Source organism: Plutella xylostella, chromosome 15 (genome assembly GCF_932276165.1).
Source record: "Plutella xylostella chromosome 15, ilPluXylo3.1, whole genome shotgun sequence".
Lineage (NCBI taxonomy): Eukaryota > Metazoa > Arthropoda > Insecta > Lepidoptera > Plutellidae > Plutella > Plutella xylostella.
In genome coordinates, this window is record NC_063995.1 from 10,741,014 (window position 1) to 10,885,192 (window position 144,179).

Genomic DNA, 144,179 nt, shown 5'->3' on the forward strand with positions numbered 1-144,179 from the left:
TAATAAAAAAAAACACATAGTAGAAATGAGATGTCAAGTGACAGTTTTTCACTAAGCAAAGACACCCTAACTGCAGCCTCCCGGCACCCGAGGAGGCTTGATATTGACCTATACATATTACGTGTATCCCTTCAGTGTGCGAGCGGGATACCCTACTTTCAGTCCCAGCTATCCTTCAAGCGGGACAGGGATAGCGATATCCGAATACCAGGCCGGGAAGGAGCCTCTTTCAGTGCGTTGCCGACGCCGGCAAGCAACGGTCCCAGCGTCGTTCCATTTTCAATTTTCAAATCACGAACATTAAAACCAGTGATAGTAAAACTAGACCTGCAAGATTGTGTGTGAAGACGGATTAACGTTGCCAAAATGAGATGACAGTGTAAAGTGTAGTGCTGGATGCGGATGTGTGTATTCTGAATTCGGTCGGTTTGCGTTATAAATGTGATTTATGCCGTGAAAGTTCAAAGTACGTGAGGTAGTCAAGGAATCGTATCGGACATGTAAGTACATTTTGATGGATGGATGTACATGTCATGTTAACAGCTATGTAACGTTTACAAATGGAACGACCGACTTATATTGAATGTGTCTTCGTTATGTCAGCCTTTTATATTATGATGATACGCAGACTTTTGTTATAGTTCTTTCCAGATTTTTTAAACATGATTAAGTTTTCTGGTAATTTGTAAAGTAAATAAAAAAAAACATTTTTTTTTAATCCTTATGAATAATTTATACTATAAATATTGATTTCGTAAATACTCAATAACAGTGAATAATCATACTTATATTTAGGCCGAGATATCATATCTTTAATATATTAGTTTTTCTTGCAGTTTCCGCCCCACAATTTCTGTTCATGGTTTTAGTTTAATATTATATGCATTTGTTTTCACTTTTTTCAGTGCAAAGCCGGAATATACTTATTGAAATCCAGTAATGGTTCTATACGGTATTCGTTCTTACTTGGAACAAAAGTTAAACAATCTTTGTGTGTACTTTTTATCAAAATGTTATTAAACAAAATAAACTGCAAATTTATATAAAAGGTTTAATTACGAAATTAATCATTTTTGCTAGTAAGTACCTATTTCAATGGTGCTCATGTTTTTATTTTAAAACCTCGTTTTTAAATAAATTCAAATAAAAAACACACTAAGATTGTTTACCTTTTGTGCCAGGTAAGAATGCAGTGCAGTATAGATTTCATAACCCTTGAAGCAAACAAACGTAAGCCAATTTGTATAATTTACTAGGAAACGGAGATTTTATTTAATGCTAAAATCTTCGATAACAGTTTAAGTCTCCAACAAACATCTGAAATTTGCTGACAAAAGAATTTCCAGGAAATTATGCTTTATTGAATAATTAAATCTTTCCTTTTGCCTTTCATCTCGGATTTATTATAAAAGGGACAAAGTAAGGAATGCAAATCCATTTAACGGTTAAACTTTTTAATTGATAACCAATCGTTTCTTGAAATAGTTATGCTATATAAAGAACAGACAATAGACAAACAGTTTAGACAATAGGTAGTCTTATCTAATTTACATGTCTTTCAGTTTCATAATCATTCAGTAGAACAGTTGGGTTCAAATTACTATTGTATCAGTTCTATCTCTATAATCCTTCACTGATTGACATTATAGGCCTTTCGCAAAGCGCCATAAATCACCTTTTTATAATAGAATCTTTCAGAGGACTCCTAATGGAGCTATTCCATTGCTCACTGAGTGTTTCTTAATTGGCAGGAGCTGAGAAACTTCTTGCAGCCACCTTATCTAAATTGCTTCTTAGTCAAATAGTGAGCGGTGTGGCTCAACCTTTGATTGGTTGCATCCGGTAATCCCCACCTGACAGTATTTCCGCTATTGCGACTTTTGTGACTGACCTGTGTAGTCGGTTTAGAATACAAAAAAGACCTATTACTAGACCTTTTCTATCATTACTAGTACTATTAATTATAACTATTGAACAAGCATTTAATTTTGCCCCGGCCACCACTGAAAACGTGGTCTTTAAGGTCAGAGCTTTAATATATGAAATGCCGAACGGTTCCACAGTCGACATAGATGGCAATTATTCAGCCAACAGGCATAGGTGCTTCACTGTTACTTAACAGAAGGGCTAGTACGGGGCGCATTTAAGACGTGACAAGAGTTTTGCATCGCGCTCACTCACATCGCGCAGCCTCAAGAGCGAGCGCGAAGGAGAAATTTTGTCACGTCTTAATAGCGCCCCGTGCTACAGGGCCAGGACATTTTCAGTTATCACACCGGTCGATAGTCTCAGAATTTCACTCAGTTCAAAATAATATTAAAGTTTATACCAAGAACGCAGTTGAAGTCAGGGAATATTAAATTCCATGGCCTTGTTTCAATGCACTGGGTGCAATGGAAGCATGGCATCCAGCTGGCTGGTTGGATGAAGTATCTACTCTTAAATAATTGTTTACCTTATTTCCTTTACATATAATATACTAGCTGTACCCGCGAGCTTTGCTTCGCCTTAAAAAGTTTTCCCGTGGGAATTCCGGGATAAAAAGAAGCTTTCTCAGGGTCTAGACCATATTATTATGTGTACCAAATTTCATTCAAATCCGTTCAATAGTTTTGGCGTGAAAGAGTAACAGACAGACAGACAGACAGACAGACAGACACAGTTATATATATATATAAATCAAAACATCTATAGATAATTATATATCGATGTTTAGATTTTCAAATGCAATCTACTATAGCTTAGCAATGTAGGTACTACGGCGTTGTAATGTACGACGACGCTTCAATTTATAAATATGTGGGGACATCTCACACACGGCCTGCCGACCCAAAGTTAGGTAGAACCTGCGTTATATAGAACCTGCGTTATGGGTGTCGGACAGCTGATACATCGACGCAAATACATAGATAGACACATACTAAATATAAATATCAACACCCAAGACACGAGTGCCAATACCTGTCTAAGCAGTCAGGGTCACTACCACCACCACCATTCGACATTCGATCGTCAAAATTTGCTACGGTCTAATGATAATCGTGAGTTTACAAATTTTATGTGAATGTAAAATTTTCAGCAATATGCATGAAAAAATGATGTTAGTAATAATAATCTTACACGTTGCAAGTCGTCTGTTGTTATTTCACATAGCGTTAGGCGCCCCCTGTACGATCAATTATATTGGGCAATATTGAAAATTGTGCAATATAATTAATCGTCTAGGGTTAATATTCAAGATTGCGCAAACGTCATTTGGATTCAAAACGCAAAAAAATCTTATTGCACAATACATATATTGCACAATATTATTGTAGGTCTACGATCCGCCTTACACTACGCACAGTTTTATATTAACAGCAAAATATAATTAAAGTAACTTACTCGTTAAATTAAAGTATCTTTGTCAAAGAAATCAAATAAAGTTACACATTTTAACAACTTGTTCATCTGTTTTCAGTTTCACAATTAAACCTTTTTGTTTCCCGATCACTGTAACGAATTGTTTAATTATTTTGTGAAAAAGTTGCTTCAAAACTTGTAATTGTTCTTTTGAAGGTTTTTTCTAAATACAGATTTTGCCTTTATAGAGTAAGTACTTAATATTATATACCTTGATTCGTGCGTAGCAATCATCGTTATATTGTAAAAATAGTGTGTTATTTACTGAATTATATAGTAGGTACCTCACTACCTATCTATCAGGTCTCCTGTAATGATGATTATGTTAACTAAACTCCTCTTAAAGGGTTTTTGTATCATAGCCATCTTTCTGCATACATTTTACCCTTTCATTCTTTATGTTTATCCTAAAAATACTTATTTTATTTTGTACTTACAATGACCTACATAGCTATCTGCTGAAAGGTCATTCCTTTGTCAGTTTAAACTCCAAACTTGTAAACATTAAACTGTTGATGAAAACAGGCAGCCTATTTACAAAGTACAATTACAAACTGAAGTAATTTTACGTGTTCTTTTGTAAATAATTAGTCGAAATTGTCGCTTTGATGGCTCTTATTGTTTTACTAACGGAAATACAAAGAGCATTTTGAACCAATTAGGTCTCTTCTGCTCTCACTATAAGGTTGCAAGTTGAAGGGTTGACAGTGAAGTAGGGATGAGCAAACAAGCTGACTAGTCGATTGTATTTCAATGTTATTTACAAAGCTTTTTGTCTCTTACTTTATTAACCGACTTCAAAAAAGGAGGAGGTTCTCAATTCGTCGGAATCTTTTTTTTTTTTTATTTTTTTTTTTTTATTTTTTTTTTATGTATGTTCACCGATTACTCCGCCGTTTATGAACCGATTTTGAAAATTCTTTTTTTGTTGTATTGGGTTGAGCTCCCAGGTGGTCCCATTTTTTTTTCAGAATTTTATCTCACCCCCAAGGGTGGGTAAAGGGGTAAAAACAGGGTATGAATTTCCATTTTGGGCACATATTAACCGATTCTAATGAAATATAATAGAACGTAAATATAGTTCTTATAACAAAAAAATATGATGGTGACCTTGAGCTGATCTGATGATGGAAACGGAAGGCAGTCAGGGGAACTCCTCAACGGTATATAGCAACTACTTCGTGTTTAGGCTTGAATGATTCGTATTGATTAGTAGGACTTTTTGGTATCATTTGCACCTTACTTTTGATTGAAAATTATTACAAATAAACTAAAAACTATTAAATAAAATAATAATTAAAAAAATTAAAAAACCGACTTCAAAAAACCACTAAAATGTAAGAAATAATTTAAGGTTTACACAAATTCTACTCGTATGAGACAGTACAAATATACCTAAGCAGGAACTGTTCTTTTTTGAAGTTGGTGCCATATTTCTTCAGATTACTTTGTCACCGCAACATATAGGTACATATAATGACAATCAGAACGGATTAAATTTCATTTTTTGCTTGGTGGTTGACTATATTATTATATTAGATATACATACATTATGTAGATATTATACACATAATTAACAAAGCTATCGAAAAATATGCTCATTAATTTGATAGACTTGTGACGTAAATTATAAAAATATCGGAAATCTTTCAATCTATTCTCAATTTTTTTTCACCAAAATTACGAATACCATAACTTAAAATATATAGGTAGGGCATACTTATAACCGCCTACATATAACCTAAGATAAATCTATCCCAACGACAAAATAGCTGTAAAGTACTTAGTTGAAAAAGCTGAGGCGTGGCAACACGGGCGAGGCAAAGGGTATAATTGTGTTTGATCGTTGATTGCATTAATTGGGTTAACACTCCAGTCTGACGGCTTCCATTGTTTGTAATTTAAAAGTAGGAAATAACTTTCATTGGAAATTTTAAGCCAATTAATTAGTCAAATAATGTATAAGTAAGTATACGTTGGTACTCAAGGCAACTTTTACCAAACGGTAAATTTCAAATTGTAATTAAAATCTAATCTTAAATACATTGTGTGACCCTGACTACTATGCCGAAGGTCCCAGGTTCGATTCCCGGCTGGGGCAGATATTTGTTTAAAGACAGATATTTGTACTCGGGTCTCGGTTATTGATATTTATATTTAGAAGGAATCTAGGTATATATTTCTGTATTTGTGTAGATAAAAAAAAAACAGCTGTCTGACACCCATAACACACGTTCTACCTAGCTTGGGGTCGGATGGTCGTGTGTGAGATGTCCCCACATTACTTATTTATATTTATTTATTGTGTACTGACAGACGTTTGACAGGCGACTAAATGCGTTTAAAGTTTTGTGAAAAACCTCCTTCATTATAATTATTTTGCATAAATATAGCGCCCATGTGACTGTTGTATTCTTCATCTATTACTACTGAGTTATTTGTTCATGTTGCGGTCACTTTTCTTTTCAGCGTCACAATTTTATTGTGTCTCTAACAATGTAGTATTAACAGGCACTCCGTGTATCAAAGCGATGTATCAGTTACAAAGCCCTTTTGACAAAGACCAGTACCTACATGTATACATAGATAAGTCCGCAATCCGACCTTCTGAATGTGTATATGTGTGGGAGTCAAGTGAGAGCCCTACGAGTATAATAGCACCGACTATACGACCAAATTGCGTATTATTCTCTGTGAATCCAAGTCGTTAAATAAGAAATAAGAACTCAATCCTGTCATGTTACAAGTTGTAGTGAGAGTTGTACTAGTGCATCCACTTTTCACCGTTGTGTATGTTAGTCCCGTAATGACCTGTAAGAGATCGCTCTCAGCGATAAGGCCGCCTATTGTACATTAGTTGTAGTCTATAGTATGTTTTTGTATGTCTGATTTATGAGGTGTTCAATAAAGCAATATTCAACCCTATTCTATTCTATTTTTCCTATCTTCTTTTCTTCTTCTCCAGCCTATATCTAACTACTTTAGGGTATGTATACCTCCTCCATATTAGTCAAGTCCCATGGTACTGCAGTGCAGTGTGCCACACACATCCAGTTTGGTTCAGCCACTTTTCCGATCTCATTAGACCAACGGGTCATCGGTCTTTTATCTATTTATTTAAGATCAAAAATACAATCATATGGGCTTAGATATACATGTGGATACATTTTTCCTATTAGATAGCATACTCTAAGCTACACTCTTCGTATACTAATATTAACTAACTCACATTTTTCATACCTTTTTTTAGTTTACAACTTCGGTCACAGCACCACACAATGTCACAAACTTATTTTGAAAAATTGCATGCTTTTTAATGTGAATTATGCAAGTTTTATATGACTTCAGTGTATGATTATTAGGTTATGTTGATAATGATGAAGCAATCTAAATGCAAAGTAAATTATATTCATATATGAAGCCAGGCTTTCCTCTTATTATCATAATGAGAATACACTCACGGGCAATGACAAAGTTCCACTCACGAAATGCTGACACCAAACGACACCAATTTGTTCAAACATTTCATTTTAAATTTGAACAAAATATTACCGTTTATTTATTTTATTTTTTTAGTATAGGAAAACTTACAGCTAATTTATTTTACATAAGAATTATAAAATAGTTACAGATAGCCAATTACAAGTTTTCACTTATATGTTACAGACAAGTAAAAAGATAATTGCTCCAGTTAATCAGTGGTCTCAAATTAATTAATAATGTTAATCATTACTTATTTATTTCAATAACAGAAGAGCTGAAATGCTCCGTTATACTATAATTAATTGATCTTACATGACTACAAAATAGATCCAAATCAAAACTATCGGCTAACTTATTGAATCCGCTTGATGCGCTTTTTAGTCGGTAGTAACCTGATGCTCTGTTAAATGTACTACAGTGTTGCAGAAGGCGTCATTAGGCTAGCCTTTTCCGTCTAGGAGTAATTTGGTGCTTTTCTCAGTGGAACCTTTTCATTGCCCGTGAGTGTATTTAGCTTGTATCATAACATATTATTATATGAAGAGATATAAACATACAAAAATGTTATTCCTAACTTCCAATTATAATCTAACAATTTATTTAGCCGTGTGTTACATAGGTACACCCAAGGCATACTACCCTTGTGACATTCAGTAAATTTATAAATGAAATATAAAGTTCAAGGTTTCTAGAAGTAAATTCTTCAAACAAGTATTAATACTTCAAATTATATCCATTGTTTTTAATGAATATTAATTCACAAAATTCTATTTACTCAATTGTCCACTCCAGTTATCCAAAAATAGATATATATTAACGACCCATACAGAAAACAACACCCTTAGTACAAAACCTGACGAGTCAAGCACTACACTAGATCAAAAGCGAGTCAAAGGAAATACATTGTTGGTTGTAGGCACAATAATAATACATGTCACTTCTTACTCAGAACAAGGTAAGGCGACCTCTTGTGACCACATCACTTTGAAAAGGTCCCTCTTCCTACGTCAAACGTTGCTCGCAGGCACAAAGATGTTATTATAATAAGTCTCTAGCCGCAAGGTCTAGTGTTTGTTTCATGTAATGTAGAGCAAAACAGAATCTCCAAGAGAGTTTTGCTAGCTTGCCTTGTTTTGTTAACTGTAAGTATATTGTAATTTATTTGGTCCCGCGACTCAAACAGCTGCCGCTACACGGATTTGTTATCAACGTAGATAAACGTGGCTTTATCGCGATTCGCATAAATATTCGCTTATATTGATTTATCAAGGATTTGTCATATTATATTTTTAGTTAGACTAGACTAGGTTTTCAAATTGATTAAGCGAACTATATTAAAATATGTTACAAAACATTAGCTTCCTATTTATATATATATATATATATATATATATATATATATATATATATATATATATATATTATACATTAGCTTCCTATCTCTACAAATTCCCAATAGAGCACTTTAAAAATGATTGCACAAGTTGGTTCTCTAGATAAAAATAACCTGTCATCATTTATCCACTGGGTCTACGGGATGACTGAATAAACTATAAATAACGAAACATAAAAGTTATCTTTCTTTCAGTACTTACATTTATCAACTACTAAATGTATTTTATTTTGAATAAGCGGTGTAACATTTACAAACTTTTGTTTTTATTAAGTGCTGATTTTTTTATTACTCGTGGGTATTTATTTAGTCTTACATGTTTTATGGTAACTATTTAAGGTAAAGTGACCATGAATCTTAAGTTTCATTTTAAATTCCAAAAACAATAACCTACCTATTTCTTACATAAAAATGTACAAAGCTGTATAAACCATTTATTTCCTCATCGGAATGCCAGCTGGATCACAAAAGGGAATGTGAAAAAAAAAATGCAATATTCACAAAAATATTATGCTTCATTCGTAACGTATTATTTTCACCTTTGATGTTCCTTGTCTTTGATATAATATGTGCCAACGCTTGCAAAAAACAGAGCTACGGAATTAAACCGGCTTTTCTCTTTTAACTCTATAATATTTTATTGAAGATTTTCTCGCGATTTTATGTAGGTATCTTATGTATCGGTTCTAATGTTATAATATGTTTACTTTTAGGATACACATGACCTTTGTATTGCACATACGTACCTATCACCTGTTCTTTACATGACACTGGCACTCCGTGGCAGTCAGTCAAGTCAGTGATTGACGCGATTACGGGGTTTCTTTCTCCATTTCTTCTCTCTGACTGAGCCTTTGTGAAATGGTGGTAGAACTGGTAGAGTAATATATGACTAGGTTTCGAAAAATTTATATTCTATTCTATAATCCTTTCTCCACCAACCCAGTATAGCTGTCTATTGTTTGCCGCCGGCACGCTAAGGAAATAAGAATAACTCTGGGCTACTACCAAACTTCGACTAAGCAGTAACTAATTATTGATTTTAAAAATAATAAGACGAATGCCTACATGCCTAAGTTAAGTGCCTCACGTCACGCTGTTGTATACAATAAAGGTACAAGTAGGTACGTGTATATTATTTATCAGCACGCATACATACATACCATTCAAGGCTGGGTTGGTTGTTAATATTATATTGATGGTGGGTGGTTCTATATTTACAACACTGAAAAAAACTTTACGACCGAATCAGGACTAGCATTTGTTAGCGTGGTACAAAAAGTAGGTAGTTAAAGCTCTTTTAGTCATCAATCAATGACTTTTAGACGTTTCTCACGTAGCCTAGCAAAACGCTGCATGTTTCGTGAATGCATGTCCGAAAGTTGCTTGTGAGTATCTCCGCTTGTGAAGAAAACACATTCCAATAAACAGAAACCGTATTTACGTGCGTTCATGTATTGATATAATTCACGCATTGTGATGCGGGCATCGGAGATCCATCTTAACTTGTGGTAATAACTCATTCAAAAAACAGCTTTCACATGATAAAATACAAATCCAGGGTTTTCTAAATAACTGCCTGCGTTTCAAACCGCACAGAGCCGTTAATCAATTATGCCCATTTCATTTTTTACTCGAAAAGCTAATAATTTATCCATTGCCGTTGTGTTTATAGAACGGAAAGATTGTTCCACGAAATAAATGAGCGTCGAAGGCCAGATTTAATAGCTTCCAATTAAAAATTTCTTGCCTATATTTTTACGGGATATAAATTTCAATTTTCCGAGTGAAAGCCTGAAAGTATTTGAAAGCGTGAGTATGAATTGTTCACTATTTATTATAAAGCCTAAATAACATTGCTAGGAGTATACTTAATGTACTCGATAGCTGTAGGATAATATAAAGATACATAGTTTTACTTTTTGTTTAAGTTTTTACAGATGTATACAACATAATCATTATTATGTTTATCCAAATTATGAACAGGTATACCATGCACGCATTCAACGCCGGATGCCGTCCTAACCTAGCCAAGTAGTCAGTATATTGATGTTCAATGATTAAAAGAACTTAAGTGTTATTTATTATTTCCCGACACCGTTCACAATTTTGTATCCACTTTCAAACGAAAAAAATACCGCGCAACTAAAGCAAATATTATTCCTCTATATAAAAATTCAATGCGCATTATCCATAACATTAAATTTGGGTTAAAGGGATAACAATACGGGTGTATGTCCGCTGGCAAAGCTCCAATACAGGGAGACAATGCTTTTAGAGTTGTCAGCAATATAGTGGGCTTGCAAATTGTTTGTGCTAAGTCACTTGGTACTCATACCTAATATAACACGTCATAACATAAAAAAATATTATTCTGCAGAATATATCGATACAATTATGTATACAGTAGCAAAATACATTATGCATTACGTATCCCAACAAACGGTACTACGATAATTATAACATTCCTTCCTTAGTTCTTATAGAGGCATCACTCAAAAATCTCAGATTTGTAGTTATTGTGAATATTGTGATCCAAGTTCTAGACATTTTGTAGGTATCTGCCGATTGTACCTAGGCTAATAAAATCATATGTTAAGCTCTCAAGAAATCATATAATATCAGTTTGTTTGGGTTAAAAGATAATTGTATTTAAATGGTATTCAAACATTAAATATTTAGTACTGAAAATCAGAACCTACTGTACGTACTGTATTCTTTCAAAATAAAAAACGAGAAAATTCAGAATGCTAAATGAAGGCGTAAATTTTCGCTTTACTCGGGCTGAATAATTGCTGTATTTTTTCAGCTCTATAAATACTACAAGTTTTAATTAAGTCGGCTAAAGGTGTAAATTGGCGGGCGACGTCATGTGGTTGCAGCGCCTGTCAAACCTGACGTAACTTGTATAGATCTGACAGATGTTTGACAGGCGAGCGATGCTGCTGAGGAATCCTAACTAATATTATAAATGCGAAAGTAACTGTGTCTGTCTGTCTGTCTGTCTGTCTGTCTGTCTGTCTGTTACTCTTTCACGCCAAAACTACTGAACGGATTTGAATGAAATTTGGTATACATACGGTCTAGACTCTGGGAAAGAACATAGGCTACTTTTTATCCCGGAATTCCCACGGGAAAACTTTTTAAGGCGAAGCGAAGCGCGCGGGAACAGCTAGTTGTTAATAAAATAGATAATGTTTCGGTGGTGGTATGGTAGCTGGGTTTTATGTACACTCACGGGTAATGAAAAGGTCCCACTGAGAAAAACACCAAATTGCTCTTTAACGGAAAAGGCTAGCTTAATGATGCCTTCTACAACATTGAAGTACATTTAACAGAGCATCAGGATATGACCAACGAATTACGGTAATGTTTGAAAAAATTGGGGGTCGTTTGGTGTCGGCATTTTGTGAGTGGAACTATTTCATTGCCCGGGAGTGTATTTCTATAGTTGTCATAAAATAATGAAATGCTTATACCTATATTTTGTATACTGAATTCCTTCCAGTCGTCAATAAACTGCCTCAATCATTCACGTGATGGAGTGAATACGTTCAATTTACATTCGGCATAAAAGCAGTAACGTGAAAGACATGTTAGATTCATGTAACTCCGTCGAGATATCGAGTACCTTTGAATTAAATCAATCAATATTAATCAGTTACGATTCAATGGTTGCGTCAAATATTGATCGTAATGAAAATTCATATTTTTAGCCTGGTAGAGATAGAGGTAGATCGATTTAAAGATGAAATGAATTATTGATACATTGCAATGTTATCAACTATATAGTATATCGGTGCACATGTATAAAAAAGTCATCATGATAAGACTTTACGCTAATTTGCAGAAAGGAACTTTACGCTAATGTCGACCGCCTTGATTTGAGAGTATACGGACAGAAAGGACAGACATAGATCTAACGCCGACATTAGCTTAAAGTTCCTTTCTGCAACTCGGCAATAGCTAAGCTAAGCATTATCCTAAATATTATAAATGCGAAAGTAACTGTGTCTGTCTGTCTGTCTGTCTGTCTGTTACTCTTTCACGCCAAAACTACTGAACGGATTTGAATGAAATTTGGTATACATATGGTCTAGACCCTGAGAAAGAACTTTTTATCCCGGAATTCCCACGGGAAAATCTTTTTAAGGCGAAGCGAAGCTCGCGGGCACAGCTAGTGTTCAATAATGGCTTCGTTTGCCCATATTTCTGCAAAAAAAGGTATTGGAATGTGACCAAACCATACCTATTTCGTTTATGGGGACCTACACTTCAACAGATGAATTTCCTATGTAGTAGTAGTATATTCAGCTTCATATTTTTACTTCGACTCTGCGGGGTCATTCTATATGACGATAAACGAAGTTTCAGAGCGCTACTGCACCAGCCACGACTCAATCTCGTTGTATTAAACGTGCCAATTCCACGACAGCTCTCGTTCGTTTGTCTTACGCCAGTATAGTGTAACCCTCCTGCGCTAGTATGTGATATGAGTCTACTTCTCGAAGTTTCGGTTCGTGTTGACCCAAAATAAGGTCAATACACTCGGGGGAATGAAACTGGATGTAATAGTACACCTCTGCCTAGGTTATCCAGATCCGTACCCGGTACAATATCACATAATACACTCACGTATAATGAGAAAGTTCCAGTTACATGTGACTAAATTACCTACTCCTAAAAGGAAAAAAAAACTAGCTTAATGACGCCGTCTGCAATATTGAAGTACATTTAAACCCTCGAGTAGCTACGATGTTTGTTACACACTAACCCCCTTAGGGCGGATTCGGCCAACGTCGAGTAACTGTTTACTCACGAGTAAAGTACCAGTTACTCGCGAGTAAGCAGATTTTGCATTCTACCAAACCTGAAACCAAGATAACTAGCTTATCCCAAGAATAAAATGTTATACCGCCAAAATTGACCGTGTAACGAGCTTATCCGAGAGTAATTTTGTAATGGCGGCAGCACATCAGCTGATTAGAAAACCGTCATAATGACATATAAACACATCTGTCAAAACATAAACAAAAGTACGTTAAAAGGCAAAGTCTCAGAATAACAACAGCGAATAAAATATTAAAACATAAACAATTTCATACTTTTATAATCCATTCAAACTAAGTTGGCATGTCATTTCTATTGCATGCTTTGAAACGCAGCTATTTTTATTTTAGTTGCATTACAGTTTCGTTCCTCGTTCATTCAATTTAATCATGGTATAACTTGGTAGAATGCAAATGTACTTATCCTAGATATTTACTCGCGTATAATTTTAATTCCGGTATAGTTATTCTCGTGTAACGTGATGTTTGGACGAATCCACCCTTATTCATAGAAATCAGAACGTTTTAACTAATGAACTGTTTTGTCCCTCTCTGTCAAGAACAAATTGTTCCTTGATAGGGACAACAGTTCAATAGCTAAAGCGTTCTGTAACATTTCTACGAATAAGGGGGTAAGAATATTTACGGAATTATGTTAAAAGTACTTGCAAAGAGAAACGAAACAGTCATATTTTATAAGTAATATAAGCTATCATTAGGAGCATCTGTAAGTAAAAGGGTGGAGGGTCGCAACTCTATCCTATCAACCAGTTTGGATCTCGGCCAATGGGCGTGGATTACCATTCTTTTTTTCTTTGTTCACCCGCGGCGAAAGCAGACTGTGATCTCATTTCCTTTTTTAAAACAAAAAAGGTTGGATGATTTTGATGAGAACCGAATTTTAATATACCCATTATAATTATTATTGTTTTTTTTCTAATTATTAAAATGATATACACAAATTAATGTATTTAATTATTAAACCACACATTAGAGTTTGTAGCTATTGGACAGAGAAACCGTTATACATTAGTTATACATATACACCTACCTAACAATATATGAAAGAAAGACTATATAGGTAGTTATAATTTTATTGATCTAGACAAAGAAGAGTCGAGTACATTTTTAAGTTTATCTCTGAAAGTGCTTTATGTAACAAACTCTGAAGGTTGCTCTCTAAGTCGACTTTATTAACGAATTTCCCGTGATAAAAGTGTAGCAGTTTAGGAGAATTTTCTTAAGTCACAAACTATAAAAGTTAAGACTAAACTATTTCCTTCTTGCGCTCGAGACTGACACTAAAGTTAATGTTTGAAAGAATTTAGATTAGTTCTTCTTAATTAGTTTTAATAAAACACATTAATGGTGACATGCACTAAACATTTAAACGAAATTAAATACATTTATATGGCTCTCTTGCTTTGACACTATACTGACTGAACAGGACCGCAATAGATTGTTTTTTTTTTGACATTGAATGGAAAAATATTTACGTTTGTAGTTGGTATGTACTTATGTATGTACGTTTCCATGTACTTAAATATTGCAGAAGGCGTCATTAAGTTAGTTTTTTCCGTTCAGGAGTAAATGGTGATTTTCTTAATGGATTTTTTTCATTGCCCGTCAGTGTAGGATTGTTAGTTTATCAAAAAATCTGATTCCTTTTTCAGTAATGTAAAATACACTGAGTCGACAAATATTTGCTATTTCCTCCTTTTCAAATAAAATTCGTAATATCAATTTACATAAACACAGGCTTCCGTCAAGGCTTCTTTGAAGTTTCTCACTTTGGGAATAGGAAAGTTATCTTTAAGAATTTTGTAAAGTTTTTTTTTGTACTAAATCAAAGAACCAAAGTTTTTTTATCTGACCGGATGAAAAAATATGAGTCCCTTGATTATGTTATGAATTCCATAGTACATTTATTAATATAGCTGTTTTGTTAGTCTAAAAATAATATGATATACCTACTCAGATACAATTAATTACATTTTAAACGAAACTAACATTAAGAAGGTAGTATTAATGCGCATACTTTTTACACTAGGTGTATTTCTGAAAACATACCTACTTGATCTTTCTTACTAACAACGCATCTTGTAATGCCAAACCAAAAAATAAGGATCCACAACGAATATAAATAGCCAAACTTAAGCCCGAAGACATGACCAAAACTACGGGGGGTATATTTATCGGTCCCCCCCCCCTAAACAAATTTGTCATTTCACATACTGTATGTTATATGATTCGCCTAGGGATCTCGATAAAGCCTTATCAGGCGAAAATCGCCCTTCTGTGACCGTGTTAGGACTTATGTGCCGTGTAAAAGAAAATTGGGCGTATGATATTGCAAGTTTAAGATGTGTTTATAAATAAGACGTGTGAGTTTGTATTGTAGGTAATGTACGCACCTAGTTAGTGGTTATTATAAAAAGTTTTTTCATAGAAATCATAATTACAGGGTGTTGCAAAAACGGTATACTAAGCCGTAACCTACATGTGCAGCATGGTATATCTAAGCCCGAAACTAAAAGCAGAATTTCGAAAATCGCCGTAGATTTATTACAACATTTATTTTATTTTTATAATTTTTGTGCCATAACATAATATTTTTAAAGCAGTGTTTCCTGATTTGCAACGAGTATAGAAGAAATAAGTGGGTATGCTGACATCTCTTGGTGGGATAATGCGAGGATATTCGCTCGAGTCGCGATAGGCGGTTGTATTTTTATGAAGATAGCGTTGATAAATGCGATGTATGCGGCTCTGGAGGGTAACTCTACAGTGTGTTTTTTTTCGGACCCGACAAACTTTAAGGATGGATTCTACGACTAATTTCATCAATAAAAAACCCCCGTATGTGGGGTTACATCTCAATATTCTAGAAATGGCGGCCATTTTAAAGTTGTTTTGAACTTTTTTTATGTAACTTTTAAGCAGTTGTGGATATTTTTATTGGATAGAGATAACTTTTGGGGATACAAACATTTTATTTAAATGGCGTTTAAATCTAGAGATACGATTTTCTATAAAGAAGTTACTTAGACCCCCACATATGGGGGATTTTTCTCGATGAAATTACTCGTAGAATCCACCCTTAAAGTTTGTCTGGTCCGAAAAACAAAACACTGTATACTGACGAAAAAGGAACGAGCGAGAGAAATCGTGCTATCGGCACCTTTAATACAACGATATAGAGTCGTGATTCTCAAGCAGCGCTCCAAAGCTTAGTTTTTCGTCCTATCCTCCTGACATCTGGCGTGCTATGAGTAGGACATTGAAAAAAATATATAATATATAGTTTAAAAATACCTATATTAAAAGTTTTATGGAGTATCCCTGTTATTCCTTTAAAGTTTTGTAAAGTACCTATCCCTTAAACAATTTGTCCTTTGACAAAGTGACAAAACACTTCAGTAGTTAATTTTTTTTTTTTTTAAATTTATACCTCTCGGGCTCAGGAGGCTATAGAGTGACCACCCAGGGCTCCTAGACTTAGTTTTTCGTAAGCTTCGGAGCGCCACGCTGACCAATACTTTATGTCGTTGTAATAAGCGTACGGATTGGGTGCCAGCTCCCGTTCGATGTGACTCGTGAAACATTTAACAGAAAATGAGAAATATGTATACTTTTAAAAAGTTTTATCACCAACTAAGTATGGCAAGAATAAACGTGAAGGATTGCATTTAATCGAAGTTGCTGGTATTGAATTTCATCGTGAGCCCGTAATTATTTAATATTTGGTAATTTATTTTATCCATAAATGAAAAAAAAACAATTACCTACCTAATTCTACAAAAAGCAATCGACACAAGATTAGGAGATACAAGAACAGCTGGTACGGTACAAGTCAATCTATAATAGCTCACGTCTGCAGTCGGGTGTTAAAATGGAATCATGTACTTATTTTTATTTACCAGACTGTACATTAGGTATAAATTATGAAAATTAATTCAGTAGCACTATCAAGATGTTCATTTCCTTCTTCATTACAAAGCAGATCGTAGCAAACCACTTTTTAATAAAGCAAAATTTCGCTAGAAAAGCAGCCCTTAAAATATTAATGAACAACCTAATTTATCTACCGCCTGCGGACATAACCTCACAGTGCGCCCATCATAGTCTTAATAAAGACTAACTATGAACAATTTGGTATCTCGTGCTTACGTTCAAAATGGTTTTGAGTAAAGAAATCGTCGAGCTAAATTTGTTTGCTTTTTCTTCCCATTTCGTTTTTTGTTCTGATAAATTACGCTATAAATTAGGTGACATGGGGTTGCGGGTTTTTCTGGGCTGCCATAAAAATAAAGAAGCGTAGAAATAAAGGCCATGTAATAGCATTTTGTAGCTTGAGCAATTTGACTTGTTTCGTTGGAATAGTGCACTTGAAAAGGCTTATGCGGAATTCAAAATGATTTATGACATAATTTGAAGCGATGTGTTTTTATGATATCATGAAGAAATCAAATCATGTCAAAAGAGTGCTGAAAACTTGGTATACCTAAGTATTTATTCAATAACTGCATTGGAGCCAATGAAACACATCTTTAACAAAACGCTGCAATGACACATTTAAAGGCGATTTATTTCTATTAAGTAAATAATATTATGTAGGTATAGTATAGTAAAACAATTCGTTAAATCTAATACTGTGTAGGTATTAGCTAACTTGAACAGTACAGTTTACGTATAATAGTAATAGTAGGGTATTCCGAAATCGTAATATGCCAACACATGTCATAGCCAATATACGGAAATCAAATATAACATCACAGATGGTTGAATTTAATTAGTCAAAATCAGAAGTGATCCACATTCAGAGCTGGGGATCACTCTAGCTAACGGAAAACTAAATTTTGGAGCACTGTGTGTTGCGCTATAACCACGACTCAAATTCGTTGTAATAATATAATAATAATATGCGGGGACATTTCACACACGGCCATCCAACCCCAAACTAGACAGAGCCTGTAATATGGGTATCGGACAGCTGATATATTTACACAAATACATATGAGGAGATAGATACGCATTAAATATGTTTTTAAACAAATATCAGCCGGGAACTTCGGCATCGCAGTCAGTGTCACTAACCACTACACCATTCGACCATCGACTGTAATAAATTTACCGATTGCATGATAGCTCCAGTCCGTTTCACTTTAGCCAATCTAGATTAACCTCCTGGAGTAGCAAGCTCTGTCATTGGTTGGAGATTTCAATTTACCAGAAGAGCTTTTTACAATGCTGACCTGATTAGAATTGTACTCGACATTTCAAATGCATGAGCATTTTAATTGAGAAAGAATTAAGTATATTGGGTTTTTAGCCCTTGTATTATGCTATGTTCGGTAATCGGTACCTACAGTTACTGTACGGTTACACTTATGTATGTGCATAGATTAGACTGAAGTATATTCTATTCTATTATATTCTCTGTGGGGTGTAAGTACCCTGCACCTGGCTCTCTCGAGTGGAACCTTTGTGTATGTCCCCAAGGTCTAAACTGCCTTCCTAAGCTTGGACCATTTCCCACCACGCCAGTCCTCTGCGGTTTGGAGGGTTCACATATCTAGATGTGCTAGAGCTAGATATGCAGGTTTCCTCACGATGTTTTCCATCACCGTAAGAGCGATTGTTTACATTGTACTTAAGTTAAAAGAACTCATTGTTACATGTCAGCGCCGGGATTCGAACCCGCATCTCTGGCGTGAGAAGCGGGCACTTAGCCGACTAAGCTACCACCGCTCCTTTACTGAAGCATAATAATAGCACTCGGTATTTTAATAGGTATCTTCTCATTGAGTATGAATGAGTCCGTGATGAATCAGTGTTATTTAAGAAAAAGGGCACAAAAATAAGTATGTATTTAAATTAAGCCATCTGTAATTTAGACCGGTTTAGTAACTACGCTACTATCTATGAATGTGTTTAACTAACAGTGAACCTTGGATTCGCAATCGAATTCGGTCACATTGTTCACATATTTGGTTCAATTTCCAGAAACGGTACCCCGGGGAGGGCGACAATTCAAAAGTTGCATGTACGACCTCAATTTTCCACCAAAAATTAAGCAAAATACATACAAATTGTTGAACCAAATAGAACTCAATAAAATGTACTTTGTCTTCTTTAAATACAGCCAAGTACGATCAACTGAATAACATTGGCGTTACGAAACACATGAATCTTACCTATTCTGTATCTTACACATAACAATACGTTTAATCGTATATGGCTCTCTTAAAACACTACTAGCTATATTTAAATAACGATGAAACCTCAGCAGTAAATACTTAGCTATTGCAATGGTGAACACGTTGACAACGCTGGCATGTAAGCGAAGATATTTTATGCCCCATTTAAAGCTATGAATAGGGTAAAATACAACGGGCAGTCACGTAATCTGAACACGCGATTTTTTCTCCAAAACAATGAAACCGCAAACCATGGACGATTAACGAGAACAAATAGTTGCATTTCTTGTTTTGATTTCACTAGAAAGAAATGAATAAACATTGTAAAAATATTAAAGCTTGATTTGAAATAAAACATGCAATAGTAAAGTATGGTATATAATTTTAATTGACTATATTTGGCCGTACTTTTTATATGTATAAGATTTACGATACTTTTTTATTGACGTATTATAACTGTGTGAATTTTCAATAAATAAAATTTGTTAGCTACCTAGCTTCTATAAAAAAGTAATTTATGTTTTAATACAAAAAAAAACTGAACAAAATTTTTATCGTCCACCTTTCTTCTTGCATATACTTAACTCTTCGACCATTACTTAACTTGATCATTTTAAAAATGTACTTATTACATTTCAAGGTCGTAATTTTCACGTAAGTAATATTTTAGACTTACAAGCCAGTTTTTTTTTCTCTAATTGAATTCCTGTTTTTTATTTTCCATATTTAAAGGAATAAAAACTGGAGACACAACATAAATTTGCCGTCGCCTTGACCCAGAAATGTCTTGTACAGTTGACAAAACACAGAAATAAAATTGTCAAATGGCTTCCGCCCTTCAGAGCCTTACTGCATTGGCCGACCTTTCCTAGTGTAATAGGATGTACAGCTATTTGTTCCGTCAAATCAAATAGTACCTACCACTATAAGTTCAATTTTACTTCAACTAAAAAGGAATACTACCTAATAATATGTATGACTACCTAATAGGTACAAATTACCTATGGTTATGTATTACCTAGAGGGCCTATGTAATACAAATTGATAGGTACTTATATAAAGACAATGATGTAAAATTTTATATTTTCTATTGTCTGTTTCTATGCTATTAGGTATTCCTCACACCTGGATTGGTCCTTTACTAGTTCTAACTTTAAATTGATAAGAAATTGGCTTATTTATGTTATACTTACTTACTTAAATTAATAATGGTATGATTTATGATCCCATTAGCAACATACTTACAGATCATAAGTGTAGGTAAGTATGTGACATGTTGTGTATCACACTAGACAGGTATGTAGTGGATACACACCTATTGATCATTAACTAGAGTACCTATGTACTTATAAATTTTGTTTTTAATTAATTTTCTTTCTTTTAGGTGCAATTACCTTTATGATGAAGGTGCATTTTAAGTATGTTTCCTTTACAACTATGATGTTGTCTACCAGGAATCTTTATTATATTTTAGGTGTATTTTACCTAAAAAGGAGATCACATAGCGTTTAGATTTTCTAATCTCTTTCACCAGCAGATAACAAACAAGTCTTCACTCAACGCTGTGTGTTTCGAAAGAACACATAATGAACACATGTATGAAGAAACACACAGCGTTGCAGCAACGGCTTGCAGGTGAGTTTTGAAGACTACTATGTCAGAAATTTGACAGCGCGTCACAGAGTAGAATCCAGATTCTAGACTGCACTGTCCACTGGCTAAAGTGAAAGAGAGGAAAATACAGCAGATTGGTATGTAAAAACCCATTTTTTCCTATTTATACTAAGAAATCAAATAATTGCTTCTTCACTCAACGCTGTGTGTTTCTTCATACACATAATATCTGTTTTGTTGTAATGCAAAACAGGTCTATTAAAATGGCAAACAATGTTTTGCGGCGGTAATTGATTCTTTCGTTAAACGAACCATCCGCATCGGTTTAAAGTGCTTTCGACGAATCTCTCTATCGGCGAATGATTTCTTCGTCAAAGCAACCATCGTCGAACAGTGCTTTCGACGAATCTCTCTATCGGCGAATGATTTCTTCGGCAAAGTAACCATCGTTGAACAGTGCTTTCGACGAACCGTGCTAACGGAGAAGGATTTTTTCGATGAACAAACCGTCGACGAACAGTGATTTCGACGAAACGTGCTATCGGAGAAGAGTAATTCGTAAAACGATTCGGAGCTCATTTGTCGGTAATATCAAATTGAGAGGTTTATCACCGTATTCTGTAAAGTTTAACTTTATTTAGAATATAGATACATAAATGTATATGTATACTAAAAAATATTAGTAAGAACTAAAAAAACCTAGGTAAAACCTCTTAAAAGTTGTAAGTAAATACGTTATTGGTTTGGACAGCCCTACAGCTGAAAAAAATCGTGACACGTGATCGATTTCTGGCGTCACGTAAGCTTTCTGAAAACCATTACGCCACATTCTACATCCTGCGAACTACAATATCTACTTACATACAATTATACACCCACGAGCAACCAAAAAGTTCCAGTGACTGCTAGCTTAAAGTTAAGATGAAAGTGTTAGCTCAACTAGCGCCATCAATTGAAAAAAATCATAATTCCCGTTTAAGCGTTTTTCCCAAAACTGCCAGGTTTCACGCCCTCTTCATAATTAATTCTCTTGCCGATTCTGTTTTTTACTGAAAAACTACCGGAAACTACCTCCCAATACCCAGTATCTAGAATGTAGAAGGTAACATAAAATAAAAACAGAAACGACCTAAGCATCCATCACCTAACGGTTATCATGGCTCAACTTTATCGTGGTATTACCTAAAGAAACATTACAGATGTATTTCTTTTGCACTTACTTTGGAGCTATGAAAACTATTTGAATTGATTAAAAGCTAGGATATAATTATGGAATAATTTAAAAGTACCTACATATAAAATGTCTGACACAAAGGGTGAAGATTAAGTAATAAGACACATATTCGCGTGCCACTCGAATCCTTCTCCTTTTGATGTGTGAGACAGAAATGAGATAAGGACCAGGACAATAAGTGCCTTGTTTACATACATAATTATAAAGCAGCGAGGATTGAAAGTCTATTCTTGGTAATTACTGTATTACGGCTTATGTGGTGGTGGTGGTGGTACATAAATGTAGATGACTGTGATTAAATTCAGTGAATTAACTAGTATGACACAATTGTTTGACCTGATCATCGGTCTGCATTGCATAAGTTCCAGAGGGTTACGAGGTATATACTTTACAAAAAAACGAACGAGAGTTGTTATACAATCGATACGTTTGTTGCAACGAAATAGAGTCGTCGGTAGTGCTCTGAAACTAGAGGCAACCCTAAAAGCGTTGGAATTACAGATGTGATGTTTGATTTTTTATTTAAAAAAAAAAACGTGCGGGACTTACGATGCTAAAAGGTGGGCGGGAAGCCTTAAGAGTAACCTACCACCTACAAGAACAAAATGAAGAAAAAACTCTGTAAATAAATGGTGCTCCGTAAACAAATACAATTTCATTTCAAAATCTTGTTAAATAACACCACTAGTTACTTATACAGGGTGTCCCAAAAGTCAACGTCATCCCTTAAAAGGCTGATAGGTCAGCTCATGAGAGGCCAGAATATCACAATATGACCTTAGTAAAAACTCGATAATTTTCGAGATATTGACACTTTTATAAATTTGCTGAAAATCGACACCTTGGATCAGTTTTTTGCGTGCCGCCGGTACAAAAATCCATATTGTTAGAATTTGTTTGGTGTTGCATCACCCTGTATAGCCCTGCTATTAATCGCAGTCAAAAAAAATATCGAGTAATGCTTTATGTTTAAAAAAAACACGGTTTTCAAAGTCATAAAAGGTAATCGTATTTTTTATAAACAACTTTGACTCTACATACTGTAAAAAAAATATACCACGCAAACCTGACACCTTATTTGAAAAGATTGCTCATTTAATGCAGTTTCCAAAATGGTATGAAACGTTGCTATTGTTTCAATTAACAAAAAAGTTATTGCTATTTTAGTACAAAACGACCTCGATGTAAAATTGTTTGAAGGAAATTTATCTGACTGAATTTATTAAGGGTAAGTCATGTTGGAATGAGTAAAAGTAAAATAAGTGGTGGGGTCAGCCGTGGCAACATAGATGACGCAAAAATAGCTAAGAAAAAACTTACGAAACTCTTATAAAATATATTTTGCGTTTTTTACACCTTATTTAAAAAAAACAAACATTTATTGACTTTTATTTTTATTTCTCAAAATTATAACAGCACATTATTATATTTAGTACACAATCAGCAAAAAATAATACTCATTAATGGTCATAATCATAATTTTGAGAGTTTGGTTTTGTTTAACAATAACTTTAAAATAAATAACAAGTAAAATTTTATCTTTTAGTTCAGTTTTCATAATTTTATTTACAATTAGGTTAGGCTTCATTAGTTAAATGTTAATTTATATTATAACCTTGAATAAATGATTATACCAGTGCAAAAAAAAAAACAAGTAATTCGAGGTAATGTTAATGACAAACTGATCTGTCCCTTTTTTGGATACTGTCGGTGTACAATGTACATGTGTAAGCGTTTTACTTGTACAATATCACACATTAGCACTACTCAGGAATGTACGTTACCATGCGCTACATTTATGGGGAATGTGGAGTTGCTATAGTCCACTTTTTTCGAGAAAGATACTCAAAATGCGTTTTTTTTAGTAACTGTGACAACGTTGTCTCTTTTCCCACTCCCGGCGTCACCAACTATTTTACTTTTACTCATTCCAACATGACTTACCCTTAATAAATTCAGTCAGATAAATTTCCTTCAAACAATTTTACATCGAGGTCGTTTTGTACTAAAATAGCAATAACTTTTTTGTTAATTGAAACAATAGCAACGTTTCATACCATTTTGGAAACTGCATTAAATGAGCAATCTTTTCAAAAAAGGTGCCAGGTTTGCGTGGTATATTTTTTTTACAGTATGTAGAGTCAAAGTTGTTTATAAAAAATACGATTACCTTTTATGACTTTGAAAACCGTGTTTTTTTTAAACATAAAGCATTACTCGATATTTTTTTTGACTGCGATTAATAGCAGGGCTATACAGGGTGATGCAACACCAAACAAATTCTAACAATATGGATTTTTGTACCGGCGGCACGCAAAAAACTGATCCAAGGTGTCGATTTTCAGCAAATTTATAAAAGTGTCAATATCTCGAAAATTATCGAGTTTTTACTAAGGTCATATTGTGATATTCTGGCCTCTCATGAGCTGACCTATCAGCCTTTTAAGGGATGACGTTGACTTTTGGGACACCCTGTATAAGTAACTAGTGGTGTTATTTAACAAGATTTTGAAATGAAATTGTATTTGTTTACGGAGCACCATTTATTTACAGAGTTTTTTCTTCATTTTGTTCTTGTAGGTGGTAGGTTACTCTTAAGGCTTCCCGCCCACCTTTTAGCATCGTAAGTCCCGCACGTTTTTTTTTTTAAATAAAAAATCAAACATCACATCTGTAATTCCAACGCTTTTAGGGTTGCCTCTAGTTTCAGAGCACTACCGACGACTCTATTTCGTTGCAACAAACGTATCGATTGTATAACAACTCTCGTTCGTTTTTTTGTAAAGTATATACCTCGTAACCCTCTGGAACTTATGCAATGCAGACCGATGATCAGGTCAAACAATTGTGTCATACTAGTTAATTCACTGAATTTAATCACAGTCATCTACATTTATGTACCACCACCACCACCACATAAGCCGTAATACAGTAATTACCAAGAATAGACTTTCAATCCTCGCTGCTTTATAATTATGTATGTAAACAAGGCACTTATTGTCCTGGTCCTTATCTCATTTCTGTCTCACACATCAAAAGGAGAAGGATTCGAGTGGCACGCGAATATGTGTCTTATTACTTAATCTTCACCCTTTGTGTCAGACATTTTATATGTAGGTACTTTTAAATTATTCCATAATTATATCCTAGCTTTTAATCAATTCAAATAGTTTTCATAGCTCCAAAGTAAGTGCAAAAGAAATACATCTGTAATGTTTCTTTAGGTAATACCACGATAAAGTTGAGCCATGATAACCGTTAGGTGATGGATGCTTAGGTCGTTTCTGTTTTTATTTTATGTTACCTTCTACATTCTAGATACTGGGTATTGGGAGGTAGTTTCCGGTAGTTTTTCAGTAAAAAACAGAATCGGCAAGAGAATTAATTATGAAGAGGGCGTGAAACCTGGCAGTTTTGGGAAAAACGCTTAAACGGGAATTATGATTTTTTTCAATTGATGGCGCTAGTTGAGCTAACACTTTCATCTTAACTTTAAGCTAGCAGTCACTGGAACTTTTTGGTTGCTCGTGGGTGTATAATTGTATGTAAGTAGATATTGTAGTTCGCAGGATGTAGAATGTGGCGTAATGGTTTTCAGAAAGCTTACGTGACGCCAGAAATCGATCACGTGTCACGATTTTTTTCAGCTGTAGGGCTGTCCAAACCAATAACGTATTTACTTACAACTTTTAAGAGGTTTTACCTAGGTTTTTTTAGTTCTTACTAATATTTTTTAGTATACATATACATTTATGTATCTATATTCTAAATAAAGTTAAACTTTACAGAATACGGTGATAAACCTCTCAATTTGATATTACCGACAAATGAGCTCCGAATCGTTTTACGAATTACTCTTCTCCGATAGCACGTTTCGTCGAAATCACTGTTCGTCGACGGTTTGTTCATCGAAAAAATCCTTCTCCGTTAGCACGGTTCGTCGAAAGCACTGTTCAACGATGGTTACTTTGCCGAAGAAATCATTCGCCGATAGAGAGATTCGTCGAAAGCACTGTTCGACGATGGTTGCTTTGACGAAGAAATCATTCGCCGATAGAGAGATTCGTCGAAAGCACTTTAAACCGATGCGGATGGTTCGTTTAACGAAAGAATCAATTACCGCCGCAAAACATTGTTTGCCATTTTAATAGACCTGTTTTGCATTACAACAAAACAGATATTATGTGTATGAAGAAACACACAGCGTTGAGTGAAGAAGCAATTATTTGATTTCTTAGTATAAATAGGAAAAAATGGGTTTTTACATACCAATCTGCTGTATTTTCCTCTCTTTCACTTTAGCCAGTGGACAGTGCAGTCTAGAATCTGGATTCTACTCTGTGACGCGCTGTCAAATTTCTGACATAGTAGTCTTCAAAACTCACCTGCAAGCCGTTGCTGCAACGCTGTGTGTTTCTTCATACATGTGTTCATTATGTGTTCTTTCGAAACACACAGCGTTGAGTGAAGACTTGTTTGTTATCTGCTGGTGAAAGAGATTAAAAAATCTAAACGCTATGTGATCTCCTTTTTAGGTAAAATACACCTAAAATATAATAAAGATTCCTGGTAGACAACATCATAGTTGTAAAGGAAACATACTTAAAATGCACCTTCATCATAAAGGTAATTGCACCTAAAAGAAAGAAAATTAATTAAAAACAAAATTTATAAGTACATAGGTACTCTAGTTAATGATCAATAGGTGTGTATCCACTACATACCTGTCTAGTGTGATACACAACATGTCACATACTTACCTACACTTATGATCTGTAAGTATGTTGCTAATGGGATCATAAATCATACCATTATTAATTTAAGTAAGTAAGTATAACATAAATAAGCCAATTTCTTATCAATTTAAAGTTAGAACTAGTAAAGGACCAATCCAGGTGTGAGGAATACCTAATAGCATAGAAACAGACAATAGAAAATATAAAATTTTACATCATTGTCTTTATATAAGTACCTATCAATTTGTATTACATAGGCCCTCTAGGTAATACATAACCATAGGTAATTTGTACCTATTAGGTAGTCATACATATTATTAGGTAGTATTCCTTTTTAGTTGAAGTAATATTGAACTTTATAAAGCACAGAAATATGGATTGTATTAGACTTATGTCACTGCACCACCCTTGCTAGGTAGTTGAATAGCCTACTGCAATAGGATTACATGACAGCTGTCTATGTGTACACTATCATAATTTTCCTTTTGAGATATACATGGGTGATGACTAGTCTCTAGGTGCACTGAAAAATTTATAGATGTACCAATTTCAATCAAACATGACTAATTTTACCAAGATTTTACAGGACCAACAGTCTTTAAAAAGTCAAGCCTGCATGTAGGTAGCAACCTACTTAAGTAAAGGGCCAGTTAGAATAGAAACAGCTTTTGTACAGCTATTAGGCTTACACCCTTCTCTCAGGTTGAAATATAAAGTTTCAGAACCGCACATCATCTCTATCTATACTTGATAAACAATTCGACTGTAGCAATTAACAATGTCGTAAGTGAAAAACCGCTACTTTTCAGTAGAGCCGTTTTAAGTTTTAAATATGACTAAAATAGTTCTAAAATTTACATTACTCTATCTATCTTAACCAAATTCGGCATGGTGACTTAGATTTAAATGTGCTACAAGGTAGTAAGATAAAAAGTTAGTATTTTTGATAGGAAAGGTGAAAAAAGGCACATGTGACATTATTAACCGTCAAATCCCAGATTAACTTTGTCGGAAGAGTTAGATCCAACAATGTTAACTGGACTTGGTATTATAAATTTTGTTGGTAGTGGGAGATTCAACAATGTTCACTGAACTTGGTACTCAAAATTTTGTCGGAAGTGGGAAATCCTGCTATTTTAAGTGGACTTTATATTCTTTACGATGTCGGATTTATGCTTTCCTGAATAAATTTTTCCATGAAAATTGTAGTTTTCCATTATTTTGTTTCTATTTTCTAAGATAAATTTTAGTTATCAATTATAATAATGCAACAATAATCTGCTTATAGTTCTAGACACAAAACTGAATGTCGCAGTTTCTTAAGGCATGCTAAGAACGGGAAATTCGGGAAACTTCGTCACATATTCTCCTCGGCCATTCCTCAGAGCAGTGAGTCCTGCCAGTGAGAACGTATGTTGCAGAGACCTGGACACTGACGGTAGGACTGGTCCACCGATTTCAAATCGCTCAGCGTGCTATGGAGACAGCTATGCTTGAGGTTTCTTTGATAGATCGTATCAGAAATTAGGTTATCCGTCAGAGGACTACGGTTACCGACATAGCTGTCAAAATATGCAAGCTAAAGTGGCAGTGGGCTGGTCATATCTGCCGAAGAATCGATAACAGTTGGGGTAGACGAGTTCTCGAGTGGAGACCACGAACAGACAGACGCAGGGTGGGATACCCTCCTGCCCGCTGGACCGTAGGCGGGTAGCCGGTTGGAGGAGGAAGTCCGAGAACCGAGTGTTGTGGCGCTCATTGGGATAGGCTGCAACTGAGATTTACCAAGTCCTCAATGAGTGCTGGTGTTGCGGTACAGTGCCAGGTAACTGGAACGGAGCGGTCATAGTTCCTTTGCATAAAGGCAAAGGCTCTCTCCAGGTCCGCAACATTCACCGTGGCATCAGCCTCTTAAGTATCGTTGATTCTGTATGCAAAAATATTGATTGAAAGGGTATATAGGGAGACAGAGAATAAAAAATCTTGTATGTGTTGGCATGGTATTTGAAGAAAGGGAATGGGATTTGTGGATTACGATCTTATCACTACGTATAATGTCACAGATAGGTCCTGGCTTAACAGAGTTCTGTGCCTTCTTAGATTTAGGAAATGCTTTTATAGTAAGGAGGAATGATTTGTGGGACACGATGTCCGTTTATGGAGTGGACAGCCAATTGACGCGACCACTGGGATCCCTTTAGGGACTTTGGCTTGCTTTAGGATAAATAGAGCCTACACTGACTGGTTTAGCATCCACAGGGGTGTTAAGCCCTGCTTATTGCTTAATGTGTGCTTCGCCTTGGGTGTTTCATTTATTTGAAGAAAGTTATGTTAGGGATATAAAAGATGATAAAGAGGATTGCGAATCGAAAAGTTACTTCTTAAGTGCATGCTGTACGCTGACAATTAAGTCTTACTATCATCGTCAGTAGAACAGCTGCAAAAATAAGTAACTTTCCGGTATGATGTTTAAAAATGAAGGGAATGAAAGGCGAAAGTAATGATGTTTGAAAGAGATGAAACGGTGACTGAGTGTAAGATCACGATAGAATGAGTTTGTATTGTTTGGGTATCCTGTTAACGAGAGATGTAAGGGGGTTATTGAAAGTGAAAGTGGGAAATCAGATAAATTTATTGGAGCCTGGAACTCTGTAATGAGGAGTCAGAAAGTGTCTCAAAAATCTCGTTTGGATGTTCATGAGAGTGTTGTTCCCTACGCTGATGTCATTTATTATTGTTATCACTAAAGATCTAGCATACTCGTATCCTTGCAGCTGTACAGTAAGAGGCCGAGAAACCTGCAAGTTACAGTGCACGTGACTGCACTAGTTCATCTTCAAATCCAATAGGAATTTTACTGACGGTTGTTATCCAAAACACAACAAATAAATAATAAAATATCGGTACCTATAAACATACAGAATGTAAAAGCAATGCTCCTGAAATCATGAACCACGTGCTCCTTCAGTCCAACTAAAAAAGTCTAAGGGACATACCTACGCAAATTATCTTTTTTTTCAGTTTACCATACAGAATTACCTACTCTGGAATATTACGAGTATGTATGGGATTTCTAAAGATGTGAGTGTTAAATTAAAGTAAACTATTTTTGCAGATACCAGAGCTTTTAACTGTATTCGAAAAATCTGCCCTTAATAAATTTTCAGTAAGAGGCCTTCCTTACTAGGCCATGGTCACATCAGCAACTACGTATCCAAGCAGTAGGTATATTGAAATGTATGGTATTAGCGACGATGCCACACCGTCGCCAAGTGAGTTAGGTACCATAAATTTCAATACTTACAGCTTGGACACGTTGCTGGTAACGCGGTCAATGAGGTTCTAGTGAGGCTGGGCTCTAACTTTTATAGAGAGCCGGTCGAGATTTTACAACGTTAACAGAAAATAATGGTACATTGTACCACATCCAACTCAATAGTTTTACATTATGTACAAATAACAAGGTCGGTTCTTCCATATCCGACAATCACAAGGGAAAGAAGAACAAATAATAAAGTCGGTAATACCATATACAACAGTAGTACTTGAAACGCAAGCAAGTAACAATGTGGGATGTGGTACATCCGACTCAAAATTAAAATAATGCGCAGTTAATACTGTTGGATGTGCCGTTTGCTACAATGTTACCTGTTCAGTACTGTTTATACAACTTCCATACGAAAATTTAATAAAATATTAATTGTTAAAAAAAAATACATTGTATTAAGCAAGCATGTTAATGTGAGATGCTATAAAAATATATATTTGTTTAATTGTATCCGTTTTAATGGAACATGTTTGTACACAAATCTTCAAATTCTGTCATACATTGTCTTGAGATCTTTACCCGTTCCTTGATACACTAAGTCTACCATTATTTAAAGCAAGACATTATAGTTTCATTATTTTTATAAATTAATTGATCTTAAAGACCACATAATAAAATTGTATAACGCAACTTGGGCTCCTCCCGCTAACATGGCGGGAAGTGGTAGATATGACCGGCCGCCCCGCTCGCCCGCCCCGGGAACAGTGTCGCAACATACTTACCGACAGTGTTAAGCGGTCGCCATGAACAGATCCGACTTTTTTCCACAAGAAAAATCGGGAAATATTCATAATTAAGAGCTGAAACTTTCCTAACACCTTCCTTATTGATATTATGACCTTCTAGTGCAATAAACTGAAAAATGGTCAAAAGTCAGTTACGACATTGTTAATTGCTACAGTCGAATTTACTACTGCAATATAATCCACCATAAATGCAAGTAAACACTTTATAGGGACTATTCAATAGCCCAACCAATATGGATAATTGGATAGGTATTTTCACAGCCATCAGTCATAGGCTCCACATGATGTAGGTATATGGTATACATATAAAAATCAATATAATATAGGCACCTTACCAGATAGATCCTTAGAAAGGCTCATAAAGGCCAAATGTTAACACAACTTGGTGAACAAAAGTCCAGGACAATAATAGGCACTTAGACTTGTAGCTATCTCATGTTTGTACTCTCCAGAGACTACAAACTTGTGCAATGTGGGTAATAGAAAGCTACCTGGGCAAAATCATTTGACAACCACCTGCCATGTGGGTACACTAGATGAGGAGTACTCAAATCCGGGCTCAAACAATATCAGCCAACATAGTGGTAAAATATGTGCTGTGGCATACACCTTGTATAGGTGATATTAATGCCAATGTCTACTGAATAAACATTCATTCTGAAGTCAACTTTACTGTTGTAATCACTGAGCTCTTCCTTATGGTAAGCCTGTGTTAGCTATTAAGACCAAATTAAATTCAGAAAAAATATGTATTGTATGCAATATTAAGTATAGGCACAATACAAGAGCTCACCTTTAAGATAGAAGATATGAGATCTCAGGTTATGTCTTTCAAGAAAAGATCCATGAAAAAGTAAGCAAGTTACAACACAATATATTAGATTGAAAATGTGTAACTCTAGCTGCCAAGGCGCAGACGCTTCAACATCAACCCATCACGTCCCTACTGCTGGGGAACGGGTCTCCTTCCAATGAAGGAAGGGCTTGGACCTAGAAAGCTGCTTCATCAGCTTTCATTATGTTTGGCCACTGCATATCAATAATCAAATGTCCCAATAGCACATGGCCTCCGCGGCAACAATCTTGTCATTATGGGTTTAGCCAGAAACCGTTAAGTGGTGTTATTTGTAAAAATAAATAGGGATGTGATGGTGGTCCCATGCTATCCCCACTGGCAAGGGAGGATCTCCCAACCTGTTTGGGCTGTGCTTTGTTCTGGCGGGCACCTGCTTTGGTAAACAGGAGAAAAAATTGGCAATTCACCTTTTTATGAGTGGATTATGCCTATTATCAGTTTTAAACTGTAAGACTTATGGATGCAATAAATGATTGAGTATTAAGTATTGAAACTCCCATAAATTCTTGCTTAAAAACCCCAAATAGCTACAAAGTCAAGGGTATGACATGAAAAACTTTGAAAAAGTTATAATCATGAAAAAATATTACAGATAGAAAGTAAATAGTTAATTATCTTTATGTAATAATAAAATAAGTACAGTTAAGTTCACCAGAGCCCATGGCTTTTCGACTGGTTAAAAGCTATACAAATGGTTGTTAAACATCATAATATTTGCATATATAATTGCAAAAACTTGGTGGCAATGCATTTTAGTTTACCAGAGCCCATGGCTTTTCGACTGGTTAAATGCTATATAAAGCGGTTGTGAACCATCATAAACTTCGCATATATAGGTATCCCATGAACAATGTGTGTGAATAATTGCAGATACCATATAAGATTTTACCTCTCCGCGAGGAAGGTTCCAGCAATTATGCAAATATAATATAATACATTTTACTTCACCAGTGCCATAAACAGCATTTCGACTGGTCAATGTATTACAATGAACTTATAAGTTCAAACCTTCATAAACTTTGCATAAAATCCCCAATAATTAGGTACTTGAAGATGGGTCCGACACCACCAATGTGTGTGTCATCAATAATATTGCAGTTAGTAACTGCTACATTTAACTTTCCGAAAGTTTAATGAAATTATGCAAAGTTAAAATACATTATGAGATGATCCATGAGTTCATCATAGCCAGTGCCTATCAGCATTTAGACTGGCAATGTATTTTGTTGCTCTGTCCATTACACCCGCATGTAAAAGGACATAATATGTATACCTAGGTAATAGGTAAATAGGAATAAAAAGGCCACGAGCCAGTTTAAACCCTGTGGGTGAGCAAAAAACAACATATTTATATGTATACATACATGTTGTAAGAAGTTATTATGGTTAATAACTAAGTCAATATGGTAAATAGGGGCCCCGAGCCAGTTTTAAATGCTATGTGAGCATAAAACAACATGTATACATATAAGTTGTAAGAAGGTATTATGGTAAAAAACCTATAAGACAACAAAAGTTGTAAATATAGGGATAAATATTAGCCAAGAGATTTTATAAATTATAATCTCATCAACCCATCCGCTAGGTCAAACTATGCTACTGGCTTAAGCCATTGGTTGCAAGTCAATATTGTCAACCACAGCACTGCATGTCATAATTAATGTATTTTAAGATGACAGTCTCAATAGTGAAACTGCTAATATAAGTGTAAAGTTCTCTGTATAATACACACGACTGCAAATCCCCGAAGGGGTAGTCAGAGGTGACCCACATAAGGGCATAAATAGTGACTTATTTTCATTGTGTCACCCTTCATAAACACTTGGTAAATAAATAATGTAATCAACAAATTACAAATATTTTGCGACAACACATCTATGCATGCAGCAATCAAAAGGTTGGTATATTATGTAGATAGGTAGGTACATGTTAACTAATTAATACCAGATGTGAAAATATTTTCAAACTTGTGAAACCAAGAATCAATACCATGTTTAGAATTGAAACATTTAAATTCAAAGTAAGCAGTGTAAATGTTATAAACCCAACAACCAAAGGTCTAACAAGCATCTGTAGCCCATCTGAGAGGCTTCCTAATGCTAGATAACATGGCATTAAATGAATAGGAACAAAATTAAATGTTCTCATATAAGTAAGCATTCTCTTATGAGAATTTTTAGCTTTACCAAATGGAGTTAAACTATGTAAATACAGTATGTAACAACGTAAATACTATTTGAATAAAGAAACACCATTGAACAGAGCTGGTTTCTGTTTAAAGGTATAAGCACAAAGATAAAATATCATTTGTAAATTGCAATGTTTTTGTACCGAAAAAGATTCATGCGTGAAATAGTTTTCTGACTTACTCAGTTCAGACTTCGAAGGTAGGTATGAATCCAATTGCTGGAGAGCATATTTCACACTATCACAGAGATTTATCATAATATCTTCATGTAATCTTGTGATCTTCTCGGTTTTCTGAAAAAAATATTAATACCGGCCCGCGGGCGGAGCGTCGTCGGTAGCGGCGCGAAATTATTTTTTTGTACATTGACGAAAAGTACGATGTCTCATACAGAGTTTTTTATACATTAAGTGAATTAACACTTTTATTGATTGTTTTATTCCACAAACACGAATATTATCATGGATTATTAGTAAAAAATCCATTTTCAAAAATATATAAACGCGTTTGATTCAAGAAATCAAAAAGCTATATGTCAGAAATTTGACAGCGCGTCACAGAGTAGAATCCAGATTCTAGACTGCACTGTCCACTGGCTAAAGTGAAAGAGAGGAAAATACAGCAGATTGGTATGTAAAAACCCATTTTTTCCTATTTATACTAAGAAATCAAATAATTGCTTCTTCACTCAACGCTGTGTGTTTCGAAAGAACACATAATATCCATAGTGAAATTATGAATGATGATTAAATTAACAATACACAATTGTAAATAAATTTTAATGTACAATTGCTTCTAAGGCATAGAGTTTTATTTAAGATTTTATCATTATAGATGACAAGACTGATGATCGAATTAATATAAAAAAAACACTCGAATCCAGTGCCGGTCATCAAAAAATTAATGAAAAATGCAGTGCTGTTGAGTATGAAGGATTCACTAGCGTGCCATCAATACTAATCTATAAGTAGTCGGTTTTTGTCTATGGTGAATTGTTAAGTTGTTTGTTAATTAAACGTTTTTTTATATTTCATGAAATAAAGGAGATTTGGTTGTGATTTTTAAACTTTTTTAAAATTATATTATTTAAATGGAGTGTATTTCGTGGTATATTTATAATAAAAGCATTTTTTTTTAATAAAAATGAAATAATATGTAGGTAGACTGCCTGAAACTATTTTTATTTCAGGAAAAATGCTTCTATTATGATTTCTGCGCCTGTCCGAAACCGGGTGAACATTGTGAGATGTGTTTAGTATTGCATGGTGGAGAAACACCAACTGTAAGCTATTGATGAGTACAGCCTATCTCATCTCAGCAGATCATAATCTGAATCTATAAATTATGCATCGATCTTTAGGCAGTAGGTATACTAAATGGAAAATTATAAGTGCATTTGTGTTGTGTAGCTATAACATTATAGCTTGGACATAACTCAATTTGTTATTCCTGACTTACCAAAGAGGTAAGGTAAGTGTAAGGTACCCTATCTAGGTAGGTATTTATACACTCATGAATACACACAGTACCTTTTCGAAAGCAATACTTATAATGATTATACTTACCTTAAATATTCCAATAAAAATATTAACCCATTTGGTTCGATTCCTAACGAAAATGGTGAACAATTCTTTGCGGCGGCAATTGATTCTTTCGTTAAACGAACCATCCGCATAGGTATTGGGTAAACGTAAGCAAAAAGAGCAAGATTACTTTATAACTTGGATATTTATTGGAAAACGATAGTCACACATATTATACACCGTTAGGCAGGCAAACAGAAAGAGAGAGACGTTAGGTGCATATAGAGCAAGTATAGAAATAGAAATTACTTTTCTTAAATACTACACAATGACACAATAAGGTTATACTAGTTTATACATCATTATTCCAATCATATACCATCGTCGAACAGTGCTTTCGACGAATCTCTCTATCGGCGAATGATTTCTTCGGCAAATCAACCATCGTCGAACAATGCTTTCGACGAATCTTTCAATCGGCGAACGATTTCTTCGGCAAAGCAACCATCGTCGAACAGTGCTTTCTACGAACCGTGCTATCGGAGAAGGATTTTTTCGATGAACAAACCGTCGACGAACAGTGATTTCGACGAACCGTGCTATCGGAGAAGAGTAATTCGGAAACGATTCGGAGCTCCAGATGGTTAACATTATGCCGTATGAAACACGCCCATACACGTTTAAACATTTTTTGGTAATACAGTACTTATTTTGACATTATTGCCAAGTTGCAGAAAAGAACATGTCGATACTTAAATCTATGTTTGCCTCTTTCTATCCGTATACTAAATATTCTTCCACCCGAAGATTGTCTTGAAAAAAACACTTTTAGTGACAAGACCGCCTTTATTGTACCTATGTGTTTGTATATAAGCTTTATAAATAAATAAAGAATATTCTATCTAATATTCTACTGTAAAGCAAGCAAGGCAGCAATACAAGGTAGACATTAGCGTAAAGTTCTTTTCTGCAACTCAGAGTGTGCTTCAAAATGTTGATCCCAAAACTGAACCAATCCGTACTTGAATTGGGTTTAGGTTAGGTTTTGTGTAAAAATATAGCTTAGAGTTTTAACAACCCTGACTACAGAAAAGTAGGCAAAATTAAAAAAATACAGACACGAACGTGAATGCCTCTTTATGTAGCCTATATTTTCACGTAAGGCCGTATGATTTACAATGTTTTTCACTTATAGTAATTTTTGTAACCGACATAATGACAATAGATTTTTTGCGTGATGGCGGTCAATTATTATACGAACACGGGGTGGAACTTTAACACTTAACGAGCTGAACGCATGTTAATTATTAAATAAAAAGAAATATTAATTAGTAAAAATCAAATAATAAGACAACGTATAAGTTTGGCACCTCGTATGAGACGGTTTCATATCCAAGAAAGACAATTATAACGCAATTTACTGTACACAAACAATATGTGTATATCTTGCAAAAATAGTGTATTTTCATCTAAATGTTCTAATCGTAAACAACGTAACAAAACAATTGATCAATGAAAACCTTTAATTTAAAGCCTTGCCCCCTAATTCATAGACTGCATTTTCAGTTTACAAGTGGCTTGCAAGCATCATCGTGATTATCAAATTTAGACTTTCTGCTAGTCTAGACTAGAGTCTAACTTTGAATGGTGGAAGGAGACTGAAATATAATGAAGTGGGTACCTACAGTTAAATAATTATCATCCTTACGTTTAAATATGCATATAGTGCGACCTTTTCCATAGTTCTAAAGATAATAATGGAACAGGGCCACGGAAATTGAAAGTATCTGAATAATTGCTTATTCATAAATTCGTTTGTATCACAAAATTAAATATTTATCCTTTAGGCCTCGAACACACATATTAGTCCGTACTGCCAAAAGCACTCACACCTTTTTCTCTTTAGGGACTACACCTAGCTTAGTTTACAAGGATGCCGCTAAATTATTAAGTTTTTGCCTCTATTATAAGCAACCTACCCTAGATATTGGACTCCTTTAAGATTTTTTCTTGCGTTATATTATGAACGTAGTAGGTTATAAAATTATGAACTTATATAAAATATAGTTATCCAAAAATAGTATTACAACCAAAACGAGGTCGAACTTTTCTATGCCTTCTTTATAAATATGCCAAAAAAATGTCTGAAATTCAAAGAAGCACTCTTAAAGTAACAAAAAAAATATTCTAAGGCGAGGCGCACGCAGGCGGCAAACACGTGTTATTAAACTCCAGTTTTCGTAACCGAAAACCATAAATATTAAAGGGGTATTATTACCTCAGCATTTCACTCTCCGTACAAAACTGTTTTTTAGTGTGGAATTTTACAGTTTTATTATAGTTTATGTCGTTATATGGGCTACGTATGGTTGGTACCTTGAAGAATTACTTAGAAGTGTATTAAATTTTACTTCTTATTACCTATATCAATACAAAAATTCATTCTACATTATAAATAAAAAATAAGGACCTCTCATTTGAGAGGCTGTGGGATCAAATTCAACATAATGTTCTGATCAAAGCGAAAATCTACTTCCAAGAGACCTACCCTTAGAAATAAACCTAAAACTTTAATTTTATATACATTTATTATACTACTTGGCTAAATCGCAAACTGCTTAGTCATTTTTGCCAAAAAAATATTGAGATAACGGTATTTTAATCTGTAGTGAAAGCAGTAAGTTTTTACGATATTTCCACGAAGATACCATAAAAACTTTGCAGGTAAGTCAGCGAGGCCTAGTTGCGAAGTTATCTGTATTTCCATTTTGTTGGTGATAGCATTAGTTAAACTTTGTGAAGTTTTGTTCATATCTGAAAAGAAGTATGGTAAGTAGTAAGGTATTGTCATATACACGTATGTCTGTGACGACCGAATGGCGTAGTGGTTAGTGACCCTGACTACTGAGCCGATGGTCCCGGGTTCGATTCCCGGCTGGGGCAGATATTTGTTTAAAACACAGATATTTGTTCTCGGGTCTTGGATGTGCCCGTAAAATGGCAATCCCCCCCCTATTACATTGGGACTAACATAACACTCTGGCGAAAAGTGGGTGCAGCAATGCACCTCTGCCTACCCCGCAAGGGAGTACATTAGTACAAGGCGTGAGTGCGTGTTTTTTTCTGTGGGTAAACCTGTAGAAGTAGAGTATATACAAGTACACGTTAAAATTAAAAGAAGAAAGCTCATCACAAAAATCTACCATTTATATCATTATCATTATATTATCTTGATTCAATGATAGTGTGTATGTATAAAAACGATGACGTCAAATGTATGTAGGTCTCCAATATTCTCTTTCATTGCAAGTCTATTTACTCACAAAATTACAAATAATTTAATGTAATGTGTAAACAAACTTGAGTGTTAGAGAAATAAGCGTCACTTAATTTGTAACTCATGTTCCATATTTCCTTTTCACATAATAATACTAATTGAAAAACAAGAATACCACTAATACAATACCATTAAGCCCACCTTTTGTACATTTATTTTATATTTGTGCAATAAAGAATTAAATAAATAAATAAATATCTAATAATAATACCTACTTTGTAAATAAAAAAACTAACATAACGCAACCGCATAGCTCAGACATAAACTTAACATCTCCAACAAATCCCTTAACAACTACATCAGCGCGGCTCACTATAAATCACATCTACTGAAGATAAATGAATGACGTCTTTAAAAATATGATATCTTGTGCAGCAAAGCACTTCTCTTATAACTGAGAGTCCATTAGGGAACAAAGAGGCTACGCTTGCTACAGGCTCTAGGGGGATTCCCGTTTGGTACCTATGTAGTCTATGTACACTTTTATCACTTGACAGTTTCTTTTTTATAAGTTTGACTTTTGTATCTGGACTCGGGGGTATCTTTCTTTACCTCGTCGCTTTTGTTAAACAATACGAATTAGACTGTAGGTGCAAATTGAATAGACCAATAAGAATAACACCCCCCTTCTACCACTGAAATAGTTCGGTTAGTAGATTTCTAACTTATTACATTGGTACAATGGTTGTCATAAGGTTGAACTTAAAACAACAGTTGGTTGACAGCAAACAAAATGCAAACAGTTTTTTTTTACTTGTATGTGACCGTGATACACTATCTAGTTCATACATACATACATATACATATACTCACGCCTGTCTCCCAGAGGGGTAGGCAGAGACTATGGATCTCCACGTGCCACGATCCTGACATACTTCTTTCGCTTCCTACACATTCATTAGTCTCTTCATACACCCACGTCGGTTTCGGAAACTCCTAATTTGGCTCTTCTTGAGTATGTCGCCTATCTGGTCGACATAATTTCGCCTAGGACGTCCTCTACCGACACAACCATTCATCTCCGCACAATAAACTTATTTCGTCAGTCTTCTTTCATCCATCCTTTCAATGTGACCAAACCATCTCAACATTCCCTTTTCAATTTTGGTCACTACGTCTTCCTTTACTCCAACTCGCTCTCTTATAATACTATTCCTTATCCTATCATTCAGTTTCAGTCCACACATACTTCTTAGATAGCGCATCTCAACAGCATTTACCCTACTTTCATTCTTCTTCTGCCAGACCCAGCTTTCACTTCCATACATTAGCGTAGGGACCAACACTCCCCCATGAACGGCCAAACGAGCCTTTTGAGACACGCTTTGACTCCTCATGAAAGAGTGCAAGGCCCCATTCACTTTATTTCCCGCTTTCACTCTTCTTTCAATATCCCCCTCACATTTCCCATCCCTCGTAAACAGACTAGCCAAATATACAAACTCATTCACTTGCTCCACTCTTTCGTTCTCGATCGTGATCTCACATTCAGTTACTCTTCATCTCTTTCATACACCATCACTTTCGTCTTACTAACATTCACTTTCATTCCTTTCCTTTTAAAACTTTCATGCATGAGAGTTACTTGTTGTTGCAGCCGTTCTACCGACGATACAGGTATGACTTGATCGTCAGCATACAGCAAGCACTTAAGAAGTAACTCTCTTTTCGCAAACCTCTTTCATCATCTTTCATATCCTTGAGACAACTATCCATAAACAGATTAAGTAGCCAAGGCGAAGCCACACCTCCCTGTCTAACACCCCTGTGGATATCAATCAGTCCGTGTAGGCTCCGTTTATCCTGACACAAGCACTAGACTCCCTATAGAGGGACCCCAGTGCCCGCGTCAGATGACTTTCCACTCCATAAATGGACAGTGTCTCCCATAAATCATTCCTCCTCACTCTATCATAAGCCTTTTCCAAATCTACGAAGGCACAGAACACCTTTTGCTGCTATCTAGTTCATATAGGGTTAATCTAAGCTTCCTGGATTATTACCTTATTGTACTGGATTTTGATATTTTACGGATGTGTACTGTTTGTGTTACTAATAAATAAAACTAAATCGAAACTGTTAATTTTTCACTAAGGTACTTCATAATTAAAATTTGATAATGATTAAATAGTTTCTGCATCAGGCCGAAGACACTATTGTATTGTTATTATTATTATTGATTTTTTATCTTTAGATGTTCAGATAGGAAAATGCCGAGTATCTTTTATACGTACGATTTTAATTATCCTTCCTTGCTCTGTTTTTAGGGAAATTGGGGCACATTTCTTATAACTTCGCATAATAAGGGCTTGGGTTATACCAAAGAAATAAATATTATTTGTTATATTCCTTGAAACGTATTTTTTACATTATAAAGATTTAAAGATAATTGAGCCAAGATATCTTCAATCCACTCTTATTTGTCTGCGAAAATCTTGTGCCGCATTTTTTTCTGGTTTAAGTAATGTAGGTTTTTTTATAAAAACATAAAAGCATCACCGACACAAATTGTGTTTCTATAAAATTTGAATTGATTTATCTTCTGACTGTCACAATTATTTTTGGGTGCACCGACATTACCAATAAACACTTCGGCTTACTCTTTTTTTAACCGTGTTTTAACCCAACCGTTTTCTATGCAGCCTAGTGGGTAACGTATGCAGTAAGTTACTTTTATTTAAAAAAGACTGTCGACAGTTTTACGCGCTTAAACTGCTTAGTAGGCTTAAGAAGGAGGTCAGGGCAATGAAACCACATCTTTTCAGAGCTTGACCCATTTCTGTGTTTGAAGGGGCATTACTTTGCACATTTCTTAGCCAACCAGCGATGTAAAGAAAGTTTTCGCACTCCCCCTTTTAACGAAGCGAAATTGCGCTAAAATCACGAGTTAGGCGGTGGTATTGGAAGTGTAGCTTTTAAAGATTTTGGGCACGTTTGCGGGACAATTGTGGGCTGAGCTCGCTCCGTCTAATGGGTTCGGCTGTGGGTCTAATGTTTAACCCGGACAGAAAAAATCAATATAAGTGTGCATTGCATATTTATTTATTTATTTAACTCTTTATTGTAAGTACAAATATTACAAATAAAAGTACAAAGACCTAATGCTAAAAGCATTTTCTGCCAGTCAACCCATTTATTTATATTCTCAGGTATGTTATCGCTGAAGAGGTATTTGTTTAAAGACAGATATTTGTACTCGGGTCTTGGGTGTTGATATTTATATTTAGTATCTATCTATCTATGTATTTGTGTAGATATATCAGCTGTCCGATACCCATAACACAGGTTCTGCCTAGCTTGGGGTCGGATGGCCGTGTGTGAAGATGTCCCCACATATTAAAAAAAAAAAAAATATTTAACTTTCACAGCTTTAACTCGCAAACATAAGGGAGGCTTTACATTTTGTACTCCCATGACCATCAAGTCGTATCGCCGTAATGAAATGAGTACAATGCACTTAACGATAAAAATCTAGATGTAATACGTACTTTTTGGTACAATGTTTTTTCTTGACCTCATGCTGTTAAATTTCTTTATTAAAGTAATTCATAGGTTCAGGCTCAGAAATGATTAATGTGATCGATTGAGAAGTCGAAGCCTTATTCGTTAGGTCCCATGCATCGCTTTCTTATTTAAGTTTCATAAATAATAAAATGGATCGGGATGAGTAGAAAATTAAACGTATATTTGCCCAGTAGTGGGAAAACATAACTATACGCTATTTAAAAAAAATAAAGGTATTTGTATTAAAATGGATTGTTATAAAAGTATTCATACAACCTAATTAAATTAACATAATTATTCTACATACTAATATATCGGTTCAGCTCATCACAAATTAAGGCCGGACTTCTTTAATTTTATTGTAGGTGGATTTCGCCTTCGGTAAGGTTAGGTTATAAAAATGTTCTGCACGTATTTTTCAGATACTTGTGGGCAAGTCTAATCGGGTTCGGATGTTATTTTGTTTCTGATTTTGTACTGTTTCTGTGATTTTATGTGTACAGGATTTTAATTAGAACTTGAATTCGCAGAATACGTTTCAAATCATGTAATACATAATTAAATGTTAAAATTTTAAAGTAAAATGAGGATTATACTGAAACATTCCGCCATCTTGTTTTAATATTTAAAGTGTAACACACCCTGTTAATAGCTTTTATATCTGAATGCCTCGTAATGCTTTAATGATTTTTCCCTCTAATGGCCACATCCATTTCACAGACCATTATGAAATTTTAAATTATAAATAGCGTGGTGTGGTTAATTATAAGAATTTCGCAAATGGGTAAAAATATGTACCTAACGTTTTATGTTCTTAAAAATGCTATGAGATGTTTTCTGACATAAAATATGCACTTTTGAATGAGCCTACGAATTGAGATAAGCGTGTGCCACGCTTCTACTATTGCCCTCATGACGTCATAATTTTTACCTATATTATATTTATGGCTTTAATGCTTACCCCCAAATTCAAAGAGCTTTTTCACACTTTACAATAGTTTTAAAATCGACGTTGTGATATACGAATTTCATCTTTTGGACTGACGTAAGGAATCTCGTGTGTTTCAATGTAAATTTTTACTTTATTGTAAATTTAAAATACCTTCTATGAATTTGAGGGTTAGATTAATTTGATTTGCTCACGATAAAGGTTCTTGATAGACCGACGTCCGTCTGTCAAAGTCATCTAAGTTTTTACATTTTGATGTACGGAACCCTAAAAACGAATTTTATGGTTCAAAGGTATATCAAGATAGTATCGTTTTACAACAAAATGTTCCGATTAAACATAAACAGGCCGTAAAATATAAATGTTTATCTTAAATATGGCCCAAGCCATAAATTTTCATAAACCAATTTCGTTACTGACACGTAAATTGTTTATTCAGGATCGCAAGATACATTATTGTACATACATTAAACAAAACTCGTATAGGAACAAACGTTAGATTTCATATCATTATGATGTTGATACATTTCTGATATTTTATTGTGTCATAATATGTGAAATGTAGACAATAAAAGTAAGCGTAACTACAGGGTGTTGCAAATTTGGTATACTAAGCCGAAACCTACATGTGCAGCATGGTATATCTAAGCCCGAAACTGAAATCAGAATTTGGAAATTCGCGAAAAAAAATTATTTTCCCATAGTAAAAAGTCACGGGACCAACAAAGTTTCTATGGAAAATGAATTAATTTTTTTTCGCGAATTTTCAAATTCTGATTTCAGTTTCAGGCTTAGATATATCATGCTGCACATGTAGGTTTCGGCTTAGTATACACTTTTTGCAACACCCTGTATATTATTTCACACAAATGCGACCACTTCATGGGAATTATTAATGAAAGTCCGATGGCCCGATACGCACGATACCAATATGTGAAACAGGCAATGTATATTTATGAAAGTAGGAACATCAAAAACAGTTTTTAAAAGTCGCACGACAAAAAAACACACATGGAACATTCAAGTCCTGAGAGTAAATATCTGCCTGTAAATGGCATAACATGGAGGAGGCCTATACCCTGCAGTGGGTTGACATAGGCTGATGATGATGATGATGATGAAACAAATATCTGTCTAGGATTTGTTTCGAACCTAAGACCCTCGGCACTAAAATCGGCGCCACTATCACCAACTAGAGCATCTAGGTCTATAAAAATATAACTTTGTTAAATTGATACTTTTTATGAAAATAAAATCAGACAGCGCCAAGTTTAGGTATTAAATTTTAAATTCAAAGAAGAAGATTAATTTATACATTCTGTTTTATATCTTTAATCTTCGCAAGAGAATATTATAAAAAGATTGTGTTTCCTAAAGTTAACGGCTTGTTTAAAGAATAAGAGATTAAGGAGAAATGTTGGTAAATTGTTCAAAGTACATTCAGATACAAAAAAGTAAGTAACTAAACATAAAATTTTCCTAAAATTACAGTATTACTCAAACTGAATACCTACTATGAAATTAATAAACAAAAAAGGATTGAGTTTACATTGCAGCCTGAAAGCTGCTAAACGGATGTAAAATGTAACAGAAATTTAGGGTCAGACCTAGATATACCTATCAATAATGATTTACAATAAAGTGTTATGAAAAAGAACAGTTACCAAATTATAGAGATACAGAACCTACGTCTGTTACTTGCTGTTGTTTTTACTAGGAAGTACCTATTTACTATATAGTACACTTCCGGGCAATGAAAAAGTTCCACTCACAAAATGCCGACAACAAACAACTCCAATTTTCTCAAAGGTTTAATTTAAAATTGGACCAAAATATTACTCATTTTAGTTGGTCATATCCTTATGCTCTGTTAAATGTGGCAGAAGACGGCATTAAGCTAGCCTTTTCCGTTTAGAAGTAGGTAATTTGGTACTTTTCTCAGTGGAACCTTTTCATTGCCCGTGAGTGTATAATTTACCTTAAATCTACCTCTCAATATCAGTTTTCTATCATGTATCATAGATCTAATGCATTACTCCTGAGGTGCACTTCTCTTTTTTGTAATATTCCATGTTTATCTCCTCGACTTTCACATTAATTTAATAACCGAGAGCGTGCGCAAATCGCAGGCAGCGTCAATAAAATTCAAATTACATTTTATGTTTAAACCATTTATCAGTTCACAATTATATGCATCTTATATGCAGGAGTAGTTATTAAGATTAAAAAATTTACTAAATTATGAATATTAATTATTTAAACTATGGTTTAAATTGTTTTAAAATTATAACCACCAGTGTGCTAATATTTAGACGAAGGGAGTAAGTAACTTTCTTAATTCTTCTCAAACTATAAAAAACATCTTAACTAAACACTGTTTGACCTTTTCGTGATAAATGTAACGGATACTTTTAAACAGAAAAAGGTACAAATCGTAGTCATAATTAATTCAAGCTAACGAGCGCCGAGGCTGCCTCATCCGGCTTTCATTACCCTGAATAAAAATCTCACTGAATATTAACACCATTTAAAGCTTGAACAAAAAACTGCATGAATATTTTAATACATTTCCATCTCGACAACAACAAACCGATTAAGTACCCACTTTTCAATTCATCAGGAACAAAAATAGATATATTTTATCTCCTACTTACACAATACGCCCAGGGAACTTTTAAAAATTTCGTCCCGACAAAAATGTTAATTAGGTTTCGCAACTTGGCAGCGGCACAAAAGAAAACAGTGAAATTTAAAGTGCTGTCTCCAAACTTCGGCCTTGCGATACGGCCTCATTGAATTCGCGCCAAATAAATTCGATGATGCCAGCAAGGATTTCCGAACACAATTTGGATTTTAGATTAGTGTACGCAAACTTTCCCCCCAATAACCGGAGCATCGTTCAGAATTTTAGTTCAACTAATTAACGGCTCCCGAACGCTTGCTCAATTGAAAAGGTTCGCAAAATAAATCACATTTCGTGAATTTCCGAACTGTTATTGAAAGTCGCGCCAATATCAAGTTTCCGACCGATACTTTCGTTTGTGTAGTCGCTGTGATTTATCACCTGGTCCGCGGAACTTTCCAGATTGTGTTTCGAATAATTTTAGTTCTGAATCGCTTCCCGACTAACTTTGATACAACAAACACCTAATATTTAAGCATGATTTCTGAGGAATTAATTGATTTGTGATTTCTATCTATTTGCTATCCATTCAATAATTTAATTTACCTCTCATTTTGTTTCAGGTACAACAATGGACGTTAGGGTCAACAAAATGTGCCAATATCATATAATACTCCCCAATACCAGCATACAATAGCAATGTATATGCTAATATCAGTATTTATAGAGGCCGTAAAGAAATGGGTCTAAAAAGGTGATACCTACAAAAGATGGCTGCTGAAAGACTGCCACTACATTTATGCAATTCAATAAAACAGTACAAAATAATACTGCCAGCCATCGATGGCCAAACAGAAAAAACGATAGAACATTTGAAAATCGAACTCAAAAAATTCACAATTCGAAAACACGCGATAGAAAAATTAAAACTAGTGTTGCTCCTAATGTTACTAATGACTCAAAATATAAGTGCTAATAGTTATAGTGGTGGGAAAAACTCTATGCTAAGAACTAGAATAATAGGAACTCGTTACGGAAAATTGCAGGGAGTGATAATGCCGATGGATCAGCATAAATATTTGAAACCAGTTGAAGCGTACCTGGGCGTGCCCTACGCCACTCCTCCAACGGGATCAAATAGGTAAGTTATATGTATTACTTATGTTTAAAAAAAAACAACCGCCATAACGCTTTTAATATAGTACGGCTTATAATTATTATAAGCACCGTGCTAAAAAGTATATTTTCAATTTCGATAGACTATCAACATTATAATATACTAGCTGTTCCCGCGCGCTTCGCTTCGCCTTAAAAAGTTTTCCCGTGGGAATTCCGGGATAAAAAGTAGCCTATGTTTTTTTCCCAGGGTCTAGACCGTATGTATACCAAATTTCATTCCAATCCGTTCAGTAGTTTTGGCGTGAAAGAGTAACAGACAGACAGACAGACAGACACAGTTACTTTCACATTTATAATATTAGTAAGGAAGTAAGGATTATATCTTCGTGGGAAATAATCCTAGAAAGGTTAATGTTCCACGTAGAGTAACTTGAAGCTCTGTACGCTCAGTACAAACTTACAAACCGCCATAGATTATCTTCCTCATGGCCTGGCTTATACCAACAACGGGTAAACTACCTGCCTACGTCTATATCACTTGCCTTTACATTGTTGAAGTCTTGACCCGTACCATTTTCCTTGTAAGAGCGGTGTCCTTTGATTGTAAAAGGCAATTTTCCCTTTGTGTGTCAGACGAAGGTAATTACGGCACATTCGTATGCGTTGAATAATTTAAATACCTCCCTTTGCGTGGCACGAATTATAATTGTAAAAGCATTATAATTCATTTTGTAATTTACTTTTGCATTTACATGTTTAAGAATGATTTTCGTTTGTAACGGTCGGTTCACACGTGGAACGTACGTTTTTAACGGATACGTCATAAATGTATGCTCTGCTCCCGAATGAAGAATACTGTGCCATGTGTGAATTAAACTGTAGGGGCCTTACCACAAAAACTTAGATAGTATTTAACAGATGTTTACCGCTGTCAAAAGCCTACAACAACTGTCAAATTTCGTTTTAAACACTAGTTAAACAGTGTTCAAAGTTTTTTGTGGTAGCACAGTAGGTGTTTAGTCGTGTTGTGTAACTCTGTGTGTATATGTCACCACGAGGCACAAATATGGATGAACCGAACTGAATGCGTTTTTTCATTATCTAAGATCCAATAAATAAGCCAACCGTGATCATCATCATTATCCTAACCTAACAAGATATACATTTTGAAACTATAAATTCTGTTTTCTAACCCTTCATTCCCTCCTTAAGGTTCGCTCCTACTAGAGCGCCAGCGCCGTGGGACGACTTGAAGACGGTGGACCAAATGGGGCCAGTCTGTCCGCAGCGCCTGCCAGACATCTCCAACGAAACCTTGGCCTTAGAACGAATGCCGAAGGGAAGGCTGGAGTATCTGAGACGACTGCTGCCGCGGCTCAAGAACCAGAGTGAAGACTGCTTGTATATGAACATCTATGCGCCTGTGCAAGGTATGTTTGTAGATAGATTTTTCGTGACCAACAATATTTTAATACAAACTAGATGGAGTGTCAGTGCTAAAGAATCATCTCGACAAATAATACCCCACCTTCTTCCACTTTTACTTTGAATTAGTCCGGTTAGTAACTCATTAGGACAATGGTTGTTATTAGGTTGAACTTTGGTTGGTTGAAAAAATGCGAACAGTTTTTTTTGTTTGAGACGCATCATCTATCTTGTTCGTATATCGTTAATCTAAGTTCGTGACGTTCGGATTTTTATGAATAATTTTAAATTGAATACAATCTACATTTATTCTAAGGGCAGCTGCTATAATTCTCATAAAAGAACTGTTTTACGGAGTCACTGCAGTGTTTCTATTAACGTTTCAAATATACGGTCGGCTTACCAAACATCCTTCCAATGAATTATTCCACGTTTTTCCACGCTTTCTAAACAATACGGGAGCTACAAAACTTTGTTGAGGCATTTTAAATTCACTCTTGTTTACCTAACAAGCTGCCTGATATTTATTTTTACTATACGGTTCACCAGTTCAATAATAATGATGCTTATTCGGGTTCTTCCTTTATCAATGTGCCTCTAATATCAAGATGTCGTTGAAGCTAACGATGAAAGTAACGTAACAATGCTTCATTTCACAATACCGACTAGGTCTAAACCCTTCCTTCATTAGAAAGTGACCCGTGCCATGAGGACATGATGGATAGTGATGATGATGATGATTTATGTGCTTGTAAAAAAGTATTACAAAGATTCAACACAATATAAACTTTCTGTTCATTATCGATAAAGGTACAACCATAGAACAACGCGGACTCGGGTCATACTCAATGGGTACAACTGACACTTCTGCTTTCTTTCAGATTTAGATCTGAATGTTTTTTTTAAGATGAAATCTGGTGTTTTTTTAAATGTAAATGAATTGGTAAGTCTCACGTTAATCTTGTAATTGTGACCTAAATTAACCGAAATAAAACTTCTAGTCCATTTGGGAATGTACCTACAAATTCGAATCTACGAAGCCACTTATACTTGGCAAACGTTGGAAATATATTGTAACGAAAGCCTCACATATATCACGCCAATATATCGTCTATCCCGCGAAGGTTAGAGTCCTATATTGAACAAAGTGAGCTGGTGTATATTCCAAGTAATTTTACAAGTTGTTCACTGATATCAGTGTTATGTCAGATTTACATACGTAAATTTGAACCGCAGAATACATTTTACATTTCACAGTGTTTCAAAATGGAATAGTAGTTTGAAACCGTGACCTAGAAAAGGAAGCCTTATTTAAGCAACTTCAATTTTCATTCCTTCTCTATCTTCAGTATATTAATAGTCATGGTATTGATGTACAAGGAGACTTTGTGAAACTATCACTTGAACACTGTACTGTGTTACTTAGTTTAAGTAAAATTCAAAACACGTCATAGTTTTGCTAACGAACCAAGTTGATGTTTTAATTTATAATATCATATATTCTATAAATAGAAATGCAACTGTTCTCTTATTTAAAACAATCTGTCAATTTTCGTTTACAATTTACTAAAGTGGCTCTTATTTATAATCGGTGGAAAATTTTATAATATATTCCTATTTTTAAATAAAATCCCGGGACTTTTCTCTCAAAAGCGCATTAATACCTTTACCCTTTGTTCTGTTTAATTAATTATTGCGGATAAAAAGCTCTTTGTTAAAGTCGAAATGCATTACACTCAAGTACCAAACGTACGAATATTGTCCGAATTGTTCGTAACCATTCAAATAATTTGATACGTAGGTACTTTCAGTTCAATTATAATATAATTTATAAAAAATCTAAATTATCTAAGTACGTAATTAATTTGTGTAAAAAGAACATCACTCCAGAGATGTGGGTTCGAATCCCGGCGCTGCTATGTACCAATGAGTTCTTTTAACTTAAGTACAATGTATACCATCGCCCTTACATTGAAGGAAAACATCTTGAGGAAACCTGCATATCTAGATCTAGCACATCTAGATATGTGAACCCACCAACCCGCATTGGACCAGAGTGGTGGGAAATGGACCAAGCTTAGGAAGGCAGTTTACATCTTCACTATGTTTGTAAAGAGCCAATAAAAGTTCAGTTATCCAGGTAGTCTTTAAATGGCTGAGACACTATCCTCGGCCTCATTCATTTAAATATACCTACATACTTATGTAGCAAGTAAATAAAAAAACCCAAATTTAATCAATTTGCCAATATTTGCAATTGGGTCCTAATATTTTCATATTCAATTCAATAAGGACACAATTTCATAAGGGCGGGCGCTTCGAGTTTTCAATGCTGTTTCTTGTATGACTTGGCAAAGTTTTGCAGACGAGTTTTCTATTGGAATTTTGTTTGTCTGAATTTCGTAGAAAATTCTTTTTCAGTCATTTGTGGTTTTTTGTAGTTGTAAAGTCCATTATTTAAATATATAATAAAAAATGTACTCATGTATGTATTTATGGCGTTTTTATTACAAGATATTTCGTAGTAGGTAGTATTTAAATCGAATCCAAAATGATGGAGTAGTAGTATATATTAAGGAGGGATTAAAATTTAATGTAGAAGAACCAGAATGTAAGGATAGTAATTGTATCTTAATTAAAATAGGCAGTAATGAAACAGCTATAATTGCACTATACCGCTCACCATCCTATAAGAACCTAGACCCGTTTTTGCTGTCGATTGACCAAATCCTACACAGTTTAACATCCTACAAAAATATATGTCTTATCGGAGATATTAATATAGCTATCAATGCTGGAAAAATTGATACCGCAAGTGAAAAATATTTAACACTTATGGCATTTCATGGCCTTCTTCCGGCACATACATTTATCACCAGAGAGGCTAGTGGAACATGTCTTGATCATGTTCTGCTAAAATCAAAGTCTGAGTCATTAACACTTGTCCCAGAAACTAGCCTCACAGATCATAAATCAGTCCTTTTTTGTCTTAAACAGAAACAAACAAGAACTTTTGCCTCATCAACATATAATAAAATAAATGAAAAAAAATTGTCACTGGACATAGCGGAAATAGATCTCTCCCCTGTTTATACCTCCAGTGATCCAAATGTATCCATGGCCTATCTAACAAATACGGTTTCAGAGCTTATCTGTAGAAACAGTGAGACAGTAGCACTACCACGTCGCAAAAAGATAATCAAGCCTTGGATAACACCGGGTCTTCTGCGCTGCATAAGAAATAGGGATAGTTTACACAAACAATGTAAGGCGACACCAGATAGCATGATATTAAAAACTACCTACACACGCTACAGAAACTTTTGTTGTAAAATACTAAAGAAAACAAAACTAACATATGAAAAACAATTGATTGAAAAAGCTGGAAAAGACAGTAAAAAGTTGTGGGAAGCTATTAAAAATATCACAAACACAAAAAAAAACAAAAGTATTCCCAAATGAACTTCTATCATTAGCAAGTGACCCGCAAGTATCAGTTAATGAAATAAATGATTACTTTATTAATGTTGGAAAAAAACTGGCGGAATGTTCTACTCAATTGACAGGTGGGATGAACGCCTTGCCTGCTGACATAAATAGACTTGCTCCCAGACAATGTAACTCATTTGTCTTAATAAAAACAGATGAAGCAGAAGTCGAACGCTTAATATTAAATCTAAAAAACGAATGCTCAGTTGGATTTGACAAGATTTCTAACAACTTATTAAAGAAACATAAAGACTTTCTTGTACCGCCCCTTACTTATATATTTAATAGCTGTCTTGAGATTGGGAAGTTCCCTGCAGTTTTAAAAAAATCCGAAGTTCACCCCATTCACAAGGGTGGGGACAGAGATCGTATCAATAATTACAGGCCTATATCCATCCTACCCTCGATTTCTAAGATTCTTGAAAAAATAATAAACAATAGACTTACTCAATACCTAGAAGCAAACAAAATTATCTCTGACGATCAATTCGGTTTTCGCCGTGGCAAATCCACGGACGACGCTGTTCATACACTTACAGGTTACTTAACTAAAAAACTGGATAAAGCACACAAATGTCTAACGATTTTTCTCGATTTGGCTAAGGCCTTTGATACGGTCTCTGTCCCACTACTCATAAAGAAACTTGAAGCAATCGGTATAAGAGGCACCCAACTGGATCTCCTCACAGATTACTTGACTGATCCATACCAACATGTGCGAATTGGCTCCCACATTAGTGATGATCGTATAGTGACACACGGAGTTCCGCAAGGAAGTATTTTAGGACCTACCCTATTTCTCATTTATATAAATGACCTTCTCTGTCTTGAAAACTTCCAAGGTAAAATAGTATCTTACGCAGATGATACTGCTATGCTATTCTCTGCTAAATCGTGGAATGAGGTCTTTAATATGGCACAGATGGGATATAATAGGGTAAGGCAGTGGTTACGTTCAAACATACTGACCTTAAATCAAGATAAAACTAAATACATAGCTTTTGGTATCCGCAACGTTAATATTGGTAACAACTATAAACTAGTCTCACACGAATGCTTCAACCACGCAGATTGCACTTGTCAGACACTACAACGTGTTCACACTATAAAATATTTAGGGATCATCATAGACTCGAATCTAAGTTTCAAACAGCAAATTGATGCAGTATGTAGCAAAACCCGTAAGTTAATATACTTTTTTAAACACGTTAGACATATAGTAGAACCTAAAGTACTTAAGCAAATATATTTGGCAATTTGCCAATCCATTATAGTATACTGTATTTTATCATGGGGAGGTGCACCTAAAACTACACTGAAAAGCCTTGAGGTAGCACAAAGGGCTGTACTAAAGGTTTGCACCTTTCGACCATATTATTTTCCAACAAATGAACTGTACAAATCATGTGAGGTGCTTACCGTACGGCAGCTATTTCTTGTTCGTATCCTAACTAAACAACATAGTAGTCTAATCTTTGACGAAACCATATTAGCTAACAGAAGAAATTATATGGTCTGTAAGCAAACACAAAGATGCTTAACTTCCTTTGCGCAAAGATTCTTTGGCTTTTTAGGTCCATATATATATAATAAAGTAAATAAAATAATACATATTTATTCCTTAGATTTAGTAAGATGCAAAAAAAGAAGTAATAACTTGGCTACAAAATCTAAATTATGAGGAAACGGAGGAGCTACTTGTTATACCTACATAAGTAACCACATATACATTATTTATGCACAACACACCCTCTCACACACACACCCATACACTTTTTCACACCACTCACAGAGAGGACACTTTTACTCACCCACTAAAATAATAATTTTACTATTTTTATAAGAAATACCACTACTGTTATTGTTAAAATTACTCAAACGAGATAAGAAAAATACTTTTATTAGAAGCTAGATATATTTTTATACCACTATTCTAAGGGGGCGCTGTATGCTGAATTACCGGTTATTTGACCTAGTTCAGCAACAGATAAACCTGTAAGTTTTTGCTGTCATATAACTAGCGTAACTTAGTCATAAGGAAAAATTGTAAACTGTTTTTTGAAATAAATTATTATTATTATTATTATTTCGTCTGTTACTTTCATACAATTTTGACAGGTAGTAACTAAATGTGTCAAAATAATATGAAATTAACTGTCAGCTATCGATAGATACAGTTATTGAAACTAGCAGTAATTGCCACTTTCAATAACTCTATCTACCGATGACTGGTACCTAGTTACTTTCATACGATTTTGACAGGGTTTAACTTTTAATGTGTCAGATAGGTAATCCTTGAAAGCGATGTCAATTTTGCATCCAAAAACTCTAAACTCCATCTACTCCTTGTATTCGTGATCATATCTCGTAGAATACGACTACTAGTAGTAGTAAAAAATTAACTTTATGTTAATGTTAATGACCAAGTTAACCATTTTCCTTTGCAGGTTAACTCTAGTGAAGCGATTTTATTTTGTAAATAGAACTGTAACGGTAACGGTAAAAGGCAATAAGTGAAACGGCTGAACGTGGTAATATCCAATGAATTCCAATATTGATTTTATCTGACCAAAGGTTTAGCCGCCAGTCTCACACCTTCCCAACTTGACCCTTATTTGAAAAACCTGCGTATTTGGACGAATTCTCTATTTAGTTTGAGACTTTTTAGGCTTTTAGAAAACGTTTTCGTTCAGAAATAATCTCTATTTAATGCCTCGGTAATAGAAAACTAAATGCTGGCCAAAATTACGAGTTGAAGTTTCTATTTGTAAAGGAATGATCTAGTAAAATCATGATTAGTTTTTCAGGTGTAGGTACATAAAATTTCATAGGTATTTTGTACAGACCTGAATATACCCTTTACACTCACGAACCATGAAAAAGTTCACTGTCACTGGACAATGGCACCAAATTACTACAGACATTTAACAGCACACGTAAATATTTTATATAAAATAATTAGTTTGTGTAATTTGGTGCGACATGTTAGCGGGGTCTTCTTCATTGCTCGTGAGTGTATTTATTGTAATTTTCCCTTGAAAAACACTGAACTAACCTTACCTTCTCTTGTACAGTGGGCCCAACACTCCAAGCGAAGTACCCCGTCGTGGTATTCATCCACGGCGAGTCATTCGAGTGGAGCTCCGGCAACGTGTACGACGGCGCTGTGCTAGCGAGCTATGCCGGGCTAGTTTTGGTGGCCATCAACTACAGACTCGGCGTGCTGGGTGAGTCACTGAGTTATTGAGTCATTGAGTTACTGGGTAGGACGGTAGTGTGTGGGCGAGCTACGCGGGGCTTGTGCTGGTGGCCATCAACTACCGGCTCGGCGTGCTGGGTGAGTCGCTGAGTTACTGTGTCATTGAGTTAATTATAGATATACATAGAAACAAGTTGTGTCGCGTGCAGTTTGGGATCTGCGGTCTGCCTTGGCAATGTAACTATCGTTTTTATACGTGAATAAAGATGTAATGTCATGAAAGCAGTAGGTAGATATATTACCAACAATGAAGAATACTCTCATTCTAAAACCTTAAAATAGTGCCTGTAGGTACAGAAAACCTCCACCACATTTTCACTACACACAACTCTTGCCGTGCGGTCGCCGCAGCCGTTCCCTCGCAACGCCTCGTTAAGATAACAAACCTGCAGTTTCTTACAATGCACATTGTACACTCGCAATAAGGAGTGAATTTAAGACTTCCTTATTCAGATGTTGCTTGTACTATGTTGTGGTTATTAACTGTTACGTGGTGTAAGATTGGTGATTCACTCATGTGAACCCCTGGTAAGCTTACAGACACACATATAGAACTATTTATAGGAAATTTTAAATACTCAATAGTTATGGTCTGTCTATTGCTTTTCTCATAACGTGGTTTTAGTGTAATTAGTATAGTATTCATTGGATAACAGTATTCTATCAATCTCAACCCCTTTAAGTACTTAATTCAATTCATTTACTTAAGGTCGAAACCTAAGACAAATTTTGTGTTGGCCTATAGCGGCCTAGTTTGATAAAGAAATTAAAGGAAAAAAAGGACAATAAGCTACAAATGGCATTGCTAACAAACTGAACTCGTGCGATTTGTCATTACCTCGTTGCAGCGCACTCGGCGATGTCTCGCCATACTCTCCACTCTCAGCGGCCAACAGTTCATTTTTCTTCCGCCTAGCAATCTAATTATACGACGCGCTACCCCGAGGCTCTCCGCCTATCGCTTCGTCACGTTTCACTTTGCTTAATTAAACAGTTCTTGTGCCAGTTTTTGCGGAAAACTTTAACGTGTATCGTGTTCGGGGAAGTTTCAACTTTAAATCCCTGATTTATGGGTAAAATTAAAGTGGGACGGCGGCATTTTAGTGAATTACTTTCCGGGTTGGATATTTTGCGAGTTCGCGCGGCGTTCGGTAGTTTCAGTGGTTAGCACGTGAGCTAACACGTTCCAGAATGTTCGGTCTAATATAGTTTTGATGGAAAAGTTATAATTATAATAGAATTAGTTTATGTCTGTATAATATTAATGCGAACTAAATTAATAACAAAGGCATACTAAACAGATACGTAGGTAGGTATAACTTTATAATTATACTTACATACAATTACATAATAATTCATCTCTATGCACAAAATGACTATTAATTAGGATGGAAGAACCATGCATTACAGAAGATACTAATCATAATTAGACGGTCGAATGGCGTAGTGGTTAGTGGCCCTGACTGCTATGCCGAAGGTCCCGGGTTCGATTCCAGGCTGGGGCAGATATTTGTTAAAAGACACATATTTGTACTCGAGTCTTGGGTGTTAATATTTATATTTAATATGTATCTACCTATGTATTCGTGTAGATATATCAGCTGTCCGATACCCATAACACAGGCTCTGCCTAGCTTGGGGTCGGATGGCCGTGTGTGAGACGTCCCCACATATTTATATATTATTTATTTATTTATAACCAAGCTTAAGATCTCCGCCTCTTTACTTTTAACAATACCTACCTATCTTATACTGAACCCTATCAACGACCACACCCAAATTCATACCATTAAACCTAACCCTTTCTTCCAGGCTTCCTCAACGCCAACCCAATCCCGCACCTCAAGGCGCGCGTGGCGAACTACGGTCTCATGGACCAGATAGCGGCGCTGCACTGGGTACAACAGAACATCGCGCTGTTCGGCGGGGACCCGGGCAACGTCACCATGCTGGGGCACGGCTCTGGTGCTGCTGCTATTAACTTCCTCATCATCTCGCCTACTGTTGTCCCAGGTTCGTACATTAGTTGTATTTATTTTAGTCCATCCAGTTAAGGGTTGTCTAGAAGAGATCGCTACAAGCGATAAGACCGCCTTTTGTACCCAAATTAAGTAGTCATGTAAAATTGTTCATTATTTCTTGGTGTACAAATAAAGAGTACTTATTCTATCTATCTATAAGATAAATTAATTTCATGGTAGAATTTTTTTTATTTTGCCCAATTTACAACATTGTTTTAGTAGTAATTCATCGCTGTAACCTGGATATGATGGACTAGAATAATGTATCAGATACCTACACCAATAAGTTATTTGTATAGTTTGTATGTATACCCCAGAGTTGCTTATAAACTGTTACTGACTTTATTTTAATGTAGCCGTCTTGCTATCCGTATACAAACGAAAATTCTGAGAACATATTCCCAAAATATGTGCATGTTTATTTACTTTGTATTTTTCTTCACGCTGAAAGCAAAGTATAATAACAAAATGACGCCTATCGTGAATATGCAAAAAAGATAAAAGCAAAATCCAATAAACAGCGCGCCTACTTACCTCTAATACGCCGAAGTCTCAAGACAGCATTACCTTTTATCCGCAAACAACACGGAAACCAGCCGCAAAGCCGCTAACCCTATCAAATGGCTAAAGTTACTATCAAATTGCAGGTCTGTTCCACCGGGCCATTCTGCTCTCGGGATCGGCTCTAAGTTCCTGGGCTTTAGTCGAGGACCCCGTCAGCTACTCCGTCCAACTGGCTAAGCAGTCCAACTGCACCATCCCCGAAGACCTCATCAAAGATCACGAGTTGATCGTCGATTGTCTAAGAGAAGTGCCACTTGATGAACTAATGAGCGCCGACATAGCCACACCCAGCTACCTCACCGCTTTCGGCCCGTCAGTGGACGGCGTGGTCGTCAAAACAGACTACGCTAAAGAGCTATTAACGTACTTCATACCAAATGATCTGCAGGGGTTCACCAGCGTATCAGGCGTCACCAACGTCAAGGCGGATAAGAGGAGTGGCGAGAGGATTTTCGGAATCCGAGGCGGGCAGAATAAATACGATCTTCTTTTCGGCGTCGTCACTAGTGAAGCGTTGTGGAAATTCTCCGCGCAGGATATACAGAACGGCTTCGAGGGCGAACGCAGGGACAGGATAATAAGGTGAGACTGTTTATTCAATGAATTGGTGTTTGTCGAGTTTCGGAAGGTCGAGATGTTGGAGTGTTGCGACAAGTCGAGATACTTGATTTGGTTTGATATTTTTCCGTCTGTTTGTTGTAGGACGTACGTGCGGAACGCCTACACATATCACTTGAGCGAGATTTTCTTTACAATTGTTAATGAGTACACGGATTGGGAACGTACTGTTCAGGTAAGAAATGAATTCATTATATTTTTGATTCCTTATAATATATAAAGTAAGTAATACAATCATAACTTTTCTCCTACAGCATAATGGTAGTTAAAAGTTAATTTTAATATAAAATCCTTTACTCATACATAAATATACCTACGTATTTTAAAAATATATTTTTGACCTAATTCGATTACGCAACTACTCAAGTAAAAAAAGGTTTATCAACACTCTTGAGACTGGGTCCCCTGAATTCTATTGAAGAACTTTCGAGTAAATAAATACAAATTCGAATTCAATAGAAAACTAAATGAGATTTGAATGAATGTCAGCTCATTCAAACTCTTTGATACGACTCTAAACTCAAAGAAACTAGAGCATCCGAGTTTTGAATATTTAAGTTAGATATTTGTCAAATAAACAAGATTTCAATAAAACGTGTTTACGTGTTTACTCATGACTCTTCTAATTTGCTCTTTATTACTGAACATTAGGTAGCTTTATAATACTTTTGTTAATACTGTACAAAACACCAAATTAATGAAGGTTTGCATAAAAAAAAACAAGTTTTTACATTATATTCTATTACGTAGGTATGTATTGATCTAATACTTACTATCTTTCACACCACAACCTACCCTCAAATTTAACCCCTCTACCCTTACTAATGAAACTACAAACCCCCAGCACCCAATCAACACGCGCGATGCGGCGGTCCTAGCGATCTCAGACGCGCAGTACGTGGCTCCCCTAGTACAGACTGGAGACTTCCTGAGCGTGGCCAAGAGTTCCCCCGACTCTGGACCCAAGACTTTCTTCTATGTGTTTGATTATCAGACCAAGGATGGGGATTATCCGCAGGTTAGTGTGAGTAGTTTTGTATAGTTGAAAGTTTTATTTGTTTAACTGAAAAATTACATAAAAGCAAGGTAGGAATTCAATACAGCTATACATAAATACTTTAACCCCGAAAAAATAGAGCTTTTCTTGACTTTAAAAGAGGTTACAAATGACGTTATGATGTGATATACGAATTTCAACTTTTTATCTTACATAAAGAGTTGAAATTTTTGCATTGCATGTGAATTAGTAAACATTCTCGTGGAAAGTGAGCAGTTGAAGTGGTCTAAAAAGGTAAAACTCAGCGTAGCTGTGTTTGTTTTTCTGTAGATTTTTGTAACTTACATACCGACCTCTGTAATTAATACCTATAATTTTTAAATAAATTCCGTTCATTCCGCTTGTGAGTTTTGATCCAGTTTCAATAACGCATAATAACGCATAATATTAATTAAGTGGACCTAAAGTCACTTTCTATCTCTATACTGTCAAAATACGACACCAATATAGTTAAAGAAGTTTCTTCATGCTAACGCCTAGTTGCACGAAGAAACTTCAAACAAAGGTCGACTTTAACGTGACTTTAACTATGTATATTGGTGTCGTATTTTGACAGTATAGTCCTTCAAATTACTAATACTGACTGACACTTTAATCCCCGTCATCGACGTATCACAACGAACCTTCATCTCGACAATATCTTCACTCGGCCCCGGTCCCTAGGGTCGTATCCTTCTTCAATCAATCAGGAAGACCCAAGTAAACAGGGTTATTATATCAACAACATACTTTCTGAAGTACCAAAGCCCCATTGGGTACGAGAGGTTGAAAGGCTAGGCGAATCTATTGTTATTTTTTCAGATTTTTTTACACAAACACTGCTTATTTCAAAAAAAATATTGGTATACGTTCACGACTTCGTGCAATATCTTTTTGTGTTTTTTTTTAGTGCGAATATTTTTGTTTTATAAACTTTTTCTGAAATAATAGGAATATCCCGAAACTGAAGACGTTCATAAAAGAAACACGGTTCAATGTCTGTCTCTGTCTAATCTTCTTACTGTCTCTCTCCGACTGGAGGACAAAGAATCCTCGTCGGGACTCAATATGTTAAATCCTCTCAACTTTAATGTGCAAATGTAGGGCTGTTGGAACTGATGACTTTGTAGCTCCGCGGAATATATCAGCGGGCTTGTTAGTGCGATTAGGAGAATAGCCGAGGTTGGGAACTCAAAATTGATAGTAAATTCGTCGTATGCAACCATTGTTTAATCCTTTTTGAGGAATTCGGATCGGATTAAATTCAGGGATTGAATGTTGCCAGCAATAAAAACATCTAACTTTCTACGGAACCGATTCAGTTAAATTCTGGTATATTTTCTTGCTGGAAAATTAATTCTGAAAGTGGATATGCTCCAAAACTATTTATGAAGTAGAGAAAATGCAGCACAAAAAATACGATCGCACAACCCCAATACATTGACCGCGTTTTTCCCCACCTACCGTACAACACAACTTCACGACGCAGCAATGAACTACGTTATTTACAATGCTGTCGCCACGAAGCATACTGACTGTATCTTGTTGTTTCAGCGGATGGGCTCGGTACACGGGGAGGAGTTACCGTATTTGTTCGGAGCCCCGCTAGTGGACGGTCTTGGACACTTCCCAAAGAACTACACCAAATCCGAGGTGGCACTGTCCGAGGCCTTCATACTGTATGTGGCCAATTTTGTGAAGACTGGGTAAGTTAGTCGAGTATCTAATGTGTAATGTTTTATCACCTATGTTGGGAGTACTATGTTTTAGATATCTATTTTCTTTAATTTATTTTGGCGTTGAGGCATCCATGTTTTATGTTTGATTTCAATAAGAAGTAAGTAGTGGGCGTCTATGTTATGTAATATTTATGTAATTAATAACCTATTATGTTTTTAATAATATTCGAATATTGCACTTCGATCAATGAAAACTACATTATTTTTTTATTGTTGATAATGATAAGTCAGATAATATTTTGGCCAGCATTCGGGCAGGTATTTTTTATTGCACGCAGGCAGATGTTCAAGGAATAAATTTAATTATTGGTCTGTTTATAAATATTCAGTAAAAATTTATGTGTCTGTATTAAGACTTACTGATGGGTGATAGTGAGAGAGGGGAACTGAAAGATACTTAATCAATATAGATTGTTTGAATGTATTCATCAAATATTTTTTGATTCACATATTATTTGCCACCTATGAGGATTTATTAAGATAAAACTGTATGCGCTGGGGAAGGGTCATAAATCTTTATTGTTCACTATACTATGTACTCATTATGAATTCAACCAGCAAAGGTATTTGACTGTCTAACTTTAAACGTAATTTTACGATTAAAAATTTGCTAAAACAATTCTTTGAACAAAATTTCCAGTAACTAAATAAATTGTTTGCTTTTTCTACTTATAATGAAAAAACATAGACTACATTATTTCGCTACAGTGCTTGCGGCGACCTTCGTAATATTTTCTAACTTGGATTCCATTTGAAATCCTTTGAATCATTATTCATTTCCAGTTTAAAAATTCATTTCATAACCTGAAAATGTTACTCGTGTATCGCATGAAACGAAATATTCAACTTTGAAGCATATTCAGTGCGCTTTATAAGAAAAGTTCATGACACGATATGAAATACGATTTCTATTATACTGCTGTTGCGTTGTTGGATAATTTTGTTAGAAATTTAACGTAGTGAAGTAAGTTTTAATGTTTATAAGCAGAACACGTGTAACTTGGTTATAATATTAACTACATTGTAATTATTTACGTAAAAAAAGTATGCATACTTTTTAGCTTTTGAATTTCAATGTCTGACTTCTTCATTTATTTGTATCTAGGTACAGTAAATTGACATTGATGAAATTCAGATGTTAGCTTAATTTTTACTTACAGAATTACATAGTTAGGTAGAAAGCTTAAGGGCTAACCACAGGATCGCCATTTTCTTAATAAATCAGCAGCGTATTATTAATTTATTTCTGCTTGAGACACTATTGTCCCAACGAAAAACAAAACTCTAGATCGTAGATGTACGAAGCCGCTTTGGAAACGTTTAGTCAACATGAATAGCGTGCCTGGATATCGCTCGTTTTAGAAATTTTACTGATATTATTTTACCATTCTGCAGAACCCAACTGTAGCAGTCGCATACCTTCGCTTAACTCAATGAATTTCATGCACAATAAACTAGACCGGAAGAAAGCTGTAAATAAAATATATCACAAATCATTTTAAAATAATATCTACATATACAAAAATGGTTTCTTTTCGTGCTTGCTGAACCTTGGTAAATTTTATACTGTTTGTTTTAGATTAACGACTATTCATAAATCTTACTTCACCCGCGCTTAGCCGGCTTTAATTGTTACACCGCGCGCAATTTATCTCGAGGAAATTGAGTTTTGAGGTGTAGTTGCGGAGAAAAATATCTTTGAATAAATATGCCTGGAGCAAGGAATTGTTATGGGATTTTTGCTAAAGTTGTTAGGATTAAGCGTTTTAATTACTGTTGGTTTTTTAGGTCGCTAGTTCGTATACTTGTAGTTTACATTTTTTAGTAGAGAGAAAGAATTTTGAAATAAATATAAATTTGTCAGATTTGAATTAGTTACTTACATAAATTATAGTGTAATTTTGAGACAGTATTCAGTGTTAGAAAAAAAACGTATTATGATATTTATGGTTTATTTGTTTCTTCAATAGAAACCCGAACGAAGCCCATAGACAAGAGTCGGTGCTGCCGATATCCCGCGAGCGGAACCGATACAAGAGCATAGTATGGGACGAGTACGACACGCTCCACCAAAAGTACCTCGAAATCGGTAAGAAATTCTAACTTAATATTCCAACGTTTCGAAAATAACGCTTGCAATAACACTGACCAGTTAAACTTAACGTTCCAGAACAGCGGCGTAATTTTGCCAAAATATCCACATTTTCCTCTGCGAGAGCTTCAAATTACGAAACTTACGCCAGAGGCGAAAGAGCCTGGAATTTCCGACCCTTTTTATTAAAACCAGCCTTTACTTTCGATTAGCCGGCGAGAATGTAACCCGTGTTTTTGACGCAGGTATGAAACCTCGCATGAAGAACCACTACCGGGCTCACCAGCTGTCCGTGTGGCTGAGACTCATTCCGGAGATCCACCGCGCCGGGATGAAGGACGTGGTGGCCAAGCACAACCTGTTCCGCAACCACAACGACCCGGGGCTATACGACGGGCTGGTCCGCCCCGACCCGCTGACCCGAGCCAACTACTTCGACCCAACGCTCGACGTGTACCGCAAGCCTGTCTACAACGTCACGCTCGACCTCCCGACCACTACTGACACGTATGTGACTACCTGCATCAGCGTCATCTCAGCCAAACCTGGCGCCGCCGTCACGCCCCTTCAAGCCAGCAACCAATCACAGGACGCCGCTAATCTTGAAGCCGCCGGCTACACTGCTTACTCCACAGCTCTCAGTGTAACTATAGCTATAGGATGTTCACTGCTTATACTGAACGTTCTGATATTCGCCGGAGTCTACTACCAGAGAGACAAAACGAGATTGCAAGTGAAAGCGCTCCAGCAGCAGCAGAAGCGCAGCCACAACTCCACGTTCGATAGCGTGTCGTCGAAACATCCGCACTACTTTATAGGTCACTCGCAAAGCTCCAGCACCATCGTAGACATCGATCATCAGGACAAGAACGCAATTATATCCATGAACAGAGTACCCCATTTCACGAATACCAACTGCCCGAATGTGTGCCACACTGGGATACAAATGTCCAACCTGGCGCAGAAGGCCAGCCCGCCATCGAACCGTGGCGGGCAATGCACAACGCTGCCAAGAAAAGTTGGCTTCGCGTACCAGCAAAACAACCAGTTATGTAACTCGTCCAACTGCATGACGTTGCCGAAAAATGCGACGTTTCTAAGCAGCTCGGCGAACCTGCCAGATGTGCAGGCCCAGACGGGACAGGCGCAGACACCTGGGAACGGCTCGGCGCTGCCCCCCCCTGCCTCGCCCCCCTCCCACTTCCAGAAGCCGCGCCTCCCGCAGGCTGCCATGTCAGAGATGAACGTATGAGACATGGAGGATATTTACAATTATGTGTAATGTGCTGATGTGACTCCGCGGGACGCCACGTGTAAGGACCAAGTGGAAGTGCACAAGTGACAAATATAATTGTAAATATCGCAAATGTAAATACGAAATTTTACGTGAAACTGTACGTTATTAGGGAAGTGACTATGCTACGGCTACGCTATGGCTGCCTAATTGGCATATGTAAATTGGTCTAGCGATAATTACTGTGTACATATTTGAGTAATTTCAAATTTGAATAAATGATGAAGTTTAAATACTATGGGCGGGCGCGATGAAGTGATTGCCATTTTGCGTTTATTTACTGAAATAGCTAATAATCGGCTGATAATTTTCCTGAAAATTTCCATTGAATTTAAAGTGATTTTACGTTACAATAACTAAATGAAATTTATAGTGATTTCACGTTACAATAACTAAATGATATTAAAAGCCAATTTCATCGATCATAAAATCTATTCTTAATAATTGACAATGTAACAAACTACTACGAAAACTGTACATATTTTAGAATCTTAAAGACTGTATTATAGTATTAGGTCTTTCGTTAAATTAATTATTTAAACATAACAAAAACTATCTTCTAATTTCCATATGTAAATTTCATTGTAAAAATTGTGATACCTACATTTCATTACTTTGAACTATTAATTTTAAAGTCCAAAATTTATCTAAACTTCAATGTACATTAATATATTATCACTGTTTGTATTAATTTAACGTTTATATTTTGTGTATAAATTGTAATATTTGCATATAAACAACTGTGTATTATTATCGAAACTATGTTGAAACTTTATAAAAATAACAAGTTATCTAACCGTTACTACGAAATCTTATGACGAGTATGAAAATAAAAATTAAGACATAATACAAAGTAGTTTCATTTTCTTTTGTGTCTACAGCCATTCCTTATGATTAAGATATATTAAATATATTCCTACGCATGCTATTATATGTTGTATGCAATTTTTCGTTGATAATAAATCTTCTAGTCCTGTGATAATAATAATTCTATCAATTGTTTTTTAAATGATTCTTATTCTAAAACCATTTCGAGATTCCTTGACTCTCTAGTAAGTGCTTCATTCATGAAAGTTTGGTCGAAAACCCCAGAGTTTCAGCCATTACGTAAATGAGCCAAGCGGTATACTCGCCAACGAAAGCGTTTCACGAATGTAGTAGCATATAGCTCTAAACTAAGCAAATCTCCACCGAACATATAGGTCGGTCATTGACGGTCGAATAGCGTAGTGGTTAGTGGCCCTGACTGCTATGCGGAAGGTCCTGGGTTCGATTCCCGGCTGGGGCAGATATTTGTTTAAAGACAGATATTTGTTCTCGGGTCTTGGATGTTGATATTTATATTTAATATGTATCTATCTATGTATTTGTGTAGACATATCAGCTGTCCGATACCCATAACACAGGCTCTGCCTAGCTTGGGGTCGGATGGCCGTGTGTGAGATGTCCCCACATATTATATTATTATTATTATTATATCACAACTTTAGTACAATATTGACTCTACTCAAAATTTTGGGATTTTGACTTTTTGAGCTAAACCGACTTCTTAACACTCACTGCTCAACAAAATGGCTGTCTATCTAAGTACATGCGATACCCAATTTCATAAACATGAATTATAAAAGTTACACACCAGAGGCAAATGAGTGTTTTTCGCGTTTTCCCATCAAGTCGGTTTTTTTAGTTACGTATTTTCTACTAAAGGTGCGATATATTCACAACATCAATGTAAGTATACGTGACATTACATACCTTATAATGCGAGCTTTGCATCTGAACGTGAAGCTTGACCGGACCATGAAAAGCTCTTTAAAGCTCCGTAAGTAAAGGAATGAAAAGATGCAAAATGCAAGCTTTCATAAGAGACACGTGATAAACTTATCGCTATATCTTTTTGCAAGTGCTTCAGAGCTTTAAGCGTTACGCTTTTGTATTCAAGCTTTTATATCCTTAAAGGAAACATGTTCATCAAAATGAAAGGGATTAGGGTGCTCATTCTCCAGAAAGCTCCATATTTAATAGAATAATAATAATTTATATCACAATACTAAAGAAGCTTCTGTTTCGTTCTAGGTAAGTCTGTACAATAATGAAATATGCGTTTTTCTACAGTAGTAATTAATAACCTCAAACCTCTTTTTATCGTGTTGGTGACAAACCAAGGTAAGTAAGGGAGAGACTAGGCCTTGTCGCCAGAGCGAGACTAGGGTGTCACCGTGTTGATTAGTCAGTCAGTCAGATTAGCGCCAATAGTGATACGTCACTCGACTCACTCGAGATCTGCTTTTGTTCACTCCAGCTATACAAGTAGTAAAACCTAACTAACTATCATTTAGAATAAAAAACGTAAGGAAACTTCTGAAACTATTCCTTAAATAAAGCTATATTTCGCATACAAACTACAAGTATGGCGCGAAGTCTTACCCTAAGCCCTCTTAGCGATTCAAATGTGGCCATCAAATTACATTTTTGCGCGGCCGAAACTTTCGCTATGCTCTATCTGCTGACCCAAATTATAAGATGCTCTTGTGAGAACTGGAGAGGTTCTTAGGGCTGCCAATTACTATGTTATTGTAGCCTATTCTGTAAGGAACGTTTCTGGTTATCTTTTCATTGTTGCATGATCACATCATCATATTACCATTAGTTTGCTATCGCCCACCGAATTTCTATAGGATTTAATAATGTATGAACATGAACATACTAAGTTCATTTTTTTTAATCGGAACCAGCAATTTTTTTTAGATAAAATCCGGTTACTTATTTTAACAGTACAATAATAATATGATCAAAACGTAAATACTGGTAGAGTTGAATATAGTTTACAAGTGTGCGATAGTTTATAGGACGAATTTACTAACGCTCTGACGCAGTTGATAAGTAGGTAGGTACATCTTTTATGAAATGAATTTTAAAACACGAATTGATAAAGATATTTTATTTATTTATTTATTTATTTATTTATAATAAAATACATTTATTGATTAGCTATATAAAAGTGCCATTAAACCAGATAGGTTTGTCTTGACACTTGAATCTGTAATTGAAATTAATTTAAGTATATCTTAAGTTTATACATGAATTTACGTAGTACAAGTACAGTTAGGTAGATTATTGTATCCTATATTATTACTTATACGGTAATTCGCCTAACCACCCAACACACATATTACAATTACAATCCACGGCTCAGGTATTTGGCCGCTCGCACGACTCGCATTCAGAAGCGACGAACCAGTTTTAATAGCAACCTACATGTGAGGAAATGAAAATACCACAAAAAAATCGCAGGAATGAGTGCAAGCCGTGGTAAGTATAATATTAAATAATTTTTAAAAGAACACATAAATTTTGACGACTAATATATCTATAGTTTCTCAAGTGACAACCCTAGCCAACTAGTGGAGAAAACGAGGTAGAAGAGGAGCCGTTCCGCTACTTGGAATGTATCTAGCGTGAAGTGCTATGTTCTCTAGACACATACATATACACGTATATATTAGCGAAGTAGTTATAGTGGAATGGTTTTTTAACATCTTTGAATAACTGATTCTGCGAATATTTAAAATAAATTTAAATCCAATTTTAATCCGTTTACATTTATTTGATGTGGAAATTTTAAAGGGATTGCTTTTGCGAAATAATTATAACTAAAGTACATAAACTTTAACAAATATTCACACACAAACAGAAAGGCTTAAATAATTATTCGTAGGTAGATTATTGAAATTTAAATTAATGGTTGTAAAGACATCCAATAAAGCTTATACATTTTTATTTGCTCCTGAGTGTATTTTAAAGTCAGGCAAAGCTAGATAGATCACTATCATGAATGAATTGAAATTCAGTCTCGGGGACTCTACACATTATCAAGATTAAAGTGTACATACGCCAGTTATCGATGATAAATCTCTGCAGAGAGAGCTGTGTTCCGTGAACCTGCAACACTGCGGCGTCCTGCGATGGACTGAGTGGTGTTCCATCAATGACCAATGTACACTCATCATCGACTCATCACGTCTCCACTGCTGGGGCACGGGTCTCCTTCCAATGAAGGAACGGTTTAGGCCTAGTCCACCACGCTGGCCTAGTGCGGGTTGGTGGACTAGGTTCCAGATACAATAGCATCAAATTACTCCTAAACGGGACTATCTTAGTAACGCCGCCTGCAATACTGAAGTTACTATACATATTTATTAACAGCGCATTATAATATTATCAACTAAAACGTAAATATATTTTTTAAGTGTTCTAAATATTATTATAATGTTTTAAAAATTGGAGTCTTTTGGTGAGAACATTTTGTAAGTGGAACTTTTTCATTGCTCTTGCAAAAGCTAGCTTGATTATCGAACTATTTCAGTTATAGATTATTGAAATATACGTTTTATACCTAGGATCATTTATATATTTCCACCCTGTTTAAAAAAACTGTCCATAAAGAATTTAAAATGAATCAATATTTTATCAATCCGCATGGATTTATGAAAGTATAATTTAATAGGTATCCATTAAAAACGTTCGCGAAATCAGGCAAAATTTCCAAGTAAATCTTACTCGAGAATTGAGTATAAAGTAAGAAATTGCGGCAGCAGACTTTAAACTGGGTCGTAAAAAACGAAATAGACATTTTACTTTATGCTGTTAATAAAGTAGCATTTATGTGAATGTTACAAGTTAATATTGTTGTTTGCTAAATAAATAACGTTTATGGCTGTGGCATTAGTTACATGTGTGCGCTTTTTCGACTCGACTCGGAGCAAACATTAGATGCATAGTAAAAACGGCATGGTTTAGCAACATTACTGAAGTTTAGAAACACAACACAATTATTACGAACAAATAAACACTTTGTAATAAAAAATACCTAAATCAGTAGGTAATAAGTTTCAGTTTTATTTTTATTATTTTTTAATGTCCGAGTATCACAAGTTAATGATTATGTTAACGGTAGCTGGGCCCGCAATTTCACCTTTGCCTTAAAATGACTTCCTGTGGAATTTGCAGGATCATTTGTATTTTATGTGATGATAATGAAATCATCCCACGACAAATTTCCCGACTCATTTTTGTTTTTATATATCTAAACAAAGAGAGAGTATCTATTTGTTAAAATTTCATGTGATACTCGAGTTGATTGGTATCAAAATTGGCCTACTCCATTCTACTTAGAGCAGATTTTTCCCATTTCCGGTTTATACATATACCAAACAATAGGTAGCTCATCTGTGGTTAGTACCTCAGCATTTTAAAGTGAAAATATAAGCGCTATGATGGATCTTTTTCTAACTGTACCGTACTTAAGTTTTTTACAACAAAATATCTTTCACAATAACCATTTCGGGGCCAGAGTTCAAACAAAAAGTTTCAATAGCCAGTGAGTCCGTTGCAAAATGTCCTGTAATTCCTATCTTTCTTTATTCATAGTTGAAAGCTTTTACATACAGATATTCCTGTCCATTAGGCCGGACGGGAAAGAGGAATAGAAAAAAAATTGTCAAGAGCGAACGCCACATTCGGGAATAGTGTTCCACAGGTTTTCATTGAAAGAAACGAAAAAAGATGTTGTGTTCTTATTTCGTTTTTCGTATTATCGTTAGAGTAATGTCATTAATTAAAAAGTATTAATAGGTATAATATTACCAGCGTGGTAATGCTGCCAGCGGGATGGGAACCTTTGGGTCGGGTGTGTCCTGGGGCGGGCTATTTGTATAATATTTAATTATGTTTTAATTTTACCTCATTAAAAAAAACCTAAATATAACTACGTATTACATTACCATACCATTACAATTTATATTTTAGGATTACATGATTACGTTTGGAAATGTCCTTGGATTTAAAACCATACAAGGATTTCCTGTGGGAATTAAATTTATGGGGTAAATATTACATTGATATAAACCTGTCTCTTATAAAACACTATCTATATAAAATACCGCATTAAAAAACTAATTTTGAAGACAAAAATGATACAGACAGACTCGAAAAGCTACTACTTGCCTTCACACTATGAAGTGAATTTAGTTATAGCTGATTCAATAACTTTTTTGATATGTTCTCTATACATATACTAAAAGAAGTTATGTTTATAGTTAAATGCACAATAGAAGTACATATCATTTTTGATTTCCAGTTCGTACCACGGATCACTAAAACGCGTTTTTTCGCTTAGCTTGAAAGCGCATCGATTTTCGATTGGGCGCAGTGAAAAAATTCCATTCTAAAAAGTGGTCTATGGTTGGTATGCCTCGCTGTTTGCTAATGGCTAAAGTAAGAAATAAAATAAATTAAAATAACTGTAAAAACACCAATAAGGCTTTTATTTATTGATTTTTTTTCCCTAAAGTGAACAATTTATGGTCCCGTAAATTACAAATATCCAATGTCGAAGTCTTTTCCATTACATTACTTTTAACACAAACAAATCACGTATATGTATACCATGCATCAAAAGTTTCTGATGACGACCTGTGAACTGAGGCAGAAACATATTCGCAATCCACATCTGATCCATTAGAACCAGCCAGTAACAGCGTTAATGTATAAGTTTGTATTGGCAGCGAGCCAGTTACAAACTAAATGACAAATAATGCTAAAATTCCGAATAGATTGGGCGTGGGTTCCGCTGGAGGCGGACGCTCCTTTGTTGTACAAATGCTCATCGCAGCGTCTGATGATACTTTAATATATTTAGTTGAGATTCATAGTTTAGAACCTGCCAAACACAAATATCCTTGACATTACACCGAGTGTAAACGTACTGCAAAAAGCGGATGACACCCTTGTGATTGTGAGTCACCTCTGACTACCCCTTCGGGGATTACAGTCGTGAGCATATGAAATATGTGTGTATGTTTTTTACACCAAAGGTTACATCGAAGTATTTTCCAGTTCGATTCAAAACATAAAAACGCAATTTGTTCTGTTACAACGCAGAAAATGGATACCAAAAAATATGCCGGCGTTTCGATTCCGAGTATCAACAGGTCGGGTATGCAACTAAACTAAATCAAAGAACAAATACCAGAAATTCCGGTGATGCGCAAAATTGCTGAACACTGCTCCAATCAGTGGGATTTCAAACTAATTAGAGATAGGCACTAGGCACAGGCTGGCAAACAACGTCCGGAATCGGTACAAAAATAACAAGCAAGAGTTTGCCAATAGTTTACAAAACTCGCCAAGCTATCGTACAATAATAAATCGTATTCAAAGAAAACTGGAAAAATGTTTTGTAAATTTCCATTTTCCGGCTATTGAATAGTCGAGGGCCCAGAATAATGCTGCAGGCTTTATGGATGGATTAGCTAATAGAGCTTTTTGCGTCAAACTGTTTACAGTTTTGTTTTTGATTCAAAAGCCGTTTTAGTGATGGCGATGCATCCATGGCTACTCGATTTAAAGTGATTTCGTTGGTAACTTTACGTTTTATTTCATTTTTTGTTACTGCTTCGTATAGATATTGGGATTTAGAAACCTGAAATTCCTGAAACTATCACAACGTTAAGGATATCTTAAACATAAGTCTATTCTAACTCTAACTCTAGTATTTTCACTTCTTATTTCTGATTTTAAATTAAATTTAAACTTGTAGGTACTTATTATGTATTTGTAAAAAATAATCAGATTGCTTATTAAATGATGTCTAGCTATTTGCAATTAAAGTGCATGTATGCATACTACTGCAACCAAAATAATACTCTACAAAGCAAATAGCTCAGATCCAGAGCTAGGCTCCAGGCCATCCATCAAAATGCTATCAGTTGGATCGCAGCCAAAAACATATGCAGTATTTGCTCACCTGCTGACGAAGATGTTGGCTAGATATGAAATATTTCATACAGAAATGATCTTTAAAGATAATAAACCAAGATTCCAATGTTTTCCCAAGAAGGAAGGAAGAAGCCCAATTTCCTGTTTAACTTTATTTACTTACTCCAGGTTTCAGGGGGTTGAAATTTGTATTGCATCCTATAGGAAAACAAGAAAAACTGCGCTGATTATAATAAATTTTAATAGTATAACCTGTTTCTCACACCGGCCCCTCTCAGGTAAAAAAATATAACTATAGTAAGTAAAGTAAAGTGGTATTTTCTATTTAAAAAACAATTCCCCCAGGTTACTCCAGTTACAGCAGTTTTTTAAAGCCAGTATAATTATGTTTTGTTTATATATATACCCTGATGGCACTGCTAGCTGAAAGAAGCAGTGCCAAAAGAAAATTTTGGACCATCTGACTTGAAAGTTATACTACCTAATCCTTTCAATGGAGCTTCATAAACGCAAAATACAATAATAATAGTGACCAGTTCCCAATGAATTCTAACACTCGACTGGAAGGGCTTGTGACTGAGATGGGTAGCAAAATGCGAGCTCAGGCTTTGTTCGCGCAACAAAATGTACGTCGGATTGATTTCCGCAGTTACTGTTAGAAATTCTGATGGCTATCGAGTGGAGTTTCCAACTTTCATTCAATCTAGTACAGTTTGCATGTGGAATATCCCAAAAGTAACTTTTTTGCAAGCGTAAATTGTTTCCACTCGGTTTTATCCCGGAATTCTCTGTATTTTTTGTCTTTTTAGATTTGTGGAAAAGTGATTATTATTTAACGTAAATATGAAAATACTTATGTCTTGAACTAGTATCACTACTGTTACGTTTTTCGTCCCCAGTTGTAAAAGTTTCAAGGAAAAAATCTGTAAGTATATTAATATTAGAAGTCGATATACATACACGCACTCATTTCTGATATAAGTACTAAGTATACCAATAAACGAAATAGGAAAGCAACTACATTACTCACAACAGTAATATCCACAATATTTAAAAACGAACTGTTAAAATGTATGATGAAAATAGCAGGTAAACAAACTAAAAATAACCATAAACACACGAAGGTGCAGTCACCCTGGCCCCACAATTTCACTGAGTTTATTTACCTCTATCGTTTATGCGATGCATTAGTGACACTTAGCTGAGCATTTCACAGCTCAGTGGGTGCGGTCGACTTTTCGACAAAACAGCTGAATAATGATTCAACCTTATGATTTTTAACCCTTGATGAAAGTGAAAATGTTATCCAACCAACCATCTGATGCTACTTCAACATAAGCTCACATGGAAAGTGTAGTGTTATTTGTAGAGACGTCTCAATCTTTTGCAACGATACTCCATCTATTTAGTAATGTTTATGAAAGGTACACTGACGTACAATGGTAAACAAAATTAGGCGGACCCTAGACCTACAATAATATTGTGCAATAAATGTATTGTGCAATAACATTGAATTGCGTTTTGAATCAAAATGACGTTTGCGCAATCTTCAATATTAACCCTATACGATTGATTATATTGCACAATTGTCAATATTGCACAATATTATTGATCGTCTAGGGGCCGCATTAGTGTGAACCATAGAACAACGTGGACTCGGGTGTTAAACTTATTAAAACCAAAAATGTTATTTTTGTATCCGTCGAACGATTCGAAGCGCTCTTGATAAACCACACTCAAACTGCACAGGCAGTTTTCAATAAAGTTCTTTTTAACTTGACTTTTGGTGATCAAAATTGAATTTTATAAAGGGTGGTGTCACAATGTTTGTATTAACGTATATAGTTGGTAATATTCTGACGCGCTGTTAAAACGTATATCAATATTGCAGACGGCGTCATAAAGCTAGTCTTTTCCGTTTAGGAGTAAATTGGTGCTTTAGTCAATGGAACCTCTTTCTTTGCTTGTGAGTGTATTTTGTATGATGAATAAAACTCCTTTGACTTTGTCTTTGGTAGTTGATGATGATCTGTAGTATACCATTGCAATAGGGTATTTACAGAGCAGCGAGCACAAGATTCGAAACCTCCGTTTAAGTTGCGTATCGTCAACTGTCACTGTCAAAATGTTAGTTCCAAAAGTGACATTTGTTTTTTCCATGTTAGGTTGAGTTTCACCAAACGCTAAAGCCTTGTAGCCTGTCATACGGCTGTCAGTACAAAATTTATTTAAAATTTGATTTTAATACTATTTTATATACATTTAGCGTTTGGTAAAAGTTACCCTTAGTGTAGTTTCAAAAATAGTATCGAATCCTGTGATCGCACCTCAGTACTCGATCCATTTCAGTGATACTTGGTTAGCAAACGGTTCGTTTCAGCCACCGCGCAATACCCCATCGCGAATTCATTTTGAAAACGATTCGCACTCTGTATTCTGTATTGTGGTGTTGGCCCTTTAACGTTTTATTATGATTAAGCGGTTTTATGGCTATTGCACAATGACGACATGCTGTGCAGGCCTGTTCAGCGTAATTATAAGGTTTTGGGAGCCTGTTTAATTGAAATACCCACTTTTAATTTATTTTGGCTGCCAATTTAACTAGCTCCACTTCAATAACATCGTGAAAATTGGCTATATTTTTTTAACATGCAGGTGTCGGTTTTTAATCATAGATAGACTCATAGAAAGCATACATTTTGTCCTAAAGCTGTAACTTTACTTCGGTTTTGGCCAAAACATTTTGCGGTAAAAATTCAGAATACAGGCTGATCTAAATATCCCTAAGCGCAGTCCGTCATACGGCTCAATCGTGATTTTTTATTTTGTTGCCAGCGTCGCCGTCGTGTATCTTCATATGGCGACATGACAGCGGTGTAAGCCAATGGCAAAACACTGCAACGCCGGATTATCGTGTGCCACAAGCCATAAGCTGCCGCTATACGGGTTCTAAATGTCGCTATATCGCGATTCGCCATAAATACGGCGTCGATGACAGCGCGCATTGCGCGCATTAAACAAGTTTACCAAACATTTTCATCATCATCATCATCATCAGCTTATAGCACTGCTCAAAGCACGCCACTAGAGTTTATCAATGTCGATAATGCCCCCGTGTAGCGGCCGAAGATTTATATTATACTAGCTGTTCCCGCGCGCTTCGCTTCGCCTTAAAAAGTTTTCCCGTGGGAATTCCGGGATAAAAAGTAGCCTATGTTCTTTCCCAGGGTCTAGACCGTATGTATACCAAATTTCATTCAAATCCGTTCAGTAGTTTTGGCGTGAAAGAGTAACAGACAGACAGACAGACAGACAGACACAGTTACTTTCGCATTTATAATATTAGTTAGGATTTTCTGCGCGATAAAATAAACGGTGTTCAAAAACATTCATATCTTTATCTGACGTTAAGATATAGACAAGCAACATATATGTGTATTCATTATGTCAACCAAAGGATTCTGACTCAGCATAATGCTAAGATTATCATCAAATTTTCTTGAAAGTTCGCACATAACGCGTTTTTTCTTGTACCAATCCCCAGTTGCCTGTTACGAGCAACACTGTGCGGCATGTAACCGGACGGAGGCAACGCACAGTGCGCCCCACACAGTAAAGCATAAAACATATACATACCACTTAGATGGAGCTATGGAGTAACGTAAAATTTATGAAGCCTGCTAGAATTTACTACCGGAAAGCTTTTCATTTCACTGGCTTTATTTTTGTTTGACGCACGCCTACATCCATCATGTTGACACTTTAGGATGCGTTCGGGAATCACAGAAACGGCCTGATTGGTGCATCGCAAGTATATCGATCGATTACTTTGCGTCCTGCTTTTTATGGCCTGATTTTTATTTATAGACTTCGTAATTACATTAGGAAGTTAGGCATAGATTTATAATAAGTGTATGAACATAGTAGGTACTATAAAAAATATACAATCATAATAAATTACCTCATTCAATAATAGTCAGAGGTTTTTTAAACATTATATCTTATTTTTGTCTAGAGATCAAAAAAACATTTCAAAATGTTTTATTTCCTGTACGGAACAGCTTTTCCACAATATTCATTCTCCTTTGTCAGCTTTTTTACGAAATGACAGTTGAATTTATTTATTTTGTTTACAGCTTTCTGCAAATTGCTTTGCAAATGTTATGTAACAGTGACTGTTACACGTGAAACCGACAATTTTGTTTCACACATAACGGGAATGGGTGTGACAAATTAAGGTTCAGGATTGTGGCTGTATTCTTTCAGACAAAGGAACTGAGATGTGGTGCTCTCTTTTTTCTCGGTAGGTACCTATAAAAGCTCATTTAGACCTGAAGCCTTGTTTGTTAGTTGCATATGCTATGGTTTCCCAATTCAGTTCCCGCGCAATGACATATTATTATGAATTTACTGCCTACGTAATGACTACCATTGTACTAATGAATAATGCCCCAAATCTTCTAACCGAACTAATTCAAAATAAGACCTCAGTGGTAGAAATGTTGTTTTATTTTCCGAGACGTTTTTATGCACTGATACTCCATCTAATTTGTATTAAAAGATAGTTGCCCAAACGTGAATTTGACGTTTTATTCACGTTGACACACAAGGAGAAAAGAGGATATTAAGCATAACATCTATTATTTTTGGCAGCAAATATTGGGTCTTCCGAATACGCACTTTGTATGCAAATGTGTCGATGTAAGGTCCGTCGTGTACATTATGCATGGATTATGTATAGGGTGAAGGGGACTTTTAGCAAAAAGCTCAAGTTACTGTTATTTTATAAAGATACTAACTTTTCCTCACATATTTGCTTCGCTTTTAAAGATTTTCCTTTAGAAATTACATAAGTACCTAAAAGTTTCTCACTCTCTCAATAATATACACTCACACTCACCAAAAATTAGAAAGTTCCAGTGACGTATCGAACGGCAATGGCAGGATGAACTTTTTTATTGCCCGTGAGTAGGTATATTTGTAAATCTCAAAATTATAGAAAGATATAATAGATATTTATTTTTGTACACAAGAACAGAATTATATACAAACACATAGGTACAAAAAAGGCGGTTTATTTATACTTATTTATTTATTTATTTAACCTTTGGGTGGAAGAATATTTATGTATAGTATACAATCCTTATACAGGTGAATTTGAACCACCAGTTTCAACAGTTAGTCAACTACGACTATGGTCATCAGTACCTACGCTTCTGGACAATGAAACAGCCTTAACGACTACCATCAATCACTGCCATCTGTTGGCAACAATAATTACTAGTGTTTTATCTGTGTTAGTTCTGTTTTGATTTCCTATCGAGTGTCGAACGTTGGACGGCACATTAAGTTGTCTGAGTAGTTTTATGGGCATTTTCTGGTACTTTATAGCTTTCTTTGGTTGCCAGACTATACAATAGTAAGTAATTTTATGTAAGTACACCATAAAACCGATTATCAAATCGTATGTGTGTGGAATGTGAAATAAAAAAATATATTTTAAATTATGATAGACACAGCACTCAAAATCTGCAAGCTGAATTGTGGCTAAAAGCCAGCCATTACATCCCGAAGTACCTATCGATGCATGGCTCGTGGAGTAAACGAGTTCTGTAATTGACTCCACAAACTGGCCAGCGCAGCGTGGTGTACCCTCCGGCCCGCTGGGTCGACGACTTAGACAGCCGGTAGCTGGTGCGACTTTTCGTTACTATTCTACCATTCTTCTTCTTCTTATCGTGTCGACGACAAACCAACAAAGTCGCTAAATAATACATTCCCAGAACTGGGCCACTGATACTGCACCGCTGGTAGCGGTCATGAGCTCTTCCCGCGTACAGGTGTAGGGACACGCGGCGCATGAAATAAGGTGCTCTATAGTTTGTGGCGCTTCACACAAGCAATTCAGATTACTATTAAACTATTCTACAAAAATCTAAGTACAAAAAATCTAAATCCACAATCATGTAATTATGTAGATATATCTTAATTAAAGTAGTAATTAATGTAGCGTCCGTAGTCGAGAGGGCCTCAGTGATCGTAACTGATCGCTGAGGTTAAGCAACAACTGACACGGTCAGCCATTGGATGGGTGACCAATTTCAAGTGGTGCTTTTCTGGACGCTTCCGTGCTTCGGACGGCACGTTAAGCCGTGGGTCCCGGTTGCTGCTTCGGTAGCAGCAGTCGGGTTGCCCACTTACCCGACAACTCTCTCAGCACAAGCTTGCTTGTGTTGGGGTCCACCAACCCGCACTTGGCCAGCGTGGTGGACTAGGCCTAAACCCTTCCTTCATTGGAAGGAGACCCGTGCCCCAGCAGTGAGGACGTAATGGGTCGTGATGGATCTTAATTAAATCCATCAGGTATCTCTTAGAAAGCTTAACAAGCCCGCCCAGTATTCTATAAAACCTCTCACACTATATCTCAACAGCGCCCACTCTCAGCCGAAAAAGGCACTGACAAATACCCCCCAGCTGACAATGGAGTAGCGAGCAGGGGGGTCATTCTCCCTGATAAATCGACGAACGAGCGAACGTGAATTGTCACGCAACACGCAGCGTGGCTCCGAAGCTACGTTTTTCTTTATATAGAGTGACCCTCCTGGACCGAATTCCTGGCACTGATCTAATGGCTGCCCCTTGTTCCAAGCGGAAGAAAAACGAAGATCGACTTTTGACCCAGATCGAGCTCTGATGGGCTCAGCGAGGACTCTCACCACTCGATCACGGGAAAGTAAACTGAAATGCACAGTATGAAAGATACGTACAGTGGGCAACCAGGAAACGTGACCTCGTTTCATAGCAATGTCACTCAAAGAGGTGTCGGGTTTCTGTGCAGGCCGCTGTACAAACATACATACGTTTTTTGTCCCAGAGGGATAGGAAGAAACTATGATTTTCCACGTGCTCTACTTTTGTTTCCTCTACATTTATTCAAGTCTCTTTATATTTATACGGTCATTGGTTTTGAGAACTGAATATTCTGAGTATGTTGCTTTTTTAAACTTATACCTATAGTAATCTCCTCACATTTCGGTGACTAGAAACTGGTCGTTTTTCCACCATCCTTTTTTTAGTTGAGTTTACAAATAACTTTTTGCCGTGAATACCCTAAAAAACTTAAAACTAAAAGCTTCTCCAGTTGAGTATAAAAACCCGATAGATTTGAGATCCCCATGCATTTTGTTGGTCGTTGGCGAGATCCCATTGCTCGTAAAGAAACAAAGGCGAAAGAGGGTCAAAAGGGAGAAAGGTTTTATCTGGTACTTGAACTCGACATTTTCTCCGTGATAAAGCGCCAACTAATTAAATTGTGAATTAAGAAATAAAAATATATTATAGTATTTTACGTCGGTATGTCGGTAAGTATCTCCTGAAATCGAAACAAAAACCAATGTGTTGATTCATAAAAAATGCATACACCTTATAATATTATAAATCTTTGAATCTTCTCTAACTTAACAATAAGCAAATTTGATTTACACAGAAAAAAAAAACCTATTGGAGAAATAATAACATGATAGCTAAAAACTATAAAGATGGTAGAAAATTACAGTTTTCATAATGGTCAGACGATATACACGGCTGCGGAAGGGAGGAAAAAAGGTTATTCAAACGACTCAAATCATTAAACAGTATGCTTTTAAAAAACATTTCGGTAGCACGTTCAAAGACCTAACGATGCCCCTTGGCTAAATGCCGGTAGAAAGTCAGTTTAAGAAAACTTTTTTTAAATTTCACAACGTAGTGAATACAAATTTTGCCTTTATATTCTATAGGGATTCTATACATAAGTTTAATTCTCAATAAGGGAAAAAAAAAACATTTTATTGGTGTTCTCATTTTAAAAGCAGGAATTATAATGTAAACTAAAAAAAAAATATATAATTTTATATTGTAACTATCATCGACGGCTTTTTTTATTTATGATGGTAATATCAGAAGCTTCTTTACGCTGAAAAGGATTATAAATACCTCTTTGAAAGGACGGCCCAGAAATTGAATATTATTGCCGCGTCCGAAGTACATAGCGGCAAAAATAATATTACTGCAATGGTGGCGCCACAGTCTAAGCAAAGCTTATTCTCAGAACGAACTCAAACCCAAACGTTACATTGATTTTTGTAATAATAGAAATTAATTCGTCACTATATATTTCTACATAATATTACATTTAAAGTTACACTCAAGAGCAATAAAAAAGTTCGACCTGCCATTGACGGTCCATAATGTCAATTAAGCTTTTTCATTGTTCGTGAGTTGCTGTATTATACAGTAATAACATCAACTGTTATCTGAATTTAAAATCACGCATCATTTAACATAATGACCGCATACCTAATTATGACGTCTAAAGTGATTATGAAACTTTAGAATTATGTTAAAAATTGAGAGGTCTAAATTTTCTGGACTATGGTTGTTTTCAACAGAATGCGGATTTGATCACGCACGCCGGATTGCCCCGCACGCTTCATACATGTACTCATTGTAACGCGTGGAAAAGGGCGTGCAATCCCGCGTGCGTGATGAAATCCGCATGCAGTCAAAAACAGCCTATAAGAATGAAGCCACACGAACGTAAATTCCCCGCCCCCCTCGTCCCCACGCACACTTTTCTGCCAAGCACAACTCACAAAATTACGCTCGTGTGGCCTGAGCCTAAGTTAATTTGGGCAACCTGTACCAAACATTTGCATATGAAACATTTTCAAGGGACGAGCCGTGTGGTAAAACGTAGAAAAAAACAAATGTTCGGATGGAAATGCGAAAGGCATAATGGAGTTTGCGGTCAAATATCCATATTTATGTAAACCTGTAGGTATAAATAATATGTTGCTCGTACTTAATGTAAAAGATAGCTAAATAAAAATGACAGACTACAAGTTACTGTTGTTTACCCACTGAGTTAGTGGCTTTGTAAGTGCTATACAGGGTGTTGCAAAAAGGGTATACTAAGCCGAAACCAGCATGTGAATCTGAAATCAGAATTTCAAAATTCGCGAAAAAAAAAATTCATTCTCCATAGTAAAAAAGTCACGTGACCAACTAAGTTTCTATGGAAAATGAAAAAAAAAAAAAGAATTTTGAAATTCTGATTTCAGTTTCGGGCTTAGATATAACATGCTGCACATGCTGGTTTCGGCTTAGTATACCCTTTTTGCAAAATTCTGTATAATAATAATATGTGTGAAATGTCCCCATTGTCGCGCTTATGAAAATGGCTAGCTAAGAGGAGAGTAGAAATGAGAAAGCCAGGGTTTAGCTTGACACAAATTTATTTAAGAGGTCAAGTGTGGGTTAGGCCTACACTACACGATCAGTCAGTTTTCAGTTGGTACGGATAGGGACTCCCCTGAGTCGAAGAGTATCGGCGTGGAATCCCGATAACGCGACCGGCGTGGAAGTCCTCTTCTCCAGTGGCCAGGTAGGTAGGCAGGCAGGTCACGTGGCCGTTGCGTGCGCGTGGCGTGTAGCTCGACTGCGCGGCGTGGACAGCAACACGGAGGTAGGGGGTTGCCGAACCAGCACGGAGAGGGCGAGCCGTAGAAGCCACGTAGCAGATCCGTGTAGTCGGTAAACCGTACCGTGGACGTAAGCGTGGACCTTGGAGTAGTAGCGTGGACCTTGGAGTAGTAGCGTGGACCTTGGAGTAGTAGCGTGGACCTTGGACCCCGATATTGGGGAAGACACGCACAAGGTACCACTGGTAAAGTCTAGGTCATTCGACACTTTAGAGCGGGCTAGGCACCTAGAGGACTGCCGTGAGGTAGGGTCACGCGCAGTCGATGCCGTAGCCCGTGGCCGAATGATCGAGAGCCAGTGGTCACTGAGTGGGGCTGCCGCGATAGTGGGGACATGAACAAAAGACCGCTTCGCTGGCTAGGGATGGGAACGCGTCGATAATTTGAAGAATTATCGACGCGAAGATTAAGTTATCGATAAAGTCGATACTTAAAATTAATAAATTATGAAGATTATTTACTAATAAATATGTAAGTTATTTATTTTGAAGAAATAAATAACGTTACACCATCTCACACATGGCCATCTGACCCCAAACTAGGCAGAACCTGGAATATGGGTGTTTGACCACTGATATATTATATTATCTAAACAACATAGATACATATTATATTTATAGATATTAACACCCAAGACCCGAGTTCAAATATCTTTCTTTCTTTCTACTTAAAAGTCTCCTGATTTGACTAACCACTACACAATTTTATTCGTTCATCAGTGTGTGTGCGTATGATACTCGAGTGTGGTATCTACTGTACCTAATATAGGTCTGGCGCATCTTATAATAGAATAAGTATACAATTTTAATAACCGTGTTTGTAAACGCTAGTCCAGTCTAGATTGTCACAGATCGACACGTTACTGTAGAAGACACACACAAAAGTAACGGATTTAGATGAAATTGTAGAGTAACAATAGGCATAATTAGAATTATAAAAGATAATTATAAGGCTATGTCTTCTTTATTCTATTGAATATTTGTATCTAGTGTGAAGTCACGGATCCTGATCCTGATCTTCATCCCAAGAAATTGTATAATAACCAGACATTCTAAGACAAGCCTAAAGAAAAAAAAAACACGAAATCGGGCGTCAAAATATTCTTTGAGACGAGCCGCCTCAAACGGTTTAGGCGGAGCTGTACATTTGCATGTGAAACGTTCTAGTATTCCGGCGATGCTGAATAAATCATTTGAATGCATAGCGGAACTACGATTTTATGTTTTGGCTGTACCACCCATTTATATTTCGAAAGACTTTCCACGCATTTTTTTCTTTTGCTGGGCGGTTTTCAGCCAGGGCGCTCTGTTTTTGAATTGGAAATTCGAGTGGTCGTTGAATGTCATTTGTTTTTGGTTAAGAGTGACTGTTGACGGTTCAAATGGCTTACGTTTGATACAGAATACCTATTTGATACTTTTTTACAAAACTTTTATTCGTAGAATTTTATTTGTTTTTAATTGTTCATTTATTTCAGTTACGATCACTGAAGCTAGCTGGACTACGAACGCTTAGTTCACTTTATTCTAATTGCTCACCGTAAATTTATTTATTTTTTATTAAAACACTATAAAGAAGTCAAGATAGAGCATCGTATTATTATATTATTTCCCTGTATAAAAGACCCAGTAATTCACCTGGGAACTACGCTTGGTTAGGTCGACGAATCTACCATAGATTTTCCAGATAAATTCTACCTTTAGGTGTTTCGAGACCGAAAATGCTGATATTTCGGCAGATTTCGGGCTAACATTTACATAAAGACGTGAGGTACGGTTAGTTTCTAATAAATCGTTTATAGAGGCCTTTATTAAAATATCTCCGATATTACCCAATTACAGTGTCACCCTGAATGGACAACATTTCAAAAAACTAAAGCTGCTATAAATCGAAAACCATTTCGAGATTTAGCTCTAAAGGCCACAAAAAAAATGTTTTTGTATTTTTTGGATGTATCATTTTCGAGAAAATCATAAAATAGTAAAAAAGTGCTGATGACGTCATGCATCAGGTGCGATGCATTTTGATGATCAAAGCCTACAGATTTAAAAACAAAATAACTGTCACTTTCATTTATGATTGACGTTGACGTTTTATCGTGACGTTGTTGTTTATTTGGGTCATTTTCATAAATTCTGTTCTGACACTTTCTGACTATTTTTTTTATTTATCAGATAAAATGGTTAGTACTTATTAAGAGATGACCGCTATATAATATGTCCCAGAGATTGCCACCGCCTACACAGCCGAAAAAATGCTTCTGAAAAATGCTTCTGCTTATTTTTTTACATGATAAGTACTTTAGTGGTTGGCATGTAAACAAAGTTTAAATGTCACTTGTCAGTGTCATTTGTGTTTTTTTTCGAGACTATGGCAATAGACAAAAATAAAAATTGAGCCTAATATGTGACGTCACTTCCGATTTTAAAATAATTAACTTTAAAGTTAAAAATAACATGCAAAAATTAATGTATATACAAATTAAAAAAATACGGGTCCTCTAATTTTTTTGTCCTTTCCGAATAGCTAATAAAAATATAGGGTAAAGAAAATGAAATGTTGTCCATTCATAGATTTAATTTCATTGTTACTTATACTTGCAACATTATAGTACACGTGTTTATATTATGTCACAAAGAGTTGAAACTGAAGCGCCGTGTAGTTGAAAGTGTCCTAAATAAATATATACCACAGTATGAATTTATTAGTCAAGACTCGTTAGTTTTAAAAATTATCCATTCTGTTCTGGAATTTGTTAAAATTAAGTGCTGGCTCCCTGGAGCTTATTAGCAATTATACATGTCCCCTAGTTCTCATATTATAACAATAAGTAAAATAAATAACTTACTCAATAATCACACTAAGGGTGAATTCGTCCAAACATCACGTTACACGAGAATAACTATACCGGAATTAAAATTATACGCGAGTAAATATCTAGGATAAGTACATTTGCATTCTACCAAGTTATTCCATGATTAAATTGAATGAACGAGGAACGAAACTGTAATGCAACTAAAATAAAAATAGCTGCGTTTCAAAGCATGCAATAGAAATGACATGCCAACTTAGTTTGAATGGATTATAAAAGTATGAAATTGTTTATGTTTTAATATTTTATTCGCTGTTGTTATTCTGAGACTTTGCCTTTTAACGTACTTTTGTTTATGTTTTGACAGATGTGTTTATATGTCATTATGACGGTTTTCTAATCAGCTGATGTGCTGCCGCCATTACAAAATTACTCTCGGATAAGCTCGTTACACGGTCAATTTTGGCGGTATAACATTTTATTCTTGAGATAAGCTAGTTATCTTGGTTTCAGGTTTGGTAGAATGCAAAATCTGCTTACTCGCGAGTAACTGGTACTTTACTCGTGAGTAGTGAGTTACTCGACGTTGGTCGAATCCGCCCTAACTAGGGTACATCAGACGTTGACATAATAAGAGACAGTTGATACATCAAACGAGAAAGCTCCTTTCCTATCATAAAACCTACATGTACCTGTGCTGAAATAATGAGTTACCCATCCAACACTGCAATATAATATTTGACCTAGGAGCTCAATTTCTACCCACCAAAATCTTTGTTAGAGTTTACCTCTAATACTAGCAAGCCCTACATTTCACGTTGCTACGAAGCTTACGGCAAAATACACCTGTTCACACTACAATGCTACCGCATTAGCGTCAGAGACCCTTCTCTCAACAGGCATAAAGGCTTAAATCAAACAACTAGGTCAATTCAGGCCACTGACCAGAACAATTACCCTGCAAATGAGTCTTAACAAGATGTATGTAGGGTTCAAAATTGGCCACAGATCTTGCTTGTGTGGACAGCGTAGTGTTATAATATCCGGGAGGATATCCTATTGTCAAGAGCAACTTGTCAGCATTGTATTCAAGTTAGGCCTTGATTAACTAAACTAAGCATCTCGCTTTTAGTGCGTACCTACTTTGATTTCTTAGTTTATAGAGTTTCTACGTAATTAATAATTATGAACCAATGTATATTAATACTCTTATCGTTGTAATGCTTTAAAAATTCATAATATATAACCTACACGTACACATAAATACTTACAACACATACGTCATAATATAATACATATTAACACCCAACCGACTCGTGAAAAGTAATCTGCCCCGACGGGGATCAAACCCGGGTCCTTCAGCACAGCAGTCAGGGTCACTAACCACTCCACTGGTGACGATAGACAAACGACGACGCAGTACGGATTCCCAACATATCCACCGCCAGTTAGTTAACATACAGTCCGATTATTCAGTGCATTTGTAGTCGAGGCATAACACTCGGCGTCTATCGGAACGGACGTATAATGCGAGGCAAAGCAAGCATTCGGCTCCCTTTACACAGGCTATTGGTTATGAATAGTGATTCGAACAAGACGATACGCTTGCTTTGCTCTCTGAGAGATTCATTTCTAAAGTTTGTACAAAGGTTTGATGGGCGATTGGGATTTGAATGAATATGTGATAGGAGTGTAGTTGATAGTATACCAGTTTCAATGGGGATTTCCAAATTAAAAAACGATGCTGCAATACGACGCTGTCATCGAGCATCACTAGATGCCGTACATAGAAAAATACAAATTACCGTTTCGAGTTACGTTGCTATCATACAGGGTGTTGCAAAACGGTATACTATGCCGAAACCAGCATCTGCAGCATATTATATCTAAGCCCGAATCTGAAATCAGAATTTCAAAATTCGCGAAATAAATACATTTTCTACATAGGTAGAGTAATAGTTCACGTGACCAACAATTCTATGTTTTAAAATGCTGCACATGTAGGTTTCGGCTTAGTATACCCTTTTTGCAACACCCTGTATATCGTCCGCTGCATATCATTCGCCGTCAATTTGTACCTTTATTTTTTAAATGTCGATTTTTTTATTGTGTGCAGTTCGATGCAGTTGTCGTTGTTCATAGAATGTGCTCTTATGGTGCAGTTCTCAGAATACGGACCTCAACAGAGGTTGCAGACCCCAGAACAATAGTTCTCAAACTTCCGCTCACTAACTATCTTACAATAGCAACTCGGCAGTATATAATTGTGGACGCAAGTGCCGTAAGGTTTGCGAACTAAAAACTTGAAACGTCCCAAATTTGCCCAACCGACCTGAATAATGACTGGAACTCAGAACTGGGGACCGGCCCTGTGGGTTGGTCCTCGTTTGGACCATGAAATAACTACCATCTAGGTAGGTACATTAAAAAATATAAAAATATATTAGGAATATTGAAGATTAACTGTTACCTGTAAGACTCGCTTCACTTCAAAATAATTCCTGTGGAAATTCCGAGACAAAAAGTAGCCTATGTTGATGTCAGCTGCCTACAAACCAAATTTCATACATTTGTGACAAATGATATAGTTTTAACAGGCGGCTAAATACATTAAACGTTTGGTGAAAATTTACATAAGGCAATGTTTATATTGCCTATAAAAATTTTACTTAAGTCCCAACAAGTCTTCACCTAACCCGACCCTTAGAGCACAATAGGCCTCTCATTATTTCACCCAGACTCAAGTTAAACAAAAGACGCTCGCAGAATCGAAAGTTCCATGTTTCTATCTGTACATATATAGATACCTATAGAAGTATATACAGTCATGTAGACAGAAAATCCTTAGGAATTAGATAAAATATTATGGATATAAACATCACGTAAGCTCAAAAATTAAGCTATATATAGGATTTAAATATTCCAATAATGAAACAATTTTATTTTCTTTAAGTTGTTTTTAACCTGTTTTGATTAAAAAACAACTAAGTTTGTGTAGCTTTTATGACAAGTAAAAAAAACAAATTTTATAATAAAAAACCGACTTCAAAAAACCACTAAAATGTAAGAAATAATTTAAGGTTTACACAAATTCTACTCGTATGTGACAGTACAAATATACCTAAGCAGGAACTGTTCTTTTTTGAAGTTGGTGCCATATTTTTTCAGATTACTTTGTCACCGCACCAACATCAAAAAAGAACAGTTCCTGCTTAGGTATATTTGTACTGTCACATACCTAAAAACCTACTATCCTGATACCAAAAAGTCCTACTAATCAATACGAATCATTCAAGCCTAAACACGAAGTGGTTGCTATATACCGTTGAGGAGTTCCCCTGACTGCCTTCCGTTTCCATCATCAGATCAGCTCAAGGTCACCATCATATTTTTTTGTTATAAGAACTATATTTACGTTCTTAATTTCATTAGAATCGGTTAATATGTGCCCAAAATGGAAATTCATACCCTGTTTTTACCCCTTTACCCACCCTTGGGGGTGAGATAAAATTCTGAAAAAAATGGGACCACCTGGGAGTTTAACCCAATACAACAAAAAAATAATTTTCAAAATCGGTTCATAAACGGCGGTGTAATCGGTGAACATACATAAAATAAAGATCCCGACGAATTGAGAACCTCCTCCTTTTTTTGAAGTCGGTTAAAAACGGCCTTTAATTCCTGATTCTTCTGTGCATATGCAGGTAGTATTTTCCTAATTCCGCGCTAGACACTTCAGGCTGTAAAGAAGTGAATTTTATGACTTGCCACGTCAGTATAGCGTTTGTTTTACAGGCCTAGCTCCTTGTTTTCCGCAGTCATGGTCGTAAATTGTGCATTTGATGGAGAGATCTACCGAAAACATGAGTAGCATAATACACTCAATGAAGAGAGCGGTGGTAGCTCAGTCGGGTAAGCGCCCGCTTCTCACGCCAGAGATGCGGGTTCGAATCCCGGCGCTGACATGTACCAATGAGTTCTTTTAACTTAAGTACAATGTATACCATCGCTCTTACGGTGAAGGAAAACATCGTGAGGAAACCTGCATATCTAGATCTAGCACATCTAGATATGTGAACCCACCAACCCGCAAGCTTAGGAAGGCAGTTTAGACCTTGGGGACATGCACAACGGTTCCATTCGAGAGAGCCAGGTGCAGGTACTTACACCCCCACAGAGAATAGAATAGAATAGAATAGACACTCAATGAAAAAGTTCCAATGAGAAAAACACCTACTTACTGCTGAACGAAAAAAACTAACTTAATGTCGCCTTTTGCAATATTTTTGTACATTTAACAAAGCATTACAATATTATTGAATAAAAACGTAAATATTTTGTTCAAATATCGTATTCATTGTTTTAAAAAAATGGATATAAATCATAGACTCATCACGTACAATTTTATTTTATACATAGTATACTTCTCAAAACTCTGACGCAACGCTACAACCAATCACAACCATTAATTAGACAAGCTGATACAGCACAATTTATATCTGGGCCCGACTCGAAACTCCTGGAAATCGGTTCAGGAACAAGACTAGAATACCAAGTAGGCGACCCGAAAAAAGACCTATTGGAACAGCGCCAAAAGAAAATACCTATCGACCAGCAAACGTAGACACTCAGAATATCCCTTACATGGCAATTCTTCGGTGGTACAAAGCAAGATCAGAGGCCTGGTTTAATTGGCCAGGTGATTTCGGAAGCTGGCCGCAATCGCTGAGGGTCGATGTACAATTCCTCATCAGATTACGTTCTATCGGATTGCAGCTACCTATCCAATTTAAATTGTCACCTTTACATTTGGATTTGCATTTTGGATTATAGGCTGGAATGACAGCGGGAAGAGCCTAGAAGTATAAGAAGAATTAACAATTAAGCGTACCATAAAACACCTACATAAAGGACCTTTATATTATTACAGACATTAGCTGTTATTTGGTGAGGAAAATGTAAGGAAAACCACGAATAGAGTGTTCTGGCGCTCCTCGGTAGAGGCCTTGGTAGGTATGTATCATTACGGTAAGATTATGATACTATTTGGATAGGAGTTTTAACCTTTTTAACTACATACTCGTATCATGTTTTCACATTTAAAGTAGGTAGGTAGTAAATGCTCTAAATTTGGCGGCGGGCGTCTCGGGTGACGATATTATTACACGTAAATTACGATTTCCGGTTACCTCTCTCTCGGCTGAGCCCAACACTAATTAAACACTTAATCCATAAACTGTAGTTCATGCTGTACTCATGGAATTAGCCCTGGAACATTGACAAGCGACTAATACCTATCCAGATGAAATCTACCCACGTGAATTTAATTAATGTCAGGCTCACCAATAGGTATGTTACGATAATACATACCTATTCAATAAAAATCTGTACAGCAGATCTTTTTCGCGATTTCGGGATTAGTTGCATAAAAGTTGTCAAATCAAATTAAAAGGCATTATTATATTGAGAAATTGGGTCATTTAGACCTATCGTCGACAAATTCAAATAAGTAATAAGTATATAAATCTTTCTGTATAATAACTGTTCCTTGACGATAATTTAATTGACTGAGCTAAAAGTTTCACGACTAGTTCCTGCCTTACAAAGAACCTCCAGTACCAAACAGCGCCAGTAATCCGGCCAACACTCGTACATAACACCTGAATTTCCATAGCCATTCAATCCGAAAACGTAGTGAGCATAAAGCTTACCTAAACCAGGCCGTGGGACACTGAGACAGACTAATAGTTCGGCGAAATCGTATTTCTGAACCCAGGTAGGGACGAGTCTAGTAGAGCGGTACGCACACACACTCTTTGAATCTGTTTCCATTGCCAAATGCACCATGGGTTTGTTAAAATACTAACAAAGCGGCAACTTTGTTTATTAAAATTTGCGAGAAGAACTGTTTGTTAATTAGCGGCAAAGAAGCGACGAAAGTTCGAATAAGGGCCAGTTGATTAAGACAGAGAGAATTAATAAGATCAGTATAATGTTTAATTACGTATTATCTAAGTTTATGGTATTTTATAACAAGAACTGAGGTATGCAATATATTTAGTATCTTCTTACCTATGTAAGAGGTATAATTTTATGTTCATAAAAATATTTTTCAATATTTTACTTAAAAATAGTACGTAGTTTTCAGAACGGTTACTAGGAGAGCAGTATGGAAATGGAACATAACCTAACACCTGCTGCTTGTAGGAAATTGGATCCGATGGAATCTCGGGCGTTGCTTGTGCTAAGTGAAAGCTGCTCTCCATCATCGCGCTGGTATCCTGGTACTTTTATGTAGAGTTATTTGCAATATTAAGTATGACACAAAATGGCGACTGAATGCTAAAATATTTTTGGTCGTGGAGGCGATATTAATTTAATATGCTATGCTATACCTATATTTAATGTGCTATGATATATTAACCCAATTTTTGTTTTCAGTAAAGATTTTTTAGTGACTGCTGTACTGGATTACACTATAGCTCTATACTGACGAAAAACTAACAGACGAAAGCTGTATTGCAACCGGCACGTTTAATACAGCGAGATAGAGTCCGTAACTTAGTTCTTTGTAGATTTTTTCAAATATATTTTAAAAAAAATGTACCTTAAATACTGGGAGTAACTAAGCGAACTCACTTATAAACACCTTCTTTATTTTTTTAAATAGTGATTCAGTACACCTCTGTTTACTGCAAGTGACCAGTGAGTCTGAATAATATTAATAACTACATATTTTATCATAGCGAGACAAAATGCTTTATACTGCAGCTATATAATGTCTATTAAGCTGCTTACAGTAAGGTATATAATACTGAAAACCATATATTTCCCCCGGGTGCAACAATGGTAAGCTATTCTGTGAACGTAGCACGTAAGCTCACACGCTTCGTCTCGGTGTTATATCATAATTTTCCTGGCTTATTTTCTGTTTTAATCATAGCGTAGAGCATAAGAAGTCTGTAATTATACGGTCTATTCTGTAGGTGTCTGGTTTGCGTATACAAGATGTGTATACTGTAAACGTTATAGTTTTTTTCATGCAGTAGGTACATCAATGTACTTGCATATGGATATGGATATTTTTTCAGTTTCACTATGAGTCTAAACTTGACGAGTACCTAGGCTACAGCTAGGCTATAGTACCTATACTAGCTGCTCCCGCGACCTTCGCTTCACCTTAAAAAGTTTTCCCGTGGGAATATCGCGATAAATAGCCTATGTTCTTTCTCAGGGTCTAGACTATTCTGTATACCAAATTTCATTCAAATCCGTTCAGTAGTTTCGGCGTGAAAGAGTAACAGACAGACAGGCACAGTTACTTTCGCATTTATAATATTAGTTAGTAAGGCTTCTGATATAAAATGTTTTGTCACCAATGGGACCAATACCGTATCGATAGAAATGTTGGTACTTAAAGAGCATTTTAAACTTGAAACCTATGGATTTACATGCTATGCCGCCTACTGACTCGCGTCAACATGTTATTTAATTTTCATAACACACTGTTAGCGGTAGAGAGGCGACATCACTAACATAATAAGTACGTTCTAGTTAATGTTAATATTATTTTAATGAGCTATTCTCGTATGAAGTAAGTACCTGTTGGGCTGTGTTACGAGTGCTTCTGATGCATTTCATGTTGTTTTGTTACGATTCAGTACTAGTTCAGTAGTACTTTTTTGTTCAATTCATTAACTTTATCATTATTAACCCGTTAGTATGCACTGCTGAACATAGATGTAGATATACCTCTTCCAAGTAGCGCCATAAAACTGACGCCCTATCAAAGTCAAAATGAAATAACATTTAGAAAGTATTTAGTGTCTAAATTAAATACATAATGAATCCGAAAATGGTTATCAAAACATATTCGCGATAACCACACTGTCCTTTACTATACATAATTATTTTTTCAGTCCACATGCAGGATTTTTCAAAAAGACAATCTATTTTCTTCCTCCTTAAATATAAACTTGCATGTTTCGGTTTTACCACTCTAACCCACGTGACAGTTCGGTGTGACAGCGTGACGTCACGGATCACGTGACGTCGTCCCACTAGGGAGGGGACGCAGTGAGCGAGATAACACGGGGTAATGAAACAGTATGATTACTCTACACTCCAAGTTATAGAAAAAGTTCCGGTGAAAATTCTGTACAACTTTTCCATTGATCATGAGTGCATTAATGTACCTTTTTATTTAAGATGGAACAATATGTTTTCAGTCCATGTTGCACGACTGGTCCGTTATCGAATAAATAAAAATCATTGTATCACGATTCACGATAAATATGGCGCTGAGATTTGTGGAACGCGCGTTAGAACTTATCCGTGCCCCGAGGCCTATTATATTTTGGGAAATGAAAAGCGCTTGCTGGGCAGTCAGCGACTAACGATAACCTGAATGGCCAATCCTATCACCACGCAAAGATTTTGAACTGAATATTTGTCCCCCGAGTTCTTGTTTTTGTATCTGTGAGTGCTTATCAGTCTGCGGTAACTCCCAAACGACGGAACTGATTTTTTATTTGTATTTTTGGGTCTTATCTATATTTTATGAAAATCGCTGAGCTGTTTAAAAGTTATGCGACTTTTAGTGTTGGTTAGGTTATAAGTTACTGTACTGTGGTGGCTTTACTATGAAATCTAAGGATGGCATAGCGTGTTTAGAAAGCACTAGCTCCACTGGCATTGTCTTTGGAGAATTGTGGCCGCATTTTGTAAAACCACCGTCTTACAAGTAGGTTACGATGTATCTACATCCGTCAGAATGTATAATACGTATATGCCCTCGCCTATTGTATGAAAATGAGAAAAGTGTAGCGTAGTAGTTGAAAATTACGTAAAAACCAGTCAAACCTATGTCACCCCATATCTATTTGTGAGTTAAAGAGTTAAATAAAAATATATATAAAAAACTGACTTCAAAAATTATTAAAAAGTATGAAATGTACGAGTAATTTTGAAGTATATGTGACGGTACATTCCTATTAGCTGTTAAAAGTACCTACTTCGGCATCATTAAGTTAGTATTTTCCGTTTTGACATTAATTTGGTGTATTGTCACTGGAACTTCGTGGAACTTCATTACTCGTGAGTGTATTTCAGAGTCCATACCCCTGTAGATATTTCTAAGCAGATAGAAAGCGAGTGAGCTGGGCGGGCAAATATTGTTTCACGTCTTTACACTATGGATTACGTGGGACACAATGTTGCACACAAAGCAATAATATACATATAATTAAGTTACTTGAAAATCATACAAAGTTCGTATATTACCTAATAATAATATGACTCCAAGCTGGGCAGAACCTGTAATATGAGTATCATATTATTATATATACCTACATATTAACACTGAAGATCCGAGTACAACTATCGGTCTTTAAACATATATCTGCCTCGAGGATCGAATCCGAGACCTTCAGTATAGCAGTCAGGGTCACTCACCACAACACCATTCGGTTGTCAAATGTATTAGGGCGAAACTATGTTTGCCACGTTTTTTGGTAGCTGGCTCGCTCGCTCGCTGGAAGTGTGGACTAGGCTTTATGTTCAAGAAACACAAAGGGAATTAAATTCTAAAGCTACAATAACATATGAATGCTCAAGACACTGCGAGTGCATTAATTTACATACTAATCTAGAGCCTCTTAGTGTGTTCTTACTCAGAATTTGCATAGTTACACACTCATAGTGATGTTGTTATGTTTCCTTGTACTAAAATAATAATTATGTACAACGTTAAACAGTATAACTATACAACACTCAAAATGTTTACTAAGACGACGAAAGATAGATAAAATGGATAGAATAATCTTTATTTTTACACGAAAACAGAATTTATAAAGCTTCTATACAAACACATAGGTCCAAAAAAAGGAGGTGTTATCACTAAAAGCCTTTATAAAGCAAAGCCTTTTTTTACTTTCACATCAATAACATTTTGAATCATAAACTACGTAACATTATACGTTAATTCGTGCTTTGACCAATATCAAAGGATCTGGCCAACTCAAGGTAACCAAGTGACCACTAATATACAGCACTTAACTCCTAATGCATAGCTTCGGATGCCGTGTGGTCGCGCTCCTGGTCTCTAGTTAGAGCCGAATACATAGTATTTGGGTATTTAATAATAATAATAATTTAGCACCCCACTCCATAGCCCTGTATTAGTTTTCTCCATATCCTACAATAGTCCTGCACTAACCGGGGGTTTTCCTTGGGTTTACTTCCATAGTTTACACAGGGAAAATCGTCGGTTGGTGTCACATTTCATATAGATTAATGTTGTCAAAAGGGCCTCTACGTGTTGGCTTCGGCCCCATGCACGCCTACCAAATGCCCGGGACCCCATGGTCCCGTGATGGTAACGACACAACATAATAATAATAATAATATGTGGGGACATCTCACACACGGCCATCCGATCCCAAGCTAGACAGAACCTTTGTTATGGGTATCGGACAGCTGATATATTCTACACAAATACATAGATAGATACATACTAAATATAAATATCAACACCCAAGACCCGAGAACAAATATCTGTGTTTAAACAAATATCTGCCCCAGCCGGGAATCGAACCCGGGACCTTCGGCTCAGTAGTCAGGGTCACTAACCACTACGCCATTCTGTCGTCTATTTTGTTTGTATATTTGAACTAAGTCCAATAATCACAAGAACTTACTTACTTTAGTTACGTCTAATAATACGCTACTCTTTTATGAAATGTAAAAAAAAGGTTTTTACGGCTGAAAAAGTTAACACTCAATGTTTTCACACTTTATAAGTTGACCTTATTCACGGGGTGTGCTGTAACACTTTTTCCTTCATCGTGACGGGAAACCAGAGTTGGACATGGAACTAAGAAATAAGCACATAACTTTTAAATAACTGAAATATATAAAAAACTAAGCCCTCTTTTGGTGAAATCTCATTCAAATGTTTAATATAAAATTCATTTTTTTAGGTTAAAAACTATAATTTACAAATGAGACAGCATAAAGAATATCTATTCTGTGCAACCACAAAAAACATTAAACACTGTTTAACTAGTGTTTAAAACGAATTTTGACAGCTTTTTTATGCAGTTCACAGCGCTAAATATCTGATACTGTCTTAGTTTTTGTGGTAAGGCCCATTTTTTTTATTGCAACCAAAAACATAGCGTTACAAAAAATCGCAAAGACTCACTCCGGAGTCGGTACGGACTCAAGCTACTATTTTTTCAACAAACGAGTTAACTAGAATCTTAACTTAGAACCAATGGCAACGCAGTGATAATTTACATGGACCAATAGCAACGCAGTAAAACAATTACAATAGGTACTCGTTTGTTATAGAGCTTCCACTATGTTATTGTATTTTTGACGTTTCCTTATGTCTGGTAATGGTAAGTTAAGTTGGTTTTCCTTTGCAGTCATCAAATATGTATGTGATTTCGAATGTCAAAAAACCAATAATATAATGGACAGAGTATAAATAAAAAAGACTACAGCCGCATAAGCCGCATCCAGATTAAATACAAGTTCCTTGGCACGGCTGGCGTGAAACAAAAAGCAATCCGTGCGTGAACATGACACACGGAATCTTGCGAACATTTGCCTGCGACACTTGACGTGGCGCGGGCTCCATTTAGTTTTCATACTGAATTTATAGTTTTAGCAAGAAGGAATCGATACTTGCTTAAACTGATAGGATAAATATCTACAGGGTGTTGCAAAAATTGTATTCTAAGCCGAAAGAGGGTGATTCAGGGGGCTATTCTGAATAACTTTTGTTCTACGAGTTTTGGAAATTCACGAAAATAAAAATTCCTTTTCCATAGAAACTTTATTGGTCACGTGAATTTTTACTATGGAGAACGAATATTTTTTTCGTGAACTTCTAAAACTCTTTCAGCTTGACTTAGTATCCTATGTCCCCTGGATGGGGCAGAGGGCGTCCACAGTAACTCTCCATCGCAACCTTTCTTGAGCTTCGCGTTTGATTTCACTCCAAGACTTCCCGATCTTTTTCGCTTCGTCCACTACCGTTCGTCGCCAGGTCTTTCGGCTTAGTATATTCTTTTTGTAACACCCTGTATAAGTTTGCCATAAGTTGTTTAAAAACTATATTATAGAATGATTGTGAATTGAAAGGAGCCAACTCGGCGCATTTGTGACAGTCAGCGACTGTGAATGTGAATGTCTTTCTAGCTCTAGTAGTATCTGACGCCAATCTCGTAGTATGTCGTTAGTTCCACAATTAGATTCTATAGATTGAAGCCTACGAGCGTTATGTAGATATACCTACTCATTACAAACTCACCCAAAGTCATATCATATTTTATTCTATCATTGATAAAACATGTCATTGTCATTTTATTTAGGTATATGAATGAGATATTTTGTATGCCAATTAACTAGTAAGTACATGTACTTTTATAAGAAAGTGGTACTACATCAAAGCCCTCTTGCTAACATTGTCTCAACTCAGAACGCCTACAGTTGGAAAGTTTAAAATAATTCCTTTGACTTTGTGACGGATGATTTTGAGCAGAAAACTTCTTAGCCCGTACTTGTATCCTTCAGGGGCTAATATTTAAGCAAAATTAAAATAAAATTCATTATTTGAAACAAGTTCTGTAGAGTTAACTGAGGTTGTACTAAATTTTGTGTCAAAAACTTTAGGGACTCTTTAGCTAGTTATTTTATAACTCAGCTTCTCATTTTATTTATATATTAATAAATAATTTATGTTATTAACGGAAATATCTTTGGGTGAAATGTACCTAGTCGTGGCCAGAGATCAACTTGCTGGCCCACGACAGAGAAGGATGGGAGCGCCTGGTGTCAGCCCCAGACTCCTCGGAGGAGTAACGGAGTGAAGAAGAAGAAGAACTGTACCTAATCCTTTTCGGAACACTACAGTTAACGAGAATAGTTTATACTACAACTCAAAAACGTTCCATAAAGGCGTGTTAAAGGAGAACTTTGATCAAAAAAAAAAATTGTGAACTTACTTACATCTTTAGTCTTTCACTATAGTGGCAAACCGGTTTTTTCCACGGTGTAGTTTATGTGTCTATCACATGAACGATAAAGAAGATAATAAAATACCGTTTTAGATGTTATTTTATTAACATGATACTAACCACATTATATTATTATGTGAATACACAGCCACTAGGTAGAATAAGCTTAAAACGCTCCATTGTCGTTCCTTTATCTGCCATAATTAATTCAGTTTGAAGAAAATTATTCTCACTTTAACTGGAGTTTATCATTGCGAGTAAATTTGAAGATGGCGCCCAGGGAATTTGCTTAGGAAGATAAATTGTTTCCTGGCGGTGTTTTCTCAGGACTGTTCGGTGTGCTATTCTGGGATGTGTAGCCTTTTTGCTGTCCCAATGGATTTTGCATGTAGGTACGGTGGCCTGCGCCTAAAATTAATACAGGCGGAGTTTTTAAAATAGCGATCTCAAGCTCACATGCTGCTCAAGCACATCCACATAAACACCACTGCTACACACATCACACACAACACGTCCCCGGATTTATAACAGATGTAGCTGGTCCTTTCATCATCAGGGATCTCTATTTTAAAAACTCCGCCTGTATACTTTTAGGCGCAGGCCACCGTACATCCAACCCGGGTGTGAGAGCTACAATCACCTATGGGCCACCACTATTATGTAATGTAAGTATTTTAGTCAATTTATAATACTGCTTGCTAATAATTTAAGAGAATGAATGATTATACGTACATACGATACTAATAGGTGGACGCGTACCTTTAAAATGACCAAAAAATATACATTTTTCACGAATTGATCTAAGTAGCTACGTTTACAAGTACTAGTATAGTCTACGATCGAAACAGCATTGTCTTCTATAATAGAATTACAATAGAGAAGTGTTGGTATACACAGAACATGTATTCATAAGCTCGTTTTCAATTGTAAACGTTGAAAGGCACGGTGGCAAGAGAATTGTATTAATAATAAGCCAGAGAGTGTTGTTAGTATTGAATTTTACTAAAAGTTTAGTCAAAGATAACAAAATGATATGAAATTTAGTAAAGTGATTCAATCTTTAAATCGTAGACATGTCATATAAAAATTATCAACAACTACACTCACGGGCATTGAAAAAGTTCCACTCACAAAATGGCGACACTAACCAACCCCAATTTTGTCAAACATTTAATTTATAATTTGAACAAAATATTATTGTTTTTAGTTGGTAATATCCTGATGCTCTGTTAAATGTACCTTAATATTGCAGAAAGCGTTATTAAGGTAGTCTTTTCCGTTTAGCAGTAATTTAGTAATTTTCTGAATGGAACCTTTTCATTGCCCATGAGTATAAAATGCACGAAACTGCATTTTATTATTAACATTATTACAAAACTGTAACTGTGCAATTCAATTAAATTTAATTAATTTATTCATCAAGACAGTATTATTTATACACTACAGTTTAGAATTCAGATTATACTTGCTACGTCGCATCGTAGTCACTTACTACGCCGCCGCCGTGTCGTAGCCATTTGCTACGGCATCTCGTAGCCATTTGCTACGACACATCGTAGCAACTTACTACGGCGCGGCGTAGCAAAGGTATATTATCAATAATCACAATGCAATAAACCACAGACTCAGACTTCCACAGTGCATATCAAGACTCAAAACAGTAAGTCAAGGTTTAATTGTACAAAAATATTCATGTTTTATTCACACGCGACTTTTAAGTTACATTTTGGATGGTGAAAATACACCAACAATTACGAAATATTACATTCATTTATTTTCATAGATTAAAACACGGGTCAGTAGAATAAATAAAGCAATGTTAATTTGAACAGCAACAATTTAATTTCGTTTGAAACATTTAGTTTAATTTGAAATAACAATAGTTTCAAAAGTTCCGTTAAAAATAGCAACATACATGTTTCATTGCTCTGTGAAAACGACGTGTTCATGCATTCAAACTAGGAATTCAAAATTACCATGGCATATAAACATACTAATTTTATAATTAATGCAACTGTATGACGGTATTTTATATGGTTTATCATGACAAATTTTGATTTTATTTTTTTATAGCTGTTCCCACGAACTTCGCTTCGCCTTATAAAAATCCCGTGGGAATTCCGGGATAAAAAGTAGAGTCTAGACCATATTTATAACAAATTTCATTCAAATCCTTTCAGTAGTTTTGGTGTGAAAGAGTAACAGACAGACAGACACAGTTACTTCCGCATTTATAATATATTAGGGTTAAGATAGTAACACAGGTTTTAACTATCTTTATCTCAATCAGAATACATTGAGTGAGAGAGAGATACAAGTACTTTTTGTTGCTCTCATACAAGAGTATAACGTAACACAACCTCGAGCTCCACGTCACGTTCCCTATAGCAATAGGTACAAGTACATGTACTGACATGTAGTTGCTCATTAGTTAATTTTAACGAATTCCTAGAAATGTACGTTATGGTTTAGGCTTCATTGTTTAATATAATAATATAAAGTTTCACAGCCAAAGATAAATTCATGATTTAGTTATAGTTCCGAACACAATTACTGTATAATAATGTTTTATACATTTTTTGGTTTATATTTAACAAACACAGTAAACGTCGTCGTCGGAAATTAACATTTTTATATCCAATCCAAACTTTGTTACCTTCTGAATGAAGTAAAGAAAAATACATAATACACTCACGGGCAATGAAAAAGTTCTACTCACAAAATGCCACCACCAAACGACCCCAATTTTTTAAAACATTTAACTAAAAATTTGAACACAATATTATTGTTTTTAGTTGGTAGTATCCTGATGCTCTGTTAAATGCACTTCAATATTGCAGAAGTTGTCATTAAGCTAGCATTTTCCGTTTAGGAGTAACTTATTGCTTTTCACAATGGAACCATTTAATTGCCCGTGAGTGTATTTGGAATAGTTGTTTAAAAAATTATATTACAAAAGCTTAACTTTACTGTCCCGCAGAGAGTTCAAAACTTTAAGATCTCAAATCTAAACCATTGCAAAGCCACTTGGAACACAAGGCGTGTGGACAACAATGCCGTTGCAAGAGTAAAGTGTCGGTTACAACACTTGCAGTCTCCAAGAACACTATTATCTGCACTGCACACTTCACAAACATACACACTTGTCCATCATGCTGTTGTTGTAGCACTTTATTTGCTCAAAATAGACGACTTGTAAGTGATATCTTTTACTTTATTTTTCTCTTAATTATATATATTTTACTATTTAATCTCCTATCTTTAATCATGAAATATATAGTATAATATCAAATAGTTTCCGACATAATAAGCATGTCGGAAACTATTTGATTTTAAACGATACTTTTATCGTAACTTTTAGGGTGACTGGCACCAAACATTTAAACGAAATTAAATCAATTGTTGTCTTGCTTTGACGATGTAATGTCAGAGCAAGAGATCACAACGTTAAATTTGTTTCACTTTTTGGTGCAAGCCAGCCTTAGAAATCCAGGTTATCCATCACCACATATTATCCTAAATCAATATGGCCTCCCTCACCGTTGAACTATAACTTATAGTTGGAGTAAAATAGCGTCGGAGCGCGCCCTCCATTATTCTGTGACAACAACAGATAATTGGTTTTAATAATTAACTGCAGCGAGTGAATCAAGCGATCACGTTGCGTGTCCAGCTACAAATCACTACCTACTGTCGCGCTTGGGGCGAGGGTCTGGCTACCAGCGATTGTAGTGTGTAACTTTTTAACCACTGAGGAAAAATAGTGGTTTTGTATCTGTGTGTGCATGTTTGTCTGTCTGTGGTAGCGTAGATTCCAAATGGATGTACAGATTCCTATTGTTTTTTAGATTGTTAGTTAGTAGACAAAATAATTATAGCTATTATAGGTTTGCAAGTCAACTCTGACTACCCCTTACTGGGGATTACAGTCGTGAGCATGTATGTATGTATCTATTATAGGTTTTTAATATATTTGAATAGGTGCTTACATTCCTTGGTGCTTTGATTTATAAAACATGAACAGGATAGTGTCTCACATAAAAAACAAAGTGAAAAACGGTCCTCATTTTATTTATTGTCAAAACGTTTTGTTGGATAAATATATTTAATTAAAATAAATATTATATAGGTTTTTGCTCACGTGATGGTTCAAGGTCCAAAGCTCGGCGTGGAGGGCCCTCCCGATGCTTGAGTAATCCGTTTTAATCTTGAGGTTCTCACACACAAAATCACATGTCCACTTATAATCGTATACACAAATATAATGCCTAATAGCAGCTGGTAATATTTAACCGAAAATACAAATATTGCGAATATCGAGACCGCGCCGAAATACCAGAGCAGATAACCCGACGAGAGGCTGCCAACGACTGAGTAGACTGTCAAAAATAAAAGAACCTACCCACATACAAATATAAGAACCTACCCACATACAATTATTAAAGTGTTCGTCGGTACCGAACACGTTTTAAGTTAAACCTAATAACAACCATTATACCAACGAATAAGGTAACAAATCTTCTAACCGAACTTATTCAAAATAACAGTTCAGTGGTAGAAGTGGGGTGTTGTTTATCGAGAAGTTTCTTTTGCACTAACACTCCATCTTGTTCGTATATTGTCCATCTAAGGTGTTGACCCGCTGCCGCTCCACACTCGCGCTGCGCCGGCCCGCGTCAGCCATATATCAGCAACATTTGGACGCATTGGCCCACTTAATGAATTGCCGGCAACTTGTCCGGTTACTATCAGAATCTGTGCCGATTTCACTCGGTAAATAAATCACGACTGTTTACGTCACTACTTATTGCGCTTGTAAAACTTAAATTCAGCGGGTCTTTCGGAGGTGGATATCCGAAAGTAGGTCACAGAGCTCTTCATTCTGAACAACTTTTGTTACAGAAAAATGGACGGACGCTTTTTTGCTAATTTCCAAAAGTTGTACAGAATTACCCTTTGAACCACTTCCTACTCTATTCTATTCTCTGTGGGGGTGTATGTACCTGCACCTGGCTCTCTCAGATGGAACCTTTGTGCATATCCCCAAAGTCTAAACTGCCTTCCTAAGCTTGTACCATTTCCCACCACGCTGCTCCAGTTGATGGGTGCATACAGATGTGCTACAATCTAGTTATGCAGGTTTCGTCACGATGTTTTCCTTCACCGTAAGAGCAATGGTATACATAGAGACCACCTCCTTTTAGATTAGTATACATAATTTTCGAAATATATATCTTTATAACACTAAGATAAGATATTTAATGGACTAATGCTCAGATAGCGTTAATTAAATACCACTTAACTTTTATCCTAAAATTAATATAACTTTGACTGTAACCTTAAGTTTTAAGTGTCTCATTATAATTACTAAAAGCCTTCAAGGTAAATGTGGAGTTAAAAAAGATTTCAAAGTATAAACGGTCAAGTCTGTTCCACGAATACGAATTATCTCTCCAAAGTCTATAAAATATGATGAACATGATTTCAATTCAGAAAGAATTTCAATTAAAATCATTGCAGTCTATTGAAAGTGGAAATGAATTTTAAATATCCACCAATCGAATACAAAATGATAATATTTATAACAAAATCGTTAATGTCGATGTGTACCCAAAGTGCAATAAGTATACTCATTCATAAACGGCGATACGGCTCACTACCTATTACGTGAGTACAAATGCACAGTGAAAATCGTCATCACATAATAAAGTGCTCACGAATGTAATTCCCGAAAGTATACAGGGTGTCCCAAAAGTGAACGTCATCCCTTAAAGGGCTGATAGGTTAGCTCATGAGAGGCCAGAATATCTCAATTAGTAAAAACTCGATAATTTTCGAGATATTGACACTTTTATAAATTTGCTGACAATTGACACCTTGGATCAGTTTTTTGCGTGCCGCCGGTAAAAAAATCCATATTGTTAAAACTTGTTTGGTGTTGCATCACGCTGTATAGCCCTGCTATTGATCGCAGTCAAAAAAATATCGAGTAATGCTGTATGTTTAAAAAAAACACGGTTTTCAAAGTCATAAAAGGTAATCGTATTTTTTTATAAACAACTTTGACTCTACATACTGTAAAAAAAATATACCACGCAAACCTGGCACCTTATTTGAAAAGATAGCTCATTTAATGCAGTTTCCAAAATGGTATAAAACGTTCCTATTGTTTCGATAAGCAAAAAAGTTATTGCTATTTTAGTACAAAACGACCTCGATGTAAAATTGTTTGAAGGAAATTTATCTGACTGAACTTATTAAGGATAAGTCATGTTGGAATGAGTAAAAGTAAAATAGGTGGTGTGGCCGGGAGTGGGAAAAGAGACAACGTTGTCACAGTTAATAAAAAAAACGCATTTTGAGTATCTTTCTCGAAAAAAGTGGATAGCAACTCCACATTCCCCATAAATGTAGCGCATGGTAACGTACATTCGTACAAAAGTTTAAGAACCCCATTTTTATAATATAACAAATCTAAAACGACTTTGTGGGAGAGTAAAGTCAATGGACTCAATAATAACTCTGCAAGGTGACTCTTCCCAGACGGCTCAGTAGATATTATTAAAACGTTGGTAAGTAGGTATTTGTATTATCTTAATCCCTCCAAAATGAATCCTTTCAATTAATACTTAGTACTTAAAGCACAATTGGTGCGGGTGTATTATTACTGAGGGGTTAATTATGCCAGCCTTAGTGTAACGAAGTTAATTTTCATATTATTATTAATAGATTAGGCAGACGTATTTATATTGTATTGATAAGGTAGTAAATAAGTTATATTTGTTACAGTTTTTCGGTCACTTGAATTTTTTGTACGGTTTAATATTGTTTTGTTTACCTAATACTTTTTTATTTATTTTATAAGTAAGTATTAAGATTTTTCAGAAGTTTATTTATTTATTTATTTATTTATTTATTTACATTGGAGTACCAACAACATGCACATAAAATCATCTTATTAACATTCACAAATATACTTAAGTCTATACATGCATATTAATTATAGGTACCCACATCATTCATTAAATAAAATCTTAATTAATATCTAACAATTACGATACATAATTCCAAAAACAATATAATATAAATATAATAGTAATTCTTACATGCAATGCAAAACAAAATTAATTTAATTAAAATAAATTAAATACATTATTGGGAAAAAAAAATTATACATTAATTACAAATTTCAGAATATAACTTATTTAGGTACTTAAATTGAATTACAATCAAAAAAAACTTAATTTTAACAAATATTTAATCATTACAATAATAGAATTGGTAGCTACTTGTTAATATTGCTATTAATATAGTACGTCTTCAATAAATTATTTATCTATTCTATACATAATATTATTATTTCTTATAAAAGTGGTTGAGCAATTTGTTTTTCAGGTTACTCTTACCAAATATGTCTAGATCGGGTATTTTAGTGGTAGTAAAATTGTACTCCTGGCTCATTCGGAAGAGTGGTGTTTGCTGTCCGAGGTTAGTTTTGGTTACCGGAACAAATAATATTTTTGAGATAGGTTTTCTAGGAAGATGGTATGGGACTGATATGCTTACATTCTGAAGGAGAAATGCAGAATCGATTCTACCTTCTATCACCTTTCGTAGGAAGTTAATGTCATTCACCATTCTCCTATCATGCAGTGTGTTCATTTTGTAAAATGAGAGACGCTGATCATAGGGCTGGCGATGAGAAATACCCTGAGAGAGGAAGGCCAAGTGTCTAGTGAATGCCCTTTGTATGCTCTCAATCTTTTTGGAGTGCACTGAATAGGTAGGATTCCACACAACACTGGCAAACTCAAGGTGACTTCTCACCAATGCGTTATATAAAATTATTTTAGTACGCGGCTGGAATTCTCTAGTATGTCGTCTCAGAAAACCTAACATTTTAGCTGACTTCTTAACAGCGGTTTCGATGTGCGAAGTAAGGGTAAGTTTACTATCCAGTATTACGCCTAGATCACGCATTTCACTTACTTTTTTTATGACCGCTCCGTCGATGCTATAATTAGATACTTGCACATTTCTTTTGCGTGTATACTTAACGTGATAACATTTTCTGGCGTTAAGTAACATTTTATTTTGATCACACCATTCTTTAATTCTATTTAAATCATCCTGTAGTAATTCAGTATCATCTTCACTTTTAATGGTTTTATAAAGTTTTAAGTCGTCAGCAAATATTTGGAACTTAGAATTTTTAATTTCATGAACAATGTCATTGATAAAAATCAAAAATAAAAGTGGACCTAAATTTGACCCCTGTGGTATACCAGAAACAGCCATATACTCCCTGGATAAAAAACCGCTAACTGATACAGACTGTGATCGGGAATTAAGGTATGATTGAAACCACATCAAGATGGAGCCATACACTCCATATGATTCCAACTTTTGAATCAAGAGAGGATGGCTAACTTTATCAAAAGCGCTACTAAAATCGGTGTATATACAATCAACCTCTAGGCCCTTGTCTACTTCCATGGATACGTCTGTCAAGAAAGAAATTAGGTTGGTTTCAATTGATCGACCCTTGCAGAATCCATGCTGATTTGCCGATAGATAATTATAGATGTGATGCCTAAGTATAGGACATACCATAGATTCAAATATTTTTGAAAAACAAGATAGAATTGATATAGGCCTATAATTTTTTACATCCGTTTCGATTCCATTTTTATAAATTGGAACAACTCGGGACTTTTTCCACTCATCAGGAAATACTCCATCTTTTAGTGACGCATTAAATATTATTGCTAAAGGCAATGCGAGAGCTGAACTACATCGCTGCACAAACAAGGCAGGTAAACCATCAGGCCCAGCTCCTTTCTGAATATCTAGTTTTTTTAGTTTTAGAAGCACTTCTCGTTCAGTAACATACATTCGACCAAATGCTCTATCTGAGGAGTGTGGAGCTTTAGGTAAGTATTGGATGTTACTACCACTATCTTTAGTGAATACTGAGGAAAAGTGATCAGCAAATAATTCAGCTGAATCGGTTCCAGATTTGGCCGTGGAATTTCCCAGTGTAAGTTCAGCTGGTAGAGTAGAAAGGCCACCACGCTTATTTCTCAAGTGCCGCCAAAATGACTTTGGATTCTCAGCTATGTTACATTCAATTTGTTTACTATAATAGGCGTAACATTGCTTCAATATTTTTTTACATCGGTCGCGTAGTAACTGGAATTCTAGTTTGTCTCTAGGGTTGTTATATTTTAAGTATTTTCGTCTAATCTTTTCTTTTTCTGCAAGCAACTTTATAAGTTTATTATTGAACCATGTCGGGTAGTTTGATTTAATTCGTTTTCTTTTTGGTACATGTTTTTCAATGAGTGATTTAATTCTCTCATACAAAACAGATACCATCTCATTAACATCCTTACAAGTATTAAATGTAGTATTCGAGTTATTATCATTAAGGCCGGATATGATAGAATTATAGTCTGCTTTATAAAAGTTGTGGTCAAGTCGAGGTTTTGGTTTTAAAAAGTCTATTTGATGGAATTGTAATGAAAGTAGTAGTGGTGGATGTTTTTTATCGATTTTACTTATAGGATCCAATGCCTTAATAACCTTAAAATTAAAAGAGTTGCTGAAAATTAAGTCCAATATTCTATCTTCACAATTTCTGATATAATTAAATTGATTGAGACTATTCAACGCAGTAAAGTCAATCAAGGCATGGCCGAGATTGCTATCATAGTTAGAGGGATTCAATTGATTCGTTTGTGAATTTAACGTCCATTCAATAAATCCTAGATTAAAGTCACCCAATATTATAACATCATCCACCTCTGACATAATATTACTCGAATTATCAAGAAAATTCCGGAGTGCATCCAACTTAACCGGTGGGGGCAAATAAACTACACAAATGGCAACAGTGACAATTTCACTATTTATGTTTAGTTCTATTTTAACCCATAGATCCTCCGAGCTGCTCTCCCATGAGGGAACACGTATTGATTTAATCTTATTCGAAACTGCTAACATTATACCACCACCATCTTTTTTAAATTTAGAAGCACGGTCCCTACGATGTATTGTGTATCTAGAGTCAATGTATTCAGCATTACTTATGCTAGAGTTCAACCATGTTTCGGTTAAGGCAATAATACTATAATTTGATTGCAACACATTATTATAAATTTCATTAATCTTAGTTCTAGAGCCTCCTAGATTCTGATAATACAAATCAAGCACAGCGAATTATACAATAAAAATCAATAGCATTCACGTGCATGTACTTAACTAACTTATAACTACTTACTACAATACTATACAAGCTTACTAAGACTCTCGGTATTGCGGATGAGTTTATGTTGGCTTTCTTCGTCTTTGCGCACAAAAATTCTGCCATTTCTCACCCATACAAACTTATATGATAGTTCTTTTGCTTTAAGTCGTGTTGCAGCGTGAAGAGCTTTCGATGTGGGAGTTAGGTGTTCAGACACATATACGGGTGTTCGGTTTCCGCTGAGGCCCAGGTGTACTGAAGACAGCTTATCTTTAGGGTTTTTCCTATTATACTTAATAACAGCCGCGATCACCTCATCGCGCTGTCGGGCACTTCGCAGCTTCACAATGACAGAGCGAGGGCGCTCATTCTTACTTATCTTTGAAACGCGAGTGACATGTAGAATATCTTCACTGATTATCGGGTTATCAACAGTTTTTGTGAGCTTAATCACTATATTGGACAGGTTCTCCGATCTTTGTTCAGGTATACCGTTAAGTTCTATATTATTTTCTCTCATGTTTTGTTCTGCAGCGTTCAACCTATGAGATAGGTCTGTAACCGCCTGTTGCAAGGCAGAGTTTTCTTTTTTCAATTCCTCTACAACATTGAACTTTGTATCCAAGCCTTTTTTAAAGTCCTCGTAGATATTATTCATAAATGTTAACGAATCTTCGAAGTCGCGTATTTGCTTAGATATACCTTTCAATCTCTCATCTATTATTAAGAAGTTGATCACAATAAAGCAAAGTCCCTCATTTTTAGATTATTAAACCATATTGCAACACCCTGTATGACAATAGCGTGAAGTTAAACTCTAAAGAAAATAATATTTTTCGTCTACAATAGGACTCGAAAATTGCATACTGAAAATTTCAAGTATGTAAAAGCAATAAACCTCAATTTGAGCAGCATATCCACTCTTTACTATGAAGATAAGTTTCGAGGAATAAAAAATTGTGTGCACTAGTTTCTGGAGAGCAACTCTCTCTGTCTATAGTTTATTAATATAAACGAAAGTAAAAGGTGCAGTTTGAAAAATAAGTAGGTAGGTACCTACCTCATTTATTTTTTAAGTGACACTAGTAGGTAGTTTGTAGCCTGTTTTCTATTATAGTATGTGGGTAGAGTCATCACTCTATCTATATCAAGTAATAAAAATGAATCTATCGTCAGCCCATCCTAACTAATATTATAAATGTGAAAGTAACTGTGTCTGTCTGTCTTTCTGTCTGTCTGTCTGTCTGTCTGTTACTCTTTCACGCCAAAACTACTGAACGGATTTGAATGAAATTTAGTATGCATATGGTCTAGACCCTGAGAAAGAACATAGGCTACTTTTTATCCCGGAATTTCCACGGGAAAACTTTTAAGTCGAAGCGAAGCTCGCGGGCACAGCTATAGTTTATAAATGTACTCTCATAATAATGCGCATCCATATAAAAGTGCGAAACTAAGTTACAGTTTTATACCGTGACAAATTTGAGAACTATAAACTGTAACTAGTTGTACAGCGCACCGCGTAACTTTTAACTGCGCGTAGACTATACCTGAAAAACGGGAACAGTTTCACAGAATAGAAATTTAAACGTTATTACAAATGTATTTGTAGGTAGAATGGTTAAAGTTTTAATAAATTTCCAACGTTAGTCAGTGCCCAGGATTTTATTCAAGCTGAAGTAAAGTTGCTTGCGCTGTAAGTCTTCGGGTGTTAGAGTTTCCACCTATTTCGGGAATAGTTTCGTAAGAACCTTTATTATATTCTGTGTCGAAGTTTGGCAGCTTAGCTTGAGCTGTGGGGAGTTGGCTGCAGTTGGTTACATGGGCCGAGGATTGTGAGTTGCGACGCAATATGTATGATGTTATGACTTGGGTGTGTTTTTATTATTTGAATTGTACTCGTAACTGTTAGGTGGATGCATAAATTGCATGACTAACTCGAGATGGAGAGATATAGCTAACTTTCAAAATTAATTATTTAATTCATGTGGTATATATGTAGTGTAGGTACGAGTAGTCCGTTGTAAAGTAAAATTAAATAACAATAATTGATATTGTATTGCTTGTTAATCAAATTCAAATCTAATGATAAATATTTAACCCAACTAAACGACCTAAATAATCGTAAGTACACAATAAAAGTCAAACCATGAGTTCGCATCACAGACCCAATGTGACCCTACAGACGCATCGGCGCGCACGCAATAAACAACACAGTTTTCACCTTCAATTACATCAATAAACACACCGTGTCCCGAACAAGTCTGAATAAGGGCACCTTCACATTAGGTCGCCAGCAGTGCAAAAATAGCAGCGCGACAGTCGCGCGGCTGTAGTGCTGCTACTGCTGTACTAATTTATTTATTTATTTATTTTAACACTTTATTGTACACAGAAATATAGATACATAACAATTGAAAAACACAGTGAAAGCATACAATGGCGGGCTTATTGCCAAAAAGCAATTTCTTCCAGCCAACCTTTGTTGGTGGATAAAAGAGTTACTTACGAGCTATTAAGTTACAGGTACAATAACAATACTAATTTAATACAGCCTACAATTTTTGTTGCTCAATCTTAACCTACTTACTACCTATACCTACTTAGAACATAAATACATAATAAGCATATAAATAAATACCTACTATGAAAAAGACATAAATAAATACTTTAAAATAAAATGAAAAATATATATAAAATATATACCTAATAACTATATTGTAATACATAAATAAATATACATGACTATATCTGCCAACCTAAGGTATTGAAATAGTGTTTCTTCACATTATTTAATAACCGAAACAAAACCCCCGACATCCAACACCAAAAGTCACATATCTTTTGAACGGCTGCACCGATTTTCATAAAACATTACTAAAATCACTCGAGGTAACCTTACCTATAACAGTTGGTTCCGAGCACAAACGTATAAGACACTAGATTCCCCCAGTGCAAGCCATGTATGTACTGCGCGTGTCAAAAGATATGATCAACTGTTGGTTCATACATTTATTTCCAGCCATGCAGTGAATAATAATTTCTATACAAATTTCGGCACGCCCGGTTTTCACAGAAATTAGTGCATTTGTGGTCATCTAGTCATATAGGTCTGTGGTTTTGAGTCAGTGTTACAATTTGCGAGGCTGTATCATTTGTAATTAGAAGGTATCCGCTACTGCCGCACTACAGGTGACCTATTGTAAAGGCGCCCTTACAAGGATCCGAATAAAAGTAGAAGCCAGTCGTATTACGTAGTTCCGTGGCTTTTACGACCGTTTCTGCTATTTAAGCCGTAAGTTCGGAAAGGGCGAACCTCCGCTTCTTAGGGTCACCATAAAGGACCCCAATTAGCCAGGCCATTCCAACAATATCGCGGAATAGGCCTGCCAGTGTAATGCATTTATAGAGTAAGCGTACCAGTTTGCTCTTTTTAACCCTCGAGCAAAACAAGGGTGTTATAATAATATGTTTCGCTAGTCTTTGTATATGTCTCTGGCAGCGTAACACCCGAACGGTTGACCGGATTTTCAATATGTATTTTTTGGGTTATAGAATTCACACAGAATTAGCCAAGAATCATAACAGTGCACGATAATGACATGGACACGAACCGGAGTAAAAACAAGAAAAACATGTATTCTTATAATCATTTATTAATCAGGTATTCAGGTTTGAGACATGTTTCGCATACACTGTACAAGTAGTAGGTACGGCTAAATGTGTATGCCGTGTTAATCCTACCGTTAAATTTAATTACGTAGGCCTGAACTTATACATCCTCTAACATTGGTTGTGCTAAATGACTTTTGTGAATAAATATTATAGGTAGGTCTTTTTTTGAATCATCATCATCAGCCCGTAGAAAACATCTGACAGTCGGGTTGCCCACTTACCCGACAACTCTCTCAGACAGGCCCGCGTGGTGGACTAGGCCTAAACCCTTCCTTCATTGGTAGGAGACCCATGCCCCACCAGTGGGGACGTGACGGGTCGTGATGATAACTTATGTAGGTATCAGTTCGTTTTTTTTTAAATGTTGCATTTTTAATACATATAATTTGAATTACCCTCAAGGTAATTAAATAAGAAAATTGTGTTAGTTTAGTTTATGTTCTTACGCTTTGGTTGGTACTTATTTGCTTCATAATATTTTCATTAAACTCCTTTAGAGCGAAAAATTAACGTTTTCCTTGAATCACCTTTACAATATACAACTTTCAAAACAACTTAAAGTATAAAGAAGGGAAATTAATGTTTTTTTAGCGTACAAACATGAGTACCTACCTACGCCACAAGTTCATTAAAACTTTGCAAAAGCGAACTCCCCTCATTCGAAATTCTGTTGAACTATGGTTCAGGGGCCATTCTAGCAAACGAAAAAACTTTCGGAGCGCTGTTGTGCTAAAAACGACTCTGTGTTGTTGATATAAATGTACCGATGAAGGATTTCATGCGTTCGTATTTTGGCAGGTTAGTGTGTTTAGTAACATTGGTTTGTATCTAGCCCTTTTGAACCTGAATGATATGTGTTAGATAGATAAACGCGAGACTCGAGACTCTCTAATAAAAAAGTGAAAAAAGAAATCGTATCTTCCGCACGAGTACTAAAAAAACATCACCCTTTACCCTACACTGATAAAAACTCCCTCAAAAGTTTAATTTCGCCAGTGATAACTGTGTCCATAATGCCATTCCTCACCTTAATCTGCTGAAGGCTATTTCATGCTTGTTCTTTCGGAACTTTTGACCACTAAGGGTGGATTCGTCCAAACATCACGTTACACGAGAATAACTATACCGGAATTAAAATTATACGCGAGTAAATATCTAGGATAAGTACATTTGCATTCTACCAAGTTATACCATGATTAAATTGAATGAACGAGGAACGAAACTGTAATGCAACTAAAATAAAAATAGCTGCGTTTCAAAGCATGCAATAGAAATGACATGCCAACTTAGTTTGAATGGATTATAAAAGTATGAAATTGTTTATGTTTTAATATTTTATTCGCTGTTGTTATTCTGAGACTTTGCCTTTTAACGTACTTTTGTTTATGTTTTGACAGATGTGTTTATATGTCATTATGACGGTTTTCTAATCAGCTGATGTGCTGCCGCCATTACAAAATTACTCTCGGATAAGCTCGTTACACGGTCAATTTTGGCGGTATAACATTTTATTCTTGGGATAAGCTAGTTATCTTGGTTTCAGGTTTGGTAGAATGCAAAATCCTGCTTACTCGCGAGTAACTGGTACTTTACTCGAGAGTAAAATTTACTCGACGTTGGCCGAATCCGCCCTAAGAGGTTTAAGTGTTCTTAAATTTTCGTTTTAATGTCCTCATAATTAAAATAGTCTCGAAACTGCGGTAATATCTCTGTAATTACACAACTTTACCCAAGAAACAAACCTTCGGTTTTTTTTCGACCCATCCAAAATTCCACAGTAGGTAGGTAGGTAGGTAGGTATAAAACCTTGAATATTTCAGTATAAAAGTTGGTAAGTTTGATCAGTGTGCAGTTATAATTTTCAAGAGCATCAATTTTACACTCTGTATACAGATGGACTGTCACACTGCTTATACAGGGTGTTACAAAAAGGGTGTATTAAGCCGAAACCAGCATGTGCAGCATGTTATATCTAAGCCCGAACTTGAAATCAGAATTTCAAAATTCGCGAAAAAAAATATTATTTTCCATAGAAACTTAGTTAGATTTTGATTTCAGTTCCACCATGCTGCACATGTAGCTTTCGGCTTAGTATACCGTTTTTGCAACACCCTGTACAGCGATAAATGGTGAAGGTAAGCCTCCTGTCGGCATCATGCGCAACGGACGCATCGCATTAAAAAAAACACGCACTCACGCCTTGTACTAATGTACTCCCTTGCGGGGTAGGCAGAGGTGCATTGCTGCACCCACTTTTCGCCAGAGTGTATGTTAGTCCCAATGTAATAGGGGGCGAGCCTATTGCCATTTTACGGGCACATCCAAGACCCGAGAACAAATATCTGTGTTTAAACAAATATCTGCCCCAGCCGGGAATCGAACCCGGGACCATCGGCTCAGTTAGAAATTCACACAAGTGCGTCCACTTCATCGGCATTTCCGACGCCGTTACTACATACATTTATGAAAATCCGTTTACGTACGGTAGGTGGACCTTTAAGCTCCCTACTGGATCTGAGTCACCCACATCCCACATTTCATGTGTGTCAATGTTAACTGTAGTGGCTGCAGCCAATATTTCGTATGTTGTGCACCTCGTTCCTCAAGAAACGTGGTTAGATTTTAAACTGCAGGTTCATTCTGGAGGGTTACTCTATACTGACGAAAAACAAACGAACGAGAGCTGTCGTGCAATCGGCACGTTTATTACATTGAGATAGAGTCGTGGCTTGGGCAGTAGCGCTCCAAAACTTAGTTTTTCATCATATAGAGTGACCCCCGCACCTTAGGGAAGCCATTTTTAAATTCCGCAACGAATTTATTTCCCGTACGTTTATAAAAGTAAAGCGGATGGAATGTGGAAGTATTTTAAATAGATGGATAAGAATTGTACGGAACTAAACGTGGGGTTTAGCATTAATTATGTAGGTAGGTAAGAAAACATCTTTATTGAAAACTATATCCCATAATGTTTAGGAAATTAATTTTATTTTTTGCCTATTATTATAAGCTTAATAGTAAGATTAGATAGAGTAAAAGATTTGATAATTTTGGACCATTAATAAAAGTATATAAGTAGGTAAAGATCTCGCTCCAATTTCATTGTCAAATTAAGCTTTCAGTTTAAGGGCCTGTTCCACAATGTCTGGTTAGTAGTTACCTGTCGGATAAAATACATACTGTCACTGTCTAAAAAATAATGACAGAGAGTGACAGCATGTATTTTATCCGACAGGTAGCCACTAACCAGACATTGTGGAACAGGCCCTAAATATTTTAAGTATTACTGTAGGTAATTAATCCAAATCTTGACAACCATAATTTACAGGTACCTGCTACTTCAGTTAATAATATAATAGGAGCATAAAATAATTTCTTAAGGTGGTTCATAGGGCTGTCAATAATTTTATTTTAAGTGAGAATTCGAAATAAAATCTTTAGAATGATGCGGTTATTTTACCATTTAAAAAAAAATACTAAAATACCTGTATTTAATTATACATAGTGTAAATACATATATTTTTTAGACCATCGGTATATTTAATCGTTATTTAAACAATACAGACATATACATATATAAAAACATCGCAAAACTACTGCAGCAAAGTTAGTAATTTGGTTTCAGGACCACTTTACTGTATTCTTTCATCATTCTAGAGTATTCTTGGAAATTCGCAAAAAAAATATTCGTTCTCCATATCAAAAAGTCACGTGACCAACAAGGTTACTATGGAAAATTAATTTTTATTTTCGTGAACTTCCAAAACTCGTAGAACAAAAACTGTTCAGATTAGCCCTCTGAGTTACTCCCCTTTCGGCTTAGAAGATATACACTTTTCTCCAAAAGCCAAATTTTTGAGCGATGCAGTGCGAGCCCCAACTATATCTAGTATTTATTTTATTTTTTATTTATTTATTTATTAACAAACACATATTAACCGTGCCAATTGCACATCAGCTCTCGTTCGTTCATTTTCGTTTGTTTTTCGTCAGTATAGAGTAACCCCCTGAGACTGATAGGCACGATGTGATCCATTCGCACTTTACGACGCATGGCATCTCGGGTTTATCGGATCCTATTTAGATTTAGAAATCTCAGTGGACTCGTTAATCGCGAACAGTTTTTCTTTTTCTAGATATTTTTTTACGTTTATTTTGGGACGCATATTGAGTTGTAAATAAAATCTTTAGTAGTTCCAAGTAAACGCAAGGTCTTTTTAGATGGATATTTTATGAAAGTATAGGGATAGATTGTCAGTAAAATTTGTTAAAAGGTGACACACACAAACACATAGAGCATGTATGTAGCTTGAGATGTCCTTTGGAAGTTCTTTGGAAGGGACTTCATGACACACACAGGTCACTGGTCACCATAGATTTTGATATTTCATTATTTATATCAGGGCTAACCTTTTCATAATAAAAAAATTAAAAAAACACGCACTCACGCCTTGTACTAATGTATTCCCTTGCGGGGTAGGCAGAAGTGCATTGCTGCACCCATAATATTTATTTTTTTGTTACATTAAAGATACACTTATATATTTTATGTTTATCCTTACTAATCCTTACTAATATTATAAATGCGAAAGTAACTGTGTCTGTCTGTCTGTCTGTCTGTTACTCTTTCACGCCAAAACTACTGAACGGATTTGAATGAAATTTGGTATACATATGGTCTAGACCCTGAGAAAGAACATAGGCTACTTTTTATTCCGGAATTCCCACGGGAAAACTTTTTAAGGCGAAGCGAAGCTCGCGGGAACAGCTAGTATAATATATAAATCCCTTAAACCCAGCCCTAGCGCGCGGCACGCAAGAGTCACATTCATCATGGCGGCACGCTTTCGTTTGCAAATTTAATTTCCCCTTTCATTAGCGACATGAGGCGGTATTAGTGGACTCTCTTAATTCTTTCGGAGACCGACGGGATTATCTTTGTATATTTTATTCTCGTAAATAAAAACACTCACGGTGTTTGTTAATGCAGTCGCTTGACCCTTATGGGGTAAGGTTATATTTATTATTTTATAATTTAATGCACAATTTACAGAATTCATTTCAATTCATACAGCATTTTCTGCTGACTGGAGTTACAGAGATATTACATTACCTTAAGGTATCGCGTCCTTATTCCGCGGTAAATCACAACATTTGAAAGTAAGTAAGAAAAATAAGCATTTGTAACCATCAATATTGATGTGAAATATTGTCTTCTGTAAGAATATACGTTAAATTTTATATTTCTTAACACAGATTCATTGATAACACATTAATTATACTTAAAAAAATATAATTTATTACACATGTCGATTTGCCCTAATACCGAGGTAGGATTATGGTTTCTTCCATATACCGAGGTAGCCTGTTCCATATTCCGAGTTAGTCCTGTCAGTGGCTCCATGAGTGTGGCCATGAACATTAGGAAATTACAATCGATAATATCGATATACTTTTTTAACCTTAAAGTACTCCAAATAAATTTAATTATTCTAAATAGTAGTTGAAAATAATGAAAAGAATTAAATACTCTCCATTTGTATTGGTTTTCGTGATAATTTCTATTATTTATGTAACATTTTCATAATTCATTATTGCAACTGGTAACATTGGCTAGAAAAAATATTCATAATGCTTCTATGATGTTCTATGGACTTTTCCAAGCGATAAAAAAAAAAATAGAGTAGAGATGGGGTAAATTGATGAAAAAGTGACAGTAATCGAATATAATCGATTATTGAACTCGAATGATTTAAACATTTTTTACTATAGTTTTTATCTAAGTAAGGTCTTAAAATTTTCCTCGATATTTTATGTTCTTACTTAAATGTTTAAAAGTTGATGATACGTAATAAAAGTAGATGTGTAAGGGATGAGGAAAAGTATCGAATACTTACAAAAGCCAAATACCTTATCAGTACTAATTTCCGATGAGTACCTAATGTATTTACCATAAACGAATATGATTATAATAAAAGTATCTACCCAGGAATCGATCCAGCATCGATTATTTTTTCATTCAAGCATAGGTCGGAAGCAAGGAACATTGCACTAGGTACATCTCTATGGCGCATGCGCGCTGGACTGGAAGCGCGCCGGCGCCATGTTCAATTTTCCGCCGAAAAGTTTGCCGCTATTCTTTGAAAGTATTTTTGTTAAGTCTTTACATTAGAAAACAAACATCTTTTATTAAATTATTATGTTTGTATTTGCAATATGCAATTGGAAAATCGATAAGGTAAGCTTGTGTGCGAATTATTTTAGGAAATTACGTAAAATGGAAATATTTTTATGTTTTTATCAGTAATTTGGCATCAGTTTAGTTACTAACCTAGGTTTTTGTTTCTAAACTCACTAAGTTTTGTGAAAATGGGTACCAACTTATAAGGATAAGCTTAATTCTGTCAACTATCCATACAATTTACCTACTTACTTTATTTTTCAGTGACAACAACAAGAAAATGAAAAAATCAACCAGACCGCTAAACCAAACATGAAATGCAGTTTACAGGACATTCATTTATCTGGGAATTCTGGGATAACAATATTACAACGGCCATCAGACCTCGAAGTAGAAGGATAATGGAAATAAAATACAGAAATGAAATTAGGCAATTGTGTATATAAGTGTTATAAAAACTCAACCGTCGTGTGTGTTATTTTATTCACCCAAATAAAGTTTTACGTCTACAAATTTCTTTCTTTCTTCTTTTATAAAGAGTAATAAGTAGGTAGTATCTAGTAGTAGTTTCGTAAAGTCAGGCATATCTATCCACACCCCTTTTATATTTAGGAAGAAAGTCGCTAATTCATCTTGATTTTATGGTTTGATGACGGCATCGGATGACACTGCGAAGGTGTGATGTAGTCATATTCCGATTTCCGAGGTACCTATGTAAAATGTCATACTCCATATTAGGGTATCAGCAAGTATTTTAATAATCCATATTCCGAGTTGTCAAATTATCGATTTAGAAACAACATAGATATGTTACTCAAATCATACATAAAATATTGGTAAAATTATGTATCACTTACGTTAATAGCGATGAAATAACACTGTTTTTTATGATTTCAAATATACATACTAAGTTAAGGTTTTCTATGTAACCATGATTTTTGGGTCAACAATTATCGTGTCATATTAAGATTCCTAGAGGATATTTTGTACCGCCGAATTAGGTTATAAGCTTGTCACGTTCATCATTATTATTATGTAATCAAGCATATACTTCAAATGTTATTATTTGTAAAGTTATAAGCTAAAAATCATGACATAGTATTTTTCCTTATACCGAGGGTACCTCGGAGTTAGGAACAACGTATAAAAATCAGGCCCTTATACCGAGGTATTTTGTTTTTGAGTTTAAAGGGGTTAAATTAGTTTAAAAAGAGTTAAAATTTAAATTTAATGTAAGTATAAGAATATAATAAACTAAATATAAACTATTTACAAAGTTGAACGTCGTATAAATATTAAAAAACACAATTATTAAATATGGCTGGCCTTACGTAAGCCGGGTCGCGTTTGTATGAAAAACATGGCGGCGTCGCCCTCACGGCACATTACATGAGTTTTTAGTAATTTTAGGCAATTTTAAACATATTTACTACATCGAGTAGTTTCAGTTAAAGATAATGAACGATTAAATGTAATTTTAGAGTATCCAAACCTATTAAAATGAGTAATAATCATGAAAATAAATATAACTCGAAATAAGGACGCCATTTTGAATACCGCGAAATATGGATCCGTTACCTTACATGGTAAGTCAGATTAGGTAGGCAATTCTCAACCATACGCCTTTTTAATCACATATTAAGTGGCACTGTACACATTAATAAGTGACCAATGAGCAATGAATTTTGGCACACTTCTATTGAATAATTGAGCCTAATGTTATGTTGCATAAAACTCACACATTTACTAACAAATCTTGCCACTTTATAACATTATTCTTCATAAGGTGCCATCTACTATCGTAGTCAACTATCATTATGGCCACTTGGGCCCAGGGTATTGCAGCTCTCTATGGTAGACATATTGAACCATTCGGCATTATATTTTTATAACATTACTAGCTGTTCCGTGAGCTTCGCTTCGCCTTAAAAAGTAGCTTATGTTCTTTCTCAGGGTCTAGACCATATGTATTGTATACCAAATTTCATTCAAATCCGTTTAGTAGTTTTTCCTGAAAGAGTAACAGACAAACAGACAAACAGACAGACACAGTTACTTTCGCATTTATAATATTAGTTAGGATTAGTTTAAAAATTAACTCCGATTGTATGGGACATCTTGGCTATTTTCAATACCTTCATAAACTAGCCTCCACGGTCCATAGAGGCAGGCGGCGGTCACGTGGCATCCGGTTTAATTTCCGAGTCGCCTTAACGCGATTTCGTGCTCTAGCGGCCAGTGAAACGAGCACGAAAGAAGTCGAGCTTCAAATGTTAGGGAAACAACCCCGCGGCGTTGTTTATTGTGGTTAAGTTACTTTTATACACTTACGAGCAATGAAAAAGCTCCAGTGAGAAAATCAGGAAATTTCTCCAAAACGGAAAATGCGAGCTAAATGACGCCGTCTACAGTATTGTATTAGATTTAGCGCATCTTAATATTACAAAATAAAAACGTAAATATTTTTATTTTTCATTGCGATTCATTGTGAGTGTAGGTGGAAACATGTACACTAGAAACCACGTTACTTGACCTTGAGACTTTAAGTCTGTTGGACGTGATAGTAGGTAGGTGCGGGACTCAATTCGTCAAGTGTATCCGACTTGCTGATGTCCTCTGACCATCTACTAAGCAGGTCGTCTGTCATTAGCTCTCTGACACAAAGTTTATTATTAATAGGTACCTATTAAACAAATAAATAAACTAATCATTTATACTGAGCTTATGTCTACTGAGCCTTCAGTCTATAATCAGCTAAGTAAGAGTTGACTGCTTTCTCAGATCGGTATTAAATCTCTCATCCCCAGTAATGCCCCGTATTTTCGTCACCTCCAATTTTCTCTTCCATTCTTAGGTGAAAACACTTCTTATCTATCTCGGAAACCAGGTGAACCCAAATAAAGGGTGTTTTAAAATTACCTTTGAAATTAAATTAAATTCTGTTTTGTGGCAACTAAGTTTTCTGAATTTTATACCTATTTGCCCTATTTGTGATGTATTTTTTATTTTTTGGCAAAGAGCAAAGGAAAACTTCGTTCACTTTTATTGGTATTTCTTTAGTTTTAATTTGTTAAGTGGTGAATTTTGTATGGAAATCGAAAATGATTATTTTTGCTTAGAGAATATGTTTTTTTCAGGTAAACGTTACCAGAATGTTTCTTCTTAGCGTGTTGTGCATGAACACTATAGTTAAACTATGATTTATGACCACGGTCAGATGATTGGCCAATCAGGTCATTTTTCAGTAGCTGACTGCCTAGTGAAAGTTGATGAGTCCCTCGAGAAGGAATCTTTCCTGCACCCATATAAATGCTAGTATTGCAATTGTAACATGGCTACCTGTTTAAATTAATTAAATTATTGCGGTCAAAGAAGATGATAATTATGTAAAGCATTTGGATTCTACGCAAGATATTAAGATATTATTGTGTACTTTTGCATCATAGCTCTTTCAGGAGTTGTTATCAAATTTAAATAATTTAATTAATGAAATCCAGAATTTCTGAATGTTATCTTATCTTCTGCTATTTCGGAGTTCAAAGGTTTTCTGACAAAATATTGTGAAGGGATGTTTCCGTAAATATTAACGGTAGGTAATTCTTATTATTTACATTTATACACTCACGTGCAAAGAAACAGTTCCACTTTCGAAATTCAGACACCAAATGACCCCAATGGTTTAAAACATATTATAGTTTTTTTTTTAATATTTACGTTTTTAGTTGTTTATATTCTGATGCACCGTTACATGTACAAAACTATTGCAGAAAGCGCCCTAAAGTTAGTTTTTTTCGTTAATAAAGAGTAATTTGGTGTTTTTCTCACTGGAAATTTTTCATTGCCCGTGAGTGTATCATCGGTTAATACTTTTAATGAATATATGACCAAGACATTCAGTCTTGTTGGTTACGGGAGGTGTCCCACGCTTCACCTGCTTTTCAGCAGTAAAGTTGATGATTATTCATTCGTCAATTGGGCTATCTATGGCATACCTTAGTCCATATAGAAAGCATAAAAGCCAAAGACCAGACGTACGCCTTGCTAACCATTCTGAAAACCGTATTTTATATAAAATTACCTCTTAAATTGCTACTCTAACATAATAGAGCACCATGTATACGCGTAGCTTACAAAATGAAGAGCTAAATTGAATCCGTATCTCATTCTTGTCGATCGTGCGCCGTCTTTCGTATGAGTTTTACTGGTTCAGGGAATTTAAAATGTTAACTGGCTGGCTTTTTAGCCACTGACGAAAAGAGAGCGTTATAAGTTAGTTGCTGGTATCTAAATTATTATCTGTGGTGGCGCTGATCTGAATCAGATTGATTTTAATGTAGGGGAAAGGGATTTTTCAATGCCACGGCAACATTTTGAAGCATAGCAATTTATGTCGTATTTCTGTAACTTTACGGTTGAATGTCTCATCATCAGCCAATAATCATGCACTGCTGGACATAGGCCTCTCCCAAGGCGCGAAACAACACTCGGTCCTCGGCCTTCCTCATCCAGCCACTACCAGCTACCCGCCTTAGGTCGTCAGTCCAGCGGGCAGGAGGGCGTCCCACGCTGCATTTGCCTGTTCGTGGTCTCCACTCGAGAACTCGTTGAATGTCTATTGTATATTTAAAAATTAAAATCCCTTGCCATGCCGTCCATTTGCGAGTCATGTGTGAGAGGCAGCTTCACAACCGAGACAAACACTGTGATTTATTGATTTGTCTTTGATTTAAATTATGCTAAGATTTACTCAATACTATTTATTTATTTCAGCCCAGTTTCTTGCTTCAATAAATCGAACTCCGACACAAGGAAATATCATCTAATTGAAAATCTTCTTCAGATTTCCCCTTAAATTTGCTGCATGATACATATTTTGCTGAAAAATTTTGATTACATATTTTGTGAGTACATTTATCATAAATATGCCTTCCCAGCCGGGTGCATGACCTCAACACGCTAGCATAGAACATTTAAAAGCCATAAAACAAATACTGGAAGGTATTACCATTTTAATAGTCCATAAAAATATTTACTAACGCTCCCAGCCAATGCCAATAGATTTATGCGAATATCGTTATAGAAAAGTGTATAAAAACCATATTTGAAAATGGAATAATTTCTATTCAGCCAGCCGTTTCTAAAGGGAATCTCATTTGAGAGTGAACGGCGCAAGCGATGTCGACTCACTTCAGCGGCTCCTATTGAGTATCAACATAATAATATAATATAGGTACAGTCGACCTCATAAGTAGCTTTACAATTTGTTCCTTGTCGTATCGTCAATGTTTGAATGAATTAAAATGCTTGTGAAATTGACAAGCCACTCAACTGATTAGCTATCAATTTATGGAGCTGACCGTACAGTGTCACTAACCTCAAAGTTACAGTGGATATTATTTATAATAATGGGTCGATTACACCTAACGAGTACAGTGGTGAGACAGTATCCTCGGCCGATCCTCGACCAATGAACGGCTAGCGAGTGACCGAGTGCGCGGCCGAGGACACTGACTCGCCACTGTACTCGTTAGGTGTTATCGACCCATTAGGGATGGGGTGCATGAAAGTAGCATCTTCGAGGTACGTCACGCTTAATACAACGAGATAGAGTCGTAGGTAGATACCTGCAGTTTTGCTTTTCAGAAGCTTCGAAGCGCTGCGCGAACCACGGCTCTATCTCGTTGTATTAAGCGTACCGTATGTGTGTTTTTTTAACCGACTTCAAAAAAAAAAAGGAGGTTCTCAATTCGTCGAGATCTTTTTTTTATATATTTTTTATGTATGTTCACCGATTACTCCGCCTTTTATGGACCGATTTTGAAAATTCTTTTTTTGATGTATTGGGTTGAGCTCCCAGGTGGTCCCATTTTTTTCAGAATTTTGTTTCACCCCTAAGGGTGGGTAAAGGGGTAAAAACAGGGTATGAATTTCCATTTTGGGCACCTATTAACCGATTCTAATTTAGATCCGATTTAGAACGTAAATATAGTTCTTATAATTAAAAAATATGATGGTGACCTTGACCTGATCTGATGATGGAAAGGGAACTCCTCAACGGTATATAGCAACTACCTTGTGCTTTTTGAAGTTCGTGCCATATTTTTTCAGATTCCTTTGTCACGGCACCAACATAAAAAAGAACAGTTCCTGCAATTATTAATTATTTCTTACTTTTTAGTAGTTTTTAAGTCGGTTTTTTTTAAATTATTTATCTATTTATCGTCGATTTAGAGAGTCACCACTCTGTACGTGTTGTAAAATTGTATAATAAACCAAAAGGGTCACTGGTATAATAAATTGTAAATTAATTGTATAATAAACCAAAAGGCTAACTCAGTGACTCACTCAGTCACTCAGTGACTCATTCTAATCAAAATTTCAGTTTAATATATAACTTTAACAACCTGTTTAAGTTATTTTATTAACGAGTACATCCAAGAACGTTATTTAACATTATTAGTAAAGCCAGAGTATAACCGCCATTTTTCAGACGTCTTGCGTAGGAAATACTATACGCTTGCTGGAATATTCCACCTGAATGCCTGGGAAAATATTCTAAAATGAATTCTTTGTCGACATAGCTCATAGCCTCCTGAAAGCATTTCCACGTGAATGTCCACTAGATATAAAGACTCAGATTAATATCTATCTATGTGTCTCGTCTATTTATGAGTCCAATACTTTACTCCGCAATGTATGGAACAAAATGAGGGTGGTATATATATGCGTTTGTGATAAGATGTTTGTTAGAGTGTGTGTAGGTATCTATTTTTATTAGTCTATTTGTATTAGTTACCATAATACGATATTTATGAAAGAAATATACCTACCACAAATAAGTAAATTGATTATTCTGAAAATCACAATATTCAATTCGTCAAACTGACCAAATACTTATCACACGCAAATAAACTATTTTTTTCGATCTTTCATACACAGTTTGATGCTATACTTACGATAGAATTTTGAATAAGTTATGAAAAAACTGTATCATATTATTTTAGTTATTCCGTCATTTTCATGTTTTTTTTGAAAATTCTTTTTGTTTGACCAGTTTACAATGAAGTTTAATCTATCGGGAGAATATTAGGTATAATCATTTTTCTAGGCGTTACACCACTAGCTCAGTAGGTACTTGAACTATATATCTCTCTCAATAGCAATAAATATAGGACATGTTAGCTAATTCCAATCCAAGGCCCCAGGTTCCTGCTTCAAATATTTACTTTGTTACGTTAACTTAGGACGATGGATATGTTTGCGTTTTCACCTTTATTACGCTAGTGTCAATGAAGAAACTTACCCCCTTGAGTACCTGTTCGCCCGATGCGAGAGCCCGTTATAAGCTGAATATTCGGGATGACAGAACTATAAGGGTTAATTTATACTAGTACAGAGTCGAAGCGCATCGAAGCGTCTATTCAATACTGAACATTACAAATACAACATTAACTCCACAGCATAATGCACACATTGCTACTGAGATTTTTTAAAGTCGCGCGCATTCTTCGCGATTCGCGCGTCTACGCGTGACCAACGCAACCAACCATTCGTGCGGCTTTGCTTTAGTTGTGAAGAATTTGACGCTTCGCTGCGCTTCGACTCTGCCCCAGTATAAATTGACCCTAACAGATCATTCTGACCGGTTCAGTAGCTCTATCTAGGTACCTACTCGTATATCTACTTTAGTGCCAATTTCTCCATAGTCGGTTAGAGCATAACCAGGGAGTAGTGGTCGATTTTTGAAACATCTGTCATGAATTTTATATGGAGATGACGATAATTAATAAATCAATCCCTGTCGGTTAGACCACCGACTATGGAGAAATTGGCACTAAAGTAGATCTACGAGTAGGTAGATAGAGCTATTGAGGTAGTTTAGTTGTGGTATTGACTGGCAGTTTATTTATGAACATTCAGACAGATCGCAACCTGTTTTATGTCATTGTGTTACAACCGTAAATAAAATAACTACCAGTTTTCGGTTAAGTCCTTTTCATAGTTAAATGAATCTAAACAAAATATAGATACAGTAAGTATGTGTTTAAAGAAAAGCACATTAACCCTTGAAAACTCCATCTATTTTTAAAGGCATATTCCCGGTGGCGCTATCACGTAATGTAACATAAACATAATACGTGGCGTCGCGGCCGTGAAGACAGAGTTAATTTCCGTAGTTGCGCCGCCCGCGATATTGCTCTGCTTCGTAGATGTAGAATTATTGTATGGTTAGTACGGTTAAAAGAGAATGTGAACCTGTCTTGCATGGTAGTGCGGTGAGGGAATTTGTGTATTATAAGCATGTTTATCACAAATAAATTCAAAAACTCCAAAACGGGTTTCTAATATTTTTTAACTCAAAAATTATATTGACGACCGAATGGCGTAGTGGTTAGTGACCCTGACTACTGAGCCGAAGGTCCCGGGTTCGATTCCCGGCTGGGGCAGATATTTGTTCAAAGACAGATATTTGTACTCGGGTCTTGGGTGTTGATATTTATATTTAGTATCTATCTATCTATGTATTTGTGTAGATATATCAGCTGTCCGACACCCATAACACAGGTTCTGCCTAGCTTGGGGTCGGATGGCCGTGTGTGAGATGTCCCCACATATTTATTTATTTATTTATTTATTTATATTATTTGAGAGCTTATTTTAAGGGAAAATTCCCACAAGCTACCCTTTTAAATAATCTGCAAAGCTCGCGCGGAGAAAATATAAAATATTACACACCATATAAGAATACAATACAAAATTAATGTACAAACCTAAAACAATTTTCTCTAACATGAACGCTATAAATTAATTTTACAGACACGTGATTAATTAATAAAAGCGCTTTACGCTAACGGTCGACTAGGTGGCATAATTGTGAAATGCTAAACCAAAATGAATGGAATAAATTGGAAACAATTCGACAAACGAACATTAACTTGATTGGCCGCCGGAAGTTGCAAATATATGCGGTGCGGTAATGACGGTAATGACGTACGCAGGAGAATATTATACAGTGGGAACGACGGAAAAATCAAGTAAAAACTTTTACATTATAGCTATAGCTGTGTAAAGTGTGAGACCACCAACTAGAGACTAGAATGAGGAGTGCTAGATTTTACACCGGTCGAGTAGTGGCAAGTATGGTTAGTATGAAGGTGCTGCGCACAATCCTGCGAGGATTATTGTAGTATCTTTAAGCTTGTTTTTTCTTATGTATTTTACCTATAATTAAAATAAATAAAATAAAATAAAATAAATAAGTCACACACAGCCATCCAACCCCAAACTAGATAGAGCCTATAGTATGGGTATCGGACAGCTGATATATCTACACTATTTACACAGATACATACATATACATAATACATAATAACACCCAAATACTAATAAAATAAACCCATGCATGGATATACACATGCGCTAAACTGACCTACATAATAATACAATATAAGACCCGTTTGTTTCGGTTGAGTGTTTAAAATTTAAAGTAATCAACACTGCTGTTTTTTTAATAAACTGAATGCCCGTTATAAAGGATTTTTTCACTGGCTGTACGAGATACATCAGTGAAATGATTGAAGGCCTTTACACCCTGACTTTTTGGTAACAAAATATTATTTTTCATTTCGCATTTTAATAAAATACACGGTTTAAGTGCGTGAAATAAAACATGATGTATTTATTTTGAAATACTACAGCTATAGCGCCGAATGTACAAAATATGTACAGTCAACGAAAAGGTAAATCACCTCCAACATAAACAGTTTGATTCTAAGTTCTCTCAGGTTAAGGGTGACTTGCACCAAACATTCAAACGTAATTAAATCTATTGCTCACTCCCTTTGACAGTATGCTGAGCGGGATAGATGTTATATAAAAGCATAATTTTAATGATATTAATTGAGCATTTCCCTTGTCTCAAGTAACTAAAGTATTTATTTGCGCTGAGAGGTATACTAACCTTTTTTGTTGCCTGTACAGGGATGGAAGTCGGCCATGCATTTTAAATTAAACCTTATCTGCCCCGCAACGTGGATGAAATAGATTATTTTATGTATAATGCGAATGGCTTTATTATCATCATGGAATCCTAATATATTTACATTAAATACTGATATTATTTTGTATTTTCAATTGAGCATAAACCTGCTTTTGCATTACATGTTTCCAATCGTTCAATTCATTGTTGGTTGATTTTAAAACACCGAAAAGGACTTGGTGATAATACACTCGCTGGCAATGAAATAGATTATTTCTCAATTATGAAAAGTGGGAAATGACATCTCATGTGATATACCTAAATATAAAACTTTGAACTGATATTATATTTCCAAATCTTTCCACCCTGTAGAAGTAGACAGACTGACAGGCAGAATATGTTCGTCGTCCAACTCGCCCATGCCAGTGAAACCACAAACAGTGGGAACTTGGACTAATATTGATCAGTTGTGGTTCATCTGAATTACAAATGTGGTCACAACCTAACCCTAAATTAGAGATGCATCATTTAGTCCAAATTAATTCGGGTATCTGCTACGTAAATAGTTTTGAAAGGAAATCATCATTTAGTCAAAATGTCTGTTTGATTAATTACCGATGTTAATTGAATAGAATTAATATAATTTTACGCTGTGGGCAGAATATAGGTACATTTATTGAGAATCTGCATATAATATATGAAATATTATTTGTCAATTAATGTAATGGTTAATTATTTTATTTGTTTAGGTATTTGAAAATATTCTAAATGGCTGAAATAATTTAGTATCTATAGGTTAAATTTAAAGTGCACTTTCATTAGTCGTTTACAAAATTTTACACTATTCTTAGTGGAGCTAGTATGGCGCGGCATAAACTAACTGTTACGTAGGTATAGCAGTGTTATGCTGATGATGAACATAAACCTATCACGCAAAACACTGAATTAGTTCCTCATTCTTATTCTTACTCGCGTGTCTGTGACAAACATTACAGCTAGTCTAGAGTGACCACCTATTCTTCTATTCTATTCTATTCTCTGTGGGGGTGTAAGTACCTGCACCTGGCTCTCTCGAGTGGAACCTTTATGCATATCCCCAAAGTCTAAACTGCCTTCCTAAGCTTGGATCATTTCCCACCACGCTGGTCCACTGCGGGTTGGTGCGTTCACATAATTATCTAGATGCTAAATCTAGATATGCAGGTTTCCTTCACCGTAAGAGTGATGGTATACATTGTACTTAAGTTAAAAGAACTCATTAGTACTTGTCAGAGCCGGAATTCGAACCCGCATCTCTTGCGTAAAAAAGGAGCGCTTACCCGACTGAGCTACCACCGCTCTGAGTGACCACCGTGGCGGAAGGTTTCTGTAGTTAGCTTCTTAGCATGCCGAGACGAGAATTCACGAGACACTACATAATATAGGGCGTGTACTCCGTGGCGAAAGGATCAGCCAGTCAAAAAATGGTCAGACTGTCCTGGGTGAGATGAACGTATATAGGTAAAATACAGTAGATACGTCACTCGGAGAAGCTCCTTTTATGCGCTTCATAGTCTATTACACATTTTGCATGCGACAAAATATTCCAAAAAAGTCTGAAGTCCCCAGTTACCCCGGTCGGAAGTGGCTCGAATAGGCAACTTCGGAACAAAACTGCGCCCGTGCAGTTTGTTCGCAAAAATACTGAATGCACAGAATACAGTAGTTGTGCAGGAAACAGAGCGCAAACAGTGAGCGACGAACTTAAAGTTGTGAGCCGAGTTCCGAAGAAGACCTCATCGTTTTAACGGCTTCACGGGGTATTTTGAAACTGTATGCCTATGCTGTTGTTCTCTCCATCTTATTTTATTTATTTATTTAATACTTTTTAGCACAAATATGAGATATAAGTGTACAAATATAATATATAATATATAATATAGCCTTTATTCCCAAACAAAGTAAAAGATAATAATATCAAAGATGCAATAATTCTTAAAATTAGTTTACAAATTCATATACATTTTATAAATTAACAAATAAGATTTCATTGAATTAATAGTATATGATGAGGTTATAAATGATATTATTAATTGTCTAACCTATCAAAATAGTCATGCATTAAATAAAATTTATACAGTAGAATGTCAGACAAATTGTATTTTAAATTAAAAAATTGAATTAATAGTGTAAAATAAAATTAATATGATAATGAATTCTCTATCTAACAAAATAAACATGCATTTATAATTTTGAGTTAATTATTTGGGCACCCGTGCTTGGGTATAGGCCTCCTCCATATAAATATATGGAGGAGGCCTATACCCAAGCACGGGTGCCCAAAGTGTACAAAAGGTGGACTTAATGCTAAAAGCATTTTCTACCAGCCAACCTACAGGAGGTACTAGTAAAATCTTATGTCAGAGCTGTAGTGAATTTTAAGGGAACGAAGTTTGAATTGCAACCAAAGTATTAAGGGATTAACGGATACTCCAATTATAAATGTGAACTAGCTTAGCTATTCGCCTTAGAATGTTTTCCTTCCCATGAAGGAATTTCTCTCATCCCTAAGGATTTTTTTCCCGTCTTCGTTTTTTATTGTATTCGTTACTTAGTTGTAAAATTATCAATCTTCAGTAGGTATTTAAGGTAGTTTTAAGGTAGCATTATGAAGTCTACGTACTTTTTAATTTGTACATTAAATTAATAATAATATAATTGCATCCAGTAACCGCTGCATTAAAATAAATAACAGAGATCTTCTATGCTGAGGACATTCATAGCATTTTGAATTGTTACCAAGCTCCAAGCCAAATTCATCGATTACCATTTAATATAAGTCGGTTACACATAGAGCTTAACTAATTAACCTGTTTAGTAAACATGGGCCGTCTGCCAAAGCATTCCGTGTTTGCGTTCCATTATAGATACATGTGCACAGGTCATTATTGTGTGCCTACTAATATAATACAAGGCGAGCTTAGATTTACAATATACGAACGAGATGGAGGGTCGGTGAATTAAAAACGTCTTGACAAATAACTCGCACTCCTACCACTGAGGTCTTATTGTGAATTATTTCAGTTGACGATTGATGACTTTATTCATTGGTACAATGGTTGGCATTAGGTTCAACTTAAAACGGTTTGTAAACAGAATGCGGACTGATTATTGCTTTGTTTTTGTACCTATGTGACACACCATCTGGTTCGTATTGTCAATCTCAGAAGGCGAGGCCGTGCATGTCTCAGTTTAAGTTTGGAACAGATTTTTTTAATAGCAGTCGTTTTTGTACACGCTATGTCACGAGCGGAGTTTGTTATGTAAATAAAAACTCGGAGCCAACATAACTCAGTTATTTAGCAGAGCTTGAAAAACTGAATGCTTATCTTAAATAAGATCTCGCTTCATGTTTATTTATTCAGGAGAAAATCAACAGCCTACATTTCCTTAACAAATCTCAGTTTGCCTTAAGATAAGTGAATTTGCGTTCTCAGTAACGGCATTTCCCGAAAAAGTGTTCGCGCTAAACAAGCGAGTTTATTTTTAGCATTCAGGGTGCCCGCGTGTCACATTCACAATTTCTTTCTTTTTTTACTCAGACTTCCTGAGAAAAAAGCAAATTTCTAACCACGCCTGTAGGTTGCGATGGTCAAAAGTTTTTCATTATCATAAAATTTTCAGTAGCCCCTTTTGTTGCTAGCGCCAATTTAAGCGAGCCCCTACTATTGCCGGTTGCAATGGGATGGAGGAAGACAGTGGCTGAAAGATTCAGAGGCCACGGTACAGTGGGTGAGTGAAGACATTCCACAACTGAATGAATGAGTGAACGAATGCTTGAATGTTGTGGAACCGTTATCTGCACTTTGAAGTTGGAGGGTGAAGTGGGGAAACTTCGGTCGTCCGGACATTTTGTTTTATAGCCGAGTCTCGAGAGTTTATGCACAAAAACTGGGTACTTTAAGTTTCAATGAATTACGCGGCTCGTTTTTCTTGGTTTGTTACAAAATGTGTAGCTAATTGTTTATACTATCTAAACAAGGTGTTGCAAAAGTGGTACACTAAGCCAAAAGGGGTGTACTTATAGATTTATTAATTAAATCGTAGGGCGATTACATCGCCACCTGCTGACAGATAGAGATACCTAGGTAGGTACTGTCATTATTATAGTTAAACAGATAACAGACACACGGCAAACAAGCACCCATCCCATCACGAATATTTGCCCTGGGCGGGATTCAAAGTAGTTAGGCGGAAGCATCGAGTTAAGTAGTATTCCATCGACTACTCGTCCCTAAACTGTTTAACAACTAAACTGGCTATATACAGTACTGAATTGTAAATCACTGTTAAAAGCCTAACGTTAAACTAAATACCCTCAGCTATAGTTTAAACACCTGCAAGCGTTCAGAAATCTGTACGGCACACAATAGCGTTAGTGACATACGATCGTAGCGGGCCCACAGTGCAGCGGCCCATTCCCATTCAATCACATTATCTGATCACTGGGGCATTAATAAGCGAGAATACGTACGCCGAGTTGAATCGTTATTTGTCATTGTGACTGTTGTACTTGAATCGTGAGGCTTGTTCCTAATGTATCAGGGTATCCTGCACCCGGATCCGGAAAAACTGAGCTAACGTATAGAATCGAGTGCGAGTAGAACTATTCGAAAGTGCTGTCAACCTGTCAACAACAAAATGCCGGTGAATAGATTTTCAAAACTTTGACAGCTATCATTCCATAGGTCTGACTCGCATTCTATTCGAAAGTGCAGTCACAAGTTGACACTGTTAAAACACTCGCACTCGATTCTATACGTTAGCTTGAGTCGTGAGCACAAGTTTCGATCCTCCGTTAACGTTGCGTATCGACAACTGTCACTGTCAAAATGTAAGGCAAGGTTAGTTCCAAAAGTGACATTTGTTTTTTCCATATGTTAGGTGGAATTTCACCAAACGCTAAACGTATTTAGTAGCCTGTGATACGTCTGTCAGTTAGTACAAAATGTATTTAAAATTTGATTTAAATACGTTTAGCGATTGGTAAAAGTGACCCTTCGTGTAGATTCGAAAATAGTATCGAATCCTATGCTCGAGACACTGTTTATGTGCATTCTTCATCATAAGAGTTACCTCATTGGTGGCCGAATTTATATCGAAAATTGTTTGGTATTGTGATGTTTCACACTAAACTTAGTACAGATATATTCACTGTTCGTGTTCATTAGACGCCAATTAAAGTGTAATTTCGGCCATTATGTTACTCGGTACCTAAATATATTCAAATTGGGATCTCATTTTCATATAAGATTTCATCTAAATACATAAGTAGTCTACGCATTGCGTATACTTGGTAGAATTACATAATTCATGAAATCCATTAATTGACTTTCATCTTGCTACATTTCTGTAGAAACATGTCTTTTACTTACTTATAACGAGATGTTTTGCAAATGTGTGCTTTATATAGACTTAATAACTATTTCTTTTTCGAAAGTAGTTATTGTATTTAGTAAGAATAATGGATAAATAAAGATTAGATAGTCAAGTCATTAAATGTATTTTTAATTAGAACTTATGTAAGTTATGGGTAGTAATAATAATGCGAGCAATGGAAAAGTTCCACTTTTAATAATTCCAACAACAAATGTTCCCTGGTGTTTTAGTAAATCGCTTTAAGCGATAAGACCGCCATTTTTGTACATATTTGTTAGTATTTAGGTTTTGTAAGTTTCTTTTATGTGTGTGTGTGTACAAATAAAGAATATTCTATCTATCTATCTAAATCTAATTTAAAATTTGAAAAACATAGGTGGGGGAGGATCGCGCTGCCAAGAAGGCCTATATTGGAGCACCAAGCGGTCGTAGACCAGTTGTGCATCCCAAATATCGCTGGAGCGATGAAGTCGGCAAGGACCTGCGCCAACTACAGGCAGGCGACTGGAGAGCGACTGCGCAGGATAGAGGCCAGTGGCGACTTCTTGTGTCTGAGGCCAAGATCCACTTCGGGTCGCTGAGCCAGCGGAGTAAGTAAGTAGGTAAGTAAGGTAAGTATTTACATTATTAGTTGATAATATTCAGTGTAGCGAGCATAGGATTCGATACTATTTTCGAATCTACACGAAGGGTCACTTTTATAAACGCTAAACGTATTTAAATCAAATTTTAAATACATTTTGTACTAACTGACAGACGTATGACAGGCTTTTAAATACGTTTAGCGTTTGGTGAAATTCCACCTAACATGGAAAAAACAAATGCCACTTTTGGAACTAACAAATTTGCCTTACATTTTGACAGTGACATTTGACGATACGCAAGCAATACGCAACGTAAACGGAGGTTTCGAATCCTGTGCTCACGACTCTGATACTTCAGTGTTGCAGACGGCGTCATTAAGCTAGCCTTTTCCGTTTAGGAGTAGTTAGGTGCTATTATTACTAGATTTTTTTCATTGCTCGTGAGGGTATTATAATTCATCCTAAACCTTACTAATATTATAAATGCGAAAGTAACCGTGTCTGTCTGTCTGTTAGTCTTTCACTCCAAAACTACTTAACGGATTTGAATGAAAATTGGTATGTAGATAGTCCTGAAAAAGAACATAGGGTACTTTTTATCCCGGAATTCCCGCGGGAAAACTTTTTAAGGTGAAGCGAAGATCGCGGAAGCAGCTAGTACTCAATAAAGAAGCCCCCAAGCCCAGGTACTGTGTGGCGAGGCTCGCGCCCGTTTACCACCGAATTAGTGCAATTTGTGCTCCGCCCGACGGGTGATTGTGTCATGATTGCGATAATGATTCACGGTCCAACGTGCCCTTGGGAATATCATTATCATCATCAGTACCTTTATCTATTCTATTCTATTCTATTCTCTGTAGGGGTGTAAGTACCTGCACCTGGCTCTCTCGAGTGGAACCTTTGTGCATATCCCCAAGGTCTAAACTGCCTTCCTAAGCTTGGACCATTTCCCACCACGCTGGTCCACTGCGGGTTGGTGGGTTCACATATCTAGATGTGCTAAATCTAGATATGCAGGTTCCCTCACGATGTTTTCCTTCACCGTTAGAGCGATGGTATACATTGTACTTAAATTCAGAAAAGAACTCATTGGTACATATCAGCGCCGGGATTCGAACCCGCATCTCTGGCGTGAGAAGCGGGCGCTTACCCGAATGAGCTACCACCACTCCGGTACCTTTATCAATCATCGGTACCTTTATCAAACAAAGTAAATAATTGGTTGCACCTGGCCAGCAGTTCCTTGAAGACTTTGGTTAAAGGCAAACATAAGTAGGTACAACTGTTTAAGTAGTATACCTTGCACCTCTACTGCCATTAATTATGTTAAAATTGTCTATTCCATCCAAAGGTTGTCTGGTAGAGATTGCTTTAAGCAATAAGACCGCCTTTTTGTACTATTTTATGAACAAGTTGTGATATTGTAATGTTTTATTTGATGCAGCAAAATAAAGAGTATTCTATTCTATTCTACAACTACCGTAATTTCACCAACACATTGGTAATTATCATTGAGCAGCGTTGCTCTCCAATCACACATCTGTCAGATCCATACAAGTTACGCCAGATATGCTAAACGAACGATGGATTCTTAATTGATAATTTCAGCACCCCATAGAAGAGTAAGTTTATTGCACTAAAAACCTACATGCATGGCTTTGTGTGTACTATCTACAGGGTCTTGCAAAAAGGGTAACTATAGTAAGCCGAAACCTACAGATGCAGCATAATCGTATATCTAAGCCCGAAACTGAAACTCAAAATACGCGAAAAAAAAACTATAGAAACTTTGTTGGTCACGTTTCTTTTAGTATGGAGAATGTTTTTTTTTTCGTGAATTTTGAAATTCTGATTTCATGCTGCACATGTAGGTTTCGGCTTAGGCCCTTTTTGCAACACCCTGTATGTATAACTCGGTCTGAGTGTAATAGAGACATGTTTTAACTTCTTTAGTCCCTTGGCTGTGAGACTAAGTAAATCATAGCTTGGATCGATCTAACTCAACTAGCCCGAAGTGGAGAGCCGCAAAATGTGATGCTGGCATGTTCTGATAATAATATGGGTAGGTACAGTCAGCTGCACAAGTCGTTATACAGATTCTAAGTTGCAAAACATCGATGCACTATTAGACTGAAGAAGTCACTGCACAATTTTTCTATTCTCTGTGCCTACCAACTTTTGGCGATTTATTGTTATAACTAATTTCTGACACTACATTTGTTAACCAACTAATGCAATATGTGCACAGCGACTTCTGGAGTGTTATGGTAACAAGCTTGTTAATATTACAAAAACTGTGCAGTGACTTTTGCTGCTGACTGTACTTGCAAGTAGTGACGTTTCACAAACACCCGAGTTGCCGCTATTCTAAGTTGCACATGGTAAAGCGACAAATATATTACTCGTATTAGTATGTAGGTATGTACTTAAGTTTAATAAAAGATTGCTAATATTTATTTATATTTCAGTATATTTTATACAATATACTTACAATGTAAATTTACATAAATGAAAATGAATAAAAAAAACGACATCTTTTTTATTGACAAAAAAATAGTCTTTCAAATGAGGTAAATATGTCCGTCAATATTTTTTTGGCAGACAGCGCATCTCATAAAGATCGAACTTCCAAAATTCGGCAACGAGTATTCGGCTACTTCGAAGAAGCACAAACACCACTCGGTCATCCTTCCAAACTTTGATATTCCAGTGATTCTCCGTCTGACCGTCAGTTAACTGTTGCATGAAACTGTTCACCAGTAATACAGTTATTTATCGAGTTAGCGAACTTCACACAAGTCAACTGCATCGGAAACTTTGATAGTATCTGGAAGTTTCGGAGGGGACATACGGGCCTGTATTCAGTGGGAATTCACCGAAATATGAATGTGATTTCTGCATTTTCTTGTTAATGGGTTGTTAATTTTTTAACAACACCCTAGTACTGAATTACGAAATCGCGATGTGCGTTCGCTAGTATAGGTCGCTTTTGTGATTCTAATTTACATAATTTAATTAAGTATATTATGAGTGTAAAATATTTATACATATTTTATATTACAGATAATCTTATAGGTATAGCGCATTTTAAATTTAATCCTACTAATATTATAAATGCTAAAGTTTGTGAGTATGTGTACGTTTGTAAGTGTGTATGTTTGTTACTTCTTCACATAAAACGGCTGAACAGATTTTAACGAAATTTGGTATGGAGTTAGCTGACACCCTGGATTAACACATGGCTACTTTTTATTCCGAAATTCCCACGGACAAACTTTTTAAAGCGAAGCGAAGCTGGCGGGAACAACTAGTCTATTTATATTCTCTTCAAAGATTCTTCTGTAACCATAATTTTTCGCCCTCTAACATAATTTTTCACACAAGTCACTTTATCGACCACAGCTCAATTCGTCTACCCATATGTCCCCTCATCTTCAAAGTAAGCCCCTAATGGAGTAAAAGCGGCTCGGCGCCGCAACTGCACAAAACTGATTTGGAGGAGCGAGCAAGTTTCACTATTAACACCTGGATGCAGACTGATGGAGTATCTCTCCGCCACGCCGCCGCCGCTGTATTGGATTTGCAGGTCCACAGAACACGGGCTGGCTGCAGCGATGTCGATCTGTATTGTAGGTTACTGTTGACCGAGTTTCGGCGGCTCAAATTTCGATGAAGAGATATATTGTTGAAGAATATGTGAAGTAAGATACAGGGTAGTTTTTTGCCAAGAATAGGGTGTACAATTGTACACATGATTTGCTGGTCAATTTGAACAACTTTCCTAACGATTTGACATGAAGAGACTAAACAATGAGGCGTTTTTTTAGATGAAATCAATCGTTTTTTGTATCCGATTTGCCTAGTACATTTTTCATCATCATCATCATCATCATCAGCCAATAATCATCCACTGCTGGACATAGGCCTCTCCCAAGGAGCGCCACAACACTCGGTCCTCGGCCTTCCTCATCCAACCACTTCCGGCTACCCGCCTAAGGTCATCAGTCCAGCGGGCAGGAGGGCGTCCAACGCTGCGTTTGCCTGTTCGTGGTCTCCACTCGAGAACTCGTCTGCCCCAACGGTTATCGGTTCTTCGGCAGATATGACCAGTCCACTGCCACTTCAGCTTGCATATTTGTACATACTCAATGCATAAATATGCAAGCTGAAGTGGCAGTGGGAAAAATGATACTGCTGCAATTATTTTTTATAAATTGGTCGTCTTTTTGAGCGACTACGATGAGGGGAACGCCTACAGACGTCGATTTCCTCGACTCTCTATTTATACTAAATTTAGGTAGGTAGTAAGTTATTACCGATTTTTTATCACCCTGTATAATCACCTGTGTTATTAATGAGTAGCGTAAACTATTCCTTTCGGAATTCCTTTAAGGGAAATAAACAACTTCAAACAAATTTATAAATATAACAGCACCATTTTACAAGCAGTGGGCAGATTTACACAGAATCTGCCCCTTAGTTCCAACAAAGGAAATAATATTAGACAACTATTCTAAGAGGTCTAGACTGCCGGCGCGACGCAAGGAATTCTATCTAAACTACAAGAGGAATTTCTTAACCATTTATATACGTTAACTTATTTAAATGAATCTAACTTGGGAACATGACTCCTCGAGTTCAATAAACTTACTAGCTAGAAAGATGTAGATTAAATAACATGAATAATTTAACTACTTCAAGATTTCTCTTCAACATTGTAGGTACTTATAACAATACTTTCATAAATATTTTGATTTGATTTTTCGATTTAGACGTGCTTTTTGTTTACTTAAAACCAGCTCATCTAGTTCTGTGAACGTACCAACGCGCGTGGACCAGCGTGGTGCAAAATTGGCAACCCGTTTGATCTTAAAGGGTTATTCATAAAGGTTCCATTTGAGTGAGCCACGTGCAGGCATTAACACCCCCGCAGAGAATATAATAGATCGGCTTTGCATAGTCTGGATGGAGAGTGCGAGTTTTTACTCCGTTCGAGTAGTGGCGAGTAAACGCGTATGAGTCGTCATCTAGCGGTATACACGTTGCACTAGCTTCGCTCCATACAAATCGTAGTCGATTTTCACTGCGCGATCGGTAAGGAAAAACCTACACTAGGCCCTCTAGTAGCTTTCCACGTGTATCCGAGAACGATCTAATGATCAATCTGTTAAACCCTCGAACAAGGCTGAAAAAGATAAAGGAATAAAGTTCGTAGCAAAACTTTTGTTCAGGAATCGATCGTCAAAAGATCTCTCGAATATCACGCCTCGATTCGCGACTGAAGGCTTGAAGATGAATTAAATCAGCTTTTGTTCATATCAGCGGCAACCCTTTGTTATTTGATTGCTGTTGGAATAAATTGAATACGGGAATAGGATGACTTCAAAAAAGGTATTGTGAAAGAGTTGAAGAGAAAAAAAGCGGTGAAAACATAGACTCAGATTGTTTCCAAAAGCTGTAAGGTGATTTTGAACAACGACAAAACAGTGACTTTGTACCTGGAAGTTTTTAATTTGTTTGTATGAGAGATTTTAATTTTAAACTTGTCATTAATGTACCTACTGCCCCTCAAGGAAACACAAATTCAGAGACCGTAAAAGTTAATTGGTTGACCTTAAAACATAATGATTTTGACTGTAATTTTGTTCCTTCGCTATTCCCGGCCATCGTCTAAAGTTTAATTGCAATTAAAAATTAATTGAGTTAACTGTAATACAACACTTGGCTGCTTTAAAATAATGAAAGTTCTATATTTATAACTAAAATAAAGTGTATGGTAATGAGTCCATATAACGTGCTATTTAAAATCGCTGTACCTAAAAATTTAGTGAAAAAAAAACTTCGTTATTTTTTAAGATAATATCTAAGCCAAAAAAACTTGGAGTTCCAATATTATTCACTACACGTGTACTAATTTCCATCCCTGGATTCCCACGGGAAATTCTCGCCTGAAAAAGCTGTATTTAAATGTTTATCCTGCACCTGCCGGAAAATGTAAAGCAGAGTATAAATTAAACATAAACGCTCGTTGAATGGCACGACGATAAATTACTTAACGTATAATCCGTAGGTAATTACAGCTATCCGAAGCTGATAGGCTATGATTAATGTGCTTAAACAAAGCTGTGGCAGTCAAATTGTATGTTAGATTTTGTCAGTATTCAGTTTATAGTGGACGCTATCGCTACAGCCTCGATTGACACACACACACACACACACACGCACTCACGCCTTGTACTAATGTACTCCCTTGCGGGGTAGGCAGAGATGCATTGCTGCACCCACTTTTCGCGAGAGTGTTATGTTAGTCCCAATGTAATAGGGGGCGGGCCTATTGCCATTTTACGGGCACATCCAAGACCTGAGAACAAATGTCTGTGTTTAAACAAATATCTGCCCCAGCCGGGAATCGAACCCGGGACCATCGGCTCAGTAGTCAGGGTCACTAACCACTACGCCATTCGGTCGTGGTGCATACCAAATTGCTTATTTACATTCGCATTGGTAGGTACACTAACATAAACATATTTATAAAGACACTCATGGCTTGTACTAACGTAATTTTTATACCGGCCGAGGCCGAGGTGTTTTTGATTGTTTTTAGCCCCAAGTAGGTAAATGTAGAAAAAAGATAGTAGGTAACGTTATGAAAATTTTCTACTTGACCCGTATCCCGTTATTAAAAACATACATAAATACAAGCTGAACGTGCTATTAACTGATAGGTATTATATTTATTAAAAGTTATAACATCCTACCATAATTAAACAAGACCAAGAAGTGTGAATAGGTAATAAAATGAAATAAGCAAGTAGGTACAATAAACACAAGCAACCTAGCAATATTTTAGTACGTAAGTAATTAATAAGTAAGTACGGGTTAGCTTCGCCAAAGCTTAAGTGCAGCATAAGTACACAAGCAACACTCGTAAGTCTAAGAGGGGGATTTTTCCCCAAAACTCAGCTAAAGTTTTGATCCCTGTAAGATTTTTCAAATCCCCCCTTAGTTTGGAGTTGCGGATTTAAACTGTTGAAGTTAGGCACCGTTTACTGAGCTGGCAGAGTAATGTTTAACAATAAATGAAATGTTAAAAAACTGTTTTTAAATTAATAAGCTCTTAATTAGTTCAGTTAGTAGGTAGATTTGTGACTTTGTTCTTTAGTACAATGATTACCATTAAGTTGAACTCAACACGTTTTGACAGTAAACAAATTGCGGACACTTATTTTGCTTGTTTTTGTATGTGACATCCCATCTTATTCGTATATTTAGGCCCTGTTTCACAATGTCTGGTTAGTGGCTACCTGCTAGATAAAATACATGCTGTCACTGTCAAAAAATAATAACAGAGAGTGACAGCATGTTTTTTATCTGACAGGTAGCCACTAACCAGACATTGTGAAACAGGGCCTTAATCTAAGAGGAAATGGGAATAAATAATTAACGTACATTTAAATTCGATCCTTTTTACATGAAATGCTTACGTGTTTCCACATTATGAATAATCCTGTAGATTTCCATTCCTACTCCAACTTTGTTCAGCTTAATCTTTCCATTAGTTGTGTTTAAATATTCACCGATCCCAATAATTCCTAAGCTCCAGCACTCCACCGCTAAAAGTTCTTTGGATAATTCAGTAGGGTAATGTATAAGGAACTAGGCATTTGGTTGTATTGAAGATTAAGGCCTTGTTTCACAATGTCTGGTTAGTAACTACCTGGGACATAAAATAGATGCTGTCACTGTCAAAAAATAATAACAGAGAATGACAGCGTGCATTTTATCTTACAGATAATCAATAACCAGACATTGTGAAACAAGGGCCTAAAGGTAAGCGTCCGTATGGTACCTATCGTACGTATCGAACCAAAAGTATTTTCATAAAGGTATGGAGAAACGGCGTTGGCAATGCCGATGAAGTGGATGCACTTGTGTGAATTTCAGTACAAAGAATACTAAACACTATTCTGAAAGGTGGACGCTTACCTCATTTGGAACCCTTAAACAGCCTTGGACAGTTTTGCAACGCTTCTTGGGAGAGTACAAAAATAACACTAATGAATTTCATTTCAGCAACAAATGGGCTTGTTATTAAATATCAATGTATTATAAACAACAGTGAAATGCGCATTCTATGAGCTATTTCAGTGTCGCCCGTGGGTGGTGCGTGGTGCGAGGGACGAGGACGCCAGCGGGGGCGGGGAGGGGTATGAGAGGAGGGGGAGGCAATGGAACACAATGTTTACGTCGTGATGTTTGCGCAGTAGAATACGGCAGATTCACGGGAGCTTGTTTTGGTTTAAATTTCGTAAATTTTAAGGGCTTACTTTCAGACAACCGATCTCCACTTACGAAAGCTTGGATGGAATAAATTGGCTATAAGTCCGCTCTCATGCGCAATCTATGTATGTACTTTAGTTGTAAAATTTGTGTTTTTGTGTACAATAAAGTGTCCATAAATAAATAAAGGGGCTGAATGTTTGTAATTACGAGATAGGGTGTGTCTCAGACACAATTTCGGCTTGCTATACCATTTACAATATATATATATAATACCATAATAACGTAGGTATTAGGTACTTATTTTAATAATATAGGGTGTTGCAAAAAGGGTATACTAAGCCGAAACCTACGTATGCTTCATGTTATATCTAAGCACATGTAGGTTTCTGCTTAGTATACCCTTTTTGCAACACCTGTATAGTTTAGTTCCAATTCATATTTTGTCCGTATACTCCCCCGTATGTCCCCACAGGGAGGGTTCAGTGAAGCGGCGGCATCCTAGGATGTTAATTAATTACAATTCGAGTCTGATTGTTATTTCTGCTTTTACGCTTAGACAGCTCTCAGCAGTCGGCATCTGTTTGCTTTGACTTGCTATGGATGTTTGTACTGAGAGTAAGTGGAATAGTGATAGTAAGCATAGAATATTCATTGCAACTGCCTCTGTGGTCTAGTGGTAGAAGCTTCGCTTCATGACCCAGAGGTCCTGGGTTCGATTCCCGGGTGGGACCATCAATTTGTGTTTCTAAATTGTGGTTCTAAGTTTGGTTAGGACATAGAAGGCTGATCACCTGTTGTCCGAAACAGTGAAACGATCCATGCTGTCGGATGGGCATGTAAAGCAGTCGGTCCTGCGCCTAGCTCTCTCCAGTCGTGTCGGTCGATCCGTCCCATTGGGTTATGAGAGTGATGGAACAGAGAGTGCTCCTGTGTACTGCGCACACACTTGGGCACTATAATCTACTCCTGCGTAGATGGCTGATCTCAATTGAGATTGGCCGCCGTAGCCGAAATTCGGCGAGGAGGACATTAGAATATTCATTCTATTCTAGCCTATTCTCTGTGGGGTTGTATGTAAGTAACTGGACATGTGCCTCTCGAATGGAAAATGTATAAGTCTTTTCGAAAGCTTCGACCATTATCCACCATATTGCGAGTTTTATAATTAAAAATTAAGTAAATATTTATTAATATTAGATATTATACTCTGGCGAAAAGTGGGTGCAGCAATGCACCTCTGCCTACCCCGCAAGGGAGTACATTAGTACAAGGCGTGAGTGTGTGTGTGTGTATAGTTAGACTCATAAGTAGCTATACATTTGGAACCCTACATACCAGGTGCACATAGATCGGTTAGAGAGGGTGCAGAGATCCTTTACCAGGTTTCTAGCGTACAAAACCAACAGCTCCGATATTAATAGTCGCGTTCCCTACGAGGAGAGATTAAAGTATTTTAAAATGTGTTCCCTTGAACAACGAAGACAGTACCAGGATCTCAAAAGTCTACACAAACTGGTCAGAGGCGAATTGACGGAACCAGATTTATTAACTCGACTCAACTTTAAAGTTCCGAAGTTGAATCACCGTAAATGTCAGGTTATTAAAACATTTGCTCCACTTTTTTCCCGTACCCAACTAGGTAAATTTTCGCCTCTCAATCGTTTCCAGATGAGCTACAATGATCTCGAGTCGACATTGAGCTTGGACATTTATAATGACTCCCCACTTTCTTGGAAACGTAAACTGCTGCAAACTAAATAGAACTTAATTAATCAATCATTCATCAATTCTAATTTCAACTACATATAAACCTCCTATTTCTACATTTCTACATTCAAATTATATTTCATGACATAATATAATATATATATAATTTCTGTCAATTATTGTATTGGTGTTATTAATTTGTAATTAATGTTTGTATTATTTTGTAATTAATTTTTGTATTATTTTGTAATTATTTTCTGTAATCAAATCAATATAAATTTCATTGTACAATATTATACCTAATTTAGTTTAGATGTAAGCATTGTATGCATGATTGCATGTTAGAATTTAAATTAGTTATTTAT

General features: G+C 35.9%; 1 protein-coding gene and 1 long non-coding RNA gene across 2 annotated transcripts; one reads left to right on the top strand and one right to left on the bottom strand.

Annotated features, from left to right (window-relative positions):
• The first annotated feature begins 246 nt into the window (after positions 1-246).
• On the top strand, positions 247-65,443 carry LOC105392147 (neuroligin-4, Y-linked). Its single transcript, XM_048626101.1, has 11 exons — positions 247-500; positions 46,569-47,086; positions 48,277-48,494; positions 55,053-55,205; positions 57,050-57,250; positions 57,906-58,404; positions 58,525-58,615; positions 59,285-59,458; positions 61,031-61,182; positions 63,186-63,304; positions 63,553-65,443. Exons 2-11 carry the CDS (start codon positions 46,716-46,718, stop codon positions 64,557-64,559), a joined length of 2,985 nt encoding a protein of 994 aa, XP_048482058.1. The 5' UTR covers positions 247-500; positions 46,569-46,715; the 3' UTR covers positions 64,560-65,443.
• A 16,194-nt stretch (positions 65,444-81,637) lies between these two features.
• Positions 81,638-82,360, bottom strand: LOC125489649. Its single transcript, XR_007267127.1, has 2 exons — positions 82,044-82,360; positions 81,638-82,003 (listed from the first exon to the last, which is right to left on the bottom strand). It is a non-coding gene; the product is annotated as an uncharacterized LOC125489649 (long non-coding RNA).
• Between the last annotated feature and the right edge of the window lie 61,819 nt (positions 82,361-144,179).

Bases quoted from the DNA above. Each gene is read 5' to 3' on its own strand.
- LOC105392147 (XM_048626101.1), top strand. From the start codon at position 46,716: ATGGCTGCTGAAAGACTGCCACTACATTTATGCAATTCAATAAAACAG. The intron at 58,616-59,284 runs GTAAGAAATGAA...ACAAACCCCCAG, and splicing joins ATTGGGAACGTACTGTTCAG to CACCCAATCAACACGCGCGA. The intron at 59,459-61,030 runs GTTAGTGTGAGT...TTGTTGTTTCAG, and splicing joins AGGATGGGGATTATCCGCAG to CGGATGGGCTCGGTACACGG.